This window comes from Uloborus diversus, chromosome 7, assembly GCF_026930045.1.
Source record: "Uloborus diversus isolate 005 chromosome 7, Udiv.v.3.1, whole genome shotgun sequence".
In the NCBI taxonomy this organism is placed as follows: Eukaryota; Metazoa; Arthropoda; class Arachnida; order Araneae; family Uloboridae; genus Uloborus; species Uloborus diversus.
Window position 1 is genome coordinate 124224073 of NC_072737.1, and position 144179 is coordinate 124368251.

Below are 144179 nucleotides of genomic sequence, written 5' to 3' on the forward strand. Positions count from 1 at the left end.
CACCGCACACAATTCCAGCATTAACCAGATCAACATTATTTGCACACACACGCGTCAAAACAACGTCCGGCAACTTTTTGCCGCCCCTATGAAGCATCGTTAATTCCTTTACCCGATCCAATTTAGATAACCTTTTAATTTCGGAGCATACCATACACCAATACCACCTCCGCTAGAATCCCAAAACGCGCACAGCACGCACCAGCTCGTCTTCAACACATACAAATAGAGATCGAGCCAACAGGTGGGAAAAGAAGGGGGAACTGGCAGCTTTTATTGTTTTCATGCGAGTTAGCGCAGGAGCTTTTTATCTAATCTTCAAGAATTTTTTTGAAACAAAGGATTGAAGAAGAAAGAGGAACATCATTATTTCACCTGCGCTGTAAATATTACAGGGAAAGTAAAACTGCTGTAATTGTATTCGGAACACGGCGTCGATTACAATGACAGATGTGGGGAAGTGGCTCGGATGACATAAATAACACGGGTTGGCACAGAAAACAGCGAAAAGCGCTTGGTCGACGACACTATTGAACTATTTGCTAAAGCGGTTGAAAGAGGGAAACGGGTAAAATGAAAATTACCTCTGGGGAAAGTTGATGAACGGCATAACGAAATCTGGGGATGGACAAGGTTGTCAAACGATTCCCTATTCTGTGAACTAAGCTTCTAATTTTGGCAAAATATTTTGTGATATGAAATGGCAACATACGTCCGATTTTAAACTATCTGAATAATTATTTAAAGAAAACGACAGAAAACAATCTTTGAAATGTGGAAAATTTCGACATAACGAAAACCAGAGATGGACAAGGTTTTCAAATGACTCAACTTTGCTTCTAATTTTGGCCAAGTGTTTTGTGGCATAATACTTTTGTACGTACCTCCTATTTTAAATTAGCTTAAGAATCGTTTAAAGAAAACGACAGAAAACATTCTTTGAAATGTGGAAATTTTAGGCACAACGAAAACCAGAGATGGACAAGGTTTTCAAATGACTCAACTTAACTTCTAATTTTGCCAAAATACTTCATGGTATTGTAGTCTTAACTTTAGAACGTTCCGATTTTAAATTAGCAGAAAAAATGGTTTACAGAAAACAACGGAAAAAAATCTTTGAAACTTGGACAATTTAACAAATATGGACTCCTTATGAGCACTTTCAACAAGAATAACGTAACAGGTTGTAGTTCTATTTCCCAGAAAAGCGGGCACACGACAGCGCCACGTTACATTTCAAAACACGTAATAATCAAAATTCTTTTGCCTAAGAAATCACATATTTGTGTTGTCACATAGTGATTTTTTAGGCAAATATTCGGTTTCATTTTTATTAATTTTTTTATATTGCTTTTGAATAAAATATAGAATTGTCACATGTAGGACAAAGTGTATAGTTTTCTGTAGAATGCCCAGTTTGTTTTTTGAAACTAAAAAGTAACTAGTAGGAAAGTGATTTTAGTAGGTTTGTGATGAATAAATAACGATAGATATTTGCGCAGCTCAATGAGTACAGCTGTTGGTGTAAATTAGACAGAGAGCGGAGTTGATTTAAATTGTGTTTTGTTGTCGAAAAACTTAAATAAATAAAAATCAAAGATAGTTTGATTAAACGATCAATTGGATTTCGAAAAAGAAATTAAGACACTGATTTTTCCGACCGTATGATAGGGGTCTGTTCGGGACTTTTCACTGCATTTCTGTTTCTTATAAATTTTATTCGTTCTTATCTTAGCAAACGGCAATAATCATGCAAAACTGATGATTTATTTATTTGGGAAAGATTGATTTCATGCTAAACACTAATGTGTTGTAAGTGTAACGTGTTAACTGCATCAAAGTCGCCATTGCACAACATTTTAAAAATCGAAAAACCATCGGACGCACAAACTTCAATAAAAATTGCAAGCATGTGTTTTCCAACTACAATCAACCCAACTTTCAATACAAATGCGAGCTTATGGATAGAAGGACATCCGACAAAATTCACTTTAAAAAATTTAATACAAAATCCTCAACTTTTATTTTTCTTTTTTTGGAAGGAAGGAGTAGGGGCGGCGCACTGCATCATTGTTTTATTATCGAAAGAAAATAAATCTAACACAGAACGCATTAATATTTATCTGTTTGAAAAGGAACACCTTATTAGCTCTAGTAAAACATAAGTTTACAGTATACGAAGTTATTTCGCAAAAACCACACACAGACACAAAAAAAAAAAAAAAAAGGTTTTACTCAGAAAGAATTGCAGAACAACGGCACTACCTCACAAATGAAGATAAAAGCGACCATAGCTATTTTTATCTAGCGATAAAAGCTTAAGATTAGCGTGTGCGTCTTAAGCATGTTTTGTACTTAAATTTATCGCAAATTTATCAAATCAGTGGAATTCTATTGCACTTTATCAAATTTAATTCTATATCAACTTTTCTAGCATTTTCAGTCTCTAGTATGTTCACTGTCCACATAAGCACTTTTCTGCACGTGTAAGATAAATTCTATTTGAATATGAGGAGTTATTAAACAAGGGTGCCCCCCCCCCCAAGAGCCAGGGCGCACCCCCTTCCTCCAAAGCAAAAAAATACTGCTTAAAACAACCCCCCTAAAAATTTCAATGGCGCAGTCTGCGCCATGATCCACCTTCCCTGGTGGGCACCCCTGAATTAAAGATATGATGTACATTCGATTAAAATATCGTATGAAATCAGTCACTAAATTAACCAGTTTATTTATAATGGAAAATTTTCTAAACACAACAATATTTCATTCAATCTTTTCTGCGGGAATGAAATCTTTCAATCAGCTGCTATAAAATAAAATATCACGTAAAATTATTTGAGAAGAATTTTGATGTTTTAAATTTTAAATCGAAATTTTTAAAAAAGAAAAGGTGCAAGCAAATCAAATGCTTCATGCTCTTAAGTTAAAATGCCTCTAATCAAGATCAGACATAGTTGCACATGAACGGTTGTGCGAATTAGATACTGAAAAATAGACTGCCCAACAACGTGTAAGCTTTTTCATACGCTATATCAACATTATAAAATTTTCCGTTAATTAGAAACTAATAGCGAACACTTAATTCAATTTTAAAGGACACTTGATCTTTTTTTTTCCTTATTATTCTCCCTTTGTCTATCCTGTATCTCTTTCCTTTTTTTTTCCCTTTCTGTGACGAATTTTAATAGCAAAGAGAAATATTATCTGAACGAAAATAGTAACAAATTTAAATTATTTTCATTCACATTAATTTCTATTCATTGCTATAGTAAAACAACTTTTAAAGCTTTCTCAAAAATTTCGAAATGAATTTTCAAAAAATAATCAAGCATGGTAATTATTATTATTGGATTACATACTTTTTATGCTTCTCCAAAACATATTGCATACTTTTTAAATTTTATGCGATGGAGATTAGTAGGTATGCTACAAATTCGCTATACTGTTAAAATTCAAGCTTAATATTGTTCACCAACAAATTGGTTAAACCTAACAAAACTATGCTGCAACCATCTAATTGGTGATAAGTTCCACCAATGTAATGGTATTTTTACAAACTGGTGACCACCAAAAACTAGATTTCAATTATATTTCTAGATAAAACATAGTACTTGAGAGTGCAGTGCAGCTTCTTTTGCAATAGAAGTAGCCTAACAGAGAAAACACATTTACATGAAAAGATTTTTTTACTTCCTTTTACAAAAAAGGAAGTATTGTATTCGCGAAAAAATTTTCACTCAAAAATCGCCCTTAATTTCCATTTTGCTCACCCCCAAATGAATGTTGAGTTTTTTTTTCGATTCGACCACATGCGGAAAAGTGCCTCAGAATGTATAGACACGCGAAATATCCATTTTGACCATCACCGAGGTAATTACAACGACTTTTCTCGTGACGTCTGTATGTATGTGCGTATGTGTATGTGCGTATGTGCGTATGTATCTCGCATAACTCAAAAATGGTATGTCCTAGAAAGTTGAAATTTGGTACATAGACTCGTAGTGGGGTCTAGTTGTGCACCTCCCCTTTTGGTTGCTTTCGGATGTTCCTAAGGGGGTCTTTTGCACCTTTTTGGGGGAAATCATTGTTAATATCAATGCAAACTTAAGTGGTGTTATAATTTGGTAAACACTTGGTGACGTATCGCCAAGCTTTTGGTCGCCAAGTTTTTTCGCCAACTTGGCGACGATTTTTTTTTTTTTTTTTTTTTTGTGCTTCTTATAAATTAATTGTTCTCCTGCCAAATATACCTAGCCATTCCTGATTTGTTATTTTATAAGAATGAGATTAAAAAAACATATATTCAGCTCAGTGGTGACTCTTTTTTACTTCCTTTTACAAAAAAGGAAGTATTGTATTCGCGAAAAAATGTTCACTCAAAAATCGGCCTTAATTTCCATTTTGCTCACCCCCAAATGAATGCTGAGTTTTTGTTTTCGACCCGACCACACGTACATATGTACCTAAGAACGTATAGACGCTCGAAATATCCATTTTGAAGTTTCCCGAGTTAATTACAACGAGTTTTCTCGTGACGTCTGTATGTACGTATGTGCGTATGTATGTCGCATAACTCAAGAGCGTAATGTCCTAGAAAGTTGAAATTTGGTACGTAGACTCCTAGTGAGGTTTAGTTGTGCACCTCCTTTTTTGGTTGCATTCGGGTGTTTCTAACGGGGACTTTTGCCCCTTTTTGGGGGGAATTCATTGTTAATTTCGATGCAAACTCAAGTGGTGTTACAATTTGGCGGACACTTGGCGATATATCGCCAGTCTTTTGGTAGCCGTTTTGTTGCCAATTTTTTCGCCAACTTGGCGACAAATTTGGCTATTTTTTTTAAAATCTGGTTTTAATGTAGCCATTGTTGGTGATATTTAGAGAGTTAGAGAGAGAATCACATTAAAATTGCAATAATAGAGAAATAACATTAAATTGGTGTAAAAGGAAGTCATGTGATGCACACATCAGCTCGTTTTTTTTAATAATTTTATCGCCGCGTAAAATCCGATACAAACACAGTATTTTTACATCACTATTTCAATAAACAGTTAAATGTATGATGTCAGCTTTTCATCCTGGCTTTCTATGCAGTTTTTAATGTAGAATTTTCACCATTGGGGAGAATTATCTCCATAAAGAGGGAAGTTTTTTCCCACAATTTCCAAGTCCCTCCCCTCCCCACTTTTTTCAAAAAAAAAAAAAAAGTGTGACGAAATAATTACAACGGGAATGAAACTCATAATTATCATTATTATTATTCAATTTTAAAAAACTAACTTACCTGAAAAACAATTTCAAGGGATTTAAAATGCGTATTTTGTTTTAATTAATTCAGAAAATTCTTTTTAAGAGCTTTATATTTAAAACACAGATGTAAACGTACAAAAATTTACAAACTATCGTGAAGGGGGAAAGAAGTAAACAACATTCTTTTCCCTTTTTTTTTTTTTAGAAAAAAAATGCAAATGGATAAAAGGGTTTACAGGGAAAATCCGAAAAGAAAATGTAAAACGTAAAACGGTAAAAAGGTCCAGTATGAAAAAAAAAAAACTTCTAAAGAAATGAAACTAAAAGAGGAACTTTTGGGGGGGGGCGGCAGGGGGGACAGTTGGGAGCGCTGGATATTACATCGTAAAAAAATAAAGACGAAACTCAGCAGAAGAGGATATACGATGTATGGCATATTTCATCTGCGAATAATACGTTGATTGTGTCTCATTATTATGCATCTTGCTGCATCACGATCGATGCAGTGAGAATCTCTTGCCTATGTTGAAATTCGTCGAAGAGGAAAATTTCTACCTATTTATTCGCAAGCGGCGAAAAATATGGAAAAATATCACGCTTATTCTGAGAAAAAAATAGCCTATCGTTTTTGCTCAGTATATTTGCTATTGTCTACTGTTTCAGAAATTACAAATGTGTAAAGCATAAGCAGATGCTAACAGATTGCTGTATCAGAGACCGCGCTAAAATATAAAGAGTGGTGATGCAAAAGAAAATGCATTTAAAAGACAATTGCGAAAAAAATAAAAAAATAAAAATCGAATCTGCAAAATTCCCCAGGTGTTCAAATTTCCTCCGTTCCTAGATCGCCGGATCGAACATATTCTGCTGCACCCGTGTAAAAGCCTTATATTATTCAAAATCAATGTCAAGTATTCGAAACTCCAATAAACCACAGGGGGCGCTACAGCCACCGTCTAATGGCGGATGAAAAAGGTAAAACAAACAAATGCCGTAATTTATAACTTGCTTTGACCCTTAGTGTATGACAATTTTTCATCGTGTTTGTGGGAAGCTTTCTTTTCTATTCTTCTGAAATTAAATTACATCACATCATTAACTGTCTGAAACCTGTAATTTACCCTAGAGCCGCTATATATAGATAGGCCGACGCATGAACTTAAGTTTAGCCATTTTGGATCGGATTTTTCATTGTTGCACTGCTTAGGTTACCACAGCAAAGTTTCGGATTTCGCCAAATTTGCAGAAAATAATGTTTTATTTTACAAACAATTCACGTTCCGCTAATAACAGATAATTACAGTGAACAATCATCAACGCGATAACTCGCCAGAAAAGACAACCACTTAAACACGCGCTCCAATCCAAAAAGGCTGATCTTAAGCTGATGCGTCGGCTAATATATATAGGGGCCTTAATTTACCCCAAAGAAAACACGTGGAATGGAATGTTTTACCTTTTTCTTCAGTATAGTTAATCACCGCAGGGTAGCGTATTCGAGCTCTGGAGTTGCGAATTTCATTTGCTATTAAATAGAAACTGGCAACAGATGAAAAATTTTAAATCATTGCGTTTTATTTCCTTGTTGGCCAACAAAGAATCCGGTTATCAATCCGAGTGAATAAAAGTTTGGTCGTTAACTAAAATCTGCTTTAAAAAAACGTTATAATTCGAATTCTATGAATCATGGCAGAGGCAGTTCCAAACCCATTCTATCAGACGCGGAAAAAAATTCTCTTTATTTTGGTATTAAATTTTAAAATTTTAAACTATGTTTTCACTCCAAAAATCGCGAAAAACCTTTCGGAGGTTTTTAATTAATATCTTTGTTAATTAATGTTATCTAAAGACGCAACCTAGCTAAGAACACTCTCTTTTCGAACTTTTTTTTTTTTAAATCGGTCTATCCGTTTAGGCGCTAGAGTGCCATAGACAGACACACAGATACACAGACAAGTCAAACTTATAATTTGTGTGCCGGGGGTTAAAAAAATAAAATAAAATAAAATAAACACTAATCAGAAATTTAACTTTGAACTCCAAATCGACAGCTAAAAAAATTGCTTGAACCAGCGAATAAATTATCGCTTTGGCGTTTAACTTTTGTAGCAACTTAATTGGAAAATATTCTTAACTTTTTACCAGCTGGGCAATATTTATGCTTTAACTAGCTGCATCGCCCGGCTTTACACGGTCTACCTCGAAAATAAAAATTATGTCAAGTGACACGTGTTCAACAATCAGGCTTAAATGAAAAACAAAATCAGAAAATTTTTGCAGTAGATTGCAGAAAAATATCCAAAAAGGAAACATTTTAAATCCCCCGATTGCAGAAAAAGCCTCAGAACAAAAACCAGAATTTTATATGTTCATATTCGAGAAAAAAAAAAAAAAAAAAAAACAGATCTTTCATTTAATGATTTTCTTCACGCTAGAAATTTCAATAAAAGCACTAGCTGTGTGCCCGGCGTTGCACGGGCTACCCAAAAATTGAAAGAGATGTCCAGTTGATGTTTATGCAGTACTCTGACATCAGTTTCTAACGCGCTAAGGAAATAATAAATGCGCGTAATGCAAGGTTTGCAAAACACCAGTAAAACATATTTTTGGCAAAAATCTTATTAGTTAAGACAGTTAAGAGAATTTTCAATTAGCACAAAAGATGAAAATATATGCATTATCAGCTATAATCTGTGCTCGCATTAAACTGAATAACATCTGATAGTCTATATCTGAAATATTTATGTACAATAACAATCAGCTTTTTTACATAAAATGACACACATTGCTTGGTTGATTACGTGAAACTAAAGCATCAAGACTTAATAAATACCAATAAGCATTAATTTAATACCAGGTCATCAGGTTGCAATTAAGCTTTTTAGCTAAAATCATTAAAAGCAAACTTTTTTCTTCAGCTCTGTTTTATTTAAAGAAATCCAAACAATCTTAATTTAACGTGTTCTATACAAAATGAATTTCAAAAGTAAAAACAAGAAGGAAAGAGAAAGTTATTATAATTTGAAAACTCACCCTTGTGAAGGGAAAAAGTTCAACAAAATAAACATAATTAGTCGCACATCCTCTCTCTGTGTGTGTGTGGAACTTAAAGACGAAACAAATTTTATTTTCTTCCAGATAAATTACAACAGGGTAGTTCTGTACATAAAAGATCAGTGCAGTGGAAGATCTTTATCTTTGGTGGAAAGAACCAATTAGGCAATATATGATGTTTTGAGAAAGTTTTCGTTCAAAAGAACGGATCGCTAATCGTTCCGAGTTGGTTACGCTCACTGATCGGCTGGATTACAGTAACGTAGTGGCTTGGTGACTTTGGCTATAAACAACAGAGTTGCGTTTGTTTACATCTTAAAGCTACTGTTAATGTAATTTATGGTATTTTTTCTTTATTTGGCGAAATATTTCAAATTGCAAAGAATTGTTTTTTGTTTTTAAAGAGTTTTTTTTTTTTTTTTTTTTGTCATTTTAGTTTGAAGAATGTGTTTATTTTACATCTGGAAGGGGGGGGGGATCAATGAGTGATTTTCGCTTACTCAGAGAATTGTTTTTACCTTTGTCATTTTTTTAAACGATATCATTTCGATTGTTTTATTCTTTTTCATACGGAGGGTGTTGCAGGTTTCAGCGGGATTTCCCGTTTGTTCTAGATGGAAGACGGGTAGTTAGTTTTTAACACTTAATATCTGAGGACGCTTTTTATCCTTTGAGTATGGCTGAAGCGGCTGAAGGAACAAACCATCAAGTACGGGAGAAAAAATAGTTAATAAACCAACTTCTCAGTGGGCTTAGGTAAATCAAGTTGTAATAAATAACGCATTTTGACACCAAGCAGCTCAAAACATTTTCTTTTTACTTATTTTTTTCAACAAAACGGTTCAAACACTGGATACTTTTTTGAATTTTTTTAACTTTTCAATTAACAAAGTTTGAATATAACAACGTCTGTCGGGTCCTCTAGTTTAAAATAAAATTCTAGAAGCGAAAGTTGTTTTAAGATTTGGATGCAGCCAAAAACTTTCCTTTTAAAACAATTATTAGAATTTTAGTTGCTCATTCATATGCAAAATGGCAACAGGAAATAAATAAAATATCCTAAATAGCGTATTGTTAATTTACGTTTTAATTAAAATCTCCGCTAATTAAAGTCGTACATTTACGAAATTGGTCCTATTGTTTTCTTTGGAAATTTTGGAATCGATCGGTATCTCGTTCGGTTCTCGACTCGCAGCGGTTCTTGAGAAGATCTATCTTCAGATGGACAGACAGACGGACGCGAACAGATTTTAATAATATAGAAGATTGTTACGGAAAGTTGAGATGAAGCACTGAATAATAATTTGAATGGAGGAAAGCCATCGAAAAATAGGGATTTTATGTCGAAATTTAAGTGTCACAATTAATATAGTTTTTAATTGATATCTCCGTTAATTATTATCGGAGTATTATGTTTAATAGCCAAACATAAAGACGGGAAGATTACGAATTCATCGATACCTGTTTCCATGGTCAGTTTACTGGCGTTCAAGAGAAGTAACTCGAACATAGATAGATAGAGAGGTACATATGCTCAGTTTTTTGTTAAAACAACCAAAGTGCATTGAACTTAAATTTTTAGGAGTTCGTAAATTCTCAATTTGCCGAATGGAACTCCAAATTTCGCAGAATGATAATTTTGACAGATAGAACTCCAAGTTTTGCCGAACAAGGAATTTTTTGGAAGGTCACAGTGACCTCCCATCGGGGCGCTCCTGCAGACAACTCTTGTCTATTGCAAACTGTAAACAGTCAAAGAATACTGTTTTTAAACCATCCTAATTAATTTGCATAGGGAAAATGTAAAAGTAAGAGAAAATTGGAAGGGGGTATAATAGCAACATAATTCATTTTCAACATTTTCATTAATTTAATCGGGGTTAGTGCAGGCATGATTGTGTCCCAGTACACCGGAATTTCGATGTTTTTTTTTTTTTTTTTTTCTCCCCCGTACTGTGCCCAAACTCTGGTATTTTTCATTATGCTTTTAAATGTTCCCACTTCTGATTTTTTTTTTCTTTATCTCAAATTTTCGGCGATATTGTTAATGATATTTATCATGTAGTATCAAATTCCGTTTTAAATTTAGTTCACCTTAATAAATTCTTTTATTGGCCGTTTTCAGCTTGCTTTCCCAGTAAAAGTCAGAAAACGAAGAAAAAAGCATGGAAGAAGGCTTAATGCATCTTAAAAATATCACAAAACAAAAAAAAAAGTCAAAAATAAATATAAATAATTAAATAAATATCAAAGAATTAAAAATTGGAAAGAAGGGAATTGAGATGGGGGAAACTGACTGTCTGTCGGTCTGTCCCCCCCCCCCCCCCCAAAAAAAAAACTTTTGACTGAATATTCCGATTCAAACAAACTTTTTTTTTGTTCGAAAGATCTTGGCGAGGCCACCTCATTCCCATAGTTTACTTTTTGATTTGAACAATTTTTCATTCAATTTTGAGCAGTTAAAAAAAACTAAACATGAGCGCCTACAGGGAAATTCAAGGCAATCTCGAACATAGAGGTGAATTTGTTTCAAACAAACTTTGTAGGAAACAGCTTTTAATGAAAAACCTGTAAATGAAATTTCTTTTTGATTTGAACAATTTTCCATTCAATTTTGAACAGTTCAAATCCCTTAACATTAGCGTCTACGGGAAAACTGAGAGTCAATGTAGATTCCGAACTTGAAGGCGGATTTACTTCAAACAAAGTTTAATGGAAATAGCTTTTGACGACAAACCCAACTCCCGACTATTTTGGGGCACTTGACTCCGACTCCTGTACCCGAAAATTAGTCGGACACCGACTCCACGACTTCGACTCTGACTTTGTAGCTTTGGCAGAAATTTATACACAGAGGAAAAATGACCGACAACAACTCCTTTATCCCAAAGTAAGTCCGACTCTGCAAACATTGGCAGAGGACTTTGCGAAATGACTGACTCCAACTCCGAGTTTTTGAATTAAATACCCGACTCTTTTGTTCCAACATGAGATTGACTCCGACTCTGCAGCCATAATTTTTACTGTGAAATAATTGTTGTTAGTATAATTTGTTTTTACTTTCACTCTAAAGTTTTAATTTATGTATTCAGTTTTTGGCGGAGAAATTTGGAGTCCTTTATGTTTCTGCTTAAAAATATGAGCAGACGATTTTTTTCTTTTCTTTTTTTTTTGTGATAATGAAAATAACTATTTTTTTAAGTTGACATTTTGTTTTTTTATTTATTTTTGAAATTACATTAATTCATTTTTTAAATTATTTTTTGGCAACAGGGGAAAAACAAACGATTTTTTTTTTTTTTTGATATGATGTATATCGTATTTTAATGAACTTACTAATTTTAATTCCTTTTCTTTTCTTTTTGAAAGCGGCTAAAGATTTTTTTTTTTTTTTTTTTTGGAATAAAATGTATTTGCTGCTCTGTTTAAAAGATGCTGCTACTTTTATTTGTTCGTTTATTTTTTATGCATCTAATTCTTTAGATGAGCAAAGCATATTTCATTTCTAGAAATCAGCTTAAAATATTTGAAAAAATATGGTATAAATAATTTGGAATTTTATTTAATTTTGAGAATTTTGATCAGATACTAGAAAATCGAATGGTATATGGGAGAGTAAGCTGGGGTTTTGTTCTTGACGGAACTTCTTGTGTATACTTTTGATACTTTCATTTTGAAATCTGCTATCTTTTTACATCCAATATAAAGCCGATATTTTTAAAATCGTTTTAGAATGGTTACTACATTTTGTGAGAAAGCAAATAGATGTTTTTTTTTTCTTTATAAAAGTCAAATCAGTGTCAAAAAATTAAAATTTGAGATGCTTGTTCAATTTTATTTTTGTTTCAATTACATCGATAGCAATTGATGTTTATAGCATAGATGTAAAATGCAATTCTAAAATAATATCACTCAAACATTCTTTTTTATATGCTGTTTTTATGCTTTTTAATGCCTTCATTTTGAAAATTGTGATCTTTCAATATCCAAAACAGGGATCGGACATTTCACGTTTTTGAAGTTTACTATAACTTGTTAAGAAGCAAACTAATTAAAATTTCATTTTGTTTTTAGCAAAATCATTTAATTGAAAACAAGTGAATACTTATAGTATTTTCCTTATTTTCTGAGTGAAGAAATGTGAAAAATTTAAAGGAACTTTGAATGGTATATAGATTTTGAAACATTAGAGGCAGCTACTCTCTCCCCTCCTTCACCAAAAAAAAATTACCCTCCTTCCCCCCCCCCCCCCCAAGAAAAAACTAGCTCCTAGAAAAAGAAAAAAAAACTGAAAAATATTCCTCCTAAAATTTTAATGGCATGTGCATTTCCCTCCACCACTCATATATTACAGTGAGGTATAAATTTTGAAATTTCAAATTCAATTTTTCACTAAATTATTTGACTTTTCACAAAATTATTTCATTCATTCATTCACAAAAGAGCGACCCTGTAAAAAATCCCTTGAATTTTTGTTTAGTTCTTGAACATCAGCTTTGTGAACAACCAACCACATTGCTTTTAAGTGAACAATCCATATTCACAAATTATCTGTTCCAACTCACAAGACAATAACTTTTTATGCGCTCATTTTATCTAAGTATCAAAGTTGAACTTCTTTTTTTTTTCAGTTTTTGTATTAAATAAAATGCTATACATCTGTTTCTAAAGCAATCTTTTTAAGAAATACTGAAAATTGTGCACTGTAACAAGCATACCTGTTTGTTTCATTTCAAATGTGCATATTACAGTGAAATTCCGATATAACCAATGCAACGAAATTTCCGTTTCAACGCACTACATTTTCAGTCCCTATATAACTCCCATTACATTATTTGAATTCCATTACAATGAACAAAATTTGTGGTGCCTTGAAGTTTGTTGTAACGGGATTTCACTGTAATTGCATTTGCGCTTGGTTACTCAGAAATGAAGGTCCATCTTGTCGGTACATCGATGCCCATTTTACTGTTGCGTTATAAGGCATTCTTTTCATGATAACCGAAATTAGAGTTTATATTACAAGAAGACAGAAAAATTATGCCAGGGCTTATTATTGACTAGGTCCTATTTTTGGAGAAACATGGTAATTTTAGAGGCGTTCGAGTTGATTCAAAAGAACAGACAGAAAAGTATACAGAAATTTATTTTAAGAGAGGGCAGAGCCAAATATTATGAGAAATGCCCAAATTTAAGTTTGAAAATATTAAATCCTTATTCCCAATCAGTGGCATAGCTAGAGTGGGGCAGAGAGGGCGGAACACTCCGGGCGGTACTTTTTGAAGGGCGGCAAATTAACCCTTTTTTACATGGAAAAAATAAACGCATTTTTCAAATAAGAAAGTTACGGTTTTAATCTGTTACTGTAGGCCAAAAAAAAAAAAAAAAAAAAAATCTTCGAATTGTAAGACAAAAAAATTTTTACTTCATTACTTTGATTCCAAGACAAGTCCCTAGTTTCTGACTAGACTGACATGGTTTTTCGTTGACCCTGACTGTTCTCAGTATACATATGCACCCTTCCCAAATACTACCCTTACTGCAGCACCGTATACATATATTTCTTTTTTCAAGGAGTAAGGGGAGGTGGGGCCCGTTGCTCTGCTTTTTTATCATTTTTTATCTCATTAAAGAATTTAATGAGCAGTTCGATTTTCTACAATAGGTTCCACTAAACACTTCTCAAAACCACAGATTTTTTTTGGAACTATTGAATTGATAAACATTTTTTGCATTAATTTTTTAACAGAACCTTGTAAAGTGGACTAACATACCCAACATACTCCATGGGTGGGGTACGTTGGTCCGCCTGGTGGGGTACGTTTGAAACGTAACAAACAACATTTGTTATTATTTTAGTTCTATTTTCTATCAAATCTTGTAACTATCTTATTCTTCTTTGTGCATAGAGTGAAAAATATTAAATTTAAAGATCAATATAACATATTAAAAAAATTGATAAATCATCTTTTAAGCATTCGCCATTAGTACACAATTATTTTTTAAAAATCAAAAGAAAAATCAATTATTGAATATTCATGAGACAATATTGAAGTTAAAGATGTGTTAAAATGATATCTAGGAATATCCAAGAATCTAGAAGGACTTCCAGAGCTTTGGAAGTAGCACTTTTATTGAACTGGGTTTTGGAAGGGTAAGTCATACATTACTTTTATGCAAAGTTACCAAGGGCACCCATATGCAAAATATTCAAGAGGAGGGGATGGGAGGCTCAAAAAATTTTCCCACGGTTTAGCAGAATATTTTCCCCATAGAAACCGATTTCAGTACAGATTAGAGATATTAAAATTTGATGTTTTAAACAGCTTATTCATTAATGGCTGAAAAAAAAATTTTTGTACATTTTTGCAAAGAAAAAAGCATTAAAAGGAGGGGGAAGTTCTCATTTCTAAACGGTAAGGGGGCTTGAGCCCCCTTACCCCCTATGTGAGTGCCCTTGAAAGTTATATCAATATTTGCTAGGGGAGGAGCTCTTTCTTTTATTTTATTTTTTCAATGCTTTGCATGAAACAATTCCAGAACAGAATCCTGTTACACTAACACCATATATTTCAAAGAAAAAGTACAGTATAATTGACAGCTTTAAGTTAGCATATCTTTGTGTTTTAAAATCAAATATAAAAAATAAAATTAGATAATCGTAAATAAAAGTATACTTTTTTTTTCCTCTAATCAATTATTTGTTGTTTCTATGTAAAATGCTTGTTTAGCAAAAAAAAAAAAAAAATTTAACACAGGAACTTCATTATATAGCATGCACAGAGAAACCTGTGTATAACGATACTGTCTATAACAATAAACCTGTCTATTATGATATTCTATTTGGTCCCAGCAAAATGTCAGCATGAATAATCAAACTATCTATAACGATAACCTGTCTGTAACAATATTTTTTTAGGTCCCAACAGTATCGCTGTAGACAAGTTTTACTGTATTGCATATTTAACTCTTAGAAAACAACTGTCTGGATAATTTAAGAAGTATATTTGAAAATATAAATTGTAAAAAAGTGCAGATATGAAATAAATCTTTTGGTAAAATTAATATAGTATAATTTTTGTTAAATAATTATCTTTACATTTTTGCCTTTAGTTTTTATTATTTATTATTTCAAAACATGTGTAACATGTAATGAAATGAATATATAACAGGGTTGGCAAAAACCCGGGTTTTTTTTAAAAAGCCCATGGACCCAGGGTTTTTTTAAATAAAACCCAAAAAAACCCAACTAAAGCTGGGTTTTTTTAAAAGAAATGTGGGGTTTTTTTTTCTTTTTTTAGGGGAAAGGTGGGGTACTCGTAGCATATTGTAGCATAAGTATATGGACAAAGCACAAAAATTGTCTTGATAAAAAAAGCTGGAAAATTCAGCGTTTTCTGAAGAAGGGTATAAAAGACGACAAAATTCAAGAATGGTGAAGTTTCAGATTTTTTTAGTTTCCATGATTACCAACAGTTAAGGCAAAGTTACTTCTTGAGTGATAAAATCTATTGTTTATTTGTTCGTTTTTTTATTGCAACATTTTTTTTTTTTTTTTGTATTTTACTTTATTGTATTTCATTTTGTTATATGCAAAACTATTGTAGAACCTCAAGTAGTTTAAATCCCTTTTTATTGAATTCCAGCTAAATTAAGACATTTCTTTGGATTTTATGTTGCCTGTTTTTCTATTTCTGTGTACAGAGTAAGAAATATTAAACTTTTTCGTAAGATAATGAAAATACTGTACATCCTATTCCGTTTTCTGTCCGACCATTTGTAAAACCTGTTAATTTCTAAAAAATATACCTTGTTTATTCTAGTTTTGTGATGTGTTGGTTTGCAGAAAATAATTCACATGAGAGCCTTTTAGCTAAAGTAGTATCCTTTTTTCAATCTGCAAATACCGAGAAAATCTGACGTGACAGGACTTAGTCAAGATAATTTGAGTTCCTTATTAACCAGTTGAAGGAAAAAGTTAAATATATTTATTTAAAATCTTTGAAGCATTTTTTTAATGCTCTTAAGAGTTAAGAAATACTATTAAAGTTCAAAATTCATTTTTTATGTCCATTGCCTATTGTGAAGAAGAAATAAAAAAGAAATTTAAATTGTAAAAGTATTTTAATTAATTATTTTAAAAAAAAGTTCTCAGAAGAAAATTTTAAAAAACCCAAAAGTGGGCTAAATAATGGGTTTTTTCAAAAAACACCCATTGGGTCCAACCCAATTGGGTCCAATCCGGCCAACCCTGATATATAATATACAAACACTTAGAATACTGTTATGATTATTGAGATTTAAGAGGAAAAAAAAGTTTTTAAACCATGTGGGGTAGTTTAATTCGGTCCAACGTTCCCTACAAAGAGAGGACCAACCTCCCCCACCTTCTTGGTCTGAAAAAGTGATGTCATAATTTTTTTCTTTTTGACAAAAAATGAAAAAATTGCCTATTATTATGAGCTATATAAAAGAACTTACTTTAAGAAAAGAGTTCAACTTTTTTTACGCAATCTTGATTAAAATCATTAAAAAAAAATAGAGTTACAGTTTTCCGAAAATTACTCAGGACTACTGAAATAGGACAATTCCATGGTGTCGGACGTAAAAAATGAAGAAAAATTATCTAGTTTTAATTCCATTTACCAAATATAAACTGTTCGAAAATGATCAAATTTATTTACAAGATACTTACTACATCCCACTGAATAAAAAATCATGTTAGTTTTTCAAAATAGATCCCTAAAGTATAAATTAAAAAAATTTAAAGAGTTGGTGTCGGACGTAAACACACAAATAGTAAAATTGATGGTTCACTTAAAAATTATTAAAAGTCTGTGAATTGGCTTTCATTTTAATTTTAAAAACAGCATAATTCTAAAGTACACTTATGATTGAAGCATATTTCACAGTTTTCAAATGATATTATAAGGAATAAAATTATTTAAAAAATATTTTTAACTTGGTGTTGGGCATAAATTTTCGGTGTCGGACGTAAATTGTTCATATTGGACGTAAACTATTGCTCTTAAATGTAAGTACATAACAATGATTAGTTATAAATATGTAAATTATAGGTTACATGTACTGAAATAAAATTTACCTAGTAAATTTAAAAGTAGGGTTGATTGGGGGAAGTGGGATACTGGGGTAAGTGGGTCACCCCTAGGACTCGACCGATGCATCGGCCAGGCCGATGCATCGGCACCGATGGTTCAACAATTTAGCCATCGGCATCGGCGGCAGATGCTAACTTGCGGGAAACATCGGCCCATCGGCCTTAAAAAACATCGAAAAGCCAATGGAATTGGCCGATGTTTTTGAAAAAAAAAAAAGGACCTTTGCTGTTTTACTTTTTAATACAAAGTAAATGGAGTTGTTGTTTTCATATAAAATTATTTACTTAAATTTCGGTATGAATTTCTATTTTTAGTCATCCCTAGAAGAGTTTTTAATACTACATTCAGGTACCAAACAAGTTAATTATTGCGTTGTTTCTTGCAGTAGGATATACGTATGTATCTGTCATAAGTCATAACTCAAAAATGATAATCTGTAGAAGGTTAAAGTTTCGTATGTGGGGTCTGCGGATGTTCCAGTTGTGAACTTCCCTTTTTGTTTTCCCTCGGGTGTTCTGAAAAGCCTGTTTACTCATTTTTTGTGGCTATTAATTACTTATTTCGATGCAAAACTAATATAGCGTCTCAGACTGACGATCATTTGGTGATATATTGCTGAATTGGAAACCATGGAAACAAATATGAGATGGCGAAACCGATTTTTGTGTCATTTTATTAGATTCCCGTTGAACCGACGGTAATTTTTAATTTTTCGATATTTGTAATATGAATCACAGTAATGCAGTCTTTTTTGTATCGCTTCGGCGGAGTTACAAGTTTGGGGCCCGTCGAAATATATTTTGGGGATCACAGAAGTTGTAAAACATTTATCATTCGCATTTTTGTAACTCCTTCGGTGGCCCTATGGTTATGGGGCCTCTCGCTCAATTGCAACATTTGCTATATTTTAAATCCGCCATTGCACGTCAAAACAAACGTGGGTGCAAGTTTTGAAAGAGTTTTCTGCTCAATGTTTATGATTATTTTGAACTCTATTTTTACGACTATTTTTTCAATTTCCGAGAACACTTGCGTGCCCCTCCTCCCACGCCCTCAATTTCTGAAATTAAACTCTAGTTGTACTTCTGAGTTGTTTAAAACTAACACCAGACTTAGATAAAATGAAAAGCTTTCTGCGAACACAAATCCTAACTGGAAAAATTTCTGCAAATAATTATTTTGCCCGACTCACCCTTAAATAAAAAATTAAATTTATATTCAGATATGAAAGAGACAAAAAAAAGTGGTTTAAATCATTTAATTTTTTTTACAATAACATATAGTTTGCTTATTTTTCACCAACTGAAGAAAACTGCCAAAACCATTATTTTGTTTTATACATGTGCTTTAAAAGCTTTTGGAGAAAGGCTTTAACATAAATAAACTGGGATTTTCTTAAAAATTCCCTTTAAAAAAAAGAAAATTTTTTTAAATCAACGTTAGCAGTTTGAAAAAATTATTTCTGCAGAGACAAAAATTTTCTGCGAACGCCGTTCGCGCGTTCGTCTATATTATGCAAGACTGACTAACACCATTCATAAAATTGGAGTTTTTTTTTTTTTTTTTCAAACTTTATCTATTGTTTAGAAAAAATTTAGGGCATTAATGTAAGAAATTGATTAAAGACGTTTTGAATGGTGACATAATTCGGAAATCAAAGGGACTTTAGATTTTTTTTTTCGGAAGTGTTGAAGTAGATTCAGAAACTCTTCCGAGGCATTGGTGGTAGCTGTTCTGTACTAAAAATATGAGGTAGATGTTGAGGCCGAAGTGTGATTTACTCCAAAATCGGAGGGTGACCCCCCTAACCCTACCTCGTCGTTTCAAGCATTTCTTAAATATTTAGCGATTATTTATTTTGGTCAAGAAATGTCATTTTGCATATTTCTCATACTTGTTTCACCTATATTTCGTAAATTGCCATCTTTTTTGCATCATTAATAGCGATTGATTTTTTTTCTGTTGTAAGTAACTATTTTTATGTATTTATAAAAAATCAATGAATAGGTTATTTTTGTTTTTTATAGAAAAGTTTCAAAAATTTTCTATTATGCAATTTTTCAAATTTCAGAAAATTATTGTTAAATTGAAAAATTTAATTTGAACTAGTTTGTAAAGCTTCATAAAAGATTAAACAATCAAATTGTTCAATACTGTGTGTGCAAACATCAGATCAAGTAGTATATGTATTCAGTTATTAACTTGGTGTAAATATCGAGTTTGTTTATTGTACTTGCGTTTTAAGAACCTTGCTCTTTTCATGGCTATTTTTTTTTCAGCAAAATGTATGTCACTGTTATAGCTTTTATGAAAAATGCAAACTTTTCTATTCTTAAATTTTAAATAAGTATAAAAATATTACTATTTTGATTTAATATTGTGATTTATCTGTCACCTTTTTTGTTTAATTTGATGACTAAAAAATGTCTACGTGCAATCTTTCCACTTTGATTGCGTAATTTGTTGACGGTTTCATAGTTCTATTCTTATTTTTTTTTTTGAATGATTAAACAACGTAATTTAATTTTTTTAAACTATGTTTAGTGTACCTAAATCCATACATTATTACAACATTACTGAAATCTTAGTTATATGCTCAATTTAAAAAAAAAAAACAAATCAATTGGTTATTAAACAATCTCTTTGTTTTTCTTTCTTCTTTTTTTGGCTATTGTTCTTTCTCTTTCACAATACAACAGTCAAAAAAGGAGAAGCATAACTACACCCTATACAGATTGTACGTAGTACGATGCAAAAGTTCGGGGACAAGCTGTATAAAATCTTACCCAGAATAGTTCACATTACCGAAGCACATCCACCTTCAAAAGGTCGCCTTAAGGGACTATGTACTTCTGCCAGTGTTCATGTAACTTTTGGAAACATTCCTGGAAGCCATTTTTCGCTACCTTCTATGATGCAGCTTCATCTTCTCCTGACGGAAAAACGCGGCGTCTATGCGAATGTTTTATTGCTGGGAACAGGTAAAAGTCACACGGAGCTAAGTCCGACGAAACGTTATGTTATTTGTTTGTCATATCAGAGTATTGACCAATCGAACCGTGCATCTTCAACATGAAAGTTGCCTTCTTCCCCACGATGAAGTTAAAGCAGCAGCGCAAGAGGCCTTACAGGAATTTGCGAAAAATGTCTTCCAGGAGTGCTTCTAAAAGCTATACGAACGTTGGCAGAAGTGCATAATCGTTCAAGGTGACTATTTTGTAGATAGATATATGCTTCGGTAATGTGAACTATTCAGGATAAGGTTTTATACAACTTGTCCTCGAACTTTTAGATCATACTACGTACGGATGAGTTTTCAATTTACTATTTCATAACGTTTTTGAGTGACGCAAGTTTACGCGCATGAAGACATCACAAGAGACTTTGCGATAATTAACTGATGAGGCATTCAAAATGGATATTTGGTTATCTATATGTTCTTAGGTACATATGTATGTACAGATGTGCCGAAAAAACTTGTGAAGTATAAATCTGGTGAAAGTAAAATAGAAATTTAGGTCGAAATCTGATTTTTTTTTTATGATTACAATTCTTTATTCGTAGAAAGGAAGTAAAGTGAAATGAATTAATGATCCTTTAAATCCCTGACAGTCTTATCAATTTATTTCTGTTTGATTTTTATTTTTATTTTATTTTTTTTTTTTGCCATCGGCCATCGGCAATCGGCCATTTGGAGGAAAACAATCGGCCATCGGCCATCTTTGAACAATCGGCATCGGCCAAAAAATGCCATCGGTCGAGCCCTAGTCACCCCCCAAAAACTGAAATATCTATATAGAATTTTTTACATTGATCATGTCATGGTTCATCATAGTGATTAGTTTTGCATATATTTGGGTTACATGCAATTTTTTTCTATGTCAGAGAACTTAGTTTTAAAAAAAAATCCGAACAATATTTTTTGGCAAGTTTAAGCAGCATTTTTCAAAGAAGTGTTCCTCGGTTAGCATTTATTTTTTTAAGATCATTAAACATTCATGTACAGTTTAACTTAAAGTGCATACTGCAATCAGAATTTTTGAGAAAAATATTATTAAAAACTGTTCTAGAGGAGGTTACTTACCCTGTAAAATTTCGCTATAAGACGTCCCCACACTATGGGGTAAGTGGTTCCCCCCCCCCTAACAGTGAGGTTTTGAAAATCAAAAGCAACTTTGATGAAATGTTTGTATTAGTGAAATACAATACAACTATGATGACTTAGTTGGAATTGATAGTTCAGCTACAAAAGCTGGTGATTAGTTATTTGTGAAACTTACCTGAAAGAAAACCATCAAGATTTATATGGGTTGAATGTTGATAATGGTTCTTCCTTAGCCAACTTTACATAGACGCAGTCATTTAGTGTTTCTGATTTCTTTTTCCACTTATAATTTTGGCAAATTTGCCAAAATTGATCTTAACTGTATTACGTTCATTCAACACACCTTTTCTCAAAAGGGGTCCTACTTACCTCTATCAACCCTAAATGTATATACAATAAATTCACTAAGTTGTTTTTTATGCATGTTTCACTTTAACTTTGAAATTAAAGTCAGAAAAAGGAGAAACACAGTTGAAAACATAGGTTATTTAAAGGAATGTAACAGTGTCGGACGTAAAAAATTTTTTACGTACGACACCTAGATTTTAGTAAAAAATATTCACTTGTTACAAAATGAAAATAGGTTACATCAAAGAGATTGAAATTCTTACTTTTGTACCCAAAAATACATGTATGTAGCTTCAAAATTATTGACTCAGCATAATTAACTGCGCATTTTGGTGTCGGACGTAAAACACTTAATGTACCCCAGAGGAATTCTCTTACAAATCAAAATGAATTATATTTTGACACATTTTTGCAACATCACCAGCAACACTCTGTATCTTTAAATGGTTATTCATCTCAATTCATAATATTAGTATGTATTTTTTGGAAAAAACAGAATTTCTTCCAGAGTCACCAAATATGGTTTGAAAATACTCAAGATGTTGACCTTGATTTAACCTGCTGTAACTTATTTATAACTGAAGTGATCAAATTTTAGACAGGCATTTCAAAATATACAACTCTTTAGCTTTAAAATGACACCTCATTTGTTTACAAATTTTAATTTTGAAAATTTGATCATCTGGTTGACCTTATCATGGAATTGCCCAATAACACTTTCTTGGAATAAAATTTGTTCAATATAACTGCCTTGTGATTTCATTACAGGATTTGTAGGACCATAGGTGCTATTTGTTGGTCATAAAATAAAAAATATTAATAATTTTAAAATAATTGAGATAGGTCCAACATGCCCCACGGTCCAACGTACCCCACCTCCCCCTAATCAAGGACTTTTCAAGGATATCCGTTCTACCAAATTTAGCGGATGTTGAGTAGCCTCTAAAAACTAAAATTATGAGTTCAAACTTCAAAATAATTATAGTTTTACATAAATGGAATCAAATAGTAGGGTAGGACAGTAAAAGTCAATTTTTTATTTTTAAACAGACCTATGTTGGTACGCATAACTTAATTGTGCCAATAATTAAAGCAGGAGATTCATCAAATAAATGCACTGCTTGATGTGGTCAATTATTTACTAACTTTAATAAAATTTTTAACAAAGGAATAAGTGAATTGTTAAAATAAAAAGCAACATTTTTGTTTGTAACAAACTACAACTAGTTTTGAAATGCAATTGCTACTTTGCTACATTTTAAAAAATAAATAAATGAACCAGGGGTGCCCATCTTCCTAAGTGCAATGGTTCACCACGCTAAAACACTGCAGAACCCCCAACAGGTTGAGAGCCCTCACCCCTGAATGAAAAGTTTAACACAGTTTGAGGATTGAACAAAAACATCCGAAAAGTGGCAAAGTGGTTTAGATTAATAGATTAGCTAGCTCATTTGAACATAGAATATTACTAAGAATATTTTCTTTTTCTTTTTTTGAGTCAATTTGTCATTCTAAACCATTTATAACTATTCTTACAATATTCACAGCAAGATAGGATTAAAAAATTAAATGAATTCAACCTTCTAACTTTTAATACTTCCTTATCAGTGAGCATTTAATTCAAGAAGTACAACTACATTGCTTGAAAATGTAAATTGAAGCCCACATATTTCGATTTAAATTCTAGCCAGACACATACAAAATATTGATTAGATGATGAAAAACATATTCTTTAAATAGAAGAGAAAAACTTTAGGCTCTCCTCTGATATGCCCCCCTCTTGGGGAGATTTTAATTTTTCGCTCGATACGAAAATCGCCAATAAGGCGATAACTTAGCAACCCTGGTTTTGCAACTTGAACGCTGGAAAGTAGTTTCTCCAAGTCTGTCTTTGTTCACGTGTCTGCGTGGTAGGAGGTAGGTGCTCATATGTTCCGCTCTTAGGGAGATTTTAAGTTGAATACTCTAAAATAAAGTTTCAATTCAAACTTTATTTTAGAGTATTCTTTTTCTTGTTGTTTTTTAATGTTAATTTAGTTGAATTTTCTATTTTAATTATGAGTTCGGTTTGTGATGTTGTCCAAATGTATCAATTGAAATTTTTGAATGAATCTTCTTTTTCTTTTTCGTCAGGTCGTCCAACGTTTGGACGTACCGGAGTCGTCCGGTGAATACAAAAATGAGGATATGTTTGTAAAGTTTTTGGAAATAATTCGCGAAATTAATTGGGTGGAGTACAAAATACAAGTAAAATAAGGTTGTTTTTTTTGGAATTTTTTTTGTCAAAACAAACATAATTTAAATATTTTTGTAAAGTAATGATAATAAAAAATGGGATAATTTCCCTAAGAGCGGAACATATGTGCACTGCCTCACGTGAGGAAGTAAAAGAAAAGTAAAAAAGGTAAGTGAACATATTTTGAATTATTGTGTTTTTAGTGTGTTTCTAGTAGTTTGTATTTTGGTCTGGTTGGCATTTTTGTAGCACAAAAATGGTGTTAATTTCACATAAAATCTGTGACTTTATTGTATACTGAACGGAGGAGATCTGTGACTTATATCCGACTGTGATGTATATTAAAAGTCGGAGGGATAACGGACCGAGCAGCAGCGAGGTCCTGGCGAGCCCGAGGTCTCATAGTACTTTCGTAATGAGACCGAGGCAGGGCCGGCGAGCCGAGGTCTCATTACGAAAGTACTATGAGACCGAGGGCTCGTATCCCGGAGAAACAACGGAAAAAAATTAATGCATTAATTTCATTAAATAATTAATGACATAATTTGAATTTTTCCTGTTGGCGCTAAAAAAGCATCGCTAAGAACGATGTATGACATATGACGTCATACATAGTTTTCTTGGCGACGCTTTTTTGGCGCCAACAGGAAAAAGTCGCCAAGAGGGGGGTATATCAGATTTGTTCCAAACTTTATCATGGGAATTAATTTTATAGAAACTTATATTTTGCAGGAACTAATTAATTTATTTTTATCTTCAAGCTGGGTGTCTGAACCTGAATCTAGCCCTTTTCTATGCAGAGCCACCGGCCACCAAGAGCCAATGCCACTGTGGTTTTCGGGCCCCCGTCCCCCCATAAAACTTATAAAATTTATAATACTTGGGTTTCAAGCTGGGCCCCTAGTTTTGCACTAGGCAGACATGGCCCTTTGTCAGCACTGTTCTAACACCACTGATAAAATGAAACAAAAATGTTTCTTCAATTCTACCAAATCAACTCAAAAGCTTACAAGTATTTAATAATTGACTATTATGATATATTTATGAATCATCATTCAATAAAAAAATTACTTTATAATGTTTGTTATATTTTAAAAATTAAATCATACACAGTTTAAAAATGCACTACAAAAGATTCATTTATTTTTAATATCTACAATAGAACATTTATGAAGAATGAGACAGTTTCAAAAAAATTTCAAACCACTTTTCCTTTAAAGAAATCTTTTTAACAGTTTAATCAAGGCATAAAGCGTTTTCCACAAATAAGACATAAACATAAATAAATTTTGAAAACATTTTGTCTTTACTTCATTAGCTATTTATTTTAAATGAATAAAATATTATTATTAGTTAGAAACAAATCTTATAACTCTTTGAAGGGTGATTTACTTTATATTGTCAAATCAAATAATATAAATCATCATAGTTTTTAAATAAAATTAATATCCATAGAAAGGTAAAATAACATTCTTCATTAGTATTTACAAGAGGTAATTATTATTAATGGAATAGTTACAATATATTTTTTCCCCAATTGATAAATATCTTTTCAAATTTATTTTAAAATTTCAAATGTGCGTGTGGAGTATGAATACACATTTTACATTAAATTTTTTCCTAGCACTAAAGCATCGATTTTATACATATTTAATATGACTTCTTGCGTTGCAAAACACTAATTATTTCCTTATGTATAATAAGGAAAATGTTATTATGATTCCACACATTGATAAAACATCGTGTATTAAATCATCGTTTTATTATGCATGCATAAACAACAACATTAAGATTACTACACTCACGTTATTCATCGATGATCAATATCTATAATTAAATGATATATTAGGTTCAAATAAAATGTTAGAAAGTAAATCCAACTATAATCTCACAACATAAGGTAGTCAAATTTCACTCACCTAATTTGACCTAAACAGCACTCTACACAATATCGGGAAAGTGCAATGCTATCTAATGAAAAAGAAGATCTGAATAAGATTTAATTTCTTTAAAAGAACGAAAACAATTAGACCATATACTTCCACGAAATATAAGATGATTTATGCAGTGCATTTACCTGCCGGGTGGTTCTCCAACTAATCCAGCACTTGTAACAACTTTCATAATTTTAATTTGCAATAAAATTATTAGATATAGGTCTTCAACAGACCTTTTCACCAAAACGAATGTTTCTCAGCATTCAGTTTCCAAAAGTACAAAACATGATCATATTTAACTTAGTGATTACAGCTTGGAAATGTATCTCCGAAAAAAATTTAACATGAACAGAATAACCTGCGACTATACTCGAACTGAAACTGCTGTTTCTCAAAAATGCAACATCTAAATAAAATGATCGTAAAATTTGCACAAAAACACAAGATGATTAATAAGATACTTTAATAACCCAGTCGTTATGCAATAGTGAAAACCCCACGTTAAACTTAGGCATGTTTCTCATAAAAAGGGAGAGAATGCAATATTGAAATATTAAGCGATGAGATGTGTGAGATACTGTTGCCAAATTACGTTGTAAAATTTTACTACATGATAAAGATTTATTTTTGGATTTTTTAGACATTCATTAATGATCTCATGTTTTGTAAACAAAAATATTCCGATTCTCCTGAGATAACTTCTGACAGATGCATTATCTCTTTTTATCTAAAACTGTTCAAAGATCAGTGGATGACGTAAGGTGATGCTTTTTTGTCTTTAAATGTAGCACAGTGGCGTAACTACGTACCGCAAGATCTCGCAAGGCGGGGGGGGCGCAGTCTAAAGGGGCGCGAAAATTTTTGAGCTTTGTTTTCATTCAATTTTATTAAATTTTCCAGAAAATCAATCTTAGTTCTAAAAGCTTCTATTGGTGCTGGGGTCCCCTACAACCCCAGAACTTAATCGGAGCCCTAGGCCTCTTTTTCGGGGCGCTCATGAAGACAAACATTACAATTTTTGCTATTTGCTAAAACAATTTTAGCCATTTGGGGCCCTCAAATAGCAGGGGCTCTAGGTCGTGTTACAGTTGTCCTATTCAGAAGAGGGCTCGCAGCCCAACTTCCCTGAGCGAAAAACAAACCTTGGCTCGGTGCAAAAAGTATTATATTGCCCTCCCTTAGGCCACCTGCCATGAACAGAAGGGAAAAGTCCTGAAAGTAAATAAAAAGAAAAATAAAATAATAACAATGACCATACCGGAGCCGGAAGGGGCGGAATCGGAAGGGGCCCGTATTTTTTTCAGATTCGCTTTCATTTAATTTTATTACATTTTTCCGTAAATCAAACTTAGTTTTATATGTTTATATTAGTTCTGTGCACCAGAACCTATTGGTCTTGGCCCCCTGATTAAAATATATCAGACGTCGTATGCCAAACACTTTTTCAGTGCCCTCTGGTAGCCAAACATTACAATTTTTGCCATTTTCTAAAACAGATTTCGCCATTTGGGGCCCCCAAATATCAGGGGCTCTAGGCCTCGGTCCAGTTGGCCTATTGAGTAAACAGGCCCTACATTAGGTGGAGGAATAACCTCCAACTCCTGACCTCCCAAGTTAAAGAAAAGAAATGCAACTGCTACTTTGTTTTAAGTTAACTTCTTTTGAGAGCAATCGCTAAAATATATCACCTACCAAGTTTTCTTACTTTTTTTTTTCCAAACAAATAAAAGATAGGGACTTAGGTAAGAAAGTGGGAAAGAAGAGATCCTAAGGCTGAATAATTTCCTTTTATTTCACCAAACACAGCCTATTGTGTTTTTAAACTTCTATTTCGGAAACATTCAGGGAGAGAGTACGCAAAACCTCCTCCTCCTTAATGTGTCCAAAACACGCTTAAAATTGCTTTCGTGGAACATAGATTTCCAAAAATTCCGGGGCAAAGTTCCGAACCTTATCTCTTCTCAAATTTGTGATTTTGAAGCTTTGATTTTAAGAAAATACTGGGAGAGCCCCAAAACTCCATCCCTTCTCTTCAGGTCATCAAAGGTAAACTACGTTTCAAGAGTTCAATTTTGAAAATTTTCCGAGAGAGAACCTCCGAATCCTCGTTTCTATTAAAATTACCGAACATCATCTGAAATTGCGTTTTGGGAACTTCAATATCATTTTTTTTTCCGGAAGTTTAATCTTTGAACACAGCTTCCCCTAACATAACATCCTAAAAACGCATTGGAGGGCCACTTTCGATAAAGTTAGGAGAAGGAATAAGGAGTTTGAAACTTTGCTCCTTAATTTTTCGAAATCGAAATTCCAATAGGCTTACAAATAGCGTTTTTAAAACTTTAATTTCCAAAAATTTACAAAGAAGGTTCTCAAAACTCGCCTTCTCAATATCACCTAAAATCGCATTTCTGGAACTTCAATTTCGAAAATTCTGGGGAAGAGTCCCCAATTCAATCCCTTATTGCGACGTCATTAAAGGAGGAGTACAGTTGCCTTTTCAGGAGTTCAATTTCAAAAAATTTCCGGGGGAGAGTCCCCGAACCCCTCCCCCGCCTTTCAGAAACATAAACGAAGATTGTCTAAAATTACGTTTATAGAACTTTAATATCGGAATATTTTAGTGTGAGCCCCTGACTTCTTCCCCCAAAGGTGACTTACGATCACGTGTTAAAACTTTCGAAACATTTATGGGTAAAGCCTCTGAACCTTGCATCCTCCTAACATCACTGAAGAACGTTTAAAATCACTATTTTGGAAATTCGAAAAACTCCGGAGGAGAGTTCTGAACCTCATTCTTTCACAAAAAGTCATCAAAGGTGTTGCGTTTTTAGAAGTTTAATCTCGAAATATTTCTGAGGATAACCCCCGATAACTCCGTTGTTTAAGATCTTCTTTTAAAATTGCGGTTTTCGAACTTCCAGTACCAAAATATTTGTGGAAGAGAGTCACTGATCCCTTTCCATTACGTTACAAAAAAAAAAAAAAAGGCTTGCAATCGCGTTTTTAAAACTTTAATTTCGAAAATTTTACGACGAAGGGCCCTGAACCTTCATTTTTCCACATGCAGTCTGAAATTCAATTTTTTAAACTAGAATTTCAGATGACTTTTAGAAACTCTACCCGAACCTCTATTTATGTACAAATATTAAGTTATAGTCCAGTCATTTAAGCTTAAATTAGGTAAGAATCTTGGAATTCGAGATACCCAGCTGTAAGTCTGTAAATACTTGTATATCGACAGCCTAAAAATTGTCTCAAAACCTACATATGATAGGGTGTACGCAACTATTAAATTTCAAGGTCAAAGGTCACAAAAATCGTTTTTTTTTTGCGCATTTTTTGTAAATATCTCATTTCCTATGGGTTTTTTGCTATTTGTATTTATTATCAATATTGAAGAATGCAAAATTCTCCACAAATTTTGTTTTTAAAAAAATTTTTATACGGTGAACCGTTTTCGAGACAAAGGCGGAGAGCACGCGGTCACAGGATCACTTCAGGTCAACCGGTGCCTCCGGTCGAAAACGCGCCACATATAGTTGATGAACTTTCGATAAATCAATGATTATAAATATTTGTCAATTTTTTTTGACTATTATATTATATTTTATCATTTTCTTCATGCATTAAATCTATATCTAATCAATAATACTGATAACCGTTTATTGGCAGTCTATAATGCTCCGAAATCTGTGAAAAGTCTCGATCATCTTCGTTATATGCATTACGTCAAGTCTACAAAACTTAATAAACCTGTGCAGCTTTCAAATATTCCACCAACAAGTGCAGCCTCTCATCAACATTTCAAACGTGTTATCAAGTTCAAACTTGTTTAGGGCATGATTTGGAACCCCAGGTATGGGGTTGGGCAATGCGAAACGATTTTTTGAAGCCTATCATGACAATTTTACCACCTGCTCCACGCTCCAGAAGATTTGCTAAATACAATTTTTTGCAACTTCAAGAGTGGTTGTGGTTCGCGATGCGGATGCAGGAAAGCGGGCTTGCAATGCTCTTTAGCTTGTGGCAAATGTAATGGGCAAGCTTGTCTCAATGCTCTACCATATCAGAGCGACATTAACGAAGATGGAACCTTTGACACCGAAATCTTGGAAGAACTTGAGACAAATGTCGTTGAAGACGTTAATGAAGACTAGAGTTCCTCTATAGAAGCTACGCTTCCGAGTCGCGCAATACGAAGAGCGACTTTACCAAGAGGGGTTGCTTTGAAGCTAAGCGCGTGCAAGATTGGCGCGTAATCGCTCACTTCATTTTCTTCCCGTTCTTTTTTTTTAAAACTTCTGCAGAACCAGTACATGGGCGGTTAGATTACTATGCAAAACACCTTTCGATGCGTCGTATAGACAGCCCTCCACCCCCCCTATTTTTTGAAATGTTATGAAAATTTAAAGGCTTAGATACGGTAGTTATGAATGATTATACTTTCTTAAGCGCTTCTTATACAAAAATTATATTTAAAAAAATTCATTTCGAATGTTTTTTTTTTTTTTTCATTTTGTTTGCGTAAAAATTTAGTGATCTTTTTAAAACTAGTTTTTACCTGTATCTTTATTTGATATCAAAATTGCACATTTCTTGCAGTATTGTTAAAATATTTTATGTGATTCCTCCATGTATTATTGTGTAACATTCAAAATATTACCCGTTATTAGAATTTTTTTTCGTGGATATTTAGTGTAAATAAAAATTACAACTTTGAGAAATGAATTAATCAACTTTAAAGCATTAACAGGCGTGCCCACTTAGGGGAGGGGGGGGGAGTCATGGTGCAGACTGCGCCATTGAAATTTTAAGGGGAGATTGTTTTAAAAGAGATTTTTCACTTTCTAAGTGGGACCTCTTGTTTTTTTTTGCGGGGGGGGGGTGTCTTCGCGATATTTAGGGGGTGCGTCCTTTCTTTTATAGGGATGGGCACCCCTGGTGTTAATATGGAAAGATAAAAGAAAGAGCGTTTCAGAAAACTTCCAAAACCTGAAACTTGCAATCCTTGATAGCGAAAACTTGGAATTTGTCAGAAGAAAATTCATCCCCCGCCCTCTCCCCCAGAGCTTTAAACTAACAATTAAGTCTGAAATTGTATATCTGCACTTTAAAAAAATATTTATTTACATTAAAAAAATCTTATTTTTAAAAAACTAATAGAAGTAACTCTATTTCAAAAAATAAAAGATGTTTTCTTTATTAAAAAACGGGGGGGGGGGGGAGAATGCAGAATACAATTTCCAGATGTTAGTATAGTTATGAACAAATAAGTTAATTATTAATTTGGTGAACTTAATTGTGAATAGAAAGGAAGAATTACATTCCTTAAGTCTTAGGGAAAGTTAATTTATTTTTAAAGTTGAATAAATACATTTGTGCAGAAAAAGTAAAACTAAGAAATAACATTGTAATTGAAAAAAAAATGCAGATTATTGCATACCCGTGTCTCGGGGTTTTAAGGAACGCCTTTTTGAAGGCAAAATAAGTGAACTTGTGGATGAAAAGACATCCGATAAAAGATCCTTGTCTTTTCGTCTTGTGGTTTCTTGAAACCATTTCAAAGGGACTTACTTCATTTCAAATTGCAAGAAGCAAAAAATAAAAAAAATAAAATAAATAAATAAATAAATAAAATCTGTGACCTACTTCCCCCAATTGATTCTAATTTGAATTCCGAAACTTTGAATTCAAATTATGTTTTTCGCAATCACGAGTTGCGACAAGACCCTACTGATTAGAGTTATTGTTTCTAGAAACGGCTCCCCCCACCCCCCAAGCATGTCCCTCCTCCTGAGTGGTTACGTGTGTATAGTTGTGTGTGTAGGCTTACGTGTGTGCACGTAGGCGTGTGTATGTGTGTAAAAGCGTGCGCACGTAGGGGAGTGTATATGACCATGCGTGCGTAGGACATGGACGCCACCGCCCAGTAAAAGTGGATTCCGGTGGACAGTGCTCAGGACCAGCCGCGCCGCCGCCGGTGGACGGTGGTGCTGCAGGCCTGGACCAAGCTGAAAAAGGAACCGGAATATCAAGGACTGTCAAGTGAGAACAATAAGCAATCGTGATTGCTCAAAAAAAAAAAAAAATACAGCAAAACAATTTATTACATTAATTTTAATAAAACTAAAACTCTATCGGAATATAATTCAATACTAGCTGCGTCGCCCGGCTTTGCACGGTCCACCTCGAAAATAAAAGTTATGTCAAGTGACGCGAGTTCAACACTCAGGCTTGAACCAAAACAAAAAAAAAATCAGTGAAATTTTGCGGCAGATTGCGGAAAAAACCCCAAAAAGTAAACATTTTAAATCTCCTGTGATTACAGGAAAAGCCTCAAAACAAAAACAAGAATTTTACCTCTGTGTATTCGAGAAAAAAAATGGCAACAGATCTTTCATCTCAATAATTTTCTTCACGCTATACATTTTAATAAAAGCGTTGTTTGCGAAAAGTTGAGATGAAGCACTGAATAATAATTTGAATGGAGGAAAGCCTTCGAAAAATAGTGATTTGATTTTGAAATCTAAGAGTCATAATTAAAAGTTTTTAATTGATATCTCCGCTAATTATTATCGGAGAATTATGTTAAATAGCCAAACATGAAGACGGGAGGATTACGAATCCATCGATACCTGGTTCGATGGTCAGTTCACTGTCGTTCGGGAGAAGAAGCTTGGACATAGATAGATAGATACTCAGATTTTATATGTATAAGACTAGCTGCGTGCCCGGCGTTGTACGGGCTACCTCAAAAATAAAAGTTATGTCAAGTGACGCGAGTTCAACACTCAGGCTTGAACCAAAAAAAAAAAAGTCAGTGTAGTTTTGCGGCAGATTGCGGAAAACCCCCCAAAAAAGTAAACAATTTAAATCCCCTGATTACAGGAAAAGCCTCAAAACAAAAACAAGAATTTTACCTGTTCATATTCGAGAAAAAAAATGGCAACAGATCTTTCATCTCAATGATTTTCTTCACGCTCACATACATTTTAATAAAAGCATTGTTGCGGAAAGTTGAGATGAAGCACTGAATAATAATTTAAATGGAGGAAAGCCTTCGAAAAATAGGGATTTGATTTTGAAATCTAAGAGTCATAATTAATAGTTTTTAATTGATATCTCCGCTAATTATTATCGGAGGATTATGTTAAATAGCTAAACATGAAGACGGGAGGATTACGAATCCATCGATACCTGGTTCGATGGTCAGTTCACTGTCGTTTGGGAGAAGAAGCTTGGACATAGATCGATAGATAGATAGATACTCAGATTTTATATGTATAAGATGATGATTATAAGGGCCGTGGTAGCCTGATCGGTAAGGCATTGGACTCGGGACCGGAGGGCCTCGGGTTCGATCCTCGCTGGTCGAAGACCCACCGTCGTCATTAATGGGGACTGGGCGACGTTAAATATGCTCGTGGTCTCAATGTCCTCCAAGTGAAACGATACCTCTGGGGGTGCTAGTACTAGGTAGCTATTAGCTCCTGGACTAGTTCAAAATTCTCACTAACTGTTCGATCCGTTGATGGTGCTGCCATCTATCGGTATATAAAATAATGGAGGCAAGGCACTTAGTATGCAGTCCTCGACATAAATACAGTTGAAGTCAGTTGTGACTCTTGAATAGAATAGAATAAGATGATTATAAATAGGTGTGAAAATTAAAGTGATTCATGCATGACATTTCTATAGTTCAAGCAATTAACCATTTCTTAAAAACTACAAATTACGCAATGCGTCTATATTTCGATTCAATTATTGACATTAATATAGTAATCGCATATCTAAAGCTACAATTCAGAATGTCTGGTCACTTTTACTTAATAGTTATTCATATTCATAAGAAAGTAACAAAACGTAAATTAAAATCTTCTTTGCACGCAGTAAAACCTTGGTGGGCGTTGCGGTCGCCAAATGCATTTAAAAGCTTGCCAAGCTAAGCGCACACGAAAGCGAATATAAAAGCAACAGTAGACTGCATTTACAGTGGTATAACTAAGTGATAATGACAAAATGAATGCATAGATATCGTATAGCATCTAAATAAGCAGGTTGCGTAAGGATATTGAGCAAAAAATAAGTATAAACAGAATGGAATCTTCACTACCGGAACACAAAAAATAAGATTTAAAAATAAAGAAAGGGATTTTTCCAGAAAATGATTGCACATGCATATAAATTAAACATCCATATATTGATAACTATTAGTAAAAGAGTTGTTCAGTGCTGTATTTCATCGGATTCTGCGTATTTTTGATAGCTTCTCGGACGCTCCATGTTAAGTCTACGGGAGGAAAATCTTGATCGCCTGCGGGGGTAAACTGGGTGCTTATTCCAAGCTCGAAATTCACCTTGCGAGATTAGTTCTGATCGCCTCACTAGATGGCGCTATAGGGAAAAAAGCGGTCTCGAAAGGAAATTCTCGCAAGTAGCGATTCCAATCGCCAAAAGAAGGGGAAAAGTGACTTTTCGGGCGCTTATTTGCGGAGCGAAATCTCAACTGCCCTCCGCCATTCACGAGCGAGCCGAATAGAGCCGAGCCATTCGGAGTCGTTCCATTTGGAGTAACCGCATTCACGACCGCATCCACACCGCACCGCGCCAATGTTTGTTTTGAAATAGAAAATCGCTATTCCTGCATTTATTTGAAATTATTTGGATGTCCTTGGTCAAATAACGTCAATTTAATGATAGCTAGTCCTCAAATAGCTTTGTATACGTTTATCTCCTGGCTTCATCAGCCAAATTTCTTCATTTATTTGTGTAAACGTGTCTTGATTTTTTACTAAGATGAGGTTAAGCATTTGTATTCACATGTTTGTATTCACAAGATTTTTCGTTGCAAACATAGATCAGATTACCTTTTACTGAAATTCGCTAATCGTTCGCCACAACGATTGACGTTTCTCGAAATGTGCTATGCAAAACTACCTTGTTTAACAGACATTTGAAGGTAAAAAAACTTACATTGCCCATTTTAAGATAATTTATTTCTTAGTTTTATAGCAACCAACAAGGAGAGAGCCATTAACTGAGAAGCATTTTCTAAGTCCTTATCGTGTACTCTTAACTTCATAAAAAAAGTCGTCTCTTTCTTTTATGATCTATTTGAAAAACCTGACACATGTGTACATATATATTTACAATTACTCAAAAAAAAGCAAACAGCTTGTCGCATTTGCTTTAATGCTGTAAAATATAAGTTTGTTAATATTGAGTTACTCCCTTAAATTAAAATTTTTCATTTCAATAAGTAATTACTTTACCTTCTCGTCCGCAGCAGTATTATATTTTTAATGGCAATTTTGTTCACTATGCATGCAACTGAAAAGGACGCATAACATGTTTATGGTAAGTGACATAAAGGGATAAAGAGAATTCGTCCCAATGGTCATACGATGGTGATTGCCTGTTAATTTAAATTTGGCTTTCGCTTTTGTTGGCTTTTAGGATGTATCCCTCAGTAGTGGAAGTAAAAAAAAAGAAAGGTTTGTATAATTTTTGTTTTGCAATAATGACTTTGCTTTATCATGCACTTTCATCAGTGGCGCACACAGGAATTTTGCAAGGGGAAGGGTCCAAGGTCGAAAGCGCAATTCCTATCTCATACACCAATATGCCGTCAAACATATCGACTTGATTTTATCAGTGCCCGAAAATGGAAAACAGTAAAAAATAAACTTGAATAAGTAATTAGCATCATTGAATGAAATACACAAAATAACCAGAGAGCAAAATAATTTACACTTTTACATTTCTCATAATTAAAAAATAGATTCAAGTTCATAGAATCTCTTTTCAATTCTCTTTCTATAATGTCAAAACTAAAAACAGGGTTATTACAGTGTATTCATTTATAATCACCGTTGCACTTCTAAAAGGCAATGCATTATGTGAAAAGTGCATAATATTTTAAAAAATGTTTTAACACGAGGATTTTAGTTTTTCACTCATTGGAACTGAAACAATTGTTACCTGTGTTTGAAATTATTTCACATGCGGGGAATTTAATCAGGAAAAAAAAACGAGCTATGGGAGGGGTCCGGACCCCACCCATACCCCCCTGGACCCCCTTGTGTGTGCCACTGACTTTCATACTACTTTTATATTTACTGTTTTGAAATGTTGAAGTTATGCAATTTTAATTTCTAGGAAAACAGTTTTTCTTTGTTTAATGATTTCTGCACAAAAAATTATCTTATAATTTTATGTTTCCTTTAGTTTGTGGTAGGGGCTATGATCACTTGTGATTGAAAATTGGACATTTATGAAAACTATTTTTATGCAATGCAATTTTTAGTTTTAATTTAAAAAGAAAAATTAGATTTGGTGTATGTACTTTATTATTTTTCTCTATGATATTGTTTCATTTATTACGGTCAGGAAAGGGTGGGGAATTGTCATAAAATCCTGCTTTTCAACTTATGTACGTAATAAATATTTAAGACTTCCTGTAAAAACTTCACATATGTTTTGAAACATTACATTAAGAGAACACATTGCATTAAGTTTTCAGAAGAAAAAAAAATATATTTTATTCACTTTCTTTTTCATATGTAGTTATGACTGCTTTACCCCATGTGGTGAGGTAAAAGGAGTGGTACATGGGGCAAGGTGGTCATAATTAAACAACAGATATACGACTATTTTAAAAGAACCATAAAAGTTAAAACGCTCGACACAGCTAGTTCTTTGAAAGAAATCGGCTTGATTTAATTAAATTATATACATTTTTAATGCCCTGTAGTCATAAGTTGGCTCATTAAAGATTTATAGATGGCTGATGCACCAAAAAAGATGCAGGAAGAGATGATTAGGGTAAACTCTTCATCATCAACTTTTAATGAAAATTTGACTATGTTGGATTTTAACGTGATTATTAATTAAATGACCTTCTCAAATACATTTGGGACATAATCTCAAAAATCGAGGTGGATGGCCACCAGTAGAGACTCCCTCCTTCCATTTCAATTTGTATAAAATTACATGAGAAAAATGTAAAACATATTTAAGTCTGTTTTTTTCTGTAAACACAATAGTCGATCTGTACTTTTATTTTACGATTAGTTAATAATTGTGAACTTAGAAAAGTGGAGACCAATGCGTCTTTACTTTTGAAAGTGTGGAAGCATTCGCTAGATAGAAAAATAGTAAGTAGTAACTGATTATCTTGATTATTTGTAGTTAGGTAATTAATATGAAATAGTTTTTGCTCTCATGCATCACTAAAATCTCCCGCATAGTGCTTAAAAATATTGATTTCTGTAAGTTTCAGTTGTTTTTTTTCGTTTTGAATACGTTATTTTTTTTATTATTCATTTGCAAATGTTGATTCGAAAGTTTGTTAGCTAATATATTTTTCAGCTTGATATTTTCTTTAGACTTATGTTTGATTTTTTTAAAAAAGGAAGAAATAATCGATGGTTTTGAAGAAAAATTATAAATTTTTGGCTTTGTACGAGATGCCTCTGAGATTAATGATTTTATGGTACATGTGGGGACAAAAGGGGCGTCTTTTTATCCACTTGGAATTACGAATTTTCAACAAAAAAAAAGGATTCCGATTTCCCTAGTACACAAGGTTTACCTTAGGTTAGCCTGGTACACAAGGCATACTGATTCACGCTTTTGGATACAAGTTGGCATTGGTTGCCTTTGTTCACAGTACATGAAACTTTTTTAAAAAATGAAGCTTTCTACGCAGCCAATGTCATGAAAATTCTACAAAATTTGAGCGAAAATGAGAGTGTTCCGATTTTAAAATGTTGTATAAGTAAATAACACCATTGCTTTTTCTAAGTAAAGAATTGTCTGCAGTAAAATTCGGAAATTGAAATTTAATTCCTTATTGATAAAATCTAAATATATATATATATTTTTAACATTCTTTCGACTATTTATATTTTAGTAACATAGTCTTTTATTTGATGTGTGCAACTTTACACCACCTGGCAATAAATGTTCACTTTAAAAGATTAATGTATATAAATGCTGTATGAATAAACTTATTTTGTTATTACGAGAATTTTTCTTATTTCAATCTATGTTTTTTTCTGTAAAGCCAGTACCTTCATAAACACACACAAATAATAAAAAAAAATCAAAAGCATTTGTTTTTGAACGAATAAAAGACAAATAATTATCATCAATATTTTCAGAATATTGACAATTAATGTTTTTAGTTTTCTCTAAAATTAAATTTTGTTTATAAAATTGACAGTGGTTCCATAAATCTCCTACTGAAAATAGAACACTGCTACAGTGTATAATTACTAGTGAATTGCCGGATCATAAAAATGTAGATCCGCAAATACATATATGGACCTTGAATTTTTAACCCAATTTGATCCTTGTCCAAGTGTAAAATTTGAGATGAAAGGTATTCCCGTAAGGGTAAAAGCACGATTTATTTAAAAAATCAATCCGTAGCAGAAACATAATCAGGAATTTGATTTATTCTGAAAATAAGTTCTGCGAAGAGAAGGGGAGTGTCGGTAAGAATGAGACTGCATTGCATTTAAGACGAAGTAAAATGTGAAAAATTATTTCTAGCTTGGTCTGTAGCTATTACTAGTAGCTGCTACATCTGCTGGCTAGAAATAATATTTCGGCATATAAATGCTGTTGTTCCATTCCTCTCGACCTGCCCTTACCGACATAGCACTGCCAAGAACATTTTTACGAAGAGTAATCGGAGAATTCTGTCTCAATTTTTCGAAGAATGGCTGGAAGAGTCGATAGGAGGAATAGTACAATTCCTAAATCAGTATAAAAAAAAATGCTGAAATGTTACCTTATAATATCTTTAAAAAATGTAAAGCTAATTCAAATTTAATTGTATGTTATTTTATAGTTATCCACATGTAGAATTTCAAATATGTAATAAGAGTTTATGGCTAAAAATCCATTTAAGATCTACTAATCATGATATGGATACAAATCTTTATTTTCTTTTGGATATCTGGCACATCGCTATCAATTAAAGACATACAGTTAGGGAAAACCTAACCTGGCAGTATTGTAAAGGCTATGCAAATCTCAATCCAACCATTTCATTGCTGCCAGGTAAGGTTTTTCATAACTAGTGCTGCAAAGAAAGTCGTGCCCTTCTCCCCCCCCCCCAGGAACATTTGGTTTTAATATATATTGTCATTCCAAAACTGTTATGACCAAAAAAAAAAAAAAAAAATCAATCTGCACTAGTGCAAAATTTATAGCACACATTTTTCTTAACATGAAAATATGCACTTGATTATTCATTTAATTGCAAGAACTTAATAAGGTCTTCGTAAGAAAATTTAGCTGAGTGCTAAGAACCATCAATATCTGCTCTTACTATTAATTTCAATGAAATCTTTATCACTAAGAAAAAAGAATTCATATTGTTTTGTTTGTGTGCAAAATATTAGAATGACTTTCTTTTTTTTTCTTTGAATTCAAGAATTTAGGCATGTAGGATTTTCTTTTTTTTTTTTTTTTTTCAATTGATGAAATTGAAACATATCAGAATATGCAGTTTTTAGTGCAGCATTATGTAGCACTAAAAAATGCTTACATTACAGTTATGAAAAAGATATTTAAAGTATGCTGTAAAAAAAAGTCAGCTTTAGTGGTTACTAACTAAAGTTGATGAACAGATACGTATAAAATTTTTAGCTTTTTTTTTTTTTGACAAGTATGAATAATGTGCTGCACCAGTTGGTTTTAGCCATATAAAAAAAACCTCACCTTGAGTACAATCTATTGAACCTAACAACTGTTAATAAAACCTATTTATTTCATATTGTTACTTTTATAGGCTCTAATTTTTGAAAGTAGTGAGATCATACGAGTTAATCTTTTTCATTTCCAATTTCTTGTTCTCCTACCTCTGTTTACGAAACGCATTTTCACAAACAGTAATTGGTTTAAATAGTACTGCTTTTATTTTGCAATTTAAATACAAAATTCCCTAAGTATTATTCAGTTGTGAGAAAATTATTGAAAAATCTTTGACCCTTGTCAGATTCATTCTCATGCGTTTCATTCAAAACAAATACAATATGCATGTAGAACATATGACGCATTTCTTAAACGGCAACATTTTTATATTGAATTTGCTTTCTTTTCCAATTGCAGAGCTAAAAGTTGAAAAAAATATATCCATTACATGAGAGAACATGATTTCATCAACAAAAACAAATATTGCATCACGATTTTCACCCCTCTGCTACCTCTCTCAAACCCAGGGAGCTCAAATCTCATTGGTTGATATCAATTAGTCGCTTCAAGTACATACGATCTCGACTTCCCACTCCAAGCGGGTTTTCACATTCACGATGCGATGGAACGGTCGAAAATCGGCGCGATGCGATGGATTTCAGCTCGGCTGGATATCCAGCGAGCCGCGCCACGCCATCCAAATGGATGAGGCGTTCGGCATTCACGACCGGATTTTGGAGTGTTGCCGCGCCATTCGGATGAATGGAGCGCCCGTGAATGGCGGCCCTAAAGTAGGTGAGATTGTGCGATTTTTGTGATACAATTTGGGAGTTTGTCTTTCTGAAAGGTATTGGCTCGAGGAAAACGAATTTGGATGTTGCCAAACTTGGAGATAGTGCAGGGGGCAAGGGGGGGGATTAAAACTGCACTGGGGGGGGGGGTAAGTGGTTTTCCGTTAAATTTTTGTGATACAAAAATGGGAGTTAGTTTTTCTGAAAGGTATTGGCAAGCAGAAAACAAATTACAATGTTACGAACCTTGAACATAGTGAAGGAGAGGGAGGGGGGTTAAAACTGCGCTGGGGGAGGGGGGGGCAAGTGGTTTTCCGTTAAATTTTTGTGACACAAAAATGGGAGTTAGTTTTTTTGAAAGGTATTGGCAAGCAGAAAACAAATTAGAATGTTACGAACCTTGAACATAGTGAAGAGGAGGGAGGAGGGTTAAAACTGCGCTGGGGGGCAAGTGGTTTTCCGTTAAATTTTTGTGACACAAAAACGGGAGTTAGTTTTTCAGAAAGGTATTGGCAAGCAGAAAACAAATTAGAATGTTAGGAACCTTGAACATAGTGAAAGGGGGGGGGGGGAGGGGAAAAGTGGTTGTCCGTGGAATTTTTGTGATAAAATTACGGCAGCAGTTGGTTTTTCTGATAGGTATTGGCACGAGGAAAACGAATTAGGATAGGGCCAACCCCAAAAATGGTGCAGGGGGCCGGGGGGGGGGAGGTTATAACTGAAAACATAAAATAGGTATATATGCAACATTTTTCGCTTTACAATAAGTTTTCAAAGCTTAAAATGCTTAATTTAACTAATAACAACATTATAATGCACAAACATCCGAATTAAATTGCAGACACGTGTTAAGAGCTTCTTTTTCAATGTAAAATGTTAGTTTGTGAATGAAAATGCATTCGGCTACGGTTGATAACTTCCACTTTCTTGTAACCAAACCCATCATTTAGGAATTAAGGTAAGGGTGGGGGGGGGGGGGGGAATTGGGGGCACTCCAAATTTTCAAGATATAATGCATTTGAAATAATTAAGGGGCTAGGAATTTCCTATACTCCCTCTTATTTTTTTGACCGTTCGACGGCCTGCACAAATGCGTCTAGGGCAAATTTTATGTAAAAAGCGTTTATAAATTTTATTTTTCTTTTGTACATTATCCCACTTAAAATTTAGTTTTTTCACAAAAGTACTAGTTGTTTCTGAAAATTGTATGAATTTCAAATTTACACAGAATATACAATCCCTTTTTTTTTGCGTTTTAGCGGGGGGGGGGGGGGGTGACATCACAAATTACCGCCCCGGGTGTCACCCATGCTAGGTACGCCACTGACGTAGGTAATTTTTTTTTCCTTTTTTTTTCTTTTTGTCTTCTTTTGCTATAAAATCCTCCTCCCCCCCTTTTTCCTAAATTCTTTATTTATTACCTACTGTCAATATTCAATTTCAATTGAATTCAATTTGTAAGAAAATTTATTTTCCTTTATTGAAATTTGATATTGATTAACTAATTACAAAACAGTAGAAAGGCTGGTAATTTCTGGGGAGTTGTTTCTAAAATTTGATTTTCCATTTCGCCAACATCAAAATTAGCAATATTATATAAATACTGTATTCGATTATACTGTAAGCATTTGTAAATTGGCTGCTATATAATATGATGCATTTCAAGGAAAAGAGAATGCTTCAAAATGCTCCTTTTTTCTTTTCTTCTTCAATTTAGGATCTTTCCTTTGGGTTGAACTTTAAAGTTCTTTATCAGCTGAAGAGAAATAATGATTGAAAAATTTATTCCTTTTACGAATATTTTTCAATATACATTTACAGAAGCAGAGTATTTATTTATTTTAAACTGCTCTTGTAACCAAGATTGCTGTTTTGACTTTTTAATCTTGAAAATAAAGATTGAATTGTGTAATCATAGGTACAAGTTGCTTGTTTTTAAAAAAAAAAAAAAAAAAATCTAGAAAAGTACTGTTTTGAGGATGTCTTAAGATTGGGTCTTGGAAAACAATACCTAGAAAAAAATGGAATTTGAAAACCGGAATATTGAAGAAGTAATACTTTTTATTTAGCATATGCTTATTTAATTATAATTTTAAAGGAGAAGAGAAAAAAAAAATCTGAAAACATGTCTTTGAAACTGAGATTGTTGTTATAATTGCAACTGGAGCGGGGGGAGAGTTGGTTTTCACATTACTAATCCTAATATGGAAGATTATATATTCTGTTATGTCTGCTCCCATCCCCAAAAGCTCAATTAGCACAACAAACCTTTTACATTTTGTAGGGGTGCCCCTCCCCCCGAATATCCGGAAGACTCCCCCTCCAAAAGCAAGAGCCCTCCAAATAAAAAAATACCCCTCAAGCCCCTTTAAAAATTTCAATGGCGCAGTCAGCGCCATTCCCTACCCCCCCCCCCTACATTTTAGTGTTTTTTTTTAAATTCAATTTGAATTAGCAGATTTTTTCATCAAGACTTTTGGATGCCTCTAAACCTTTCGCACTCTGCACTTCATTAGACACGGCAACAACATAATATTCAATCCACGATTACGAACTATTTATATTTTTTCATCTGCATTTATGACGGTTAAGATTTTTTTTTAGTCTCATTATTTTTTTTAAGTTATTATTATTATTTCGATTATAGTTTCTTGGGAAAAATATATTTCATATAAGACATTCTTACTAATATAGATGGTGTTATATAGTAAATCAACAAAATTTACGGATAATTTTTATCAAATTTATGTATTGGCTGTTTTAACCTCTTCGATTTTTGTTTTAGACACTGTAATATTGAAATATGCAAAAAATACGACTTACTTTTTGCCATTTGACTAAGCTTTTTGCACCGGAGCCCTCTGCCATTTTTCCTTTGTGTACTATTTTTTAAAATTCTCGGAGAATTATTTTTTAAGAACATCTGGATTTGCTTCAAGAAAATCTAAAATTATTTCGGTGTGATACTTTGTAACGTAAAACGTATTCTTTGAAGAATAGCCATTAGCGTGCCAGTCGTCAAAGTTCGCGCTTTTCCGTACAAGAATTAAACAAAACAAAACTAGCTGCACTGAAAGGACATTGGTTGGAAGAAGTCACGTGTACCTCCTGGCCGACCAAACTAATCGAAAAAATCGGCGCCTCTTCGAGAGACAGCTGCGAGCTGTTCAGAATTCAACGTTGCGAGATTTTTTCGACAACATCGATCACGTGACGGGAAATCTCGAAGTCGAAACGTAAGTAGTTTGGAATGACCACCCTGAAGGCTTCGACCAATGAGCGGAGGGTCGCGTATTGCGCGACTCTGAAGCGTAGCTTCTATATAGGGACTCTAGTCTGTGCTAATTCTACATTAGCTACCAGTTTATTTGGCCCTCTTGGCTTCCATAAGAGGTTTTCCATCTCCAGCTCAGTCACTTTCCTATGCCGGGCTGATAAGTGCTAATAAGCACGAAACTGCAGTCCTCGGCTGGAATTGACTGAGCTGGCGGTGTATTTCTGCTTTAGCCCAGTCTAATGGGCGGTAATTTACTGAATCTTAGTGATGTCAAGGAAAAAAGAGATACTAGGGCTCTCTATTGGAAACTTTTCGAAACTGAAGTCCTAGAAAGCGTTCTTCAATGATGGTACCGGAAGAGGTTCCCAGAGATTCCTTCCCCCCTCCCCCCCAAATTTTTCGAAATTGTAGGACTAAAAATTCAATTTTCATATTTTCTGACAACTAGAGAAAGGGGAATTAATGAAAGAGGAGGGCGGCGAACCAGTACGCCTGAAATGTGTTTAAATGAAATGTTTGATGTTACATTTTTCAGATACATTTTATTAAAAGTGCGTGATGGAAACTGTAAAACATTGTTGATACTTTTTTTTCTACAATAATATGTAAAAAGTAACACTTTTAATCGTAAAAATGTATATGAAAAAGTGTTTCCCAGAATCTCACAAATACTTTGCGAGGCAAAATGGCATTAAATGGCTCTTTCTACCCGAAATAATTATCCGATTTTCTTCACTTAGATCTCATTCGAAAGCCTGCGAAAAACACCCCTCAATTTGATTTACTTCCTTCAAATTTCAAAAAATAAATAAATAAAAAATAAAATACAATAATAAATAAATAAATAAATAAATAACCAAGGCTGTAAATCACCAGGAAAAGAGTTATAAGCATTTTTAAGCGTAATGGAACTCCCATATCAAGTTGGAAATTTATTGTTTGCCAACGAGCTCAGTTTAAATTAATGTGAATAAAATAATTTTGGATCTGTTGCCATATTTTCCTCGCCTGTGAACAAACAAAATTCTTGCTTTTGCTTTGAGGTAAAAATGTCCCCTTTTTTTTGAGCAATCACGATTGCTTATTGTTCTCATTTGACTGTTTTTGGCGTTACGCTGATTTTTCCCACCGCCACCCTCCGCACCATCACCGTGGACCGGCTGGCTCCTCACGATGCTGCTCCTATAGCGAAAGCCGTCTCCAGGTTGCATCCATGTCCTACACACACGCGCATACATACACAACTACACACACACACGCGCACACACACACACACACACACATACAGACACCCACACATACACACACACACATACACAACTACCCACACATTTATGCATGCACACAGACACAAACACACATGCCTACACACACATACACATACCCCCCCACACACATTCATACACACACATACACATAACCCGTACACACAAACACACACGCCTACATACACACACTCGTAATTGCGAAAAACATAATTTGAATTCAAGATGTCAAAATTCAAATTAATTTTCTTTTTTTTTTGTACTGACAGCATAAGATATTCAAGGATTTTAGTTCCATTAATGGAGGGTTGTGTTTAATTTATTCAAGACTTAAAGATTTACCGTTAAAAAAATTTAAAAATCATTTCTTGAGTGGAAAATTTTTCAGTTTTCTTCTGTTATTTGAGTTCAGTTGTTGAACACGCGTCACTTGACTTAACTTTTATTTTCGAGGCAGACAGTGCAAAGCCGCTAGTAGATTAATAAATCAAGTAATTTGCCGCCCTTAAAATTAAAGTGAGTTTGTAGACAAATTCCAAACTGTTTTTTTTTTTTTTTGCAACTCCAAACACTGATACACACTTTAAACTCTTTTTTTTTTTACATTAAAGTAGCGCATCTTGTGGCAATGAAACGTGTATTAATATTTTCCAAAAACTTTTAAATCGCATAATTTTCCTCCTCTCAAATTAAACTGAATTTCTTGTTGAATTCCGAACTATGTTTTGCATCATCAAACACTGGTTCAAACTCTAAATTATTATTTTTTTAAATATTAAAGCTGCGTATCTTATGGCACTGAACATATATTAAAAATTTAAATAAAAAATCAATTTCGAAATTTGCCGCCCCAAAAATCTGCCGGCCCTACAGCCGGGACTGCGTGCCCCTCGGCAGATTTCAGATGCAAAACATGTTTCAGATATTTTAGGTAAGCTACTCAGTTCCGCCAATAAAACACGTAGCATCGCCGCAAGCTATTGGAGGATTACAGAAATGTGCTAGAGAAGTTACAGGATCTGAGGGCTCCAGCGAAGCGAGAAGTCTCTACAAAGAAATCCACCACTTACTACCTGGAAGCCAGAATCAGACCCGAACTGCAAATGACAGTGAACAGAGGTTATCTTAAATGCTGGCCTCGCAAGTGAGAAGGTTATCTATTAATCAAGTAGAAAAGGCATTTTAGATGAAAAGTAAGCCAAGAAAATCGCAAAAACTCCTACTAGGCATGATCCTAGATAGAGGGAGGCAAGAAGGGGAACTGCCTGTCCCTAGGAGAGGAGAGACTAAACTTTCACTTTCCTAACTAAATAAACAAAAGATAGTTTAAAATTGCATTTTTGGGACTTCAATTTCAAAAAGTTTCCGGAGAGCAGTCGCTTACCTACTGTTTGCCCCTCATTTGGTCAAAAATAACTAAACCATCTGAACTGAAATTGTGTTGAATTGTTGGTCCGCATTGCCTCCAAAAATTTACGATGTGGACCTTGAGCGAAGCAAAAAAGGTTGGCCAACCCTGTCTTTAACCTTTGGTTCCAAACCAGTTTTTCGCGAGAGGTATAAAAGGGTTTCGCGAAAATAATATTGCAATGGTGGAAATTCAACATCCTTATTTGATATGAGGTCTCAATTTCAAACGGTCTCAAGCAAATTTTTTATTCACCATTTATTCATTTGTCTGTCGCACATTCGATTCTCAGCATGAAACTGTTCGCATAATGGCTGACATTTTACATGTAAAGAATTCCAATTTTGAATACAACTGAAGGGCTCCGGGTAAGAATGTGATATGCCATATGATCTGAATTTTTCAGTGGACCGATTTCCAACTTAAAATATTTGTAGAATTTTTCAAAAATATTATATACGTTCTCTATTCTGCAACACTAAAACCATATATGTTTTACTCCAAATGACATAATCCATTGTCATGTTTATTTCAATTTTAGTTACGAGAAACAAAAATTTTGATCAAAAAGTTACTCCTTGTGGCTTTTGTCATATCTCTGTCGAGAGCCCTTCAATTCGTCGGATGAAAGAATATGAAAGCGTTGGTTTTCTCAGTAGCGTTTTATCGGAAAAATCGATTAAACTTAATGTATTTAAACATACGAGAGCGTCTCAAATATAATAAGTTAATTTTTGATGTTTAACTTGTTTACCATTTACAAATACAAAAGTGACGACCAGCAGCAGGCTCTGTGCCCAGCTAGGCTGGTCCTAGTAAATTTACAATCCCCGGTGAAGATCAATGGCCCTCTTAAAACTATCTACTTCCTTGCTCAATACCACCTCTTCCGATAAGTTGTTCCACGGTTCCACTACCCTGCTAAAATAATAATTTTTCCTAATATCCATGTTAACCTGAGATTTAAATAGCTTAAAAAAATGATCCCTTGTCCTGTTTTCATTGCCAAACTTTATCCCCGTATCATCTTTCATTTTAATAAATTTAAACAACTGAATCATGTCCCCTCGATCTCTTCTTTGCCCAAGAATACATTTTTAGCATTTTAAGTTAGCATTCTTCTTTGTTTGAGTTTGAGTGCAACGAAGAGCTATCGCACTTTTCGTGTTTATTGCACGGGTTAATATGCATCATGTATGATATACTTTTTATTACAGTGCAGATTACATAAAGAACACATGAAAGAATTTACATCAGAAAGAGGGGAAAGTACATCCGGAGCAAAGGTGTCTTGACCCACCGCCTCAAGTGGGAGAAGTAATCGCTTAGACCACTCGGCCACTGAGTCCCCAATTAGTAGACTTAGTAAACAAAAAATTCAGGCAGTGAAGACTACCTACATTTGTCGCACCCGCACCCAGCGTGCGCCGATCCCAAACTGACAAAATGGGAACTGGTTTTTGAAATGGTACTTTTGATTACAGTTATGTGTTTAGTGACACTCCCAAGGTTAAGACAAATCACAAAGAGGGGAAAGTACGTCCGGAGCGAGGATGGGAGTTGAACCCACCGCCTCAAGTGTAAGAAGTAATCGCTTAGACCACTCAGCTACTGAAGCCTCCAATCCCACTTCTCTTGTGGTGTGCCGAAAATGCGTAGAAGTGCAATCGCGTTGCTGTTATTATCACGCTACATAGACAACAATTTACTTGGGAGCTTTATTGTAGAGAAAGGGAAGAATATCTGGCAACCCAAAATATTACAGGAAGTAAGAAAAAGTCAATTACTTTAGAAAATTTTTGCGGGTGAAGCTTGGCAGTGTGAGGTATATGCAGTAAAGAAATCTATGGAATGCAACTTAGTTTGCGCTATATGTAAAAAAGGAATTCATAAACTTGAGCAGAAAATTTCCGTTGGCAAAAGTTACCTTTTTGAAAGAATCAATTATATGCATTTTTATTATTTTTCAGGCACAGAAAACTTGGCACCAAAACCTTGGAAATATATCGCCAACAATTTGACAAATTATAACACCACTTGAGTTAGCATTGAAACTAACAATGACTTCCCCCCAAAAAGGTGTAAAAGACGCTTTTAAGGAACATCCGAATGCAACCAAAAAGGAAGGTGCCCAACTAGATCCCACTAAGAGTCTTCGTATCAAATTTCACCTTTCTAGGACATACCGTTCGAGTTATGAGAGATACGTACATACACACGGACGTCACGAGAAAACTAACTCGGGGATCGTCAAAATGGATATTTTGGGTGTCTGTACGTTCCTAGGCATATATCCACGTGTGCTTCGGTTGAAAAAAACTCATTCGGGGGCGAGTAAAATGGAAATTAAGTCCGATTTTTGAGTGAGTTTTTTTTTTGCAAATACAATACTTTCAAAAAGAAGGAAGTTCACTTCCTTTTGTAAAAGGAAGTGAAAAAATAATACTCCCTATTTTTTCCCCCCACACGCTAAAATATGTAACCAAAACACTTTTCAGTATCGAAACAGGGGAAACGAGAAAGATCATTTTAAAGTTCAGTTGACATTTGAGGTAGTGAGACGCAAAGAGATGTAAGTGGACATTTCAAGTTGAGTAAAAAAAAGTTTACAGATAAGGTCCTAGGTAGGCTTTCATTGAAAAGCTTTTCTAAATCATGTTGTATAGCAGCACCTACCAGGGCTACCTCTTGCCCTAAGACAGAAGAGAGGGTCACCTACCATTTGCACTATCTCTACATTTTTAATTTTGCCACTTACATCCTTTTACTTCTCCCTGCCTCATTTGCAACAGCCTAGAAAAAATGAAATTCTCTCTCACTTCAATGTTCTCCAATATTCAAACCATTAGTAATATTCAAGAGATATTTAAAAAAAATTCAGACCTTCTGGCCATGGAAATGTGCTTCAGAGAAAAAACAAGTTCCTCCATGGCAGAGAACATTGCTCTTTTTGTTGTTTGGAGCAAGGAACTGAATGTGGCATATTGTTAGATTTTTCACCTCTGAATTTGGAAATTTAAAATTCAAAGCCTGTAGCTACATTTCAAATGTTCAAGAATTTTAAGCTATCGAATGAACTTTATTTTTTTCAAGCACTTTTCATGTTTTTTACAGGCACTTCTCCCAGCAAAAGTGGGAGGGGGGACTTTTTAGGCAAATCCAGCACAATTTCCGACTATGACTTGATACCAACACCTTTTTCTGTGACAAAACTTCTTTTGCGAATATCAAGCATTTTTCTTTGTGTTTCTTCAGTCAACTTTGCAGCCAATTTCTTCTAACTTTCAATACCGCTCGCTCTATGAAATATAGATTCCATAAGGTTTTGTTATGTGGCCTGAGAGGACAATATGTTGAAAGCATTCAAGGAAAATGTGAGAAAAAGCTCAAGAAATAGAAGTCATGGTGGATTCTTTCTTTTATTATAACATTCAAACATTTGGCAAAATCATTTTCAAAAATATAACACAATTTGATCACAAAAGTACTCGTTTGCTTTATATACTAATAATTAAATTGAAAGAGTACTTCAAAAACAATTAGAATAAAGGACTTTTCGGAATAATACTTGTCAATAGTAAATGTGCTTTACAGAGATTAATAGTTAAAGTAAAAAGTGATATCAGAAGTAACAAATTCAATTTGTTCATTTAAGACTATAAAATACTAAAAGTAAAAACGCTTTTTTTTTAGTTGTAAGGCCACAACAATATAAACTAGGGAGAGGAAAATATTTTGGAAACATGTATGAATGAAAAAAAATAGTTTATATCTTTGAAAGTACAACAATTTCAGAAATTCTGATTCAATAAAAAATATGCAACAATATTTTAAAGTATAAAAAGATTAACATTGATGAACATATATACATCACATACTAGCAACAGTTTTTGAAAATATATTTAAATTCAAAACATATTTTAAGCATTGTATGTGGTAGATGATACATTGCCACCATGTCCAGTCCAGTTGGTGTGAATAAATTTCCCAGGTTCACTGAGTAATTCATAAGTATGGGCTCCAAAATAATCTCGCTGGGCCTACAAACGGAAACAAAATACTTGTTATGAATGAGCTAAAGAACAAACTACAGAGAACATCTGAAAAAAAAAATATTGTTTTAATTATTCCTTTCATAAATTTGTTGTAATTTTAATAGTACAATTTAAATCTTTCTTCTGATGGTACCTAATGTAATTGCAAACAGCACATTTATGTATATCAACGCTGCTGTGGAAAGAAAAGTGCATTAAAGAAATGTGATCGAGATATTTAACGAAAAGCTTTTTGGATTCCATACTAACAATAAGGCAATGTTGGGGCTTTAAGTTTTTTTTGTGTGTGTTATCGTCAGTAGAAACCAAATAAGCACGACTACAATATAGCTCAAGTACAATAGATGACAAAAAAATGAGCCGATGTGTGTATCACATGGGCTCCCGTTACCATAGGGAATTACCAGAAGAGATTCAAAAATGTGCATGATAAATGTTTTACACAGGCAACCATAAATGTCTCGCGAAGTTCCTCCTAACCAGTAAATCTACCCCTGCTTAGCTGTAAACTTTCTAAACATTTGCCCTTTTAATTCATTTTTTCCTCTTGTATTAAATTACAGAATGCAAAAATGGATTCTTTGCCTTTACATCCTAAAGCTAATTTTAAACTCCTTACCACAGCAGAAGCCCTTCTACCACCCTTTATATATTCATATCTTTGAATAATCTAACGTTTAAAGTTGTCAAATCAGTACCCACATTTAAATCTTAAATATACCACTGACGACAATGTACCACACAAGGAGGGATGGCAGCACCCTTCCTTCTTAATTTTAGCTAAGGCATCCCTTAACTTATTGAAATCAATGCCCTTATAATTTGCATGCATAAGCATCCCTTCTACACTTTTTCATTTAATACTGCCATACATATTAAATATTATTCAGCAACAAAATATACTTGATTCTCTGTTTAAAATTGCTCTATTTAACGACACTTTCTATTGAAAGACTTCTTTCCAACGTCTTGGGCAGTGGTTTCAGAAAAATTCTATTTAAAAACGCATTCTACCTAAGAACTTTTTGTGGTCCCATGAAAGTAGTTAGAGAACAAGGAGTGTTTCAAAGCTGAAATTAAAATGGTAATAAGTAGTAGTAGCAGCTGAAAAAGGCGAGCAAACTTCATTACTAACATAGTAGTAAGTAATACCTGAATAAGATTAGCAGGCAACACTTCTGATCGAAAACCATCATAGAATGCCAGAGCAGTACTAAATGCTGGAGTAGGAATTCCCAATGTAACAGCAGTTGCTAAAACGTGTCTCCATGACTCTTGGCAATTGTCGATAGCATCACAGAAGAACTGATCCATCAAAAGATTGCTTAAATCTGGGTTTTTATCAAATGCAGTTTTGATGTTGCCAAGAAAGGCACTGAAATGAGTTTATAATGAAAAATAAAAATTGTGAGAAGAACATTTTTAAATGCAATATAAAAAACTCAGTAACTTCTGAAGCATTTGTATTGCTTAAAAAATACATTGCTATATATAGTTTATTTGTACTGTCAAATTAAAAATTTAATAAAAGTAGACTTTACTTCATTTTATTTAGTACAAAATGTAAATGTATATCAGAAAGAAAAAAAACCAAATTACAACTTGTATAAAGGTCGCAGAAAGCTTACTAAAAGAAATAAAATGTCATATACAGTTTTTGTGTATAATTACAGTAGACCCTCGTTTTATGCGGGGGTTACGTTCCACGGAAATGCTGTGTAAATCAAAACCGCATAAATTGAGACTTAATTTTATAGTGTTAAAAATATTGGTTAGGTTCCGTAGATAAAACTACTTCATTCTAGTGATGACTAATTGGATAAGTTTAATGTATACTTATATCGATTTTTATGCACAACATGCATAAAGAAAACAAATTTTGTGTTTTGTTTATAAAGAGGAGCTGGCTATGATAATCTTTTGGCAGTCAAAGAATTTTTCTCTGTAATTCTTTGCAGAACATTAATCTATCCATGACCACTTGCGTCATTTCCAGGATAGAATCTTCCTTCACTAAGAAATCCTAAAGCTCATTTCTATTGTCTAGGAATGGCTCAAATTTTTCAATGAGAACATTTTTGGTCATGTGTCATCAATGTTGATATCTTCATCGGTTTTGGCCTAAAAGCTCTTCTTCCAGTGAGTTCTGAACTTTATGAGTTTAATAACTTTACTTATGGAAAGAGCTTTGGAACCAATTAAATAAAATGTCTCTGGTAACCCAAGCTCGATTATTAGCATGCCAAAATGCAGTTTATTACGTGTAATTTGCAATCTTTAGGAATTTGGATTTTTAAAGAGGGGAAAATTTTATCTGTTTTCATTGCCTCACCGGCGTAAAACCGAAACTCATCAGCATAAAATAAAATAAAGGTGTCAAATCTTAAACCCCATATAATATATAAGTCTTTTTATTTTTTTCAGGAGAAAGTCATGGTTGAAGCAATATTAATTTTAAGTTTTATTTTCCATTGTGTACAAATTAAATATGCACACACTAGAACAATTTTCCAGGGCTTCCCTTCTCACCCACCTTTAAAGTAGTGCCTCAAAATTTCCCAGCTGTTCTCATTAAGAATTCTAGATGCAATGAATCACAATTACTATGATTACTTTCAACTTAATCACTTTGTTGGCACTTAACTAAATCCATAACGAATGAACTACAGTAATAACTTATACATATTTATTTTATCTCATTTCTTATTGACTTTAAATAATTCAATATTTGACTAAAAATGTTTTGTTCAGTTGAATCTTCTTATTAACAAGAACCCCTAGTTAGCCGGCATGCCTGCCAACTTTGCAAGTTAATAAATACGGTATATATATATATAAGTGTGAATTGAAACATTAATATTCCACTCTTTTTGTAGCAAGATTATGAATATTACCTTCTAATGATGCAGCCACCTCTCCACATAAGGGCAATAGAGCCATAATTCAACTTCCAATTAAACTCTTTGGCAGCTTCTCTGAGTAACATGAAACCTTGGGCATAAGATACAATCTTTGATGCATACAAAGCCTGCAAAAGTAAAAACAGATGTTTAATCAAAACATCTATTTTTTTAAAATAAACATAAAGTACTCTGTATACCATTTAATGATTGGTATATACACACTTACTATTTCAGGAGACAGTGAGATAATTTATTTTTAAGTTTTGTGATGATGAGTAAAAAATACTAGACGGAGCTTTATCTCGTTAGATAATAAATTTAAGTCAAGCAACAATATGATGCTCCTCAATTTTGCGAGAGGAAATGTTACTACTGAAATCAACATAACTACTCTGAATCTAGACTTTGAGGTATAATTAAAGACTCCAAACAGTGTATTTGCATTTAATCTCTGTACTATCTCATAAGAAGTAACATTAGATAGACTAAAATAATTGTTAATTCTGTATTTTATGGTCAAACTAGCACACAAGATGACAATTTTAAGGTTATTACTACTTTGTACATAAAAATGTATTCCACATTGAGCTATAACATAATCCTATAAAGCAATTTCCTTTATAACAGTGGTCCACCTTTTCTACCCGAGGGCTGCACCTGTAATTAAAATACTTCACACACACACAAGGGCCAGAACATATAAAATTCTAAAATATTAGAAAATTTTTAAAATCCCATGGGAAAACATGGAAAAGGAAAGACAATAAAAAACAAGCAATTGTTGTAGTCATTACTATGCTTTTATTAAATGCATCTGTTTTTCAGAAATCAGTTTCTGAATATTTGGCTCCAAATGCATTAACAATGCTGATAATCATGCTTCTTGATTTGCAACATTTAAAAAAAAACAATGGTCCTCACGGATCAGCTTTGTGGCCTACGGGCCGTAGGTTGGGAACCACAGCATTGTAATTATTTACCAGTGTTATGAAAGCGAGTATTGAGTTGACCCTTGTATGCACCAGACAAACATTTCGACTTGGATTTACATTAGTCCGGCTTTGAAGTACACTGCCCTGCTAAGCGCAAAAGTCGTATCTGCAGCCGAGTTCAAAATGAGTAATTGCATTTAAAGTCGTATGCTTTCATATGTTAGATTCAGATGCAACTTTTCCATAATTAAAAAAAATATATTTCCCATTGGCGAATGACCATAAAACATTGTAATTAGGTGAAATGTGACAAAAAAACACCTGGTGATGGTAACTCAATTTTCGTAAAAAGTGCACATACAATTTTTGTGCTTAGCATGGCAGTCCAGTACAGCTATATATTTTCTATTTTATATTATTATTCCGCCCGGCAACAGGAACAGTGTGAAATGAAATTGTGACAAGGACGCAACAAGGTTTTATCACACACTTTGGTTCAAAAAAAAAAGCAATTTTTTGGTAATAATATGTCACGTAACATATTAGGTGACAAGGGGTAAGGTAGAAGCATGACACTTTGTGATCTCCCTCTTTTTTTTAACAAATATGTAGAAAAGAAATTAGGACTCGGCCGATGCATCGGCGCCGATGGTTTAACAATTTAGCCATCGTCATTGGTGGCAGATGCTAACTTAGAGGAAACATCGGCCCATCAACCATAAAAAACCATCAAAAAGTCGATGGAATTGGCCGATGTTTTCTGAAAAAAAAGGACCTTTACTGTTTTACTTTTTAATACAAAGTAAAGGAAGTAAGTCAAAATGTTTTACTTAAATTTCAGTACAAATTTCTATTTTAGTCACCCCTGAAAGAATTTTCAATACTGCATTCAGATACAAAAGTTGGTTATTGCATAGTTTTTCTGCGGCTAGATGTACGAACGTATCTCTTATAAGTCATAACTCAAAAATGGTAAGCTGTAGAAGATTAAGATTTCGTATGTGGGGTCTGTGTATGTTCCAGTTGTGCACTTCACTTTTTGTTTCAATCGGGTATGTTCTAAAAGGCCTGTGTGGCTATTTCAATGCAAAAATAATAGAGCGTCTTAGACTGACGATCATTTGGTTATATATTGCCGAATTGGAGACTAACTTGGAAACAAATATGAGATGGCAAAACCGGTTTTTGTGAGACTCCTGTTGAACCAACGGCAATTTTTTATTTTCTGATATTTGTAATATGAATCACAGTAATGCAGTCTTTTCCGTATCGCTTTGGTGGAGTTACAAGTTTGGGGCCCGTTGAAATACATTTTCGGACCCTCTTTTTCTATCGTGGAACTTGTAAAACATTTATCGTAAGCATTTTTGTAACTCCTACGGGGCCCCTATGGCCATGTGGCCTCTCGCGCAATTGCAACATTTGAGATATTTTAAATCCGACACTGCACGTCAAAACAAACTGATGTACAAGTTTTAAAAGGGTTTTTCTGCTTGCTCTAAGGCAGGGGTTCTCAAACTGAGACGGGGTAGGTGCACACCTCTCTAGTGGATAAAGAGTGTCCTGGGAGGCATGCTTGTTTAGAAAAAATAAAATTTAAAACTATAATTTGCTGAATTTTGAGGTCACATGTGAATATTTGACATTGCTTTTTTTCAGGTTGGTGCAGTTTTCATCCACATATGAGTGAATCTGTATTTTTAACATTAGCACCACATACAAAGTTAAAGCATCAAAAGAAGGTATTTAAAGTAATATGATACACAGCGTTAATTACTAACATTCAGAAATTTATCAATCACAAACAATGGCAGCCCCCCCCCCCCACCAGTAGCTGGTGTTATATGCCAATCTTAGAGGAGAGATTTTCTCAAATTAATGTGTATTAGTTCTTTGATTTCAAGAGTTCTAATAATAACATGCTCAAAATAAAGTTATGTGTGTAATAATATACATTTTGCATACAAACTTACCATATACTTTCACTTTATAGCCTGTTTCAGTTTCAAATCCCGGTTTTCCGATTACCCTGTACTAAGATCACTAAGTAAATATTACATTTGATCAAGTTTTGTTTTGCAACTTATTTTAAATTAAAAATTTTAAGCACTAAATTTTTAAGTTTTTAAATATATTTTCCTATGCCTTCTTTAGGTTCACCAATTGAAACTTGGAAATTCTTTACTTTTCTTTCCTTCGTATATTTTAAAAGCAATTTTTCAGCTATGGTTTTATGGATAATCTATTGTAGTAGAAACAAATGTTTAAAATAACAATTTTGTGTTAAGACATAGCTTTTTTTCTGTGATAATAGATCATTTCCATGTTTTGACTGTAAAATTTCCTCTTCCCCCCCTTTTCACGTTTATTTTAATCCTTAATTTCAAATAATCAGTTCATCTTCATTATCATGGTATTATTTTTATTAATAAACTGTTTTCATATTTTATTCCCTCTACTTATGTTTTTTTTTTAATTTTTTTTGTACATATATTACGTTTCTACCAACTTCCACATATTTGTGAAATGTACGTATTTTACTGCATTACCCTTTATGGCAGCTTCGATTTTTTAAAGTATTTTGAATCCAATTGCAGCCGCTTCAAAATGCTTATTTTTGTCTGAACTCTTTGATCTCTTGGACATCAACAATGTTTATGATTATTTGGAACTCTTTTTTTTTCACTATTTTTTTATTTCCGAGAACACTTGCATGCGCCCACCCCCTCACTCTAATTCTGAAGTAAAACTCTAGTTGTATTTTTAAGTTGTTTAAAACTAACATAATTCATAAAATTAGAGATTTATTTTTTTCAAGTTTTATCTGTTGTTTAGGAAGAATTAAGAGCATTAATGTAAGAAATTGATTACAGACGTTTCGGATGGTGACATAATTCAGAAATCATAGAGACTTTTGAATAGTTTCTTCGGGAGTGCTGAAGTAGATTCAGAAACTCTTCCGAGGCGTTGGTGGTAGTGGTTCTGTACTGAACAAATGAGGTCAAAGTTTAATGTTGCAAGTTACTCCAAAATCAGAGGGTGACCTCCCCCCTTCTGTCATCATATCAAGCATTTCTTAAATATTTAGCGATTATTTATTTTGCTCAAGAAATGTCATTTTGCATTGTATTTCTCATACTTGTTTCACCTATAAATCGTAAAGGGCCGGCTTTTCTGCATCATTTATAGCAGCCGATTTTTTTTACATTTTAAATAACTATTTTATGTATTTTTAAGAAATCAACGACTGAAGTTACTTTTGTTTTCATCATTTTTTTAATAATAAATTATAGAAAAGTTAAGGATTTTCTATTATGCAACTTTTTAAATTTCAGAACATTGTTAAATTAAGAATGTTAGCTTGAACTTGTTTATAGTGCTTCATAAAAGATTAAAACAATCAAATTATTCAATGTTATGTCGGCCCATCGGTCAAGAAATGCCATCAGTAGAGCCCTAAAAGAAATGAGACATTTATAAACTGCCCCAAAGGCTGATGGCAACTTATAAACCTTACCTTTCTTATGTGTTCAACAAATTCTTTTTTATTTCCCTGATAGCGAAGACCAGATGGCCCTTTTAAATATTTGCTGGCTTTGACTCTGTCATCTTTTAAAGATGACAAACATCTTGCAAAAACAGCTTCTCCTAAATGAGCAATTTCAAATATTACATGCAAATTCAATAAAACAGAATTCTTTAAAAACATTCAGCAATATAAAAAATAAGTAAAAAATAAATGCACAAGCAGTATCACAGGGAAAATTATAAATCATAAGCAGTATTTTCCCTCAGCAAATGTCACATATTTATGTAAGAACTGAACTGAGCCTCAATATTCTAAAAATAAATTGTTCTTAATTACATTATTTCTTTAATTCCCGAAATATGTATTTTAAGTATAAACTTTCTAGCATGCAGTTTGATCTCTGTCAAATTGAAAAATCTTCAATCAAACTGGAACTGCAACTACGAAAGCATTCAACTTGCATACATAGAATCCACAGAAGTTTCATTTTTATATGCTAGAAAATTAATGAAGATCTATTGAATTACATAAGCCTTGGAAAGTGTCATAGCAAACAAAAATGTTTTAAATTCCTAAAAAAACTCCTGTTCCCCTTTATACAATGCCACTGGTTTTGAGCAGTAAAGCAACAAGTACAGTTTGCTCATTCCTATATTTAGTACAATTACAGCAGGGCTTTTCAAACTTCATAGCCACGGATATAGGTGGCTCTTAAAGGGGGCAACAGCCCCCTAACTTATAAAAGTGAAGGGGCCTTTGGCCCTCACTTTTCAGAGGTAAAAATAAATGATTGAAATGTGTTTTTTTTATAGGGCGGATTGATTTATTTCATGAAAGTAAAAACTCAAACTAGATGAACTTTTCTCATCTTATTTCATAAGAATGAAACATTAAAATGGAAGGGGAAAATCTGCGGTGGCCATTTGTCCTGATTTTTGATGACATATTCTGCATTTTTATAAGTTAATAAATCAATCAATATTAAAAGCCAGCAATGTGGCCCAATTTTACAAAGAAAAAAAAGCGTTAGGGCCAGGCCCCCTAACTAAAACACTTCTTTTGACCTCCATCTTTTTTACTGCACCAGCCATCTATGGCCATGGACCAATGTTCAGTGTGAACACCTGTGATTAGAGGAATACTTGCAGTTAGTAAATTACTATTTAAAGAATTTGTGTGGATTGAAAAGATCGGATACATATCAAAATATTGTATTTTCAATACTGTATTAATCATTAAAAAAATTGTATTGCTTATAAATAAAGAACATATCTGTACCTATAAGTGTTACTGGCATGCCATATTCTAATGCAGAAATAGCTGTCCATTTACCAGTTCCTTTCTGAAAAAGTTACATATAATATTTTTATGTTTTAGATATGTTTGTGCAAATGACAAATTTTTAACACATGTGAAAATGCATAACAGAGCTATGAGAAATGAATGTGCTTGACAGAGCTATTAAAATTTAGTTTCAATTTAACATTTTCATGTGCTTTTATAATTTCTATCACAGATGATATCATATGACTCATTAAAAACACAGAAAAGAAATTAAATTTCATTTTAAAACTTAAACCTTAGAAACTCTTTTGAAAAGTCTAAGAAAATGACTGAACTAGGGAAATTTAATCAGTAAAACTTTTCAGCTTTATTTTTGATTTTTCCGCAAGGTTTATCCTTACTTGACTATTTCTATCTATTTAAAGTTTCTCTCCTTACTCAGTATGAAAATTCACTTTTGGTTGGTAGCCAGTGGCTAGTCGACACTTTTGGTTTTACATCACACAATCAAACAGTTTTGGTGAAGTAACACTTGAAAGAAATGAATACTTGAAATGTTTTGTAATCTTTGAAAATATCAAATTCAAATTTAGTTATACATCTATGAATGTAAAGAACTGATATGAAGTTCAGATAAAATAATATGAATAATAACTGAAAATTCTGAAAGACTTAATTTTAAGTAGGATTAAATTCAAAATTTTATCAGCCAGCATTAAAACTTTCGAATGCAATGGATCTAAAACTGTAAAATGGGAATATATAGTACAGTTAAAATAAGTTTAATTTTGCACATTCAAAAGCACCTGGACTAGAGAATGCTATTTATGAATTACAATAAAATTAAAAATAAATAAAATTTTGAGGCAACCAGATTCAAAATAATTCACTTACTAAATAAATATGACATACAATATACATAAGATACTAACCTGTCCAGCTGAATCTCTTATTTTTGTAACTAATGGCTGTCCATCATCCTTATATTTAAGAATATTACTGGTAATTTCAATCAGGAATGAATCTAATTCTCCTCTATTCCAATCAGCAAAGATCTAAATAGTAAAAATAATTTAAAACAAAATTCTTGTTTGATATATTACATTACACAGTAAAGTTTTACTCTCCAAGACAATTTTACTAAGTCTCTCAACCAATCTGTATTACACAAGTACACAGACAAAAATTGTGTGAGCACACAGTACTTTGACTTGTGGCTGAATAAACCAAGCAAGTATTCAATAGGCCACTAAATTCATCCTAATTATTACTAGAACTAAAATAATCAAAAAGTGGTTTATTTCTATCAATTATCAGTTTCATTCTAGCATAAGTTTTTTGTGTATACCTTTAACTATGAGTAATATTTTTTTTTTTTGTAATTTAAAACTCAATTTATACGGACAAAATTCGACTCTACACTAAAAACGTTAATTTCTTTAATTTACAAATTAATAGTTTTTCCTTGATCAAACGACAAAACTTTAATAACACCAGAATTGTATTTTTTAACAATGGATTTATAAATTAGTAATTCGAAATAAAAATTTCATATAACCATTACTTTTGAACAAATAAACACAAAAGAGCCTGAATCATGTTTCAAATTAAAAATGTTCTAGCTACATTTATTTTGTAAACAATATTTACTTGAAATTATTACCTGGCTCATTTCATCATGATCAAGTCCTAAGGAATCTTTTAGTAAATGGTAAGCTTCACAAATAAGTTGCATATCACCATATTCAATGCCATTGTGAACCATTTTTACAAAATGACCAGATCCTTCATCTCCAACCTACAAAACAATTCTTTTTAACTATTTAAATTTGAACAAATAGACAGTTTAACAAAATTAAGTTTCAAAAACAGTTCTAATATCACATAAAAGCTCAAAGAGTGTTATAACTTACTAAGGCATTGAGTACTTTTTAATGTGATTGATCATGATACTTTATCAGAGTTGCCAACCTTGAAGAAACAAAATTGAGGAGCATCTGTGGTGATTTTGAGGAGCAATTTAAAATTTTGCGGAGTAGTTCTGTATTTTGTATAAAAATTAATAAAAGAAACTAAAACCACCTATCTAAAATTGTTTTATAGCTTTAATAAATAATGTTAAGCGCAAATATAAAAATAATTTTTAAATTAAAACAGCTTTAAACACTATTTCAATCTTTTAGTATAAGCATCTTTAATTTCCCATATTTACATGCTTGTTATGATAAAATAGCAAAATTTAAGCTTGAAAACTTTCGGTCAGGAATGCGGAGCGAAGAACTTCTTTGTGGAGCCGCGGAATTTCGCCATTTTTTGCTGAGCAGTTCCGCAAAATGCAAAGCATTTGGCAACACTGCTTTATGCGAATACAAAAGAGAACAGTTTCTTTAGTTGAACTTTGACACAACTTTTTCACAGCAATAAACAAATTCAAATTTTTAGTAAAGTTATTTTTATTTAGAAATTTATATTTATCTTTTAAAATTCAGGAGCACTAGAGTATAACTTTTATGTGGTCTTCCACTAATCTCTTATATACCCACACCAAAGTTTCTCAATGCATTCCACGCCACAGATCAACAAAAAATAAAGACTGTATAAGACAATGCTAATTTTTGAATATAAAACTGAAGAAAGTGGAAGCCTTTTAGATTTCTTACAGCAATATATGGATTAACTATATATAAAATTATAAAATGTTTTCAGCAAGGATCAGAACAGATGGCTCCTGCAGAAAAAGAAATCTTTTACAAAAAGCATCTCAAGTTGTAGTCTCTGGAAAAATCAAAAGATTTTTTTTAGATACCAAAGAGGAAAATGTTTCTTGAATAAAATGTTTAGAAATTTCTTTTGTTCTGAACATGTACAAAGCTGACATAGCAAGCCACTAGTCAGCATTAATGTCAAATATCGGACATCATAGATTAGAAGACAATCTGGAATTTAACTATACTATATAAATAAATGAAAAGCCATTTACTTTTTAATAGATAAAAATAATAATAGAAAAGTTTACCCAGTCACAGCAAGGTTCTCCATCCACTTTGGCAGATACACTTTGAAAAATATTTTTGATATGAGGCCTGTCAAAAAATAAAAAGTTTGCATTCAGAAAAAGGTTAAAAACACTAGATAAATCTGGAAATTGTTTTTTAATTGATAAAATACTTTCAATTTAATGATTGTTTGCTTATACATACACATGCATGTACATTAATTCCCCACAATTTATTATAGGGCACAATGGCAATATCATGCGAAGAAATTTATCAGCTTTACTGTGCCAACCAAGTCTGACAACTGTTCATTTCTTTTTATGTGGTACAACTTCCTCAAGCTTATAACTTTACTCAGAAAAGCTCAAAGCTCCAAGAAAACTAAACACTTAGCACTATCCTAAACTAAGCACTATCCTGAAATTATTAGTTAATTAAGACACAAGTTTTGGTCTTTTAAAAAGTGACGTGACATCCAGAGTGATCTTTCGTCCCAGTGCAGGGAACGAGTAGATTTGACAGTAACATATATGAAGACCTTAGTATAAGAAAAAAAAAGTTTAACGTTTTTAAAATGAACAAGTTAAAACTTATTTTTAAAGATACTTTTATATTCAATATTATTTTAGAATGATTTTATGAAACCAAATTCAATGACATTTTAATTAGATTGTGCTACCTATTAGTAATTAATTGTCATGCATGGGAGCTTTCCTGTTGACAAAAAAGAGAAAGCTTATTTTTAAAATACCGAGATTTTTAATTGCAACCATCATAAAGTAAAGAATGAAAAGAGGAGCATTAAAACTAAAGCTAAATCTTACTTTCAAAACAAATTTCTGATTAATCTTTATTGTGCCTAAATGAGAAGGGGGGGGGGGCAACCAGGGTTGGGATTTTCACATGACAAAGATATAATAATGGTTCAAACTGTCAATATAAAGACAATGAGGTTAAACATATTGCTTTGTTTCAGCTTTAAATTCATGCAACAGATCATTTAATGTAATACTATCGTTTCAGAATTTAAAAATATTAATAGATTTTTCTTACTAATTTGAATTTTACACATTAAGTTGGCTTTTGACAGAATTTGACAAAGACATAATTGATCTGTGTTAAAAAATGGTTATAACTGTTAAAAACTCACACGCCAAAAACCTGCCAACCCTAAACACAGCACATGGCTATTTTACAATATCACTAGATGTCTAGAATCTAAGGATATATGTTATATTTACCATGCTTCATATGCACCACCGGGCATTAATGATGGCCCATATCGAGCACCTTCTTCCCCTCCACTAACACCAGATCCAACAAACAACAAGCCTTTTTCTTTTAACATTCTGCATCGTCTATTAGAATCTGTGTATTCCGAGTTTCCCCCATCTATGATAATATCTCCAGATTCCAGGAGAGGAACAAGTTGGTTGATGAAATTATCAACTGCATCTCCAGCTGTAATGAACAAGAATAAATATTATGCTTAGTCTAACTGCTTCAAGGAACATTTCTACAAAACATAAGTTAGCAATTTAAATAAGACTCTGAACTTCCGACTTATTTACCCCAGTAATACTATTACAGTCGAGCCGGCTAAATGGAATCAATGGAATAGCCTATGAAAATTATACTAATTGGGATATTCCATTAACTAGGATCAAAATGAATCAATGGTTTGATACATTGAAAATGTATTACATTAAGCGGGATGTTCTTTTAACTAATATTCCAATAAGCGGATTTGACTGTACTTCAAAACACAAAAGAAAAATTGAATAAAAAATTTGACACTGTCGGAGAGCAAACTTTGGGAACTACAACTAAGACACTTCATCAACACATTAGTTTAAGCTTTTCTGATTCATCTACGCTACATATTATTTGTAACCTAAACTTCAAAAGAAAACATTTGTTAAAATGAGAGTCTACTTCCTAGCTACAAATTGCTAAAGTAACTGCATGCATAATACAGCGGTGTCCAGTTTGTAGAGCGCTTCTCTGTAGAGGGTATACAATAATTATAAGAGGGATGGGACAAGCAGCTATTACCAAAATTTTCCAAGAAAAAAGTAAAAATCAAATCTGTGTCGGAAAAATAAGAATCGGCAAAATGTTGTGGTATTTGCTATGGCTGTGGCGCTGTGGTTATTGCTATGGCATTTGGGTTCGATAGCTCATACAAACAGCTATATCTTTCCAATGACATCATGGTTTGAGAAATTTTGCTTTCAAAAACAAGCCAGTCATTGCATTAATACTGAATGAAAATTTCACCTCTGTTGTATTTTAAATAAATATTTTCTACAATGCTGTATAATTCGTCAAATGTAAAACAATCAACACTTAGTTTACAATTCTAGGGTAAATAAAGAATATTGAAAGGAAGCAAAACACATTTTGTATGAAAAAAGGAGGGTGCAGGTATGCAAAGTTCGGAAACCACTGGCATAACACAGTCATGTCATTGTTTTTCCAAATATATCACAAATTAAAAAAGGAATAACAAAGAATAAAATAACACTTGTGCCAAAAAATTCAGTTTCGAAGAAAAAGAAGGCGTTTATGTTTAAACAGTACACACGAACACTTTAAATTCTAATTCAAAATTTAGCACCGTTAATGGGCGGGGGGGGGGGGGGGGGGGGGGTCAGAAACGGTTACTTTTCCATTATGTATCACACAATTACAAAATATATATATATATATATAACACGTTTGCCATGAATGAGAAACTAAATGGATATAATCAATATTTCCTAAAATTGACAGAATCTTTATGATTTTCCGATTATGAACTTGCCTTTTACGAGAAGCATGACTCTTCTTGGTTTCTTTAATTTGGCCACCATTTCTTCTAAAGAGCGTGCACCAATGACTTTGGTCCCTTTGGCTTCGTTGTTAAGGAATTTGTCGACTTTATCTACAGTTCTATTATAAGCACAAACCTGCAAAAATACAACCATAACTTCTTAAAAACAAGTCACCAGTGATGGCTCGTGCCTTGAAAAAGTGAGGAAGCCAGTTCATGGGTGCTCTTGCTCCCCCCCCCCCAGTTTTTGAAAAAAAAAAAGTTTTTTTAAATATATTTTTTTAATGTTTAAACTTTATTAAAATAATTATTTGTGTTAAAAATAAATAAAATTCATTTTAAACGTAGGACAAGCTATAAAATATTTAAACTACTAAGTAGATTACGAACGATATTAATATCTTGTTTATGTCTACGACTGCCGGCAGGGTGGTGCACTTTCACCCCCCCCCCCTCCAACTTTCAAGAATAAAATTTGCTTAATCAGATACGGAAAAACATAAAAATCATCAATATCACAGTTATATCCAGTACGCTTTCCAGCGCTGCAGTACGTCTCCCTTGCAGCAGCGATAAAGGGCTGCAAAGAAGGTACTTTCTTTGGTACTTTTACCACCTGGCTTTTAAAAATAAATTTTAAAAAGCTGTTTTAAATATTTTAATAACTAATTATTTTGAATGAATAAAATTAATTTTATTTTAAGCAAGACCAAATTACAAAAGTATTGCCACAAGCTGGATAAGATGAAACTTTAAATACAAAGTTTTTCATTTATCAAGAAAACTGTTTTAAATAAAAAATAAATTGCTTTACAGCACATTGCGTTATTTTCATTAGTTTGCATTTGAATAAACATCAAATTCTGCTTTGTTTTTGCAAACTTAAGCGCTTAAGTACTTTGCCTACTTCCATCTTGTGAGTGACCAAATATGGCGTATATGTTTCACACGTAACTGAAAAGTATTGCCGTTCTGGTCAAAAGACGATCTTCCTTGATGAGTTTATCCTCAGGCGTATGCGTCCAAAGCGATTTATTTTCTTCCACCCTCTTGAGTTTGTGCATAATTAGTGTTCATCCCGAAATTTTTTTGCTTAGGAACAAGAGGGGGGAAAATGGCGACTGAGAACGTTTTTTCAGGTCGCCACTAACTAGGTCGCCACGTGGCGAATGGCGACCGTGAATCTTGACCTTTAAACGATAGGTATGAACAAAAACAAACATTTTAATAAAAAGAAACTTACCACAAATCCATGATCATTCATATTTAGAATCAGGTTTTGTCCCATTACAGCTAGCCCAATTAAGGCAAGATCAGCTCTGTAAAATAAATTTGCATCAGTTGAGAACTTCCTTTGAAGAGAAAGTTTAAACTTTCCCGAAACATAAAATATTAGTTAATAACATTTTTTTAGCATACGAATTGGCCTTAAAAAGTTCTGAAATAAATTAAGGCAATAAGTCGTGCAATTGTGCAGTTCAAGTCATTGAAGCCATGTATCACTGCAGACACTACAAATATTATCGAAATCTTAAGTACATTATTAAATCCTGTGCTACAGAAATCAACCAAAGAATGCTTTAAAAAAAAAAAATCAAGCATCTGAATCGTTTAATATTCCATACAAATACCAGCAGATACAAGTAACAGGTAATGTTGATTTAAGTTAGACGCAGGCGAAAATCATCCTTTCTGCAATTAGTATTCGCTTGAACCAACTGGAATACAACCGGATTGAAGTTTTTGAAGTTTTGGCGTGGTAGAATGACGAAAGTGCAGGAACTCGACTACAGAATATGAAATATAGGACCAGTTAAAAAATAGTGAACACAAGACTATTGATGTTTTAGAGGTGAATCACACATAAACAAAAAACGTCGAGTTTTAAAGAAGCGGATGCAATCGGATTTGGAAATGCGTAAAAAAATCTGGATTGACGCACAAAAATTAAAGTGCATAAATGCTCCAAGCATTTCCCTTAAAACATTATAACCTTGGAGGAAAAGTTCCTCTTCCTTTAAAAATTTGAGTTTTAACCTTTCGTTAAAGTGGTTAAAGCATGTAAAGATATGTAGAAAATAAGAATTAAAAATTTAGACAGTTCATTCAGAAGCTTTGAGATTTAGTAAAGAAACTTACATTTATAGATCATATTTTGTCAAGCAAGGTATTGTTTTGCTGGTCAAACATGCATGTATACAAGGGCGAATACAGAGAACCATTTTAGGAGGGGTCATGCTGAAGAATGATCCCCCTCCCCATAAACGAACCTACTCTCTTTTGGGTGCGAAATGTTTTTGAAACTGCTTGGGGATAAATAAAAAGCACCAAATCGATCAGGAATAAAGCACTTAATTCGGGATAAACGTTGCAAATTAATTTCATAAGCAATGAAACGAAGTAGTTCAAATACTAACTTTCAAAAAAATTATTGAATTTGAAAGATTCTGTAATTAGTTTTGTATTTTATGTATAAAGTGTTTGAACACAATGTGCACGCATACTGTTGTTGACGACTTAGGGGGAGGGGGATCATAACCCTCACATGACCCTTTTCTTGTATCAACAACTACATGCATAATACTTAATTGGAATTACGTAAACTTTTGAGTTAGGTACAAGTTTGCAAGACTATTTCCATGAGTTGCTATTTAATGAATTATGCTTACATATTTGTTGAAAATCTCACACAGAGCAACTACTCCATAGTTTATGAAAAGATTACATCTGGTTTGTTTGTTTGTTTGAAGTCGTGAAGAAGTTTAATAGAAGAGCGAAATTTCATTTCTTTTTTGTATATCACAGCTTAATTTTGCCAAATTTTCAATTTAGAGATTTGAACATTTTCTGAAATTTTTCTAAACTTTTGGAAAACCTACATCTTAAAATTACAACTCCAATTCAAGGTGTTCCAAATCAAAGTTTTCTCATGGTGATTTTTAAAAGTAATCTCTACTGGTGAGTGAGGAAGGCAATGTCAAGAAGAGTTTGAGAGTTACGCATTTTCTAAACAAGGCGTCTGTTTCAAGATGACAGTGGAAAAAGTTGATTTTAAAGTTTAGTCATCTTACATTTTTCTCTTCAGCAGGTCTACAAGTGCGAAGTAACTGGTTTCCATCTGTTTTGTTTGTCATGTAGAAGGTTACAAAAAAAAAAAAACATTCAGTAAAGAATTTCATCTTCCCTTTTATTTTTGATGTACACTTCAGGTGTTTTCATTTACCTTATATATGCTAAACTCAGGGGAAAATAAAAAGCAAAGTTTTTCTTCATTCTCTCCTATTTGTTAGGGGGGATTCCATTTTCATGTAATTTACACTTTTGCGGGTATTTTGCATAAATAGCATAATTTTTTTCGTATGATTCTTCTTTTTAAATGCTTCCAGATGACATTTGGAGTATTCAGCGGTCATATGCGACCGATGGACAACGTATTGATTGTTAGAGCAAAACTTTTCCAAACATTGTGAATACAGCGATTATCTACCTACACCAACCTCATAGGTTGAGAAATTAGTTTCCTTTCACCCCCCATGTCTCTGGAGTAAAAGATGCACGCACTTTACTGTAGAGTAAAAAGAAAGACGCTGGGGTAAATGCACACATAATTTCGTTCGTTTAACAGACAAAGAGAATGTAGTCTTTGATATAATGCAAAGCTTTTGTCTCATTTCAAAAAAAGATCTAAAATTGAAGCATTGTTTTAATATTATATATAACCCCAAATTAACTTGAAATTTCAAAACTTCACTTAAATAAGTTTTTCGAGCTACCTTAAATTTCTAGAACGTGATTTAAAATCTGGTAAATATCAAATCAGTTCAATGATTACCTGCGTGCTAAATTTCATGCCTACAAGTGCGATATTTTAGTTCGCACATCACACATAGGCACACCAGAGACCTGCGTACACTACCATTTTCTCCCGTAGCAATAAATTTTGATTTTTTTCTTACTTTTTTGTAAGGAAATAACCGAAGAAATTCTCGCGGCTGTTTTCAAGAGTTGTTGAAGAGCAACAGTTACACTATATGACCAAAAGTATTGGGATACTTTTGAAATTTTTTTACAGATTTCTCGGAAATAAGACCAATTTCTCTATTTTTTTCACATAAAGTATACTCCAGCTGTCATTGAAAAAAAAACTAGTTGGGGGACCAACAACAAATTGAGGAAACAAAAGGTTTTTGATCATATTTCATTGTAAACAGCTGTAAATAAGCTATAAATTTCAGAAATAAGTTAAAACTATTTAGAATTTATTTTTATATTTTTGTGAAAATATCTTACAACCACGGAGATATAAGCATTTCTTTCATTCAAAAATACAAAATTTTTTATAAGGTTTTCGGCTCACAACACGCAGAGTTTTCCGTCAAACGTTACTAAACTTTCGGAAAATAATCTGCTTTTATCATGAACCACTACGCAATAACAGGTAAGTGTTGCCGGTTTGCGAACGACCCCTTACCTTTCGTCGTGTATCCAAGAACTATTGAAATTCGGTTCATTGGATCGCTGATAACTTTTTAAATATATCGAAGTGAAATTTTTCAATGAGTCACAAAATCTATCTGAGCTTTGGATTATGAAGGTTATAAATTGCTATCTTTCGCGCATGCGCAATGAAAAACTAATTGCTTTAAACTTTCATATTTCATTGAATTTAATTCTTTAACTTCAAACTTTATTATGTTTCTCTTGTACCTGTCCAATATTTCGAAAGTTTAGTAACGTTTGACGGAAAACTGCGTGTTATAAGCTGAAAAGCTAAAAAAAAAAGTATTTTTGAATGAAAGAAATGCTTATGTTTCCGTGGGTGTAAAAGGTACTTTCACGAAAATATAAAAATAAATTCTATATGGTATACTTATCTCTGAAATTTATAGCTTATTCCCAGCTATTTGCTATGAAATATGACAAAACCCTTTTTTTGTTTCCTCAATTTGTTTCTGGTCCCCCGAATGAATATTAGACTTAATTTTTATTGGAAAGTGACAACTGGAATATACTTTTTATGGTAAAAAATTAAACAGCAGTTCGTCTTATTTCGCGAGAAATCCATAAAAATGTGAATATGTCTCAATACTTTCGGTCATATAGTGTAGCTCACGGGCGGGGCGTCTCGAAGGACTGTGGCCTTCCAAAAAAGTTCCTTATTCGGCAAATTGTCTGACGATTCGGCAAGTTTGAGCACTATTTCGATATTACGTTTTATTATTATTACTTTAACTAGAAAATCGCCCGTCAAGGTATGACGGGTGAAAATTGCTCCTACATTTGAACGAAGCAATTGCCTGCTTGGTGATATTTTGATAGTTGAAATTTTAACCTTAACTCTAGTGGATTAATCTTAAACTTCAGTAAATAGCGTTCATAGTTAATCACGTTTTCGTTTCTTCATTCTCCTAAAATTAGTCTTACCAGTAAAATAGTTAAGTTACCATCCAGTTCAGCCTTGTCAAAATAAAGCATTTCCCTACAAATGAAAACTTTGAAGGGGAAAAAAAAAATCAAATTATCATGCTATGGCGCGAATTTTATTGTTGATGACGTCAGAGCGTTACTTGATCAGTGAAATCTATAATGAGGATGATGCCGAATGTATCTTATCAGATATGAGAGCAGGAAAGTATACGGTAGAATTCCAAGTTTCATTCGATAATTTGAGCTTCCCCTTTCCCAAGGGTTTAAGTTCGGGGTGCCCCTGGGTTTGCTGTAAGTAATAACGTGCCATATCACTGCGAATGACGAAACAATTTATAACAACACGGACTTAGGTAATTACTCATTGCATAAAAGTGAACTCCGTAAATAAGCCACAACGTTTCCTTTTACCTCATCACTCGAGAACGCACTCGACATCACTTCCTACAAAGAGCGCGAAGCCAAGTTCAACTCAATTTTCAACAAATGATTGAAGCACACCTCAAGGCCATGTCTTAACCTTTTTTTTTCTAGTTTCTCCACTTTTAACAAAAGAATAGTTTTTCTATGTTGCTTAACATGCTTGTGGTCGACAAGGTCGAATTGCGAGAGTCTAGGTATGCTAAGTTAGATTGGATTTCTCTTATTAATAAGGAAGCTCACGATTAATTAAGAAATAATGTACCTAAATATTTTTCTTTTTTCATACAGATAGTGCACAACTACTGTGCAAAAAATAGTGCGCATTTCCAGAGAACTCAGCACTCTATAATCCGGCCGAATCCAGAAAACTCGGCCATGTTCTTTCAAGACGAAATCCCCCCCCCCCACCTGAACCCTTAGCTTTTTGCCCACAGTACAAATCTTGACATTGTATTTTATATACATGTGAGAACTGTTGTGTCTTGCAATTAATCTGTCAAAAGTCCGACTCCCTGTGGGCAATACTACACTATGCTCACTTTAAAAAACAATCCAAAAAAAGTGAGCAAAAAAAAAAAAAAGCGACCTACACGAGTGCTTTTTTGAAGTTGGGAAATGCTTCACCCGGACAATCCAATGTAAACAAATTTTGATGAAATTTTTTGAAAAATTATTCAAATTTATTTTGAACTTTGATATAAAATATGAAAGATGAATTGATTAAAAAAAAAATAAGTGATAAATTTTAATGCCTAGATTCACTACAACGTAAAATTCTTTTCCTCCGCATTCCGTAAAAATTCTCTTAGGGAGAGGGAGTGTTCCGAACATTTCGATCCCGGTTGATCGAAAGATTACTGATGTACACATGAAACCAATCAAATTTAATTTTTTAATTAAAGGTTCACAGTGGCCAGATCCGGATCTACGCACCCGCAGGCCCCGCAGTGCGGGTGGGCTCTCGGTGCCGTAGAAATGCAGTAGGCTGTTTGGGGACCTGGTAATTTTTTGCAAGGGGGGGGGGGCAGACTTAGATAAAATGAAAAGCTTTCTGCGAACACAAATCCTAACTGGAAAATTTTCTGCAAATAATTATTTTGCCTAACTCACCCTTGAATAAAAAATTAAATTTATTTTATATTCAAATATAAAAGAGACAATAAAAAAAGGCTTTAAATCATTTATTTATTTATTTATTTATTTATTTTGCAATAACATATACAGTCGGACCTTCATATATAGAAATAGCAAATTTCCGGAAAAAAATTCGATATATAGAAATTTCGATATATAGAAACGATCTTATTTTATCATAAAAATCTCTTTAAACATTAAAATTAAAGCTAATTTTCGTGCATGAAACCCAATTTCTAATTTATACGAGCATCGGATTAAGCGAGTTAATAACTGGAAAATTAACAGAAATTACATTTTTGTGCTTTCATACATCTTAATTCTTCGGCAGTTCAACTTGATTCGCAACATGAGGGGATTTTCGTTTTGACAATGTAATCGAGAGAAAAGTAAAAAATCAATCTACTTAACTTGAATGATTTTACTGAAACTAAAAAGACTAAGAAAGATAGTCAACAGGCAAAAAGGATAACTTGAAACTGATTTTACAGTGTTACTGGTTACAACTAAGATTTGAAATAAACTTGAGGGAATGTAAGAACTCCAGAACGGAACAACGATCTATCTACACACCCCTCAAACAATGATTTCTTATGAGTTTCTTAGCAACCTTTAGTGAACATGATTTTCTCCCCTAATCTTCATTTTTCAATGAGACAAACAATCTAAAGTGGAAAAAAAATCTACGAATGTCTCGAAATTTTTTTTCGATATATAGAGATTTTTTCGATATATAGAGATTTTTTCGATACATAGAAACAATTTTTCTATGTAATGAACGTAGAAATTTGCTGGGATTTCGATATATAGAAAATTTCGATGTGTGGAAGTTCGATATATGGAGGCTCGACTGTAGTTTGCTTATTTCTCACCAACTGAAGAAAACTACCAAAACCATTTTTTTTACACATGTGCTTTAAAAGGCTCTTTTGGAGAAAGACTTAAACAGAAAGAAACTCTAGGATTTCCTTAAAAAATCCCTTTAAAAAAAAGTTTTTTTTTTTTTTTTTTTTTAATATATATATATATATATATATATCAACGTTAGCAGTTTGAAAAAAAATTTCTGCAGAGCCAAAAATTTTCTGCGAACGCCGTTCGCGCGTTCGTCTATATTATGCAAGACTGGGGGGGGGGGGGGGCGCCCAAAATTGATAGATCCGGGATTGCCAGTGGCGCCACTATCTAAATTAGGAAAGTAAAAAGTTGTATGCTCCTCTTCTACTAATTGATAAACATCCTATAGCAACAGATTTTCAGCACTTTCACAGAAAAAGAAAAGTACGTGTTAATACTTTTAAAGGGTCATTCCAGCGTTACGTGTATGACTTTTTGACACCATTTCGTTGCAAATAACAATAAAAACCAATGATATTTTAAAAATATTTCTTAGCAGTTAACTGGATTAACAGAAGATATGCAAGAGGTTTTAGGTGGCAGTTTTATTTTAATAGCACAATTCCAAAAATTTTTTATAAAATTTTAAATACAGTGTTTCAGAAAATTGAAAATTGGCCATAGCTCATACTATTTTGTAATTTCCTGTGATTTTTTAAAAGGTAAATGAACAGTATTTTTTGTGCATGTGTCTAAGTATACTGAGTAAGTATTCCACAAATATTTTTTTCCCTAAAGTTTGTACAATAGCAACAAAAAATATTTTATTAGCGTTACGTGTGTGACCGCGTGCAACATTTGAAGGGGATTTCCTAATGAAAGTTCACAGTTTACGTCGGATCTTTGCCAAATTGCGCACAGAGGTTCTTTAGTGCTCATGAACTCACATGGGGATTTTCCTCCCTGGACTTTGACCCCCCCCCCCACACACACATGGGTTTCAATATTCAAGCTCACTTTGCATAGGATCTTTGACAAATTTGGCACAGAATTCCGTTTTTTGATGCTCAAGAATACACATAGGGGTACTTTCGCCTCCTATGGGGGGGGGGAGGGGTCAACCCCCTTAGGGTTGTTTTCCAGAAAATCCGTAAAACGAAAGTGAGGCCTATGAGTAACAATGATAACATTTTTTTTTAATTAAAAAAAGCTAAAGACGTCTAAAGTTAAATTTTGAGGGATAAAATTACTCTTTTCTACACATTGACGGGAAACCTAACGCTATTTTTTTATATTTAAGACTTATTGTTGAAAATGCGCAACTTGACGAAACTAATATTTTCGAGGTACTCTGCATCGCCGGTCAACGCAGCTAGTAAATATTAAAATTGAAATAATTTCACAAAATAAAGAATAAAGATGAAATTTTTATTTGTATACGAATCAAATAATAAATGTCAAGCTCATGAACTATCAAACTTCTAACCTATACTAAGGTGGTTTAAAAGATTTGGAATGTTTTAAATGGTCTGTAGAATTTACTCACTTTTTCTCAAAAACCAAAAATTACCAAAAAATACAAATGCAATTTAAGGTACTTAGAACATTGTTCCTTTGACCTTAAAGTGTGCAAATTGCACGACTTTAGTTTGCGAACTGAACAGAGTTAAAATTGCTCTTCGGGCATGAAAACAACGATTCTTAATTTGTTTTATTTATTTACTATATTTTATCGTTATCATTATTTCTTAACATTCATTGAGTCTTGGATTCAGTGCCAGCACACTGTATTTTTAGCAGAATTATGTAAAGTACTTTTTTTCCTTACATTCAAATGTAAAGACCCGACTCGTAATGAAAACCATTCAGGAGCGTTATGTGTGAAATCTTTCAAAAGGCGTCGTTAAAACTTTTCTGTCGAATTTTTAAAGATGAAACTCTTGTTACAGGTATCTTTACTAATATTATAAAGAGAGAGGGCGGATTTTCGTGTGTTTATATGTTCGAGGTAATTTCCGGAACCACGGCACCTATTTGAAAAATTCTTTCACTATATGAAAGGTGTTTTCTTACTGGTAACATAGGCTATAATTCGAAAAAATCCGATAAATAGTTCTTTTTTATTCAAATTTAGGCCCAAATTTCACGTAACTTGCGTATTATTGGCTATTAAAGGGGTGAAAAATTACATGCACATATTAATGTTTTATATCGTTGAAAAGGGTAAAATTTTCCGCGTTATAAGCAATTTGTTTCAATGCTCTAACTTCATTGCGACGAGAGCAATTTGCGTTTTTGTTTCGAACTTTTTTAGGCTTAGCTGAAATTTTGGCAATACTTTCTTCATTAAATCTATCAATAAAAAGTGAAGGAATTGCCCCACAGTTTTCTTTTTGACAGCATTGGAAAAAGCGAGATTTTTTACTTCAGATCTCTCTCGACCTTTGTTCGAAAAAATTAGCTTCTATCTTCAAAGGAAAATAAGTTACAAGCGTTTTTGAATCAATTTCGAAATATGTCATTTTGATTCAGGTTGTCAACCATTTTATTTTCGCGTTTCCATGGTTACGGTTTTTGAATCCATCATTCATTTCCTTATTTTGTATCCGATTTCTTAAACTTATTTTATTTCATGTTCCATGGTAACGCTTTTAAATCCATCTTTCGTATTTTAATTCCTTAAAAGTATTTTAATATCTGTCGTCATTGTTTGGAAGAGTAATTTTGCATGGTGTCTTTTTTTCTTTTATTTAAGTTACTCTTTATTAAATTATTTTTTTAATTGTTGAATATATGTCACTTGACACAATTTTTGTTCTCAAGGTAGACCGGGCAAAGCCGGGTAACGCAGCTCTTAATATATAAAGATTTGAAAGCTACTGTTAATATGATTTTATACCTTTCTGTTTGTTTGGCGAAACATTATTGCCAAAGAAAAAACATCCGCTTCACTCGCAAAAGGGCTGGGTTCCGGTAGCGTGGTCGCTTGGCACGTTGTGCGCTGAGCAGTTCAGTCTAGGATTTGTTTAAAGGCAACCGTTAATGTAATTCATTGTGTTTGCGATTTGTTTTGAAAGAAAAGAAACTTTTGATTTGTTTTTATCCGGGTGAAATGTACGACATTCTCTTCTTTTTTCTGACGATGATTTTTGAATGTTCCACAGGATTTTTTTTTTTTCGTTAGACGAATGGATTATGATAGCGTAGTTGCTGGGTAAGTTTGGGGATAAACAATAGAGCTGCGGAATTATTTTTTCATTTGAAAGATATTATTTGATGTCTTTCTTTTTTTTTTTTTTTTCGTTTATTTGGCGAAATATTTTAAATTGCAGTAAAAACCGCTTCACTTGCTAGAGTTTTAAAGCAACTGTAAATCTAATTTAATGATTTGACGAAAAGTTTTAAATTCCAAAGAAACTTAAATAGTTTGTTTTGAAAAGGTTTGAGTACTCATTTTATACAAAGAAAAACGATCGTTTCACATCAGAGGGGGATGGGGCGTTAATTTTATTCAAAGGACTCCATTACATTTTTAGCACGGGCATCGCTGTGCGGGTACTGCTAGTTACGTATAAGTCAATTTATGATATGAGATATTTTTCTTCTAGTCCCCCAATTTGACCTTGGAGGAAAATTTTGTTCATTTTGCGTTACGTGTGTGACCAACAAAAAGTGACCTGAATATTTTGGGGGGTTAAAACTTATCAAAAGTATTTATTAAAAAAATGTGACTTACAATTACGGTAAAGCATCGGTGTTAATGATATTCGATAGTTCTTTCAAAAATTTTGATGGTTATGTAAAAAAAAATGTGTCTTACAATGCTTTCACTAACAATGCTTTTTTTTCTAAATGTTATCAAATGAAGCTAAAATCTGATATAAAAATATTTTAAACGGAAAATTTGATGCTGGAATTGAAAAGAACAGATATTTCTTTGTCAAAAAATAAGATTCGTTTCTATATTATGTGATAATTTTTTGGTGTGTCATTACCACTTTTCGTGGAATTGCCCTAAACGTAAGTGTAATGATTAAGCACGGACAAACTTCGATTCTAGAATGATCACACGTCCCGATTTTGACCGGACAGTCCCGCTTTTTTCTCAGAGTCGCGCTGGCCGAATGCCCTGCTAAAATGTCCCGCTTGCCCCTCAAAGTACCTCTTTTCTGTTCTTCCTCCAAATAGACGAAAATATAAATACATTAGACTATTCAACTATTTTGCGCATTCCTTGTAAAATTAAAAATATCTTCTTGTAACCATTATAAACTACTAGAAAGTCGCCCGTCAAAGTATGACGGGTGAAAATTGCTTCTACATTTGAACGAAGCCATTGCCTGTTAGGTGATATGGTGATATTTTGATAGTTGAAATTGTAACCCTAACTCCAGTGGATTAACCCTTAACTCCAGTCGGTGCCGTTCATTGACCATTTTTTCGTCTCTTCATTCCCCTGAAATGACACAGTCTAATCAGTAAAACTGCTAAGTTGCCGGATCGAGTTCAGCCTAGTCACAATAAAGCCTTTCTCTGCATGTTAAACATTACCAAAACATATTATCAAATTATTATGCCATGGCGCGAGTTTCATTGTTGAAACACGCAGGTTACTCGATCATCGGCTATTACTTATATAGGGATTACAAACTTTTCTAATTAAAGAAATTCTTTAATTTTCGAGTGGAAATGAAAATTTGAAAATAAAAATTGCTTCTAACAGAAAATATGACTGGCATCATATTTTGACTTTGTAGGTATAAAGTGGTGTAAGCTTCTGTTATTGACACCATAGTGAGTTACATTCCAACTAGAGTTCTTTAGAGGAAGAATATGTGAATTCTATCTCACTTAATAGTTATACTCTTATTTAGAAAAAAAAATAGAAGAGGTTTTATAAAATCTGTATGTAGCAAGGGAGTTAACCTGTATATGAGATCTGAAAATCGTCCATTCGGACATAATGAACCTCTGGAGAAAAGAGACATTGCCCCCCCCCCCCCCTGTCAGTAAGATATCCTAATTTTTTAGTTTGAAAATTCTAGTCACATGTGATCCCCACCCTACACTCTCCCGATTTACATTCATTAGTAGCTACTTGCTCGGATGTGTGTGCCGAGACGGCACGCCCCTCTTATCGAGGACAAATACTTTCCGTTCCATGTCTTTAAGCACACACTTCCAACTATTTTACAGAAAACATGCGAATTTTAGTAAGTGTATAAACAAAATTCAGATTAAACAAAAATTAAACAAATTAAACAAAATTCATTTTTCATCCTGAACGATGCGAGTACGATTTGTGGGAGTAGTCCTCAGAAACATTCCAATCTAATCAATGTCACTCCCAATTCACACTGAGCAAAACTCGAAACAGCTCCTGAGCATATCACTCAAATTATTTCATTGAAATGTGACCCAGATTCTAAACTGTCGGTCTGATAGCCCTCACGCGTTCGCGTGAATCGAAACATACTAACTGATCATTTCTTGCAGCTGTTCGATCGCCATCGCTGCATGAGTTAAACACCTTGCGCCACCGTCCGTTAGAGGTCAGGGTTCATTGGGACAAGCGATACTGAAAGAGCAACTCATCATTTACGGTAACATGATTTGAATACTGATTGATCTCAACAGCTGATTTCTGATTAGAACACCGATTACTGATTCGCTAAGGAAATAAAAACAGGCGAAAATGTATAATGAAATTCAACTTTTCACTGGATTGAGTTTTGAATGAAATTATAGACTGTGACACTAAGATTAATGGGCATAGGCGGCTCGTACAGGGGGCAAAGGGGGAGACTGTCCCCTCACTCCCAAAACTAAAGGAGATTTGCCCCCTCACTTTTCAGAGTTAAAAATTTGCGATCAATTAAAAAATGATTTTTTACAGGTAGATTGATTTATTTTACAAAAATAGAAACTGAAAATTTCGAAAAATAAGACTTTTTTTCTTGCTATTCAAAAGAATGAAGCTTTTAATTAGAAGGGTAGGGGGGAGTCTTTCCTAGGTCACATTCCACATTTTTTAGGTCACTTAATCAGTAATGAGAAAACATGCAGCTCAAATTTACGAAAATAGGGAGGAGAGGGATTTTTAGGGTAATGCCCCTACCTCCCTTCTTTCGTCCCCCCACTTTTTTTGCACATCAGCCGTCTGCGCAGATAGAAATTAAAGAACGGTGATAAGCAATGTTACAAAAAACACAATAAACTTAAAAATTTAACTCTATTTTCATAACTTGACAGTCTTAATGAAACAAACTGAGCAGGATGTTTCAAATCAGGACCATTTCCCCGTCACGTGACATATCGTACAATTCCGACTGAAATCACTGACTTTCAGGTACCGCTCGCACTTACCTCGCAAAATCGAACCATGGTAAAACAGATAAAAAGTAACGCTTCATGTTTCATGATAGAGGGCAGAAGAATCACGCTATTTATGACGTCGTACGCTTACCACGAATGAAGGACAAAACGTAACTAAATTGCAGTAGTTCCTTTTCATCAAAAGGATTTTGGTCGGCAATAAAAAAATAAAACTATTTTAAACGCTTGTAATCGCTTCTAATGAAAAATATTTCCTTCAGTATTGTTTAAGCGTAAGTTCTAAAGCAAGTGAATAAGACATAGCACAGAAATAAGGGGGACGCAAAGAAAAATTAAAAGTTTAAAAACACGACCAAATTATCTATGTATAAACAAATTTGCAAAACTAAATTTCAAGCGTTCATTGTTGCTAGTGTTCACCCCAGTTCCCACCTCCTTCCGGCAGTCCCAAAATTAAAATTCCATTCTAAAAAAATTCTCCCTCATTCTAAAAAGAAAGTCACTTCTACGAAGTGAAACAAAACAAAAATATTGCAATAAAATCTCATTACAGCGAACACCTGTACAACAAAATATCCGTTTCAACGAAATAAATGTTCAGCCTTAATTTAAACCAGGGCAGCGGAGTCGGAAGGAAAATGGCCCACTCAAATTCCTGGATTTTGAAGCTTCAGACTCCGGTTATATATATATATATATATATATATATATATATATATATATATATATATATATATATATATATATATATATATATATATATATATATATATATATATATATATATATATATTCTTTTCGCTTTGTATTTTATTGTAAACCTAAGATGCACAAACGTTGGAAATTCCTTTTTAAAATTAAATTTTCCAACAGTTGCGATCTTTAAAGTGAGATTCCGATACTTAAAATAAATTTTAAAAAAACTGAAAAGGATTAATTTGCTTCCCTTTTTATGTTTTACAAATAGATGTTGATAAGATCATGTGCTTTCAATTTTTGAAAGGTGTAACTTGAGAAAAACTTTCTTGCTAAGTCAAAAAATCTTACTTGAGAGGGCGGTCCACCCCGGTGGACACCCATCTGGTGGGTGACAGTGACATCCAAAGTTAATTTCACAATTTATAAAGAATCCGGGCTGTCTGGTATATTGCATGTAAATCATATACATATTTTGTTTCATACTTTTTAGTGAGACCAAGCTTATAGAAATTATTAGATCTTTTGGATTCGTATTCTTTCGCCCCAAAAATTCTTTGGATTTTTCCGAACACGCTCAAAAGTTTCCACCAGCTACGAGCCCCGACTTGCAAAAGGGATACATTCCATGTACTATTTTGAAGATGAGGTCGAAGTAAAATATGTATTGAGTTATAACAAAAGCAGCCGTCCCTGGTTTGCTTTTGACAAAAGCAAACCAGGGACGACTACAGAAAGTTCGATAAACAATCAAGCCAGCTGGTTGCCAATGGCAGTTATTTTATTATTAGTAAATCTTTATACATGTAATCGAAACTAGTAATCAGTTTTTTTTTTAATGCAAGGAGAGCCTGAAAATTGAAGAAAAAAAAGAAGCTGGATTCGTACCCGAATGCTTCTTTTTAACTTTAAAAACAAGGAAGAATTTGTTACGTCAAATATTGTTTATAAGTTCTCACTGCGCACTGCTAGCGACAGCTTACAAACTCTCGATAATTGCTTCGCAATCTTATTTGGTTCGCTAAAATTTAAATCGAATGTTAGGAAGAATCAGATTAAAATACGAATTACGATTAGAACAAAATGAATATTCCGCTCCATCTGCCATAGAAAACTGAATGTAAGCAAAGAGCTCATTACAATTATAACTAAATTAAAATCCCACCCAAAGAAACAAAAGAACTTTATGAAAATACGCTTAACAAAATTTATGTATAAAAAAATTTCATCGAAGAGTACTCCTCCCCCAGAGTCAAGGACGGATACAAAAGAGGGGCTATAGAAGCGATCATCCCCTCCTTGAGCCGAGAGACTGGAACTTTCTTCGTGTATATTTTCAATATTTAAAGTTTCAAAAACTCAATCTATATATATAATTCTCTTACGTGCCGGCAAATGAAGGGGTGAATTTCTAAACCTCTGTTGGCAACACTTCGCCGATAAATCATGTAAACAAACTTCTACGTTGTTTTGAAATCTTGAATCACAGAATACTCAACGAACTTTTTTTTTTTTTTTTGAGATGAGTTTGAGTCGGGCTGTGGCCCATTTCAACCTTAATCAGCAAAGAAAAGCTCAAAGAAGGCAGGAAACCGTTCTTGAATCCAATTTAAGACGAGCCATTTCCAGAGTTGTATTCTCTGATTCGCTGCCGATAATTTTTAGCGGCTGGGGAATTTTCAGTCAGCAGTTCCTTCAACAGATCAGGTGCGTCACACAATGCCGGTAACCGCACCTTTCCGTCATGGCAACATTTAGTATATTTATTTGCAGTATTACGCTCTTTCTGCCAATAAAGAGCACCACAAAATTCGCATTCTTCACACATTGCTCCACAATCATGTTCATCGGCAATGTTGTTTTGAACGCGTAGGCGCTTTGAGCGTCGTCTATTCTCTGCTTCAGTACGACAGTTCAGTTCAAAATGAATAACCGAGAAAGAATTTACTTTATTCCTTTTATTCTCAGCTGAAAGGTTTCGCCAAATTTGTTTAGGGTTATAGTAGTTTTAGTATTGTGCAAGCAAAGTAGCCTTGGCGAGTTTTCGCGTTTTTAGTTAAACCATTTTTTGTTCGTGACGTGGCAAGGATTCAGAATAACAACAAGAAGGACAAACGTTTGAGAAAATATGTTTGGTGCTCTCTGAGCCTGTTTTTAGTCATGGCCAGCTCTATGTGGCATTATCAAGAACAAGATCTTTTGAAGCAGTGTCAGTTGTGGCTCCCAAACGGGACATTTTTAATTGTGTATATGAGGAAGTTTTCTCAGATTAGAATATATAAGAGTGTAAATATGTAAATATATATAAGAGTGTAAATAATGTAAATACATCCCTCGGGGGAGCCTGTAACCCCTAGAGGGCGCGTCCCCAGGTGGCGGATAGGGGAATGCCTTCATTGGTTTTCCAATGGGTGGTAGAAGGGAAATAAAATACCTTCCGCGGACCAACAGGTAGAAGTGCAATCTCTCCAAAGCAATGACAGACACTTTTGTATCTATAATGGTAAAGTTGTGCACATTGCCAAGGCAGTCATCTTACATACAGCAAAGTTAAACTGTCGAAAATCTGGCTAAAGCAGACAAATTAACATTATGAACGTAATTTTCATATTGGTTAAATGGATGGTGACCTAAATGCAATTACCAACTTTAATTTTTACGGAAAATTTTAGCTAGGCTAATGTATTGGCATACAGCGAGCGAGCGAAGCGAGCATGGATCGCGAAGCGATCCACAGGGAACTGCGTAAGCAGTTCCGGGGGTTGGCGAGCGATAGCGAGCAGGGGGCGATAGCCCCCTAGTTTGTTTTAATTTATTTGCCGAAATATTTTGCAATCGCGTGGTGAAGTGATTACGCCGTGATGCTCATAAAAAATAGCGTAGATTTTTGCTATTTTAATGATTTTTTTTTGACTTTTTAGATTTTTTCCCTTTACATAGGCAGGAAAATGTATCTTTTTGCCGAATTTCAAGTATGTAAGACACTTGGAAGTTCGTAAACATTTTGATGAGTGAGTCAGTGTAAAAAATGACACATTTCAGATAGTAATAATTCCATAACTATAAGAGGTACATTCATGAAATTTAGAATTATAGGAGTTTTTGAGAGATGAGGTTTGTCAAAAGTAGCATGAAATGGTTCGTGTAAGATACACACTGGCAGATGTGTCGCCATATTTCCGAACTTGGCTGACACACTGCCGTGTGTCTAAATAATGTAAAGAGAAAAATGACTTTAATATTTATTGCTTTCGAAATATTTATTTAACATAGTCAAAAACGTTGTGTACTTAGAAAATGATTGGAATATACACTTACTGTCTGACCACGGATTGTATGGAAAGACAAACATCCGTTTTTCAGCCGGTAATGGACGAATCTCTGATTTTTTACCGATGTCAGCTTTTGCAGAAGCAGAGTCTCATTCAAATGAGCGGAATACGCGCATCAAATTTTTACTTTTCCCCCTTATTCACATAAATTCGTCTTATCTGGACGTTTGAAAATTCCATGCAATCCGTGGTTGGACAGTATCCGTCTTTTGCAATATTTTACGTTAGGCGTAAGCAGCTTATTTCTATACAGTCAAATTTGGCCCTGAAAAGGGCCTTTGATAGAAAAATCAGAATCAGAATCCATCACTGTAAAAAAAATTCCGAAACGTTACTGAGTATTTCCGTGTTACGTTTCGGGATTATTATGGTTTTTATCCACTTCCTGGAAAAATCAAGTATCATTGTCAAAAAGTTTCCTGAATTGCTACAAGTTGCACGAATGCAGGCTTTTCACTGTTGTGAAAAATAGTTTTAGCTCCCAGTTTAAAGATTAACCGAGCATATTTATAAAGTGTATCGACTTCCGTTCGATTACGGCCCGTCCATGCTTATTAAACTCCCAAAGGGAACGAATAAGTTTGGACTACGTTGCTTTGCCAGAATTGCAGTCGAGTAAAATGCTCATTACTTGCAATCCTGGCATAGCTTTGGCCATGTTTGCAATAATGCTCTTGGAACTTCCTTGATAAATGAGGAGGATGAAAAGCTATTGTATTATACTTCTTAAGTTTACTCTAATTTTCCAGAGACATGACTGGCTTTTAACTGGAAGATTTCTGAATTTTCCATGTTAATGTCAGGAAGGTTACTGAACTTTGGCGGAAAACGTTCCTGGGTTTTGCAAGATATGTTACTGGCAGAAATTGAGCACATCAGCTGCCCATTATTTTACAGGAACGTTTCTGAATCGTTTTTAAAGTGATTAATAATTAAGACGCAAAACTCAATCTTTACCGAGAAATAAAAACTAAATCAGAAAAAGCTTTGTGATTCCTAATTTTATCTGTTGCCGTCTCTTTTTCATTAACAAATTTAAAATGTTTGTAATTAATTTTAGCAAGACTTTTGAAATCAGCTAAGTCCGTGCGCAAGCGCAGTTGAAATAGCAAATTTATGATAACCGGGATTTAATGTCAAGTTGGGCGAACCATTTAACATAGCAAATTGGCGAGAAATTCATCATCCATTATTTGTAAACATACAGGCGAACCAAATGACCTTTTAATTTTCTACTACAGGCAAAGTCGTGCGGGTACCACTAGTATGGATTTCCATACTAGTTCCATATAATATATATATATATATATATATATTCTTTTCGCTTTGTATTTTATTGTAAACCTAAGATGCACAAACGTTGGAAATTCCTTTTTAAAATTAAATTTTCCAACAGTTGCGATCTTTAAAGTGAGATTCCGATACTTAAAATAAATTTTAAAAAAACTGAAAAGGATTAATTTGCTTCCCTTTTTATGTTTTACAAATAGATGTTGATAAGATCATGTGCTTTCAATTTTTGAAAGGTGTAACTTGAGAAAAACTTTCTTGCTAAGTCAAAAAATCTTACTTGAGAGGGCGGTCCACCCCGGTGGACACCCATCTGGTGGGTGACAGTGACATCCAAAGTTAATTTCACAATTTATAAAGAATCCGGGCTGTCTGGTATATTGCATGTAAATCATATACATATTTTGTTTCATACTTTTTAGTGAGACCAAGCTTATAGAAATTATTAGATCTTTTGGATTCGTATTCTTTCGCCCCAAAAATTCTTTGGATTTTTCCGAACACGCTCAAAAGTTTCCACCAGCTACGAGCCCCGACTTGCAAAAGGGATACATTCCATGTACTATTTTGAAGATGAGGTCGAAGTAAAATATGTATTGAGTTATAACAAAAGCAGCCGTCCCTGGTTTGCTTTTGACAAAAGCAAACCAGGGACGACTACAGAAAGTTCGATAAACAATCAAGCCAGCTGGTTGCCAATGGCAGTTATTTTATTATTAGTAAATCTTTATACATGTAATCGAAACTAGTAATCAGTTTTTTTTTTAATGCAAGGAGAGCCTGAAAATTGAAGAAAAAAAAGAAGCTGGATTCGTACCCGAATGCTTCTTTTTAACTTTAAAAACAAGGAAGAATTTGTTACGTCAAATATTGTTTATAAGTTCTCACTGCGCACTGCTAGCGACAGCTTACAAACTCTCGATAATTGCTTCGCAATCTTATTTGGTTCGCTAAAATTTAAATCGAATGTTAGGAAGAATCAGATTAAAATACGAATTACGATTAGAACAAAATGAATATTCCGCTCCATCTGCCATAGAAAACTGAATGTAAGCAAAGAGCTCATTACAATTATAACTAAATTAAAATCCCACCCAAAGAAACAAAAGAACTTTATGAAAATACGCTTAACAAAATTTATGTATAAAAAAATTTCATCGAAGAGTACTCCTCCCCCAGAGTCAAGGACGGATACAAAAGAGGGGCTATAGAAGCGATCATCCCCTCCTTGAGCCGAGAGACTGGAACTTTCTTCGTGTATATTTTCAATATTTAAAGTTTCAAAAACTCAATTTTACATAAGAGTCAATGTTAGAAGAAAGTGAGCTCTTCGCTGGAATTTTTCCGGAACTGAAATCGTGAAAACGCAATCGTAGCACATCTCTTTTTCTCTGGGGATAGGCACTTTCTACGTGATTTTTTTTTCCGAAATTGAAGTTTCAAAATCTCAATTTTAGACGATCTTAGATTATATTAGGGAAAGGTTTAAATAAGGCTCACTCTGGATATTTTTCAAAAGAAACAACTGTAGGACACCTTTAATTACACTTTAACATAAGAAAAAGCAATGGGGTTCAGTACAATACTTCGAAATTTTTTGGAAATTGAAGTTCTAAAGAGTAAAAAACAAATCCTTTAACAATTTCGGGATCCGCCCTTGCCCGGGGTCCAAACCGACTTTGAACAAAATTTCACAGTGATAGGTTCCAGGGCCGTCCAAAGCGCTAAGGGCACCCGGGGCGAAAGTTTCCTGCCCCCCCCCCCATACACAAAAATCAAGTTAGTAATAACTTCAGTGCATCATACGCGTAAACGCGTGACACTTGCATTTTTTAAAAAATTCGTAACCAAAACAAGAGGGCTATGATCAAACTAAAAACACGAATAAAAATTTATTGATAAAAAATGTATTTATAGAAGAAAATTACATTAAAAATTACATTTGTTTTGGACTCATCCAACGATTTCTTTCAGGAGTTTTCTGGTTTTACTTGTACCAATTTAATAATAGCTTTCATGTATGTTAAAAACAAAGATGTCATTTTTCAGCATGAAATTTTAGTAAGTTTCAAGGTACCCCCCCCCCCCCCCAAAGACTCGGCAACATCGAAAATCGAATAGAATTTCATTTTTGGAGTTGTAGTTCCGATAAATTACTGATCCTAATATTACAAAATATGGCCTTACAATTGCATTTTTGTGACTTGAGACTTCAAGACTTGAGTTTCAGAAAATATTTGGGCAAGGGTCTCCCCATTCCGCCTTTCTTTAATGTCACAAGCAATGGGTATTTTAAACGACACTTCATTTTCTAGAAATTTTCCCTATACTGTTTTTAATCGTAGCATCTGCAAGGAAGTCTAAAAATGCGTTTTTGAAAGGAAAAGTTTTAAAAGACCTCTTTTTCCTATCAGATCTTTCTTTTTCCCAATGATTCCCCCCCCCCCCCCCGAAACTTTTCTCTGGTTACATCACTATACACTGGGGCAGAATTCAAAGAAATTTAGTGGGAACTAGACAAAGGAGAAGTGGGTCTTTTGTTTGATTCAAAACAGTTCAATCTCAGAATCTGTTATCTGCTTCAATATGATATAAAGAAACGAATGTTTTGGAGACGGGGGAGAGAGGAATATTTTCGTGCAGTAAGGAAAAAAAATAGAGAATTATTGAAATGATCTCTGTTTTGAGTGTTTATGACTGCACATCTGTAAAATACGAAATGAGGGGGGGGGGGGGGCTTTGCCCCGCTCCCCGCCCCTCCCCTCCCCACCCCAATCGGACGGCCCTGGTAGGTTCTAAGAGGCTTCTGGGCATAGTAAAACTGGACGTTTTGTACGTTTGGAGACTATTTTGCTCCTGAATTCCGGGCTTAACAAAATTGGAACAAACTTCCTCTTGTAGGAAAAAATGCTCATTCAAATGACATAGATTGTTAAGGGGTGTGGGGTCCTTTAATCTCCTTAATAGGCAATTAATGCAAAACATTAGCTCAAAAAATCCGAAATAATTTCATACCAGGGACGGCTGCTTTTGTTATAACTCAATACATATTTTACTTCGACCTCATCTTCAAAATAGTACATGGAATGTATCCCTTTTGCAAGTCGGGGCTCGTAGCTGGTGGAAACTTTTGAGCGTATTCGGAAAAATCCAAAGAATTTTTGGGGCGAAAGAATACGAATCCAAAAGATCTAATAATTTCTATAAGCTTGGTCTCACTAAAAAGTATGAAACAAAATATGTATATGATTTACATGCAATATACCAGACAGCCCGGATTCTTTATAAATTGTGAAATTAACTTTGGATGTCACTGTCACCCACCAGATGGGTGTCCACCGGGGTGGACCGCCCTCTCAAGTAAGATTTTTTGACTTAGCAAGAAAGTTTTTCTCAAGTTACACCTTTCAAAAATTGAAAGCACATGATCTTATCAACATCTATTTGTAAAACATAAAAAGGGAAGCAAATTAATCCTTTTCAGTTTTTTTAAAATTTATTTTAAGTATCGGAATCTCACTTTAAAGATCGCAACTGTTGGAAAATTTAATTTTAACAAGAAGTTCCGTCTAGAACTAGACGAGCCTACTTTCCCGTATACCCATACTACTTTCTAGTACCTGATCAATATTCTCAAAAATAGCAAAAATCGCAAATTGTTTCAAACATATTTCTTTTAATATTTTAAGCTGATTTCTAGGAATAAAATATTCCTTACTTTTCTTCAAAAAAACGAACAAATAAAATAGCAGCACCTTTTAAACAAAGCAGCTAATACACTTCTTTCCATTAAAAATTTTTTTTAACAGCTTTCAAAACGAAAAAATAATAATAAGTTCATTAAAATAAATACATCATATAGCAAAAAATCGTTTCTTTTTCCCCTGTTGCCGAAAATAATTTTTTAAACGAATTAATGCACTTACCAAAATAAAAAAAAAACAATAAAATGTCAACTTAAAGAAATAATTTTCATTGTCAAAAAAAAAAAAAAAAAAATCGTCTGCGCATATTTTTCGAGTTTATTCACCGAAAACTAAATACCTAAATTAAAACTTTAGCGTGAAAATAAAAACAAATCATATCAACAATAATTATTCCACAGTTAAAACCACAGCAGCGGAGTCGGAGTCAATCTCATTTTGGGATAAAAGAATCGGAGTCGAATATCCAAGAATCGGAGTCAGTCATTTGTCCTCCGTGTATAAATGTTTGCCAAAGCAGACAGAGTCGAAGTCGGAGTCCGATTAATTGTCGGGAACAGGAGTCAGAGTCGGTGTCAGGTCCCCCTAAATTCTCGGAGTCGGAGTCGGGAGTAGGTCGTCAAGAGCTATTTCCAACAAAGTTTGTTTGAAGTAAATCCGCCTTCAAGTACGGAATCTACATTGACTTTCAGTTTCCCCGTAGGCGCTAATGTTAAGGGATTTGAACTGTTCAAAATTGAACGGAAAATTGTTCAAATCAAAAATATATCTTATATACAAGTTTTTTATCAAAAGCTTTTTCCTACAAAGTTTGTTTGAAGCAAATTCGCCTCACAGTTCGGAATTGCTTTGAATTTCCCCGTAGGCGCTAATGTTAAGTTTTTTTGAACTGTTCAAAATTGAACAAAAAATAGTTCAAATCAAAAAGTGAAATATGGGAATGAGGTGTCCTCGCCGAGATCTTTCGAACAAAAAAAAGTTTGTTCGAATCGGACTATTCATTCAAAAGTTATTAGGGGGGGACAGACAGACAGACCGACAGACAGACAGACCGACAGACAGACCGACAGACAGACCGACAGACATTTTTCCCCATCTCAATACCCTACTTTCCAATTTTTAATTTTTCAATATTTATTTAATTATTTTATTTATTTTTGACTTTTTTTTTGTTTTTCACGATATTTTTAAGATGCATTAAGCCTTCTTTCATGCTTTTTTCTTCTTTTTCGGACTTTTACTGGGAAAGTAGGCTAAAAAGGAATTTCCAACGTTTGTGCATCTTAGGTTTACAATAAAATACAAAGCGAAAAGAATATATATATATATATATATATTATATGGAACTAGTATGGAAATCCATACTAGTGGTACCCGCACGACTTTGCCTGTAGTAGAAAATTAAAAGGTCATTTGGTTCGCCTGTATGTTTACAAATAATGGATGATGAATTTCTCGCCAATTTGCTATGTTAAATGGTTCGCCCAACTTGACATTAAATCCCGGTTATCATAAATTTGCTATTTCAACTGCGCTTGCGCACGGACTTAGCTGATTTCAAAAGTCTTGCTAAAATTAATTACAAACATTTTAAATTTGTTAATGAAAAAGAGACGGCAACAGATAAAATTAGGAATCACAAAGCTTTTTCTGATTTAGTTTTTATTTCTCGGTAAAGATTGAGTTTTGCGTCTTAATTATTAATCACTGTAAAAACGATTCAGAAACGTTCCTGTAAAATAATGGGCAGCTGATGTGCTCAATTTCTGCCAGTAACATATCTTGCAAAACCCAGGAACGTTTTCCGCCAAAGTTCAGTAACCTTCCTGACATTAACATGGAAAATTCAGAAATCTTCCAGTTAAAAGCCAGTCATGTCTCTGGAAAATTAGAGTAAACTTAAGAAGTATAATACAATAGCTTTTCATCCTCCTCATTTATCAAGGAAGTTCCAAGAGCATTATTGCAAACATGGCCAAAGCTATGCCAGGATTGCAAGTAATGAGCATTTTACTCGACTGCAATTCTGGCAAAGCAACGTAGTCCAAACTTATTCGTTCCCTTTGGGAGTTTAATAAGCATGGACGGGCCGTAATCGAACGGAAGTCGATACACTTTATAAATATGCTCGGTTAATCTTTAAACTGGGAGCTAAAACTATTTTTCACAACAGTGAAAAGCCTGCATTCGTGCAACTTGTAGCAATTCAGGAAACTTTTTGACAATGATACTTGATTTTTCCAGGAAGTGGATAAAAACCATAATAATCCCGAAACGTAACACGGAAATACTCAGTAACGTTTCGGAATTTTTTTTACAGTGATGGATTCTGATTCTGATTTTTCTATCAAAGGCCCTTTTCAGGGCCAAATTTGACTGTATAGAAATAAGCTGCTTACGCCTAACGTAAAATATTGCAAAAGACGGATACTGTCCAACCACGGATTGCATGGAATTTTCAAACGTCCAGATAAGACGAATTTATGTGAATAAGGGGGAAAAGTAAAAATTTGATGCGCGTATTCCGCTCATTTGAATGAGACTCGGCTTCTGCAAAAGCTGACATCGGTAAAAAATCAGAGATTCGTCCATTACCGGCTGAAAAACGGATGTTTGTCTTTCCATACAATCCGTGGTCAGACAATTTATCCTGATTATCCCATTCTGTTAAATTTGGAGTTCCATTCGGCAAATTGAGAACTTTCTCCCTTCCAAAAGTTTAAGCTCAAGGCTCCCTTGCGTAGGCAATTTTTTTTAAGAATAGCAGCAGATTTAAAGATCATTCTGTAAACGGACCAAATATTAAAAATTTCAAAAATTTTGAATACTTTTCTGCCTGAGCTTTATTTTATTTTAAAAACATTTTCGATTCTCTTACTGGAATAATATTTATAGGAACGCTTATTAGAGAAAATTTATTTACGAAAAATTTACTCAAAATTCCTTGGAGAAAGCAATTTTATTCGAAACATTCCAGGACTTAAATGACATTTCGCCTCATTTTTTAGTCACAGAAAGGTCTATTATTGAATAGTATAAATATCTATACTAAAATACAATGAGGCAGCGGAGCGGTGAGGGGGAGTCAAACTACGCCAGAATCCTTGGTTTTAACGCTACTGCCAATCCTAATATTGTAGTTGATACACATAGGATTTCATGCGCCCCCCTTTCCCCCAATCCGAAGGTAAAATCTGGCTGTACAAGTGCAAGAGGACAAAAAGAGAAGTTTTGAATAGCTTTTAAACTCATGTTCTCATAATTTACTGTATCAGTTTCGTGTGTGTGTATATATATATAAACTAGGACATGATGAAAAAAGTATAAATTGATGAGGAATGGGGGGGGGGGGGAATAGACTCGAAAAGACGCATTATTTGTAAATTCAAGATTTCATAATCTACAATTTGGGCATGTTTAAGTTCAGCCTTAAAATTACTTTTATAATAGCAATTTTAATAACAATTCGCTTCATAAATACTCGTCATAGCAACAATTTAAGGGCTTGTCCCAGACTGACAAGACAAAAGAGGTAGCTTAAAAAACAAGCGGGTCAAATTTATTATCTACATAATGAAATAACTGGAAATATGAAAAATTCCACTTACACCGGTTCCGGTTGCCATTTCCGGGATCTCTGGCATGCGTTTCCCATATCAAACCAGTGTCTTCCGAATTTTCAAATGCTTCCACATTCACAGCAACCTGTCGATTACGCTATTACCCCTCTTTCGACTTCGCGAAACGGGGCCCAACCGAAGAGCGATTGCGCAAAGAAAAAACAACGCTTGAACTCGCGCCACCAAGCAACTAATAACGCAATTTCACTCGACCAGCTTTTGCATATTGAGAAATATTTCGGCGACCTCAATTTATGGAAGGCGTTCGAAGTTGAAACTTTTCTGGGAACCAGTTTTCGCGAAGTTTCCAAGTCGACCGACCCACTATAGGTCGGGCGCGCTTTTCGATCTTCCTTTCTCTTTTGAAGTTCAGAAAATATGGAACGTGAGTGAACAATGTCTTTTTTTTTTTGTACTGGCGGCGAGGGAATGATGAAGTAATTACACAGCATTGATTTCAAGGTGAAAGCATTTTCTGGATCACGTCATGCGACAAATCACGGCAAGCAAAATAAAATTTTGGACGATCTAGGCAGAAAAATGTTTTTAAGTTCAAAGCTCTATTTTAAATCCCTTTTTTACATGTATGAAAATTTTCGTGGATATTTCTTTGTATTTCGGTAGGAAATACGACATTTTTACAAAGGAATGGGCAAATTTACCTTGTGATCTGAAATGGTTCTCATTTACACATTTCGCCCCCCCCCCCATATAGTTATGCTTTACGGAGAAAGTTAAAAATATTTTTAATTTGGCATTGAAACCCCTTGCTTATTGGTGCTTTATATAGCAGAGTGACAAGGGGGACATTTGGGGATTTTTTTTCTTTTTACTTACGCATATATACAATATAATATACGTAAGTGAAAAAACTGCAGAATTGGGGGGGGGGGGGGGGGGGTGGAGAAAGCACGGCCGCCGAAAACCGGAGCGGGCCCATTGTCATTTTGTTCACCCGGCCCTCTCCACCACGAAACCAATAATAAAACTTACAGTACTCCAATTCCGAACCGGGCCCCCAGTTTCCGACTAAGCTATGGCCTCCCGTCGGCCTCGGCAGAAAGACATTATTCCATGGATTAATTAAAGCTAAAAAGCGTTTGCTGGTGGAGAGGCAACTTTGTATTTCCTCACTACGGGTCAGGTAAAAGGACAAATACCACTCTCCAGACTGAACATACAGGGCTGCCGAGAGTCAAGGCGGGCCCCTTGTCAGTTCGCTGGGCCCTTTCCATCCTAAAACTTACTGACATGGCCTCTCTTCGACCCTGTGAACACTACCTACCTGCATTGACGTTGAAATATAAAATTCTCAGAATATGGAACAGTATATGATTACCGAAAAGATATTTAACTAAAAATGTCACACTCGAGGAAAAAAATTCTCATTTTAAAATTATAAGTACTGTACGCAAGTTAAAAACAACTTACATTTCAAAGGATTGATTAAAAGCGGCAATATCACCGAGGGACCACATTCTAGTCAGCTTATGATTTCCCAAGATGGTTAATCACAACAAAGCTTTTATGAGTATGTTGAGCTGCGGATCCCAAATAGGCCCCATAAATAAAAAAGACTGCTTTGTTGACTTTCCCATCCAATCACGTACTAGTATTTCTCTTCCGCGCTGAATCCAGAAGTTCAAGGACATGAACACTAATAACAGTATCAAATCATTTTATCCTCAGTCTATCAAGGATTAAAACTTTGAAATTATCATAAATTTTGTCCAACACCAACGATAAATATTTTCTCGAGTGATCGCAAATGAACATTCTTAGAAAAATGCGTGCTACATAGTTGTTCTGTCTGTAACAAGTGATCCCACGCCGTTTTTTTTAAATACTTATTTGAGTTGATAGGTTTTCCTTACAAAAATATCTCCTGAGTGTTTCATACAATTTCGAATTTTAGCATGACATTCCTTTACATTCTTCAAAAACACAAGACTTTCCTAAAGTATTGTTACAAGCATAGGCGCCCACATGCAAAACTTTAAGGGGGGGGGGGGGGGGCGCTCAGGGTTTTGCACACAGATATTTTCTCCAAAAATATCTGTGTGCAAAATATTTTGCGCATAGAAACCGATTTCAGTACAGGTTAGAGTTATTGAAATTTGACATTTTTAATAACTTATTCATTAATAGCTCGAGAAGAAATGTTTTACATTTTTGCACAGAAAAAAGTATCAAAAGCAAAGAAGGTCTATTTCTAAGGACTTAAGCCCACACTTGCCGCCCCCCCCCTTCCATATGGTCGGCCATGGTTACGAGTTGCAGCTATTAATCGGAAATATTGCCCACGCTGTAAAAATGAGCGAAGTTTAAGCAAACATGGAGCATGAAGTACTAAATTGCCATGGAGTACTAATGAAATTCATTTGCATCTTCATTCCTTGACATTATCAGCCACGAAGGGCAACGATTCTCAATCGGTGATCAGCCAGATCGGTACCGGTCTGCAAAAAAATTTGTCCGCCCCTCGGATATTTTTACTCGTCCACGCAGTGGCGCAACCAAAAAATTGTTTTCGGGGGTGGTGGTGGGGGAACTCTTACAAATTTTGCTATTTGATTGCGGGTCCGAGGGCTCTTTCTAGGCAATTTCTTTTTTTGAAATTGAATCTTAAGAAAGCAGTTTTAGATGGCCTCTGGTGATGTTTTGGGGAGGAAACGTTCGGATGGCCTTCGACCATTTTTAGAAATTTAATTCTAAAAACGCGATTAAGGCGATACTTGTTGTCATTAAGGTAAGAGATAAGACTCTTTGGGATTGCCGCCGATCGAGAAAAATCGAGCTAAATCGATCACCCCTCCGACTAATCTTTCGAAAAATTAAAGTTCCAAACACGCAGTCAAACTTAGGGGCTGTTACGGGCATGGGTTCTGAAACTCACCAAAAAATATTTCAAATTAAGTCTTAAAAACCGAAGTTCATCAATGATATTTTAAGGACACTAGCAAGGGCGCCTATATAGTGGGGCAAGGTGGGCTCGAGCCCCCCCCCCCCCTAGAAATTAGAACTTCATTGTTTTTTGTATTTTTTCTCTGCAAAAATGTTTCTTCTCCAGCCATTAATGAATAAGTAATTAAAAATGTCCAATTTTAATGACTATACTAATCTGTCCTGAAATTGGTTTTCATGGGGAAAATATCATGCTTAATCTATGTTAAAATATCTGAGCTCCCCCCCCCCTCTTACAATTTTGCATATGGGCGCCCATGGACAGTAGGAGGAAAGATTTAAACGCTCTCCATCTTAAATTTAAAAAAAATTGCAGATTTTTCGTTTTCAAATTTTATTCGGGCTCTTGTCCAAAAAATTTTCTTTTGTTAATAAGATATGATGTTAAAATAAGATAATTACTTATCGTATTAACATTTGAAAAAAAAAAATTGTAACAGTTCTTTAACGACAAGTTTTATTAAAATACTAGTTGCGTGCCCGACGTTGCACGGGCTACTTATAAAATGAAAGAGATGTCCAAATGATGTTTACTATTACTCTGACATCAGTTTCTAAAGCTCTAATTAGTAAATAAATGCGTGTAATGCAAGGTTTGCAAAACACCAGTAGAGCATATTTTTGGCAAAAATCTCTTTAACGTTAATCATAGTTATCAATGATACAAGTTATGAGTATTTTCAATTAGCACAAAAGATGAAAATACATGCATTATCAACTATAATCTTTGCTCACGTTAAAATGAATTACATCTGACTAGTCGACCCGTGCGGAACTCCGCACTGTGCTTCGAATCGTTTCATAAGGTATTTCGCTCTTTAAGAATTTCAAAGGAAAAACCGAAAAAAAAGTAAGCGCAGAAGAGATGGCATGTAATTTAAAGACATCAGTAATAAAACCTCATTAAATACAACGTTGTGATAATTTGATCATCGCTCACCTTTTGGTCGTACTTATTTTCAATTCAAACATAAATATCATTAAAAGTGTGGCTGAGTAGTGACTCGTGAAAAAGCAATAATTGTGCATGTAAAAAAAAAGGTGGTGGCAAATACAGTCCTGCCCATGTCAGCATCTGACGGGAAAAAAAGAAATATTAAAGAGATATTTATTGGCACGGATTCGAATTGGCGCCTTTCTGATTAACAGCCCGACACCCCAACAAACCTAGCAATTGCGCCTTCCTTTTCGAAAGCTATTCATTGAAGGAATGCGTAGTAAAAAACAGCAAAAAAAGCTTTTCGCCAAAAAAAAATAATAGTAATAATAAGATCATGCTTCTATGTTTTGTCATTAACCAGCATGATACGATTTAAAATTATTCGAAAAGCATGGAATTTGATTAAAGAATGACGAAGATCTCACGTAGCAATTGAAACGAACATTCTAGAGAAGTAATAAATTAGATTGAAAATAAGTGTTTTTATCTTTGAATATTGAACTATTTCACATAGAAGGTTGCTTTAACAGTTACGGTTTAAATGCCAGCACATGTTTCTCTTTTAATCGAACACTTAAAATTCAAAACCAAAACCAGTTGAACTGAATCCGTTTTTTAACTGTAATTTTTCGAACGTAGACAAAATGTATTTTTTTTCAGCAGAAAGCAAAGGAGTAGAAAATGATTTCTTGCTAATGAAGTCGATAATAATTTTAATGCTTTATATCGTATTCACGCGAATAAAAAATTAAAGGTTTACTGGGTGAAACTCGTAGTTTTAATTTGGCGTAATATTTTTTCATTTGTACAAAAGGTCGAACACTGCTATTAGAAACATCTACATTTCAGCATACAATGAAAATGTTTTTCTGCACAAAAAGAATTTTCTTTAGGTAAATCTAATACTTGTTTATGCTTTCATTATGCTGAGTGGTCTGGATGTAGTCAAAGCTTAAAAAAAAAAGGAAGAACACTCTTCGATTAACAGTCAACTTATCCGAATGATAACTGTAGCCTGCATAAAGGAGTCGAAACACCAAGTAGCATTCCCACTGCATTTATTTTATTACGTTTGTATGTTATGAGTACATGTAATGCGTAATACTAATATAAATTTGAAATTCTTTCTGACAGCCCAAACTTGCCCGAAGTTCAGATAGTTTATAGCCGAACGCTCTACCGAAAAAAACTTATCAATTTAACCGAACAACTAAGTCCAGTGCTTTTAAGCTTTATTAAAATATAAACACGCACACAGGCTATTTTTTTTTTTTTTTTTTTTTTTTTTTTTTTTTTTGGCCGAAAGCGACGTAAAAAATGGAAAACTGCATTAGAACTTTGCTTTTAAAAAATGCATAAGAACTACAGGCAGCATCAAGGTTTTGAAACAGCAAAGGGCGTTTTCGAAAACTTGATTTTTCGATCGTAAGTCTATTTTTCTTCATTAGCCAGCCTGATAAGTTTTAAAATGAGAAGGGAATAATATATAAGATAAGATATTGAAGAAACATTTTTTTTATTCTTGAAAATTTTTGCAATTTGTTACCGCAGGCTGCTTGAACCGTTATGACTTAGATGGCAGCACGTGTTCATCATTTAACAGCACGGTTAAAATACAAAATAAATTGAACTATGCTCTTTTTTAAGCGTAGCTTTTCGAATGTAGTAAAAATGTGATAAGCTATTTGTTTTTTTTTTTTTTTTTTTTTTGCAAAAAGAAGAAAAAATATATATTTTACCCTTCAAATTGAGGTAGTAATTTTTTTATTTGTACAAAGATTCAAAAACTCATTAGAAGAATCTATATTTTAATATACGATTTATTAGTTTTTTTCTGAACAAAAAACAATTCTGTTGTAGTCTGAAATCTTAAACCTGTTACTTATATTTTCGCTTACATTATGCTTTAATTCTCTTACCAGAGCCAAAGCTTAAAAAGGAAAAAAAAAAAAAAAACTTACCATTCCGAAGTAATTTAGCACAAAGTCACTTCAAGTTTTCATATCAGCAATTAGCGTTTCCTTCTCATTCATCTTATTTCTTCATAGTTGTTATTCACTTAAGTGTTCATGCACTGCGCGATATTTCTCTAATTTTTTGTTGCAGATTGTCCGGACGTGGGCCCGAACACGCATTCTCCTGGTTACGAAGAGAACGCTCTGCCGATCAAGCTATTCAGCTCTGCCGGTTATAGCGCAAATTAAAGTTATAAGTTTAACCGAAAACCTCATTCTGGTTCTTTAAAACAGGTTTTTCGGCTGAAGAAAACAATTTTTAGACCGTGGGTCTATTTTTCGTCAGTAGCCAGCACCATAAGCTTTAAAATAAGGCTTAAATCAAAGAATTCGATCAAGAATTGAGGAAAATCTGGCGTAGAAACCAAAAACAGGCTACAGAAATAATATATAAGGATAGACTATATCTGAAATATTTATGTACAATTACAATCAGCTTTTTACATAAAATGACACACACTTTTTGGTTGATTACGTGAAACTAAAGCACCAAGACTAAATAAATACCAATAAGCATTAATTTAATACCAAGTCATCAGATTCCAAATTAGCTTCTGTTAAAATCCTTAAAAACAATCTTTTTTGTTCAACTCTGTTTCACTTAAAGAAATTCAAACAATCTTAATTTAACGTGTTCTTTTAACGATACAAACTGTATCTCAAAAATAGAAACAGGAAGGAAAAAGAGTTATTACAATTCGAAAACTCACCCCTGTGACGGGAAAAAGTCCAACAAAATAAACATAATTAGTCGCACATCCTAAATGTACCAAAATAGGAGGCCAGTGAATGATAAACTTACACTACGATCAATAAACATAGCTAAAGAAACAACTTTCATATGATGAAAAGAGTTAAGAACGTTGAATGTAAAAAATAAAAAAAAAAAAAAGACACGATAAAATAAAGGCTATCCGAATAGAACAACCAATTTTAAACTAATTCAAAATGAAATTCTAGATGGAAACGTTGTTTTAAGATTTGGAAAGCAGCCAAAAAAATCTCTTTTGAAACAATTATTAGAATTTTACTTGCTCACCCATATGCAAAATGGCAACAGGAAAGAAATAAAAATTCCTGAATAACGTTATGTAATTAACGTTTTATTTCATATCTCCGCTAATTAAAGTCACACAATTACGAGATTGGTCCTATTGTTTTCTTTGGAAAATTTCGAATTGATCGGTATCTCGTTTGACTCTCGATTCGCAGCGGTTCTCGAGAAAATCGATCTTCAGACAGACAGACGGACGCGAACAGATTTTATTATAGTGGATTTATTTCTTCATTTTTATTATTATTTAAAAAAAAATAAAGAGAAAACATCATCGCTCTGAGAGTTTTTTTTTAAAGCTCTAGTCGAACAGCAGGTCAAAAAAGGGTTGAGAAACGCTTATTCAGGGCATCTTTAAGCCAGTCAGGCTAACTTGGATACTTCCCCTTCCTTTTTAGTCCAAGAGCCCATGAGTGCCAGATAAGAAAGGTTCGCTGTATTTAAGCTAAGCCGCGCAAGCTTTGGCAGGAAACAGGTAGCAAAGATGCTTAAAATTGCTGCAAATACCAAACATTTCCATGGTGGTCTCCCCCATCTCCGATATAGTGGACATTTCATAAAGGCGCATACATTCTAATGAAACTACCTATTCAAAGTTTCAGTTTCAAGATATCAAGGGCGGATCCAGAAACGTTTCAAGGAGGAAGCGGTTTATTTTTTAACTTTCCTTTTACTACGTGTCTTATTACACATGTTTTGGGAGGGGGGCGCCACAACATTTTTGCATAAAACACCAAAATAGAGATTTTGCCGAGAAAGTTTCCAGACTTGTTCACTTCTTTTTCTGTTGAAAGAGGTCTTCTAAACTTGCGTTTTAGAACTTCAATTTTGCAATATTTCCGGGGGAATGTTTCGAAACTTCCTCCTCCTCTTTTTATGAATTTTTGAAAAAAAATTCGCATTTTTTTTTCTGGATTTAATTCTAATAATTTTCTAAACTCATCCCGCTAAAAGAATAAAGACTTCTTTACTAAAATTAACTATGTAATAGTAAAGCTATTTCACTTTCTTCAACAAAAAGGTTTTCAAAAATACGCAACATTTGTTTTTACAATTTTTTTTAATGCGGAGCACGGTACGACTTCCAAGCATAGCCGAAGTTTTGTCAATCTTCAATTTAGGATGGTTATTAGGTAATGGAAAAGACGAAGAAATGGTCACATGACGCAACTGCAGAACTTGCTTTTTTTTCCATTTAGGAATGTTATACATTTATCCCCCCCCCCCTTCCTAACGCTTTACTGTTATTTAACGTTACATATTTGTGGGCATTTGATTCGACAAAAGCAGTGAGTTTTTTAAATCTTTTGAACACTACGGGGCCCAGAGAGGTGTTTTTCTTTGGGGGGGGGGGAGGGCTTTTTTTAATTAAATATACAAAGTTCGCGGTTTTATTTAGCGATCTTTATTTTCCATACATAGAAAACGATTGTTAATTATCATCAGAGGTAGATATGCATAGATCTTATAGATAGGTCGATGGATAAATAGAGGTCGATATAGGTAGGTCAGTTAAGATATAGATAGGCCCGTATTTATGGAACTTCAACGGTGATCAATGCAACCCCCCCCCCCTCCCGACTTCGAAAAAATAAATCATTTACATAAAAGTGGACGGGATTTTTGTTATTTTCCAACAAAATAGGCATTGAGAGAGTAGTACATCCCTCCCGCCTTGGGGCTGCTTGCAAATAAAGGCGAACCAGCTGGTCGCCGCATGCGGCAATCTTTGTTTTTTGGAGAAAACTAGTTTTAAATTCCAAAGAGACTTAATAAGTTTTCTTTGGAAAGGTGTGTATGCGTTTTAGTTGAAGAAAAATTATAATTTCACATCAGAGAGGGGGAGGGCATAAATTTTTTATTCAACGGACTTTCTTTAAATTCTTAGCACAAACAACGCCGTGTGGGCACTGCTAGTAATTAATATGTTGCAATTCCAGACACTGATAAAAATCTAACTAGGTTCGATAACAGCTTTACCTACCCTAAAAGACTACATTACATAAAAAACCTATAAAAAAATTATCAAATGCTTAACTTGCATCCTTGTGTGAGTCTTCAGGAACAGTTAAAATGAATGAGTAAAATTAAACGGAACAGCTGTAAGGAGTATGAAAATGATTCTAAAACTAAATAATTGTGATCATTATTTGTCAATGATAAAATCACAACTAAATGCAAAGAACTGTTATTCGTAGCTGAACTTACAATTCTGATGTAAGGGGATATTGGATATGAGATGAAATAATTAAAGAAAACTGAAAATAGTAAGATACAGGCGTCCCTCGTATAACACTATACTTCTACAACACTGTTTCGGTATTACACGGTACCAAATTTGCGATTATTATAATTTTATAATACTGTTTCGATATTACACGATAAAAAACTATTTTAAATACAACACGGTTTTGATGCAACTCTAATTTTAAAAGAAGGAATTTCATTTTTGTTCAATACACCGCTAAAAAATGTATGATAATAATTGTACTATAAGTTTTTACTTTTTATGAAACTTTTACGAAAAATTGTCTGTTTTCGGCTCATAAGTTTGGTTTCCCCGTATTCGCAACTCCAGCGCTTGAATACGCTACCTTGCCGTGATTTACAAAACTGCCGGAAAAACTAAAACTTTGCCACGTTGCGTTCCATGTGTGTCTGTTGACGTAAACACAGGCAGTTTGTTCTGAGTATTAACGCAATCGATGTGTCTTAGTTCGATTTCTGTAGTTTTCAGCTACAGAAATTGTTTCGTCCCTTAGTAGTATTCTCGAGCTTCTCAGAATAATGTTAGTTTTCCTTATTTCCTTCTAAAATGTGAGTTGATTGAGAAATGGTTAAAGCGAAAACTCTAGATTAACAAACTTGGATAACGTTATACAAGGTAAAAATTTTTATTGTTTTGTATGAATTCGTAAGAATACGGGTTTTTTTTAAATCTTAAATTAATTTAACTAACCATATTTTACAGCAGCATTCAGTTGGAATGGACAGTATGCAAAATATTTTCTTGAATATATTATCGTAGAGCAAAATGAAAAATGTTTAACCGAGAAAGAATTTACTTTATTCCTTTTATTCTCAGCTGAAAGGTTTCGCCAAATTTGTTTAGGGTTATAGTTTTAGTATTGTGCGAGCAAAGTAGCCTTGGCGAGATTTCGCGTTTTTAGTTAAACCATTTTTAATTTTTATCATGAGTGGAATAAAATTGCAGTAAGATTACAGAATTCGATAAGTTAAAAGAAATAATGGTCATTCAACTGAAAAGAAAACTACTACCATATTTCCGTGAGAATTTTGTTGATGATTTGCATAGCATGACATAATTAAACCGTAACTCAGAAATTAGAAACATCGAAACAGAAAATTTTTAAATTAACCGATTCGGGAATTTGAGAGAAATAACTCAACTACAAATGCAAAACAATAAGCGGTAGCCAAGCAAGGCAAAGAAGTATCATCTTCTTTTGATAATAATTTGTAATGTCATATTAAATTTTCTAGCATTAATTGTTATTCTTGTCAGGCCACAATTATTTAGTTTTATCAAGAATTGATAAATATCGAATTCAACATCGTGGAAATGGCTGCTTACCAGGAAACATCACGAGCTCGGTAATCATGAAAAAAGTTAAAAATGGTCGCATTCGAAAGAGTATCTTTAGAAAAAAATTTGACCCAATTATTGTGTGCCCTCGTCCTTTAGTTTTTGAGATATGGGGGGTCAAAGTTTGTCGAAATCTTTCGAAAATTCGCCAAATTTAAAGACTTGGCAAGAAATGGAAAATACCACGTGATTTCATCGCCTGCGTCTAGCAAGACTCTCATTCCCATTTCTGGTCATCTGCAAAGCGCGTAAACGATGTTTCGAATTAACCCTTTACTTGTGTGTTTAAAATTAAAAAGTAACTATGAAGCCTGTGAAATGGAAACTAGAGAGCTTTATCCAGAGGAGCTACGACTTTATAACGAAATTGAACGTAGGATTTAACTTTGCAATCGTGATAATAATGCATTTCAGAATTTAAGTGCATTTCAAGTGTGCTTTACTTAACTAATTTAAGTTTGTACTCTTGTTATGAAATGTGTTGTAAGTAATTAATAATTATGTACGAGAATTAACATGAATAAGTAAAAAAAAACATGCTTATTAAAGCGTATATATTGAAAATAAAATTTTTAGTTTTTGATGTTGAAAGAAAATGATCATGGATTGTAGTATCCCAGCTCTTATTTTTTCAACAGTTATTATCATTCATGAAGTTTTATTGTCTGACCACTGCTAGCGAAAATGTTTGATTTTTAATTTAAAACCCAAAAAATAATAATTAAAAAAAGAAAAAATAATAATTAAAAAAAAAAAGAAAACAACGGATAGTAAATGTCAAAAATTTGCACAGCAAAACTAACGATGTCGGAAATTACTTCATAACAGATTCTTATCAAAAATTTTATAGTCGACGTTCATTACAACAACCCCTGTAGTTCGAAAAATCTGTCACTGCAACTGAAAGTCGCTATAACGTAAATGCACATTATATTGCATGTTATTTAGTCATTTTTTAAAAATACTGAAGTCACATTTACCAATTATGTTTCACGTTAAAAGGGAATTCAAATACGAGCGAAATAAAAATTAATACAGTTTTTCTTTTTATTTGACTTGTTAGAGGGCTTACACATAACTTGAAAACGATACACATAACGAAAAACACACTGGAAATAACTGACAGAAATCTTTTTTTTTTTTTTTTTAATTTGAGAACATGGTTTGAAATCTTTAAAAATGTCGTTTTCTTCGTATTTAGATACTGTTGAAGACTTCAGATTTACGACTTTTCAACAAAAAAATATTTTAAAGTGTTTTTACCATTTCTCTACGGTTATCATCATATTTTTTTTCAAAACAGTTTCATCATCGACTTAACTCTTTCAGTGAAAATATTTCACCCGCACAAGCATAAAAGTTTTAAACATCAGTTTTTTAACAGACAGTCTTAAGAATAACAAAAAAGTTTAAACTTTGAACGGTATATTCAAATGTATTCAGTTAATACGTTCTATTGGATGCTAAAATATCATTACATCTGGAATTTTAAACGAGATTTTGTGCTCGAACCCTATGACAGATCGGTCGCAGTAATAGGAGGTCGTTCTTGTTGACTGCAGTTAGGAGCGCACTGATGGGAGGTCACTGATTACATTTCCATCATTTTTACAATAAAATAAAACAAATATTTCGGGCGGTGGCGTTTTCCCCTATACAGTTGCACGTTAATATCCCGAAACACAAGCTCCTAAAAATTTCAATGCCGCAGTCTGTGCCGAACCTCGTGGCACTGAAGGGAAAGCTAGGCGAGCCGAATTGCAGCCGTTGTCAAGGAAACGAGGTTACTCTGCGTAGGGCGCGTGCCAGTCAGCGGCGCGACTTGCCGAATTTGGCGAGGGAAAAATAAAATATAAAATACCAAGAACGAAACAACTATCCTTGAAGTTTTCAAAGAAATTACATTTGTCTCAAATATATTTCATCATATTTTTTATCACAAATGCAAGGCTGTGAATGGGATTTCATTTTACAGCGGCGGAGAGCTATCGGTCACAAAGTAATTAACAAATAATTCTGAATGATTAAAAAATTAGCAGGAAAACAAATAAAAAGTAATAATTAAAAGAAGAGAATATGCTCTGAAAGACGCATACTCTGTCTCTGGTGATTTCTTCGTTCGCTGATAAAAAGCATGTGCCCTCTCGTCAAAATACGGACCATCCAGTATGTATATATCATCTATTTCAAAAGGAAAAATAAGACGACCGAAATTGATATATGTAAGGAGAACGTTAGCACACAGCTGTGAACATTTATCCATAGTAATAATGGGTACCAAAGGCATAGAAAAGAACCACGTTCTTTTCAGAAGTATAACAAATGAAAAACTATCATGCATGTTCTCCAAAGCGCATCTTCGTTTTTCTATTGCAGATCCTCAGAATTCGCTAAAGGCTGTTCATCAACAAGCCTTTAGCGAAAAAAAAAAAAAAAAATGTTAATTTTCAGTCCTTGCCTGCAATTTTATTAGTTTGTTAAGAAGTGGATCTTTTACCCTGCCTCTGACATGGAAATGGTATTCCATATGTGCCTCCTCTTATCCATATCTTATGTATATATAAATCTATAGCTTCTTTACAACTTGTGCTTTCAGAAAAAATGACTAAATTAAACTGAAATTGCCATTTAAAAATAAAACTTAGCTTTCGGGACAAAATTGATTGCATATTTGAAATAATCTGCAACCTTTGTTACCCCCCATATTCTTTACCTCTGTTTTGAATAACTTCTCTTTAATTTTTCACATGCACTCGACTTGCTCTCTGGAGTTGAGAAATGCATCCTAAGTTCGTTTAAATCTTTGCAACAAAAAAGGAACTCTTAATGTTTATAGATTATTTTCCATAATCCCTCCGATTTAAAAATCCAACTGTGCCAATGCCAACCATTTCTTCGGAATTCGGAAAAGGTGCCATTGTGTCTTTTTATACATATGTATATAAATCAAAGAAGTACCTTTGTGCAGAAAAGTAAAAGAAAATGTAACAATGATAATTCGTTACAGACACCTGTTTTGAGGTTTCAAGGATCCCATTTTTCATCGAGAAAAAAAAAGATCGTGCTCACTTTTCTGCATTAAAACTGGGTGTTCCTTGAAACACCGAAACACCTGTCTGCAATTCTCGGCAAATGTGTAACTCAGCGTTGTTTTATTATCTAAAATAACATACTTCAACCCTGTACACGCGTTTTCCTTTTATACTCTAGTAATAACGGTGAAGATCCAAGATTAAATAACCAGTTTTCGAAAAAAAAAAAAAAAAAAAAGATTGCCCTTTCTAAAAAAATTTATTCAAATAAAAAAATTTAGAAACTTCATGGGAACAATTAGCTATTACTGCATTTCGGAGTTCAGAGAAGATATTAATTTTGAATTTTTCAAAAAAAAAAAAAAAAAGGTCGATTTTAAGCTCAACTTATTTATGAAAAAAGTTAAAAATAATAAACGAAAATGCATCGAGGTTTGTGCAAATAGAAAAGTTATGGCTCTCAATTTTGCGTGACTGTGAAAGTATATGATTAACCCCGAAACTCAGTTTATTAAAAATTATTTTACTAACCCTTAGCGTAGTTAATGTAGCCTACTTTATAGGTATATTTTGGGAGTGAGTACATTTACTTAATATAAAAAATTAATTTAAGGCAGGGGTTCTAAACCTGGGGAGGGTGGGGCGAATTAATTTCGTATTTCAAGGGAGATGTGTATGTTTCAAATTTAAAGTGAAAAAGTAAAACTTCTTCATCCAGCAGTTCATCGGTGTAAATTTGTAATAGTGAATCTGTACATACGTGTGTAAGAGCATTATATTTTTTCCCTCCATAAACTTTTCAAACGATCCAAAAAAGAAAAGAAGAAAAAAACGACTTTTGCCGTAGCAAGGATTTGTACACAACAAGTATTCGTTACATTCAAACAAAATTCGGGTTTCTTTCATTTTTTCACAATAATTTTCTTGAAGTTTGGGCTCATTATGTAAGAAACGAAAGCTATTTAAAACTACCAAGTAAAATAAATCTCGAATTCAAAGAAAAAAATCCCATTGTATTTGTAATTGCAGCAAGTAAATAATTGAAAATTAATATTTTCATTTCATTTTTTATTTCTTACTAAACTTACTCACGAAAACTGTTTTTAAAAATGTATTCAATTGCTTGGAAATAACGATGGAAAGCATAAATGAGAAAAAAGACCAGGCAGAAATGCTTTGACCACAATAAGGAGAGTTCTTTCAAGAGTCATAATGACAATCAGATGTTTTTCCTTGGGCGATGCGAAGTGGGGAGAAACGAGTTCTGGGGGGTTTGCCGTTCCACAGGAAGCCCGCCAAGGTTAACCTTGAAAACTCAAGTCTTCGCCAAGACAAAGTCGAGTTACGGCGCTTTGATTTTCCTTTCGTAATCAAATTCTTATAAATTAAGTATATTTAACACACAACAACTTCAACTATATGTCTCAACCACATACATTCTCTATTTTTTTTTACATCATTTGGGAATTTACACCCGTTTAAACCTCCAAATTTACTAGAACTACTTCTCATCGCGGAGTAACACATCTCGTACCTTTCCCTTCAGTGCCAACTTAGATTGGAATATACTCACCCCGAGTAAAGAATTAATGCGATATTTCTCACGCGCTTTGATGGTGACCAAATATGGAAGTGAAATGTCTTGTCAGATGCAGATGTTGAATTCGCGCCGTACCTTCCATTTCTGAACAAAACTCGCTAAATTTGGCGACTTTACTAAAAATTTCGGCAATTTTTAAGACCTCATATTTCGATAACGTGGTCACGAGGGTACGTAGTTTCAGTGCCATAAACATGTGTTCCAATGCTCTTTCGAATGCCACCAATTTGGAATTTTTTTGAATTTCCTTGATCGTGATGTTTCCGGGTTAGAACTACGAAGTTCGCATTAATGTTTGACGTTTAGTAATGCTTCTTGAATTCTAATCTCTACGTGGGCCAAAATATCCTCAGGACTTAAAATATTGATTTAAAAATGATAAAACAAAAAAAATCATACATACGAACAAAAATCGCAACACTTTTAGCATTTTCTTCGTTACCACGTGCGTTTGTTTTAGTTTTTTCGTCCGCCATTAGACAGTCACTGTAGTGCCCCTATAGTTCGTTGGAGTTGCGAATAACACTAACTAATAACTTTTAAATTACATACTTTATTTTTCTCATTAGTGTTCTAAGAGCAAAAAAATGAATATTATTATTTCCAATGCATTGTAAGAACATAAAACTATGATTAAACATAAGCTAAATTTGGCAAACGATAAATAAAAAATGTAGTCGAAACAAAATATGAAAGAAAATAGAAAAATTATAATTTGAACTTTGACATCTTGAATTCAAATAATGTTTTTCGCAATCACGAGTGTGTGTGTGGGGGCATGTGTATGCGTGTGTGGGGGCATGTGTATGCGTGTGTGTGTGTGGGGGCATGTGTATGTGTGTGTGTGTGGGGGCATGTGTATGTGTGTGGGGGGCATGTGTATGTGTGTGTGGGGGCATGTGTGGGGGGTATGTGTATGTGGGGGGGTATGTGTATGTGTGGGGGGGGGTATGTGTATGTGTGGGGGGTATGTGTATGTGTGGGGGGTATGTGTATGTGTGGGGGGTATGTGTATGTGTGGGGGGTATGTGTATGTGTGGGGGGGGTATGTGTATGTGTGTGGGTAGTTGTGTGGGGGGTATGTTTATGCGTGGGTAGTTGTGTGTATGTGTAGGTGTGTCTATGTGTGTGTAGGTGTATGTGTAGGCAAGTAAGTGACGCAATCTGGAGACTGTTTTCGCTAGAGGAGCAGCATCGTGAGGCCGGCCGACGGTGGTGCTGCAGAGGGAGGCGGGGGGAGGGGGAATAAAATCGGCGTAACGCCAAGGACAGTCAAGTGAGAACAATAAGCAATCGTGATTGCTCAAAACAATTCTAATTATTTTATTCGCAACTCCAACAAACTATAGGGGACACTGCAGTCTAATGGCGGATCAAAAAGGAAAAACAAACGCATCCGTAGCGTAAAAAATTCTCATAAGCCCAGTAAATTTTGTTCGTATGCACGATTTTTTCGCTTTATTCTTAAAATTAATTTTCAAAGTCTTGTGGATATTCTGGTCCACGTAGAAAGAAATGAGAATTCAAGAAGCATTACTAAACGTCAAAAATTAATGCAAATTACGTAGTTCGTAGTTTTAAGCAGCCATTTCCACGATGTTGAATTCGATATTTATCAATTCTTGATAAAACTAAATAATAATTGTGGCCTGACAAGAATAACAATTAATGCTAGATAATTTGATTATATGACATTACGAATTATTATCAAAAGAAGATGATACTTCTTTGCCTTGCTTGGCTAGCACTAATTGTTTTGCATTTGTAACCGAGTTATTTTTCGCAAATTGCCGAATCTGTTAATTTTAAACTTTTCCGTTTCGTATGTTTTTAATTTCTGAACTATGATTTAATACTGTCATGCTATGCAAATCATCAGCAACATTCTCACGGATATTCGCAACTCCAACAAACTATAGGGGGCGCTGCAGTCACTGTCTAATGGCGGATGAAAAAACTAAAACAAACGCACGCTGTAACGTATAAATTGCTTCTAAACTTACGAAATGACAGAAATTTTTGTTCGCATGCATGATTTTATTTCTTTATTCATTTGAAAAGATTTTTCAAAGTCTTTTGGTTATTCTGACCCATGTAGAAAGAGATTAGAAATAAAAAAGTATTACTAAAGTAAAAAATTAATGCAGAACACACAGTAAGTTGTTCTGAAGCAACCACTTTCACGATGTTGAATTCGGAATTCATTAATTTTTGGTTCGCTTCGAACAGCATTTTCATTTTGTACCGTTTTTTCTTTACATTAGTACATATTATGTCCAGTTTCGTGACATTTCCGGCATTTGTTGACATTTTTGTCACATAGTGCACATACGTGAGAGACTGTCAAGAGTAACATTTAACACTTGATAATTTATTTCTAGGACTAATATGATTGGATATCAAAAGAAATCATGCATTTAATTCATTCCTCATGGAAATGATTTAACTGATATGCGAAATCTTGTCAAGATACATTATTCTTTCACACAATTTTAAAACCATAACCCTATAAACAGATTTTTGGCGAGACTTCCACCGATAATGACAGCTTTTGGAGAGCAATAAAGTTAAGTTGGCGCGATATTTTAGCGATAAAAATTCAAAACTTATTTTTTATTGTTCAAATTCTTAACGTTCTTTCTGGATTTTTCAATCTGTTCTGCGATAAATATTTTCAAGAAAATTTATTTGCATACTGTCCATTTCAGTTGGATGCTGTAGTAAGAAAGGTTATTTAAATCATTTATGTGGAATTAGGTTAAGGAAAAGAGTAATTTTTCAGCATGGCCCTAGTGTCCAGTCAATGTTGTTAAGTCCGCTTTTTTTCATCGAATTGAAAAACTATGATATTTATTCAAATTCACTCAGAACAAGATAAATAAAATGTGTACTCACAGTTTATATCGGATATTTTTGATGTTACGCTGTTGCGAATGACGATTCCAAATGATGAATTACGCAAATAAAAAAAAAAAATACACATAACAAACTGTTTTGCCCAAAATGAACACTTGGAACGCAATGTTTTAGTGTTTTCGGCAGTTTTGTAAATATCCGCAAGGTAGCGTATTCGAGCTCTAGAGTTGCGAATATGGTAGTTTTCTTTTTACTTGTCGAATTCTGTAATCTTTCTACCATTTTATTCCACTCATGATAAAAAATTAAAATGGTTTAAATGACATGCGAAATCTCGCCAAGGGTTCTTTGCTCGCACAATACTAAAACTATAATCCTAAACAAAATTGGCGAAACCTTTGAGCTGAGAATATATAAGCAATAAAGAAAATTCTTTCTCGGTTAAACATTTTTCCATTTCGTTCTACGATAATATATTCAAGAAAATATTTTGCATACTGTCCATTCCAACTAAATGCTGCTGTAAAATATGGTTAGTTAAATTAATCTAAGATTTAAAAAAAAAGTCTTACATTCAAACAAAACAATAAAATTTTTAACCTGTTATAACGTTATCCAAGTTTGTTAATCCAGAGTTTTCTTGTGTTTACGCTTTCACCATTTAACAATCAACTAACTCACTTTTTAAAAGGAAATAAGGAAAACTAGCATTATTTTGAGAAGCTCGAGAATACTATTAAGGGACAAAATTTCTGTAGCTGAAAGCAATCTAAGACACATTGAATGCGTTAATAAATACTCATAACAAACTGCCTATGTTTACCAACAGACACACGTGGAACGGATTGTTCTACCTTTTTCTTTAATTTTGTAAATCACAGCAAGGTAGTGTATTCGAGCGCTGGAGTTATTTTACGTTTTGTTTTGTTGTTGTTGCTCAGACGAACTTCATTGTTATTCGCATCACCAATTAACTATAGGGGGCGCTGTAGCTACTGTCTAATGGCGGATGAAAAAGGTAAAACAAACAAATGCCGTAACTTATAACTTGCTTTGACGCTTAGTGAACGACAGTAATTTTTCATTGAGTCTTTGTGGGAAGCTTTTTTTTATTCTTCTGAAATAACATTACACCATAAACTGTCTGAAGCCTGTATTTTACCCCAAAGAAAACACGTGGAATGGAATGTTTTATCTTTTTCAGTAGTTGTGTTAATCACCGCAAGGTAGCGTATTCGAGCTCTGGAGTTGCGAATAGAAAAGCTCAGAGTTTTCATTATTATAGAATGCGTTTTGTTCTTAGTAAAGAAAGTTGATAAGTTTTTCTTGTGCATAACGGTTTTAATTTCAGGTATGTAAAATTATTAAATTTCATTGTTTATAACAACTCATGACTTCGTTTTGATATAACACTATTCACATTCCTTGATTCACATAATTTCAAGGTCTTGTATAACACGGTTTCAATTAGGACTGAGGGATATCAATTTTATTTCAGCAATGTATCGCTCTCCAAATATCGATAGTTTTGATGTATCGATATATTCGCGAAACAATTCAAAGTGTTTCGGGGGGGGGGGGAACAAAATTTATAGTTGTGTGCACTTTATATTGAAAGACAGCAAAAAATACTCCTAAATATAACAAATGCAATTGCTTCTCTGATTCAAAAGTTCCTTGGAGGGAGGAGGGGCGCAAATAATACAGCTCAATGCATGACAAAAGTGCTTCAAAAAGTTTTAAAATTATATTCATTATTTTGTTTAAATCTTTTAATTTGAGCAGTCTCAATAATTTGAATATACTTAGAACTATATTTTGTATTAATGTCTTTGTTTATTTTGAATCATTTAATAGCCTTTGCATTAAGACTTTACTTCTTAGTTAAGTAACATTAAAATAAAATACTAGTAATAAATCTTTAAAGAATGCAGCTATAACTTTTGGAAACAACCACACCATACACCCACTAAACACACAGAACCATGAAGTATACCTTTGCTAATGTATATGTCACTAGCTGCATTGTCCAGCATTGCATGGTCTACCTCGAAAATAAAAGTTTCCTCTAGTGAAGCATGTTTAACAACCAAGTTTTTTGAAAGAGAAAAAAATAGCATAGACATTTCCCGTCAATGTGTACAAGGAGTAATTTCATGACTCAAAATTCAATTGGATTGTTCGTAATCATTCCGTTTCATGCATTTTTCAGAGAAACCCTTAAAGGTGGTCCATCCCCACACTTCACTAGGGTGCAAAAAACTTGTTAATTTCTGAGCATCAAAGGACCGCAGTTCCATGCTTGGAAAAAATCAGACAAACTGGATTTGCAATAAGAAAACCCCTGTGTGGTGTTACTCGCACCCTCCCATCCCCTATAGGTATGCGAAAAACCATATGACAATTCCTGACCATCAAAGAACCACTGTGCCAAACTTGGCAAAAATACTTCAAAAACCGTGGATTCGTAAAAGGAAACCCCCGGTGGGAGGGGGGGGGGGTCCCGATTGCAAACTAAAACTTCCGATGTGAATTCCTGAGCATTAAAGGACCCCTGCCTTCGTTGGGAAAAAATCCGACATAAACTGGATTTGCATAAGGACCCCCCCCCCCCCCCCCGTGTGGTTTATTCTCACCATTCCCCCTTCCCTCTTCTCACTTAGCTGAAAAGCCCCATGACAATTCTTGACCATCATAGAAACTCTGTGCTTGCCAAAGATCTGTCAAAAACTGGATTCGTAAAAGGAAACCCCTGGTGGGAGGGCAGAGTCCCGATTGAGAATGGAAACTACCCAATGCGAATTCCTGAGCATCAAAGGACCTCTGTCCCATGTTTAGAAAAAATCCAACATAAACTGGATTTGCATAAGAAAAACCCCCTTGTGGTTTATTCGCACCCTCCCCTCTTAAGAAGGCGAAAAATCCTATGATAATTCCTGACCATCAAAGAATCGCTGTGCCAAATTTGGCAAAGAACTCGCAATAGAGCTGCTAGGAATCATGTCTTCAAATGTATCGAACTTAAAAACCTATTTTCATGCATTCATCCAAAATGTTATTCATCTCGCCGAAAATGCGTCGAATTTGCTTAAAATCCCTTCTTTCGCGAATCGCTCAGAGCTGCCGGCAATAGCGAGAATATCATCATTTCAAGTGGTGACGTGTGTCATGAATAGAATTTGTTTTTCCTTTTAATTTCATTCAGATAAGTAGCACTCCCTCTAGTGAGATAAATATGCCACAAAAGTAATCTTATAAGGATTTTTTTTTAAATTCTTTTAAAATGCAAATATTTTTGTTCAGTATTTTTCTTAAACCTTTTATTTAGCACAATATAAATGTGAAATACATGAAATACACCGCCAGCTCAGTCATTTCCAGCCGAGGACTGCAGTTTCGTGCTTATTAGCACTCATCAGCCCGGCATAGGAAAGTGATTGAGCTGGCGATGGAAAACCTCTTAAGGAAGCCAAGAGTGCGAAACAAACTGGTAGCTAATTTTTGCTTTAGCCCTGGCTAATGGACGGTAATTTACTGAATATACAATATAAATGGTTTTATGTGTAACTTGAACTATGAATCGTGTTGATACCTCAGTTGATTATTTTTTAATTGTTGCACTAAGATGCTTTCTTAACCAACATATTCATTTTTCAGAGCCCCCGAGTGGCTATGTCACCTGTGTCAGAAATTAGGGGCACGGTCTTTGGAAGGGCTTTGTTCTGCATTGTAATAGTATAAGTTTTGAAAATTTTAAAGGAAGAAGGGATTCAGAGACCTAACTGACAAGGGGTCCACCTTGACCTTCGACGGTATTGTTAATTTTCCTTTTTACTATAATTAAAAATTTAATATTAAATAATTGTTTGAAGAAAGCAGATAATTTCTTGAAATTTCAAATAGTTACTCATCTTGCCAAACTATCAAAGATTGTTTTTTTGAGTCGGTGTGTTTTAATTTCTCCATAGTAGAGTCCCGTATTTCCTTTTCAAGCGATATATTGTACAGATAGAAATTTAAATATTGTTATCGCGGTAGTAGATACATACAGATATATAGCGGTATATCGCCCAGCCCTAGTTTCAATATAATATGGACAATGGTTTCAACACACCGTACACATTGACATGATTTATGGTATGTACATGAATAATTAGGTTAAAAAATAAATAAACTATTTAAAAAAAAGTCTTACAACACGGTTTTGCTACTATACGCTGCTTTATTATGACTGTATTGATACTATGGATGTGCTTAATGTTTCAATTATTGACAACAGTGTTCAACATCGTTTTAAAAATCCTCTATTAAAATTTTGATGTAATCATACACCTTTTTTGTCAATTATTTTCACTCTTATAATCAATCTTTTGGAAACATTTTGAAAAGCTGAAGAAATTCAAACTTGGAACTGGTAGTGATGAAAAAGTCAAAAAATGAAGAAAGCTGGATGTCCTGCCTTAAAACTGTCTATATCCAACAGGGTTGGCAAGTTTCTGCCGAGGTGGTTAAAACCACTGGTAGAAACTGGTTAAAACCGGCATGGCAAAAACCACTTTCTGCATTATTTACAGCAGAAACTGGCAAAAACTAACAAAATGAAAAATTCTTGATATACAGTAAAACTCCTCCTAACGAACAAGGCGGACATCCCTCATATGCGGAGAATTTTTAATTCCAATTGCAATGAAAATAACAGTATTAAACCCGTCCTGAAGACACCTCTCTATTGTGGACAAAAAAATTTGTCCCGTTAGTGTCCGTATTAGAGGGATTTTAATGTATAACAGAAATACACTGAAAAAATAATTGTTAACCAAAGCATTGTAATTTTATTACAAAATTATCACAATTCAAAATCAAATGTTACATTGTTGGGACTCTGCAATTGCCTCTTTGAAAAGGTAGTTTCAAAAATCTAAACAGTTTATCAATTTAATATGCACAAATGAGAAACTTTAGAACATTCTTGAAACAGAAAAGCTAGCAGACAATGCATCAAGGAGCAAGCAACGCTCGTGAAACTTTCATATATTGTATAACTGGTCCACCATGTAGTAACTGGGGTTGTGGTAAAAATTCGACAACAAAAATGAGTTTTGAGAAATGGGGCCAATTTGTTTCGCAAAGCTGTGATATTAGGTACAAAAAACTAGGCAAGTAAAATTCTGGCACTTTCTTCTTGAAGCATGTGACATGATAATTTCAATCACAAACAATTTAGAAGAAGCATACGAGTGAGTAAATGTAATGTGCGTTGAATTCTGTATGTTACTCATCTTTCCCGTATGATTTTTTATCCTTTGTTAAATTTATCCAAATACTACGAGCCTCCAAAATTGAAAAGTTCCCTTTCTGAACTGAATCAAGGGCACTAGCACTGGAGTTTATTTTTTAAAATGATGTTCAATTTTTTAGTTTACTTAAACAAATATCATTTACTAATTACTTGAGTTATTAAAGACACTTTTAAGTTTTTGCCGGTTATAACCAGCTTCTGCCACTGGCCCGGCAAAAACTAGTTTCTGTCGGCAGAAAGTCAACCCTGATATCCAATCTAAAGTTGAGATGCCAAATCAGACGACTGGTACTTAAAAATCAGCCGGACACTGGATAGTTTACCAGATATCCGGTGCATCCCTAATTCCAACAAATAAAATGTTCTGCATGGATTTGGCTAGTTTTATATTGATGTATGTCTTAGGCACCTTCCAAATACATTTTACATAACTGAAAGACTGTGATGATAACTGTACCTTGAGTGTTTAGGAGCTGTTGAATACGCAAACGCTTGCAGTTGCCATATTAATTAAATTACATCATTTCTGCTTAAGACTGGCAAATTGATAAAAAAATATAATTGTTTATTCAATGCCATATATGTCACATTAGCGAAAACATATCAGACGAGCACCGGCAGATTGAAGACTGTACAGATGCCAATTCAAGTATATTGCCAGTTAATAAAAATATTTAAAACAATTTTTCCAAAAAAGATTCTTCTTAATATATAAAAATCTTCTATGCGGACGTTTGTCACCATAAGGCTGATAAACGGCTGGACCGATTTTGATCAAATATTTTGTGTGTAATTAAGTTGTAGTGAGCATGGTTTCGAAGTGCGATGGATCGAATCAGAAACTTTTTTGTTAATCAATTTAAAGATTAAATGGTTATATCTCCCAAATGATTAATATTTATTTTAACCTATTGTTGAGCGAGAACTGAAATAAATCTTTAACCCGTTGCTAAAGGACAATAAGAAAGCCAGCTCTGCTTTTTATGATGAAATTTCCTACTATGATATGTCAATTGAGAGTAGATAAAATGTAGAGCGAGAGGAGCCTTCATTTCTTGAAAGCAACAATTTTAGGTCCAGAGATATATTTTAAAGTAAAGTACTGGAAGGTTCACCCAAAAGGTGGGTTTGTCGTCGTAGTTGAACCATGTGCTCGGATCGGTGTTTTAAGATTTCCTAACCAAATTATCTGAAATTACAGCATCTAGCAACATTTGTTTCTCGGCTCAACTCCATCCGAGTTTCGGCACCAATGTCAAGAAAACTAAGGATTTCCAAACTAATCAGTACATTAAAGGAAAAGATGATTGAGTTTAAAGACGAAACAAATTTAACTTCTGTTCAGGTAAATTACAACAGGATAATTCTGTACACAAAAGATCAGTGCAGTGAAAGATCTTTATCTTTGGTGGAAAGAACAAATTAGACAATACATAAAGTTTAAAAAAAGAGTCCGTTCAAAAGATGGGACCACTAATCGGTCGGAGTTTGCTTCGTTCACTGATCCGCTAGATTACAGTAACGTGGTGGCTTGGCGACTTTGGCTATAAACAATAGAGTTGCGTGATCATTTGTTTACATTTAAAAGCTACTCTTCATGTAATTTATTGTATTTTTGTTTATTTGGCGAACTATTTCAAATTGCAAATAATTGTTTTTTGTTTTTAAAGAGCTTACTCTTCATGTAATTTATTGTATTTTTGTTTATTTGGCGAACTATTTCAAATTGCAAATAATTGTTTTTTGTTTTTAAAGAGCTTTTAGGCATTTTAGTTGAAGAATGTGTTTATTTTACATTGGGAGGGGAGGAGGGATGAGTGATTTTCGCTTATTCAGAACTGTTTTTACCTTCATTTTTCTAAATGATATCTTTTTGACTGTTTTGTTTTCATATGGGGGATTTTGCAGCGGAATTTTCCGTTTTTTCTTGATGGGTAATTAGATTTTTACACTTAATATCTGAGGATGCTTTTTATCCTTTGAGTATGGCTGAAGGAACAATCAAGTACGGGAGAAAAATAGTTAATAAAAAAACTGCTCAGTGAGCATTAGATAAATCAAGTTGTAATAAATATACAGTAGAAGACCATTATAATGCACACCTTGGGAGCAGAGCTTTTGCGTTATACAGGATTTTGTGTTATATATATTTCACAAATTTTGAAACTAATATTCAGAATATATCCATGTATTAGCACTTCAGAATGAGTTTTATCTGCAATGAGTATTAAAGCACCAATATTACAATTAGTTATTCACAAATAAATGTTTCACAATCAAAAGAAAGTGATGCACTTCTGCTAGCTTCATCCTTTGCATAACAGCTGCATTTTCAAGAGCCATCTGCAGGTATTTTCTTTTTACTGTGAACACGAATTTTCATTTTAAATCTTTGAATTAAGATGGAAAGATGAAAAACTGTTAACAGTTTTTATGTTTGCAAGACAAAACAGAGGGGGCACTTCAAAACCTATTGTTTTCTTCCGAAAAGTTGTGCAGTTTATAGAGAATTGCGTTATATAGGTTGGCGTCATAAGTCTTCTACTGTACGCATTCCGACACTATAGCAGCTTAAAACGTTTTTTTTTACTTATTTTTTTCAACAGAATGGTTCAAAAACTTGATAGTTTATTGAAATTTTTTAAGACTTTTCAATTACAAAGTTTGAACAGAACAACTTCTGTCGGGTCCTCTAGTTCTTATAGATAAAATGCTTTCGAATATTTTAATTAAAAAACATTGCATAGCCTACACAATATAGCCCTCCGGGATACAGCCCTACCAGCTTATATAATTAAATACAGTACTGGTTTACTGTTTAAAATAGATGAATTATCATTGAATTAAATCATCGAGATCGTAAATACAAAAATTCTTACATTGGTTGCATTAAAATACTAGTTTTGCAACAAGCATTTTGATTCTCGTCAAAATCCTTTTCAGGTAGACGTAGCAATTTCAAATAAGGACTAACTAGAAGTATCGAGATATACAGCTTATTAACGATAAGAAAAAATAAGGATAATGGAATATATGAGAGAAAAAGAGAAGCTTAAATGCTTTTTTCTCGAAAATCTAAAACAAATGAATCCAATAATTAGGACTGGTTTCTGGAAATGACAACTAGTGCCATTTGCCTAGGGTGGAACATTTATTATGCAGGAAATTTTTTTACTTTTAAATTCTTTAAAAAGTCTATTTTAAAAGATCTTAAGAATGTTTAATTTCCTTAACATTAAAAAAACTACAGACTAGTTGATTAAATTAGCAGATTTCTGCAGATCAAACATTAAAGCAACTACCTAATAATAATGATTTGAGAGTTTTATTTGAGCTTGTTTACATAATAAAAGCAGAGTTGAGCCAGCTAGCCAAAGATAAAAATTTTGAAGGTATGAAACCTTTAAATGCCAATGCCTTTAATATTCAACTTGGTGAAAATTGATTTATTGTTAAGTGCATATGATAGAGGTAATCCATTAAATAAAAATAAATGCCAATACTTCCTATTCAAAAAATGAACCGGATTACAAATCTAATAACAGTTGCTGAACAAGTAATATATGTTAGTGGAAAACCCTTTTATATTTTATTGGACAAAGAGATATTGTTAAAAATGAGGAATTATTGATTATGGAAAAAGTTATTGGAAAAATCTGAAAGAAAGTTCTGAAAAAAAATCAACTTTCCATTACATGGCAAATTAAAATTAATAGATAAATGTGTCCAAGTAACAGAGATTGATAAACCTATTAATTACGCACATTAGACATGCTAGCAGTATTGACAATAGCTATAGTATCAAGACCACTAAAGAGTAGATTATTCTACACTTATCAGTTTCAAGCTGAAAATATCTCACCAAGCAGAGTTGGCGACAACATTCGGGGTACATATGTAAAAAATATATTAATTTAAAAAATTGAATTGAAAAGTTATTAGAATGGATCTTCCATTTAAGATTGGTTGTATTTTTTTAGCAAGAGTGAAATGGGGTGTAAGTACCATGTTACTTTATTGCTGTATGATTGTCGAGTCACTTCATTTATGAAAAAATTATAGTTGTCTAATGTTTACAGTCTCTATAAATGTTACAAGGTAAATTAATAGGAAATTATTGTTGATGAAGCTGTTAAATAAATGCTTCCCAAACACTAAAAGCAGCTTGTTTTATCATGATGAGATCTTACAACTTTTAACGATGGAAGTGCGAGTACCATTTTTGTACATTTTATGTTTTTGATGGTATCTTACTCCTTTTTGTAGGTATTACTTTTTAATGCAGTGAATATAAATTGAAAACAGTTGTCACTATTAAATGTAACATGTTAATTCCGACTTTTTGACGAGAAAGTGTCGTCTGTTGACTAGCAATAATGGAAAGCAGCTTTAAAACTACCCGACGTAACCGAAATTCAGAATGTTTCAATTTTTCTCTCAATTACATGCTAAACATTAACTGAATTAAAAATTTTAAGCCGATTTAATTGCCAGAAACACCTTTGAATTTCGAAGATTTATTGTCTGTCGATAACAAAATTTATGAATGTCAACAGGTAATGGTTCCGAAACTATTGCCGTAAATGGAACAAAATTTGCCAATATAACTCACTATTGCATGTCCTATTTGTCATTAAAAAAATCGGGCTCTTAGTTTTCATCACAGAAAAGTAACGGTGGGGTTAAAAGTGCTCCCAGAGCTGGATTAAGATATCGAGGGGTCCTAGGCCAAACCCCCTGGGGGCCTTTTCTTTTTTGGGGCCCCCTGTATTCAAACTTTAGCCATTGGTTGAAACAATTTTAACCACAGTCTAAATTAATTTCAGTCATTTGGGAGTCCCTAAATATTAGGGGCCTTAGGCCACGCCTAGTTGGCCTATTCAATTCAGTAATCAGGCCCTGAGTGCTCAGAGTCACTTTGAGAAAAGGATGGTATGCCTGGTGCTTTTGTTGGTGCTGATATGGCTTGCTCATGCTCGACTTGGCAGTGCAAAGCCCCTTCAAAAATGTGTTGGGCAGAAAAAAAATCTAAAGTTCAATAATATCAACAAAAACTCTAAAAATACTGAAAATAAAACTAAAAGCTATCTAGACAATAAAAAAAAAAAAACTTACTTTTGATCGGAAGGCATATTCGGTTTGGAAGTGGAAGTCTGAAAAAAAAATACAGATACCTTTAAAAAATAATTTGGTAAAAATCAGTCATCTTTTTTTCACTGAAGAAATCGAGGTGTCATGTCTTTTTAAAATACAATGCGATAAAATAAATTGTTAAAATAGATAATTAAGTGCTTCAAGAAGGACATTCTAAAAATATATCATAGAAATTCTCTAAGTAATTTCCAAATTCTTGAATGAAACTTTTGCATAATGCAGCAGGAAAGATTCTAAATTTGCCGAAACATTAAACATGTTGAAAATTAACGATACTAGCATCTTACATTTATTCCCATTACAAAATATAAAATACGAGTATCAGTAAGCCAAGACCACAGAATGTACCTATTGTAAATTTTACATCTTTACTTCAACAGCAGAGTGATACTAGCGGAAATAAAATTAGTTTCCTGATAAAGAACAAAAATAAGCAGTACTCACCGGCACAAGTTCAATATTCAATAGGCCGCGTATTCACGGTCTGATAAGGTAAACAAGAGAAAAAAAAGAATCAAGGTTGACATTTATAGGGTAAATCGGCTCCAAGTTCACGGCATGATTGGTTAGCTGCAGGTCACATGATACTTCGTTACCAAGGTTACAGTAGACAATCCTCTTACACCGGTTTATATTTTCCCGAGAGGAACAACATCCATTTGTGAGCGGAAAACAACTACAGATGGCGCTTTTAAGTAACTGCAAGTATAAACAAGCTGAATTCCTACCGTCTGACCACGGATTGTATGCTGTGGCATAGCTGGGGGGGGGGGGGGGGGGGGGCGGACCGCCCCGGGCGGCACTTTTGTAGTGGTGGCAAATTGGCCCTTTTGATGTGGAAGAATTAAATGTATTTTCTAAATAAGGAAATTATGGTTTTAATCTATTACTGCACGCAAGAAAATCTCTTCTTAAAGCACTCAAAAGGACAAAATAACTTTTCTGGGACATAATGGACAATTTAAGTATTCCTGTAGTTTTCAATTATTCCAAGAAAGTGACACCACAAACGAAGAAAAGTGCAACTCAAGTCATTTTAAACCAAACTTTCCCAGAAAAATATGCCTGTTTCAACCTCAAATTTACGATTGAAAACTCGATATTAAGAAATTCTCGTACCTGACTTGAGCCGCTCTTTTCTTCGTTTGCGGTGTCATTTTATTGGAATAATTGAAAACTAAAAGAATAATACTTAAACATTCCATTCTTACCCAGAAAGGTTATTTTGTCTTTTTGAGTGCATTATGAAAAGTGCATAGTATTTTTTAAAAAATCTATTATTTAAACTGTATATGTTAACTTAAGGAAGAGGAAAATAATGAACTTTTCCAGTTTTTGTTCTAAGAAAAAGCTAATAACAGGATTTTAAGTTTAAAGTTTCTTGAAAGCTGGCACGTGAAACAAAAATTTCCCTTTTTTTTACTTCAGGAAAATGGTGACAAGAGTAAGAAAAAAAAAGGGGGGGGGGGGTTAAATTTTACACGAAACAATTTATTACTCGTCGCAATTTATATGTTTCAGAGTTTGCTTTGATTTCCAACTCTTTACAAGAGTTCTCTTCTTCAAACGAAGTATAAGAGATTTCCGTTTTCTCGCTTTTGCGAGTAGATAATCCATCCGATAATTTTAGATCACATGTTAATCTATTCCTTATGGAAGGTAAGCGAATTTCGTTTTTCAACATTTGGGTTGGACCCTCAACATATCAAACCATAGTCTAAAATGCGTTTTAAAGTATTCAGTTTCAAACAATTCCGGTTGGGAACCTCTCCCACCCCCAATCTGTAGTCGAACAATGCGAAAATGTTTTTAGGCGGGAGAGCACTTTAATATCTTATCCCTTTTCCTGATATCACCAAATACGTTTAAAAATACGTTTTTAGACCTTAATGTTGGAAAATTTCCCTAGCCCTACCGTTTCCTCTAACGTAGCAAATACACCCAAAAAGCATATATTTAGGCCTTCAATTCTGAAAACGTTCCTGGAGAAAACTCCCACCCTCTCTTCTAAACTTTCAACATCTAGCTTAAAATTATGTTTTTAAGGCTTTGATACTTCAATATCAATTTGTGAAAATAGCATTTGAATCCTGATTGTCCTTAATCTCCTAAAGTGATCAAATGTAGCCTAAAATACGTTTTTAGGACCTCAATTTTGGATTTTTTCCAAAACAGATACCTTAGTCGCCCTCCCCCTCTCAACTTATATCTCCTAAGATTAAAACTGCGTTTTTTAAATCTTCAATTTTGAAAAATTTCTCTTCACCCCTTTTCCTTACGTCCCCAAAGATAGCCCAAAATTTTCTTTCTTAGAAATCTGCGTAAGTAGGAGAGTTCGCTAATCCTTCCTTCTAACTGATAATCTAAAATGAAATTCAGCTTTAAGAATGATTTTTGGAGGGAAACCTCCCTCTGTCCCCTCTTTCTCCTAACATTATTAAACAAAGCTCAAAGTCGGACGTTAATTACGGAAATTTTTCAGGAGAGAACCGCTTGGGGCTTCGCAACATTTTTTAAGCCATTAGGGAACTTCTCAACGTCACCAAAGACAGCCTGGAATTGCGTTTTTGAGATTTCGGTGCCGAAAAAATTCCGAAGAGAGAACCCGAACTTTCCCCTTTCAACCAAACCAACAAAGATGCCCCTAAAATTGATTTCAATTAAAAAAAACATTTGAGTAAGAAACTTCGGAGCCCCTCTTTCCCCTAACTCCTACAACAGCGTTAGAATACGCATGCAATTGCGTTGCCAAAGGTAGCCTAACATTGCATATTTAAGAGCTCAAAATTTTCGCATTTAGTATCCGACCATTCCCGATCCCTTTGACTTCTTCTAAGTAAGTTAAGCTGCATTTCAAAATTTCGTGAAATTTCCTTTCGTTGCCTACCGATCCCCTAACGTCAACAAAGAAACACTAAAATAGACTAATTTTGAAAAAAAAAAAAAAAAATCTAAAGCAAACCACACACACACACAACGCGCCATTTCTAATAACTTTGCTAAAATTGCTGTTTTTGACTTAAATTTAGCAATTTTCTCCAAGTGTAGGCCCTTATCCCCCCCCCCCCGCTTTTTTCTTTTGAAAGTATATAGAGAATAATAAGGTTTTATTTAAAAAAAAAATAATTTGCTAGTTATTTGCTAGTTTTAATTTAAACACGTTTGAGAGTTTTGTGTATAAGCTATTTCACAACAAAAGGGCGGCAAATTGAGGGACCGCCCCGGGCGGCAAACACTGTAGCTACGCCACTGATTGTATGGAAAGACAAACATCTGTTTTACAGCAAGAATTGAACAAATCTATTATTTTTAGCGATGTCAGCTTTTGCAGAAGCAGAGTTTCATTCAAATAAGCGGAATACACGCATCAAATTTTTACTTTTCCCCCTAATTCAGATAGATTCGTCTCACCTGGACGTTTCAAAATTCCATACAATCCGTGGTTGGACAGTATGCATTCTGTATCGTTGGTATTATTGCTTTTACAAAAATCGTTTTTTATGCTTTTTTAGTAAGAGTATGTTAGTTCTTGACACATAATTTTCATAGAATGTGGTTTCATCAATACTTTTCCATCTTTTGACATTTCGTACACTAAATAACAAAAAATTTGACCTGAGTTGTAAGAATAAAACGAAATGTTACAATATTGATATAAGAAGGTAACAAAAAAAGAAAGCGAAATGATCAATTATTCCTGGAAAAAATCCTTACTGCATAGTTTTTTTTTACATTATTGATGCGAAGTGGTGTAGAAACTACACAGCTGGCAGACGAAATGGGAAGATTGGGCGCCGAGCACTTTGGGGCCGGAAACATTGGGCCCAATGTTCTCGCATTCAATCGACTACGCCCAATCTTCCTAGCCGGCTGGTAAAGGTGCTCACCCCCTTAGGGCAAGGGCACATCCCCCTCAATATCGCGTTGACCCCCTCTAAAATAAGAGCCCCCCAAAAAATGAGAAAAAATTCCCCTTGAAACATCCCTCCTAGGTGTGCACCCCTGTAGCTGGTCACAAAAAATGAAACACCAAGGAGTTATTCAGTAAATTGCCGCCCATTAGCTAGGGCTAAAGCAGAAATACGTGAAATTACACCGCCAGCTCAGTCATTTCCAGCCGAGGACTGCAGTTTCGTGAACTACCAGTTTGTTTCGCACTCTTGGCTTCCTTAAGAGGTTTTCCATCTCCGGCTCAGTCACTTTCCTATGCCGGGCTGATGAGTGCTAATAAGCACGAAACTGCAGTCCTCGGTTGGAAATGACTGAGCTGGCGGTGTATTTCACCAAGGAGTTGTCAGAATGAAACGAATAAGAAATTTTGCATTCGTAAGGATAATGTTACGAGTTCCGGTGCAACTTCAAACTTTCTTTAAATGATGGCACAGTTCTTGAGAAAACACAGATTTATTTACAATTATGTACAAGAAATATCGTTAACAACTGCTAAATTAACCATAGCAATTAGCAAATATCAATTAACACCGTAAACTCAACGGTAAAACACGTATTTATATCAAAATACGAAATAACACAGCACGAAGCGCAACGAGAAACGAAACTCCACAGTTAGAAAGCAAACTAACTCTCCCATTCACAAGACGCCCAGCGTTTTATACCGAGCGAAGAAATATCTAGAAAATCCTACAAAGTTCTACAAATTTCTCATATCTTCTTTTTTATTCCATTCACAAACCGTATCGTTCAGAAAGGGGGGGGGGGGTACCGTATACTTTCGAATGTTAGGGGGTTGTATGTACATTACAATAAACTATTTACAGGTTACGATACTAAGATAATTTTATATGAAAGATAATGGAATAAACGCCAAATTTAGCTAGATTACAGCAAATTGCTCATAAAAATAATTACTATTTACAGAATTTGTAACAATAAAGCATTGATATAAGAATGACTACAAAATAAAAGCAGAATGATAATTATTTTCTGGAAAAATCCAAATGAATGGAGACTTTACTACCACCTCTAGCGTGAACGCATTAAGCAATAATACAGGTGAGCATTGAGGCATAACTAGGCTTGCCAGACGGGACGTCTGGTTTTCAGTCTGGTTTCAGACAAAAATCTCGGTCTCTCGGTCGGTTTTCTTCACGTTCGGAAAAAGATAAATTTGACTACAGAAAGGTTAAGTTTCCACTTTTGCAAGATTAACTCATATTCAGCTTTAATATTAAATGGAAATTTTTATGATCATAAGCTTACTGCGCAAGCCTTCAACAGATATTTCCTTAGCAATAATGCAAAAGCGTTGCGCATGATTGTTCTAGGAGCGCCCGAACGGGAGCTCACAGGTAAGAGGTTTATTCAAAACACACCTCACATCACCGAAAACGAAGGAACCCCCCTTAGGGGGGACTGCCTCCCTTTAAAAAGTTAAGGGACTTAACCCCTCTACTTTTCTAGGCTCAAAATGATCGAGCGATCGAAAAATTATAAAATAGATCGATTCACGTGTTACAAGAAAAAATTAACTTAATTGTACGTTTTATATGTCTAATGCATAGACTAATAATAAGAGTAGACCGAGCTTTCCCAGACTTGCTAACGAAAAAATTGGTTCATGGATACATCATGTGACTAGTGGGAGACTTGGCGAAAACTTTGGCAGCATGGTTTCCAGAAGGCAACATTATCTATAGTTTGGCACTCGATGTATTTTAAGACGTAATGTGTTTTCCTTGTAATTGTTTTTCCAGGTGCAAAGATTGAACTGTTTTTCTTTTAGTTATGCATTATTTTGACATTAGTAATTAGTTTTTGATCACAGTTTTCAGTAACTTTTATTTCATTTGGAATTGCTACGTCAGCGCAGGCGTGAACGTAATGGCGTAAACGTTTCGCGTTAACGCAAAAATGGTTTAATCGGTATCTTAAATTGAAATTGTAGGTAAAAATCTTACCGTTTGTCGATTCTTTTTGTGCGCTTGCATCTTTAATTGCTTATCTAAACGAAAAACTCACTATATTAACAAAATATTTACAACTTAGAATAACAAATTTACAAATCGGACTCCATAAAAGATCATCCTTCCGTGTTCCAGCGATTCTATTTATTTTATTTCTTGCGGGCGTTGATCGTCTGCTACGATCAACGTCCGCTGTTGCTAGGATATCCACCAGTCACATGGTTTGGCTTATGAGCAGCAAAAGGGTTGACATAGCTCGGTCTATTCTTATTATTAGTCTATGGTCTAATGCCATTATATCACGGGACCATTTGTCCCAACTTTCGAGTTTGTGTCACGAGTTTTTAGAGGTCATTGAATCTAAGGCATATATATAAGGCCTATATATACGAGCCGACACATCAGCTTAAAATTAGCCGTTTTGGATCGGAGCACGTGTTTGAGTCTTTTCTGGTGTTTTAATTGTCTTTTCTAGTAAGTTATCGTGTTTGGTGATTTCTCACTGCGAGCATTTATTAGCGGCATGTGAATTGTTTATTAAATAAAGGTTTTTTTTTTTGGCTAATTTGGCAAAACCCGAAACTTTGCTGCGGTAACCCTAGCGCTGCAGCAGTGAAAAGTCCCATTCAAAATGGCTAAACTTAAGTTGATGCGTCGGCCTGTATATATAGCGGCTCTAATTAAATCAATAACGACGTTAAAATTAGATGAAAATAGTCAACTTCAGGAGCATCACTCACTTAACCTGCACCATAACCACACCTCCTCTCTTTCCTTTTTTGATCACCAGCACCAATGCCCACACTTCAATAACTTCAAGCGGTATCGGCAGATGAGCATTGCTCACCTGAGATCTTCTCTTTTAGGTCGTAAATTACACTGCGCGGCAAAAAAAAAAAAAAAAAACTTCCAAAATATTTCGGACATAATTCTTGCATATTCTTACGTAAAAAGAGCCCCTGAATCCAAATATGACCACCGTTTTGCCTCTACACGTCCCACTTTCTGGAAATGGAATGTAGTAGCTGGAGAAGTTATAACTTGATTGACAAAAGATGTTTCAGGAAGCAGGGCCGACTTGTTTTGAAAAGCTGTGATATTAAGTTCGAAATCTGGGTTAATATTTCAAAGTAAAATTCCGGCACTTTTCCTTGAGTCCATGATAATCAGTATCTACCTGCTTACAGTTAGACTCCGATTTAACGAATTCATCATGGGCCGAAACCCCGAAACCTTTTTACGTTAAAAAGCTCTAATAAGCAACTGCGCAAAAATATTTAACAATTTCCTTGATACTTTACTCCAAATAGTTCTTTTTCGACTATATGATGGAGAGAAAAATAAACTGTCATTTACAGCCCGTGCATGAGATACGTTTCTACAGTTTCCAGGAAACCATGTAAAGCATTTGAACAAGTAACAGTTTTAATGGGAGTTTCATTATCGTTTTATGCATCAAAATAGCGATTCATTGGTTGCCCCCTCGCCCGTCCAAGTTGCTGATTTCAAGAAAAGTCTTCGCAGGCCCGCCGTAAGCGGGCGTGCAAGGCGTGCGCCGCACGCTTGAGGGGCGCCAAAGTCAGTTTCAACAGGCTAAATCAAGGGGGAAAGATTTAAAAAAAAAAATTCAGTTTTGACTTTCAAAAAATTTTGTTTGCTCAAAACGACCCCTCCCCCCCCCATAAGAGACCATTCAGTGGGAGAAAATTTAATAATAGCAAGAAAGAGGGCTCTTTTAACTTCACTCTCAAGTACCACCTGTGGCCAGTGCTCAATAAAAAGCAGGCGGAAGGGAGTCTCATGACCTTTTTTGACCTTTTCCAATGTTCAGTCAATTACTAGCCCAAGCAGACCAGATAGCCCTGATGTTCTTGGAAGTATATCAAGACAAGAGGAAAAAATAAATGAAAAGCAACCCTCGAGGCTGGAGAGGGGCTCACGGTTTATTCACTGACAGTGTAGTAAAAACTTGTTCTGCTTGTGTTTTGTTCGGTCACTTTATTCAGTGTTGCCGCCCCGTTAGGACATCAAGCCAAAAAGGTAGTGACGTGCGGGATTTGGGTGTGAAGTTAAATGACTGAGCCCGATATCTTCTCGCAAAAGCAAGGTAATTTTTAACATATGATCAGGACAATTCGAAGATGGGGGGGGGGGGGGGCGCCAGAAGATGAGAAGGGGAGCTATAAACTGAGCTTCTACTTTGCATTAAAATTAAAATTTAGTTTTCTTTTTTAATTTTTATAAATTATTTTTCTTAATCTTAAATAGTTTTCAAAATGCTAGCACATTATATTTTGCTGCAAAAAAAAGTGATGTGTACAATTATGTTATAATTAATATCTAATATTCTTAACAATTAAAATGTGAAAATATTCGGTACTTTTCCATTATACTCTCATTGTTGTTGTTAGGGTGAGTTTTACAGCATTAAAATAATTGGCCACTGGAGTATTTTTATTTTACGAGTAAAACCAGCTTCCTTTTCCGTGTGAGTGTGTGTGGAGCTAACTTAAAGGCCAACTGGTCTTTCAACCCTTTGCGGGGTGGTGCGCCCTCTCACCTGTGCGCCCTCGAACCTCACCACCTACGCATTTTTTTTGTGTCCTCGAAATTCTGCGCCCTCTTTTTTTTTTTTTTTTTTTGAGCCTTCGAACCTGTGTGTCTTTGTTGATTTATTTATTTCTAATTCGCGTGCTTTGGGAGTCAAGGCTGGCGCCCTCTTGAGGACCCAGTCCGCCCCTGTATGCACTGTGAGGAAATTTAATTTATTTCACGAAATGCATCTGTTTCTTAGCAATTAGTTGAGCAATTTATAAAAGCTTCGTGGCCTTTGGACTTTTGGTATTTTGAATTTTGACCGTCTACTGCAATATGCGTTGACAAATATGTATCTTTTTAGCCCTCCAGGAAAATGTTGAAATTATGGACGTATGTGATACATAGGTTCGAATTTAATGCAACTTTCCAGGACATTTGCCGAAAATCTGCCCTTCCAGAAGGTCGGGGGGAAGACTTATGTGCCGATTATCCCTGCTCATTGGAGTCTGGACGCCAGCCGGGGATGAGATAAAATGTGTTTCACAATTTCCAGATTTTTTTTTTTTTCATGTTTTCCGTGACAAAATACGGCCCGGATAAGCTTGAAGGGTTGGATAGATGTATGCGTCTGAAAGGATTTCCCTGAGGCTCGCCATCTTTCGGCGGAGCATCCACGGTCCGTGAAAAATGTGGTGATGATCCGGGAACGTGGCCTGAAAGTATTGATACTCATAATGCGAATGCTTTGTTAGGCCGTGGTCCTGTTCAGGTAAATAATCACAACTTCCCCATCAATGACGCTGGTAGAAAATTTGCTGCCAATTATGACAACAGAATCTTTCAAATGGTGAGAAAGTCAATAGAGATTGGCTTGTTTATTCCATTTTGAAAGATTCAGTGTACTGTTTCTGTTGTAAAATTTTTGGCAACAATTCAAGTAGTTTTAAAGGCTTCTCACATTGGCAGCATTTATCATTAAATTAAAAAAGGCATGAAACAAGTGTTTCCCATAATCAAAACGTAAAATCCTGGTACAAATGAATAAGATGTTAAAAACTAAGACAACCGTAAATCAAATGCAACTGAGACCATTAGATTCCGAAAAAAAGTATTGGTACGATGTGCTAGAAAGAATAATTGCAGTCGTCAAATTTTTATCGGGTCAATGTTTGGCTTTTCGGGATTCATCGAAAACATTGTTTGAACACAATAATGGAAATTTTTTTAAAAGCAATAGAAATGATAGCATCTTTTGATTCAATTATGCGGGAACACATTCTTAAAATAGAATCCTCTAGGTCGGATTCAACTCGTATGGCTCATTATTTGGGAGACGGCATTCAAAATAAAATCATCGATTTACTCGGCAGGACAATAAAAAGTTATATTTTGGATAAAGTAAGAGAAGCGAAGTATTTTTCCGTTATTTTAGACTGCACACCAGATGTGTCTTACAGAGCAATTAACAATAATACTGAGACATGTTTGCTTAAATAATACAAACAAAAAAATAGAGATATGCGAAAATTTCATAGGTTTTTTGTCCGATAACTAGTTCTACTGGCGAGGGTCAGTTAGATTTTGTTTTAAAATTATTTTCAGAGTTAAAACTTTATATTCAAAATTTGCGTGGCCAAGAATATGATAATGGCTTTAATATGCGTGGAAAACATATTGGATTGCAAAAGAGAATTTTAGAAATTAATAGTCGCGCATTTTTTGTTCCTTAATCAGCTCATACTTTGAATTTGGTAGTCAATGATGCTGCAAGGATTTCGCACGAAACTATTAATTTCTTTGACTTGATCGAAGAACTTTTGTTTTTTTTCTCTTCATCTACAAAAAGATGGTCCATTATTTGCAGACATTCACCCGACATAAAACTAAAACCTTCAAGTGCTACGCGATGGTCAAGTAGAATTAACGCAATCAAACCTTTGCGTTATCACTTGGACAAAATATTTGATGCTCTGATGGAGATATCAGAAAATTCTTCGGATTGGGACAGCACTACAACACACAAAGCTTATTCACTTGCATTAAACATGCAAAATTATAAATTTATATGCTCAATTATTATTTGGTTCGATGTTTTAAACGAAATTAATTCATTAAACAAAATGATGCAAAGCCCGTGCTTAACTACACAAATGTGTATAAATTCGTTAAAAAATTTAGCAGCAAAATTTGAGGAATGTAGCACAGATGAACATTTTGAAGTAGTTTTAGAGGAAGCTACCAAACTAGCTCACGAACTCAGCATTAAAGCCGATTTCACGCCTGTAAAATCACTCCGTCCAAAACGAAAACCCAAACAGTTTGAGTATGAACAACGCGACGAAGTTCTGTTAGATCCTAAAACCAATTATAAAGTAGAGTTGTTTTTTTTTTTTTTTTAATCTTTGATCAGACATTAATTTCTTTAAGAGGTCGATTTGAAGAACTACAAGCATTTGACGATGTGTTTGGCTTTTTCGATAGCAAATTATTTAGCCACACAAAAGATGAATTACTAAAGCATTGTAATGATTTACATTCAAAACTAAAAGACGACTCAAGAAATGAAGCGAAATTGACGACGTGGACTTATTTGATGAGATTAATGCTTTAAAACTACACTTTCCAGATAACGAGTCTAATGATCCCCATACACTTTTACAAAATCTCTTTACAAACGAATTAATTTCAACTTTTCCCAATACAGCAATAGCATTAAGAATCTTATTAACTCTGCCACCTTTGGTTGCATCAGGTGAAACATCTTTCTCGAAGTTAAAAATCATAAAAAATTGCTTAAGATCAACTATGCATCAGCAAAGACTTAGTAATTTGTCAATTTTGTCTATAGAACATGAAATTTTAGACAATTTGGACACACAAAAATTAATAGCAGATTTTGCGAGCAAGAAAAGTTCAATTTGTGTAGGATGCTGCATTAGCACATATTAGCACACAAGTCCTAACAAATAGTATCTCCCTCTCTTTGTTCTAGAAGTGAAGTCGCATTCGTTTTTAGGCACTACCTCCACTACCTCATTCAATAAATTCTCCACTTTCTTGAACCATTCTGTTCATTACAGGTATTTTACTTTAGCAACGATCTGAAAAAAGACTGCCTGGTTTCATTTCTCTCTCTCTTTTTTTTTTTAAATTCGTGCGTTGAAAATTGAATACTAAAATATACTAAATTGAATAATAAAATTGTGCGTTGAATACAATTGCAATCATTTTTTAGATCTTCGCTCACCAGTGTGCTTTTTGCGCTTCTAATAAATTTTACTGTGCCTTATCAATCATGTACTTGTTTATCCAATATTTAGTTTACTTCAAACCGTTTATTTACCGATCGAATGCGCTAAACAATAGGTTACCCTGTTCAGAGCAATGCAACCTAATCGAAATATTACATGTTGCTCGTAATTGAACATGTTCTGTACTAAACAACTTGCAAAAAAGCAAAAAATATGCCTATCTCTGTGCAGGTATTTTTCATTTCTTTTTTTTTTTTGGAAAAATGCCTTTTGCTTTGTACATTTCGCACGAAATAAGGAATAAAATGTTGTGTTTTCTTGAACAAATTTGACAATCCGAAAAAAGTAAGAGTTACTGGGAAGATCTTTTTCTTTGTATAGCTTGTATTTTTCATTTTAAATCAAAAAATGCTATTACTTACTCCCTTATATTTTCCTACTTGATATGAGTATTGACTCCTTTTCTACACCCACTCATAATCATATTGGTTTTTGTAACTGTTTTAAAACATTTTTAGTGGGTTTGCAACTTTGTAATAGAAATGTAGTATAAAAAAATTTCTCAAAATATACATACAACTAATTGCTATACTTATTTCTGTTACTGTTTCATGTCTCATTAATTACGGATCTGTTTTTTATATTTTCGATCATAAACTAAACATATTACTCGCTTACTAAGCTTATTACTTGCTTATTACCTTTATTGCCGACATTTAATCTCCGAAGTTATTTTATACATGTCAAGCTCCCTCTCCAGAGAAATATTAAATCAAAAATATGACTTAATTTTATTCTTTTTTTCTTGAAAAGTTTCATTTAAGATACTGAAACAACAGGTTGCGAACTAGTAAGCGTTACGTGCTAGCTAATCATCAAAACAAGCTAACTGATAAAAGAATCTATAAATTGCAAAAGTAGCAAAGTGTCATTCATCTTCTGCTTTCTCACGTAGCAATAAAAGAACAACTTATGTGTCTCGTGTGTAAGGAAGCACAGAACATGAAAATTTTTGCGCAGGCAAAGAGATTTCTTTTTTTTTGGGGGGGGGGGGGGGAGAGATCGCTGGGCAAATCAAGCTACTAAGTTTTTTTCAACCTACTTCAAAATAAATAAATAAAAAATAGGAATAACAATAAAAAAAATAAAATAAAATAAATTTTCATGACCCTGGGGGAGGGGGCCCAATATCCCATGATATGGGGGGGGCAACCAAAATAGGTTTCGCACGCGGGCGCTCAGACGTCTAGCAGCGGGCCTTTGGAAAGCAATCCAAGATTTCTTAACTAAAATTGACAAAATAATAATAATAATAATAATAATAATTTGAATTTTGAAATCTTGAATTCAAATTATGTTTTTTGCAATCACGAGTGTGTGTGTGTACGTAGGCGTGTGCGTTTGTGTCTGTGCGCAGGCATGATTGCGTGGATATGTGTGGGTGCGTATGTGTGTGTGTAGGCGTGTGTGTTTGTGTCTGTGTGCAGTCATGAGTGAGGTGGTATGTGCATGTGTGTGTGCGTGAAAGTGTATGTATATATTCGTGTGTGTAGGTGTGTATGTATGCGTGTGCATTCAGATATGGACGCAACCTGGAAACAATTTTCGCTTGAGGAGCAGCATCGGGACGGGACGATCGACGGGGGTGCTGCAAAGGGAGGCGAGGAGAAAATAAAATCATAGGAACGCCAAAAATAGTCAAGTGAGAACAATAAACCATGTGATTGCTCAAAAAAAAAAAAAAAAAAAAAAAAAAAAAATCGGATGTAAAAAATAATTTGTTAATTTGGGGTTTATTATTCGACTTTTTGGGGTTTTTGCCTTCCTTTCAGTCGGGGAAAAAGAAAAATTCGCTAAATAGCGAAATTTGTTAAATGGAGGTTTGTTAAACCAGGGTCCGACTGTAATAAGTTTTTGTAGTTGAGAAACTTTTTATGCCACAGCTTTGAAATTCTGATCGGTAAACTTTTTATGTGACAGAACGGAATGTAACCTAGTTTTTCACCTGTTGCCAAAAACACTGATTATAATTATGAAGTTTAAATACTTCCGCTTTTAAATTGTTGCCAAAACCATCGAAAAATATTAGTAATTATAAAGTTAGTTAGTAGTGAAACGTTAATAAACGTAATATATTAAATTCAAGGCTAAATTTAAGCATTCATACATTTGAGGATTTAAACTTTTCAAGTAATGCTGGTGTCTTTGATTGCAGTCAAGTCATCAGTTTAAAAGATTAGTTTGTTAACTTTTTAACAATATTAACTTCATAATTACTATTATTTTTCACTGTCTTTCCAACAATTAAAAAGGGCAATTCGAGTATTGATCAGTTTTGTCGTTTTTCATAATCTGTTTTCTTCATTAAAATGCACAATTTTGTAGTGAATATGGTTAAGTCAGGGGCAAAAAGAACAAGAGCGTGGCGTGAGAAAAAACTTCGGTTGAAGTAAGTTCAGAATGTAACACACAATCCTTTTTTTTTTCTTAGTGAACTTAAACTCATGTCATTTAGTAGTTACTAAAACCGATAAAGGCATCTTTTAATTTTTGTCAGTTTCCGCCGAATTTTATCGGTTATTAACAGTTTCGGCCGGCAAAAAGCCTTAACATGCATTCAAATTAGTGAAGCTCAATTCTTACCACCTTTGTAGTTTTTGACTCGATCATTTCATCTATCGCAAGAGACTCAGTTGTACCACCTGTCGTCTTTCCACTCAATGAAACGACCTGGACGATTTTAGGCAAACCAGGATTTATCAAGCTTCTAGTCTTATATAATCCATTTTTGATTTGCTCAAAAGAGGGAAGAGCACTAGCTGTTCCAGTATCAGCAGCTGTTTCTACCAAACATTTTCTAAAAATAGAAATGTACACATTTAAAATACTATTTATATATATAAAGCTGACAGTCTTTCTTTGTTTCTTTGTTTGTACCCGATGGCCAGAAGCCCCCATAGCACCCACAGCCCTGAAACTGGGCACAAAATTCGAACGTACCCCTGTCGTCTGCACCTCGAAGCCCGAATTCTAAATTTCGAATTAGTTTTTTTTCTAATTAATTAATTTAGCTAAAAATTCACATGTTTCGCCAAATTGGTAGTTGAAAAAATCCCCCCAAACCCTAACATTATATAACGTTAAAAAGGGTTTTTTTTCTGAATAAAAAGGTGTTTGTTCCATTTCTCTTACTTAATTAGAACCGGAGACATAAGCGATTCTAATTGAGCCAATTTTCAAGGTTTCTCTTTCGAGAAAAAGCTATAACACTACACTGTTAAAACTAGGAGTACCTCAGGGGTAAAGAATTTCATCCTAGGGTGAAAAAACGATGCCTCAGGGTGCAACGGAGACTAGGAAGTGCCGTTAAGGTGCTTTTGGTTCCTCAGTGGGTGAACGACGTTAACAAAAGTGCTAAAAGACCATTCAATTGGAGGGCGACTCGTTGCGCATGCGCTCTGACGTATCATCGATCGACAACTTCAATTTCAATGGCGGACGGAGGAAGTTGCAACGAAATTTACTTTCACATTGAATGAAGTAGAAAACTGAAAATTTCGTGCATTATCTTCTAAATCTCGACTAAGTAAAGGCATTTAATCATATTGTAGCTCTTAGGGCTTTCGAACATATTTAAAAGTGTTTAAAGTACGTTGACAATTGCTCATTGTTCCGTTTACCTTTTTAAACATTTAATGTCATGCTATTTGCATCCTGCAAAACTGTTACCTAAAACTATCTATCAGTACTATATTGAACAACAACATCTTACTAATATTATATATGCGAAAGTTTGTCTGTATGGATGTATGGATGTATGGATGTTTGTTACTCTTTCACGCAAAAACTACTGAACGGATTTTGATGAAACTTTACAATAATATAGCTTATGCATCAGAATAACACATAGGGTAGTTTTCGTCCCGTTATGCGGGGCAAACCCCCTTAGGGGGGCAATAAAACACAATTTTTGTATAAATTCTCTAATATTGGGATGAAAAAATACTTGCACATATTTACATTATATGTCCATCGAAAGCTCTGATTTTTCTGCTGAAGATGGCACATGTTCGAAATTTCTAAGCAGAATAAAAAACGAGTTTTGAGCTTTTTAGATCCATGTTCGAAGGCTTTCCTCAACTCAATACAGTATTTAGTGTATCATCTCAACTCCCTGTCGATAGCGACAATTGTTGTATTGTTGACTAGCAAAAATACCCGGCGTTGCCTGGGTCAGTAATAATTATGAGAAAAAATCGTTACTTGCTTTTGTTTTCTGTTTTAAGTGAAAGAATTTAAAACACATCTTTTTGACGTGATTAAAAATCGAGTTTCTTCCTTACCCATAAAACTAAAATAGCAATAAGTAAAATGAACGAAATAGTATTGATTTAGAAACGAAAGCACTATATTTAAGCATATACAAATTTCCAAAACATGAAATTAATCTTCTCATGTTTAAAAAGATTAATCTGTTGATACTTTTTTTTAACATGGAGTCTAAAACTTTCTCTGTATGGCTAATAAAGTACGAAGTGATTAAAAAAAAAAGTAGCTGCGCTCGTAATCCCCTTATACTTGCTTTAGTTATTTTGGGAAATTTCAATCATTGTGGGCTTTTGGTGCGATTTTACTGAATTTGCGAAAGTCATTTTGGGGTGCCTTCGATGATGCTCCCCCATTCTTTCCTTACTTTGTAAAACGATATGATATTAATTTTCGTTACAGAGATATCGTTGCCGGATGCTGAGATACTTTTGGTCACCATAAAATGGCGCTAAACAGTTTCATCCGAAATGGTTCCAAAATAAGTAGTAAAATTTGGTGATTGTTTGAAATTCTTCAAAAAGGAAAATTAATGGAAGTTTTTGTGCTGTTGATGGATTTGCCTAATTTAGTTGCTGGATTATTTAACACAGTAAAAAAATTTTTTTGAAAATTCTTTGATTGGCGATATTTTGTTTACATGGTGAAAGCTGAGAAACATTACGACGTAGTCTTCGGCTTCAAAAACAGCGACGTTGAAAAAACTGCCAAATGCATTAGCTACGGAAATCTTTCTGCAAAAATTTTGGCGATCTGCTGGTTGATTGGATAATGAGTAAGTGTTCAATCAGCATAAATAATAATAAAAACCATTAATTACATTGAAGTTCCGTTTAAGTAGAAAATGATCAGCCAAATCATGTATTATTTGCCAATCTTGTGCAAAAATCTTACTTCAAGATTTGACTTGAGAAAAGCCTTGAACAGTCACGAAAAGCAAAGATAGTCAACAGTACAACAATTGTCGCTATCGACAGGGAGTTGAGATGATACACTAAATACTGTATTGAGTTGAGGAAAACCTTCGAACATGGAACTAAAAAGCTCATAACTCGTTTTTTATTCTACTTAGAAATTTCGAACAGGTGCCATCTTCAGCAGAAAAATCAGAGCTTTCGATGGACATATAATGTAAATATGTGCAAGTATTTTTTCATCCCAACATTAGAGAATTTATACAAAAATTGTGTTTTATTGCCCCCCATAACGGGACGAAAACTACCCTATGTGTTATTCTGATGCATAAGCTATATTATTGTAAAGTTTCATCAAAATCCGTTCAGTAGTTTTTGCGTGAAAGAGTAACAAACATCCATACATCCATACAGACAAACTTTCGCATATATAATAGTAGTAAGATTTTCTTTGCTTTTTGTGACTGTTCAAGGCTTTTCTCAAGTCAAATCTTGAAGTAAGATTTTTGCACAAGATTGGCAATTAATACATGATTTGGCTCAAGATTTTCCATTTAAACGGAACTTTAATGTAATTAATGGTTTTTATTATTATTTATGCTGATTGAACACTTACTCATTATCCAAACAAAAAGCAGATCGCCAAAATTTTTGCAGAAAGGTTTCCGTAGCTGATGCATTTGGCAGTTTTTTCAACGTTGTTGTTTTTGAAGCCGAAGACTACGTCATAATGTTTCTCAGCTTTCACCATGTAAACAAAATATCGCCAATCAAAGAATTTTCAAAAGACTTTTTTTACTGTGTTAAATAATCCAGCAACTAAATTAGGCAAATCCATAAACAGCACAAAAACTTCCATTAATTTTCCTTTTTGCACAATTTCAAATAATCACCAAATTTTATTACTTATTTTGGTAACATTTCGGATGAAACTGTTTAGCGCCATTTTATGGTGACCAAAAATATCTCAGCATCTGGCGACGATATCTCTGTAACGAAAATTAATATCATATCGTTTTACAAAGTAAGGAAAGAAGGGGGAGCATCATCGAAGGTACCCCGAAACGACTTTCGCAAATTCGGTAAAATCGCACCAAGAGCCACAATGATTCAAATTTTCCGAAATAACTAAAGCAAGTATAAGGGGATTACGAGCGCAGCTACTTTTTTTAATCACTTCGTACTTCATTAGCCATACAGAGAAGGTTTTAGACTCCATGTTAAAAAAAAGTATCAACAGATTAATCTTTTTAAACATGAGAAGATTAATTTCGTGTTTTTTAAATTTGTATATGCTTAAATATAGTGCTTTCGTTTCTAAATCAATACTACTTTGTTCTTTATACTTATTGCTATTTTAGTTTTATGGGTAAGGAAGAAACTCGATTTTTAATCACGTCAAAAAGATGTGTTTTAAATTCTTTCACTTAAAACAGAAAACAAAAGCAAGTAACGATTTTTTCTCATAATTATTACTGACCCAGGCAACGCCGGGTATTTTTGCTAGTGAAAAATAAAAACGTTTAAATCAGCTGATAATTGAATAGCTAATTCCGGAATAAAAACGCACCGAAGCGACGTGAGCAAATATACCGAATGTATATTTCTTCTCAATAAAGTAACTACGTAGTGGAAACGAACCAGAGCATCTAAAGCGAAAAAAAAAAAAAAAAAAAAAAAAAAAAAACCCCGCGTGATAAGAAATCTCTCTTATAGCCGGGGAGCTAAATCACAAAAATCAATGGAAAACTGCAAATTATGATAAGAAGATGCCACTTGGTAGGAATGTTGTTTATGACTATAAAATGAAATTAAGACCCAGAGGCACTTTCAAAAACCGTTAAAAACCATGATGGCGGCGTTTTTCAAAATGGCTACCCATATTAGAGTTTTTTTAATATATGTTGTACAAAAGAGGTTTTTATATGGAATTATAGGTTTTTCAGGTCACAGATCATTTTGTATGTTGAAAGTAAGCTAAATGTTCATTTTGGTGTTTTTTTTTAAATATAATTTTATTTCTTACAAAAGAGATTACATGCTTTTCAAAGTACCAATATAAAAATAGGAAAAATATTAAATGCAAATATGTACAAAAGTATTAGTACTACGTCGTTAGTCAAACAGTGCTTCATTCTTCGCATTAATTTTTGCATAATAATGTGCAGGACAGACCAACACTTCTGCAGCTACACTTGTTCTTACCATTTTGCAGGTGCACTTTTTGAGCTCAGTGCATGAATCAGGAATATCCGGTAACTCAGACCATTTCAGCTGCCATCCAACCTTATTCACTTGAAGATGGTGCACATATGATATGTTTGTGAGCTTGTCCCCAAATGTGTCCAGCCTTGAAAGCGCTACGCAATACTTGTTGCTGGCAAACTTTCAAGTGGCCTGGTTTTTTGTCATTAACTATTTTTTCCTTGCATTATTTACAGTGTCGCTATTACTAGTGGAAAAGTACAGTAGTACTACAATTTACCTTTCAAAAATGTCAAAAATTTCGCTCGGTATAGAACTTTGAGGTTGTGAAATAAATAAAAAATGCCACAGTTTCTTCTTTAAATGTCAACCTTGCCTCCCAAGTGGATTTTATGGACTTCCCAGTGAATCTAGGAATACTGTCACAAAACCTATGAAAGCATGAAATCCAGGTAAAGCCTTTCTTTTCCTTTTCTTTTTCAATAGCTTCATATATGGCAAGCACTGTAATGGATTTGCTGTTGATTCCTGTTCCAAAAGCAATCCAAAGTTTATCTAGACTTAATGTTGACAAGGAAAAAAAGTAAGATATTGCCAAGACTAAGACATCTGTATAAACAATGCACATGACAATCTTCCTGTAACCGTTTTCTACCATGTTTTGAAGATGCAGTATCATTCTTGAGCCTGCTTCCTCTGGGCCAGGGTAAGTAACATCAATGGGGGAAGTTTTTGCAGTACTATTTCCTGTAATGTCGTCACCTATAGTCGTTAGAACCTGCACATTTTTTATGGTACTTACAGCTAAACGTACCTAACAGAGCAAAGAACCCTTCTTTGTTATTTGAATTTCTTAAAAATCCTGGCCAATTTTTAGGTACAGTACCGTGTGAAAGCACTTGTTTTCTTATTCCTGCTCCCCACATCTCTCTAGTTTGACCTTTAATCGTTGTTGTAACATATATGCCCCAAATAAAATCAATTCTCTGGCATTGGAAAGTCTCAATATCTTTACAAACGTAAAGCTTAAATATGTTTTCATAGTAATCAACAAATGTTTTAGAGGTTTGTGGCTTTAAATTACGCATATCCGGTTTCAATCCGTCTAAAAAGATCTTTATGATGCAGAGATTGAACTAACATCAGAGCTACGTCGATCATTTATTTCGGGAGTTTAAGATAAGAAAATCTAATAAATTGTTCTGAGCAATCAGTATTGACCAAGCACACCAACAAAATAATGCAATAGTAAAAGGAGATGGCGGTGCAATAGGATTGACACAGGATCCCTCAGCACTTAGGCGTTGGATGGTTCCTAGACCACAAATAAGTCGATTAATAATAGAAGAGTTTAAGTGTGATATTAAGCTAAAACATGAAGAAAATAGTCGACTCCATCTTGAGCAGTACCACTCATTCAGGATGGCGACAGGAACTGTGAAAAAAAGTTCCCTGACTTTTCCCTGATTTCCCTGATTAGGTTCACCAAATTTCCCTGATTTACGTTACCAATGATAATGTTTTCTTTCTTTGCTCTGCTTGAAATCCATTCTATGTTTGTATAAAATGCAGTATTTTAAACGTTTTAAGTTGTGTAAAGTTGTTAAACTAAAGATATTTTTAAAAGATGCTACTTTTTTAATGAAATGGTTTTTAAAAAACATACCAAGTCAATTTTTTTGGGAAAAAAATCCCTACAAAACAGTATATTAAATTTTTCTACATGGAAAGATTATAGAAAATTAAAAAAAAAAAAAAAAATCTTTACTTCCAAAAACCACTTAGCATAAGAATTTTGAGAAACTATTAAAATTACTCTTAAAAACATGTGTATTTATGATAGAACTAAAAAGTAATTGAAATTATTTTGAACTAAATTTTCAAACAGTATAATAATTGTTGCAAGAATAACAAGTAATAGTGAAAGAATTGAAGTAATGTAGTTGTTCTTATATAACTAATTGACATATTTATGCAAAACAGATGAAACTATTTGACATCCTTTCATAGGGAGCTTTTCTCTAATCAAGAACATAGGTTTAAATGAATGAATACAGCATTTTAACAATAAAAAAAAAATAAAGATATTTACTTAAGTACACAAGTTAACTTTATTTCAAATGATTTCACTATGTAACGAAAAAAAATCTTAGATTGCTTTTGTAACAAACAACTTTGAAATGCAAGAAAAAAAATCAATTATTTAATTTCAAAATATATAAAAGAAGAATACAACTTGGTTATAAAATTAAAGAATCCCATAAGTCTGAAGAAAAGAAAACCTTTATAATTTGCGGTGACAACAAATAGTATAACAGCAAAAAACAAAGTTTTTTTTATTGAAAGTTCAATTCTAGCAATTAAATTAAAAATGCGAAGAAGTAATAACTTTTAAGCTTTTAAGGTCTTAATTCAAAAACCAAAGATTTCTTCTTGAAATCATGATTACAGTAGGCTAATTACTTCGAGACAATGGAATAAAGGCAAAGGAGTTAAGGTATTAATGAAGGCTTCCTCTTTGCCTGCATGGTTGTTTATATTACGTAGCATTGAAAGCGTATAAGGAAATTTCAAGTTAGGTAAAATAAATAACCTAACAGACACAGGAGCAATCTTAGGAAGTTCATCCTGTGGTTGATAAGTAAGATTCAATACTTTGACGTTTAGTAAAAAAGATGCACAAATATGCGGCAGTGTATAATCGCACCTCATTTATTTTACTTTTTTTTTTTTTTGAACAGATAATTGGCGGAAAATGCGTAGGGAATTAATGTACTTAATTTTGTAAAGCAAAAAAATTTTTTTTCTTCATAAAATCAATTTTCCCTGATTTTTTGTTATTTTTTCAAAATTCCCTGATATTTCCCTGACTTTTCCCTGATTAATAAATTTCCCTGACTTTTCCCTGATCTCCCTGATTTCCCTGATCTGTCGCCATCCTGTCATTTCAAACTAAATATTTTACTAAGGTTCTAGCTCTTTATAGCACTTTGAAAGAACTTGGAAATCCATTTTTGGAAAATGACCATAACCTTATCATAGTTGATAGCAGGATTATTGTGCACAGTGATGTCAATTCCTTTTTATATACATTTTTTTTTTTCATCTTTTGCTGCTGCTGAAAATCCCATGGCTTTTACTGTCCCCCCCCCCCACTCCACTTATAAGCCTCAACCGTCACAACCAGTGGTTGGAAGTAGCGCGCTACAAGTAGCGACGCTACTGTAGTAGCTACATTTTTTAGTAGTTTGTAGTGTAGCGCACTACTTTTTAAAAAAAGTAGAGTAGCGAGTAGTTCGCTACAAAAAAAAGTAGTTTGTAGCGATTTCTGGAAACTACTTTTGAATAAAGTTTAAAAAAAAAAAAAAAAAAAAAAAAAAAAAACGCGTTTTCAAACGAATTTGACTGGTGCAATTATTACGCGGGTAAAACTTGCACCAATGAGATTCGTAACACTGAAAAATATGAGCTGACCTCTGATATATTATTTTGACGCCATACGTAGTATCTGTTTGACGCCATACGTTGTATCTGTTTGACGCCATTAGTTTGTTTGGCATAGAAACTTTAACATTTTCCCAATATTCCCCTTGAGTAGAGCATGGCTTAGAAAGAAAAAAACGAATTTATTCCGTTTCATGCAAACTTTGCCCGTTAAGCAAAAAGCTTTCGGTATCAATGCCATTTGCACATGCAGTCGAACCTCAACTTACGCGAGGGATATATTTCTAACTTTAGATAAACAGCCCGCTTATGTGAAATTATGTTTCATCAACTTAATATTTCGAAAAAAAAAAAAATGCGGAGCGGCGATTTGTACGTTAGCAATCTGATGTTTCGACTCTACGGTGGGGGAATTTTGGCTTTCAGTAATGCCAAAGGGAAATTCCATTCACAAAACTAATATTTAGTACCCAAGAAAGAGGGTGATATAAACCCTACGCTTCTGCTCTAAAAATTTTCGTATAGCGGGTGAGGAATTCGCGTCAGCTGCAAAATTTGTTTCTCGAGTAAAACTCGCTATATAGACATTTCGTGTTAGTCGAATTGCGTTGTAGCCCGAGTCCACTGTTGCTAAAAAATGCACATTGAAGTAAAGTAAGTTTTTAGTTATGTTACATGTTTCGGATAATTAGTAGAACCGTTTGGGGTATTTTTCATATTTCTTTTTTTTTCTTTTTTACTGATTGGGTGTTCATTTATTAACATATTAAAAGTCAATTATTAAATGTTCTGAGTTTTTGAGATTATTCGGTAAAATTGAAAAATTCGTTATTTTATTTTGTCAGGGGCATTAGAAAAGAGATGTGTCCAGTTCCGGAACCGTAGCTTGAAGCTCAAGAGCAATTAATTCCTACGAAATATAAGTTCTTCTAAAATTAACTCATATAATGAAAATTAAAGTTCTTCTCTTTTGTTTAAAAGATGATGCTTTTCATCATCTAAATAAATTTTATGTATATGTATGTCTATGTAAAATTTAAATCAAATTATGACTAGATTTATCTCAATTTCAAGTACCCGAGTTACACTTCTTGAATGAAATACTATTTACTGTCAGGAAAGGATTAAAAATTTGAAAGTTGAATTCCTTCCACATTTAAGTCCTTTCTTGCAGGGAATATTTGCAAATGGTATACAATGTTTGAATTGACGAATCGTTTCAGTAAAGGAAAGAAAGAATAGATA

At 33.9% G+C, this 144179-nt stretch overlaps 1 protein-coding gene across 2 annotated transcripts; it reads right to left on the reverse strand.

The window, feature by feature from the left end:
- Positions 1–49898: 49898 nt before the first annotated feature.
- LOC129225577 (6-phosphogluconate dehydrogenase, decarboxylating-like) lies at positions 49899–120843 on the reverse strand. Of its 2 annotated transcripts, XM_054860027.1 has the most exons (13): positions 120777–120843; positions 120294–120331; positions 66256–66331; positions 65004–65148; positions 63439–63658; positions 62218–62284; positions 60865–60999; positions 60134–60256; positions 59196–59259; positions 57906–58036; positions 53448–53581; positions 51706–51928; positions 49899–50538 (listed from the first exon to the last, which is right to left on the reverse strand). In XM_054860027.1, exons 2-13 carry the CDS (start codon positions 120308–120310, stop codon positions 50419–50421), a joined length of 1455 nt encoding a protein of 484 aa, XP_054716002.1. In that variant the 5' UTR covers positions 120311–120331; positions 120777–120843; the 3' UTR covers positions 49899–50418. The 2 variants fall into 2 exon arrangements, with proteins under 2 accessions (XP_054716002.1, XP_054716001.1); XM_054860026.1 differs by lacking the exons at positions 120294–120331; positions 120777–120843 and adding an exon at positions 91800–91989.
- Positions 120844–144179: the final 23336 nt, after the last annotated feature.

What these genes read in the sequence shown, in the direction of transcription:
- LOC129225577 (XM_054860026.1), bottom strand. Translation starts at nt 91,846, where the DNA reads ATGGGAAACGCATGCCAGAGATCCCGGAAATGGCAACCGGAACCGGT. An exon ending in GAGAACCTTGCTGTGACTGG is followed by an intron (nt 61,000 to 62,217) that starts GTAAACTTTTCT and finishes ATTGTTTTGTAG; the next exon opens with GTTGGAGATGAAGGATCTGG. An exon ending in TGCCTGCTAATCTTATTCAG is followed by an intron (nt 50,539 to 51,705) that starts GTATTACTTACT and finishes TTCCGTTTGTAG; the next exon opens with GCCCAGCGAGATTATTTTGG.